The sequence below is a fragment of the Synchiropus splendidus genome, chromosome 11 (assembly GCF_027744825.2).
Source record: "Synchiropus splendidus isolate RoL2022-P1 chromosome 11, RoL_Sspl_1.0, whole genome shotgun sequence".
Classification (NCBI taxonomy): domain Eukaryota; kingdom Metazoa; phylum Chordata; class Actinopteri; order Syngnathiformes; family Callionymidae; genus Synchiropus; species Synchiropus splendidus.
The window spans coordinates 12,488,213-12,604,894 of NC_071344.1; the positions used below are offsets into that span (position 1 = coordinate 12,488,213).

Consider the following 116,682-nt stretch of genomic DNA (forward strand, 5'->3'; position numbering starts at 1 on the left):
CTCCTCATGGACAAGTGACCCTGTGTGGATCAGGCTAAAATGAAGACGGAACAGGTTTCGTTCACTGACTCCACACTTCATTTCCTCACCTGACTAGTGTGTACTCTCTGTGTATTGTAGTCTGACACCTGCACTGCAAGTGGCTCAGTGGATGGGCACATTTGGACCAACCACAAATGACTTTAAGAGGAATCAGCTCTTAAACATCAGCCAGCTCCAATAGTTCACTTCAAATAGCAGCTCTTCTAGTTGCTGTTTGTCCCATTGTAAATGTAGCAGTGTCACTTGGCGGACGGTGATCTTCAGCACCACTACACCGGAGGACAAGGTGGAAAATGCCAGAGTCGAAGGATACACACGGTGGAACAGCGCAGTGAGCACTTGATTTTATTGGTCTCATGTCACAAGGCTTTATGTCTTGACATCATGAAGCCCTGTCGTCAGAAAACTGCTGTCATTTATATTCAATTCTGGATTCATTTTTTTTAATGGTCCCCAGGTTCTGCTTCATTGAGGGAACTTTCCTCTAACAGTTGCAGGCGACAGCCAGGACGGTGGAAGGTTCGTCTTCACTGTGAACATGTAAGAGAAGTGACTGGCCATTGTCTTTTCTGCGTCAAAACAAGGTCGATTTCAATGGCCTCAAATCCCAGGTTGATCAGGATGTGTCCAAGAAGGAGGAGGCCCCTGGGGCGTATCAAGGACTCACAAGGATGGTTATGTCTTACAGCTATTCCTCCAGAAGAGCTTCTTTCTGGCCCAATGAAGAATGCCACACATGTATGCCACACAACCCTCTTATATTCTGACATTCACGTCAGAATATAAGGTCGGGCTGTTCTGGTTTGGCTTCTTCTGGACCAAGGATGGTAAAACCCAGAGTATCGTAAGTCTAAGGAGATTTCCCAGAAAGAGAGTCCTCGTGTCTGGGGTGTGTTTAGAGAGAATTCGTCCCGATAATCGGCTCTGATTCGTTCAGGCCTGACAATTGTATATGTGTTAAAACCTGTTCTATATTTCCGCCTAAAAGTCTGTATGTGCGTTGTGAGAGCCGATCGTTCCCGAACCAGAGACTCGGAGTGCAGCCAATAAAGATGAGAAGATTTGTTGAAATGATGACAATAAAAACCCTAGGTTTTTTTATCATTAGAAGTAATTCTCGCGCTAATCTGCGGCGCATTATATTTTCGTGAGGAGCTAACGTGATCCTGTGGTGGGCACTCGGGAGGTGTGGCCTCTCACCCAGAGGTATGATGGGTAGGGTCCTGACCGAGGGTATATATAGAGGCTGTGCGGGGAAACGTGTTTGAGTGTTGTGGCCCGAGAGACAATAAAAAACATCACGTTCTCAACCAGCGACTCCGGACCGTTTTGTCCTGCCACATTGGTGACCCCGTTTTTGAACATGCTCGAGGTGGACGAGGACTATGTTCCCTCATCTTCAGCCGAGGGACGTGTTTCCCCCTCGGCTTCAGCGCTCCAGTTCCCGCAGCCGACCAGCTTGGAGGGATCGGTTAAACTCCCGGAGTTTTGGCAGAGCGATCCGGCTCCGTGGTTTCAGCATGTCGAGGCGCTTTTCCACCTGCGTGGAGTTGTGGCAGACGAGTCACGGTACTTTTTGGTCGTTGCGGCTCTGGACCGGCAGTCCACACGCCGCGTCATGCAACTGCTGCGAGCCCCACCACGACACGGCAAGTACGTCGCGCTGAAGCAGCTTCTCCTTCGGCGCTATAGTTTGTCTGCCGCGGAGAGAGCGGATAAACTCTTGTCGCTACCGGGCTTGGGCGACGGTTCCGCGGTGGACCTTATGGACGAGATGCTGTCGCTACTCGGGTCGGAGGACGGCGGTTTCCTTTTCCCTCACCTCTTCCTGCGCCAGCTCCCGCTGACGGTGCGCTCCACTCTGGCGAACTCACCGAGCCTGGACGCCGGCGACTTCCGCGGTTTGGCTGAAGAGGCGGATCGAATCCTGATGACTTCCAGACGAGCGACCGTACAGAGTGTGACAGCGGATCCCCAGCAGATCACGGCGCAAGAGGCGGAGATGACGATGGCGGTCGGTGTCGCTCCTCGGCGAAGGCGCGATGAGCTCTGTTTCTTTCATCGTCGGTTTGGCGTCAAGGCTCGCCGCTGCATCCCTCCTTGCTCGTTCAAGGCTCCGGGAAACGACAGAGCCAGCGCTCAGTAGCAGCTGTGGGCGCTGGCGAGCATGAGGAGCTGCTGTTCGTGAAGGACTCGCTCTCGGGAAGAAGATTCCTGGTGGACTCGGGTTCGCAGAAAAGTCTCTTACCTCCGGCTGACGCGGACTTGTCGGCGCGAGGGCGCGGGCCGTCCTTGAGTGCGGCAAACGGATCCTCCATTGAGACTTTTGGAACTAGGTCGGTGACAGTTAATTTCAATGGACACAGTTTTGTTTTCAATTTTGTGATCGCATCCATCGCGGTTCCCATCATCGGCGCGGACTTTCTTTGTGCCAATAGTTTGTTGGTGGACGTGGCTAACCGTCGTTTGATTGACGCGGTGACTTTTGCCTCATTTCCGTGTCAGGCTGGAGGACCCGGCTCGTTGACGCATGCCAGCTGTGTTGCAACGGGAGACGGCTATCAGAAGTTGTTGACCGATTTTCCATCTCTTACAACGCCTGCTTTTTCGTCCTCTGTTGCCAAACATGGGGTGGAGCACTTCATTCCCACGGTGGGGCCTCCGGTTTTCGCGCGCGCTCGGCGTCTAGACACGGCTAAGTTAGCCATAGCCAAGGAGGAGTTCGCTACGATGGAACGCTTGGGTATAGTGCGGCGCTCGAACAGTCCCTGGGCCTCACCCTTACACATGGTGCCGAAAGCAGACGGCTCTTGGAGACCGTGTGGAGACTTCCGTCGGTTAAATAATGTGACTGCGCATGACCGTTATCCCATCCCACACATCCAAGATTTCTCGGTGCGTTTAGCGGGCATGAAGGTGTTCTCAAAAATAGATCTGGTGCGGGGTTATCATCAGGTTCCTGTACGTACAGAGGACGTCCCTAAAACCGCAGTCATAACGCCATTTGGGTTGTTCGAGTTCCTGCGCATGCCTTTTGGCCTAAAGGGGGCAGCACAAACTTTTCAGCGGTTGATGGACTCTGTGTTGCGCGACCTGGAATTTGTGTTTGTGTACTTGGACGACATTTTGGTGGCCAGTCCTTCAGTTGAGGAGCACCAGCTACACCTTAGGCAGGTTTTCCAGCGTCTCCATGATCACGGTCTGATCGTGAACACAGCCAAGTGCCAGTTTGGCCTCCCAGGTATTGACTTCTTAGGCCATCGCATTTCGTCGCAGGGTGCTGTGCCTTTACCGGCTAAAGTGCAAGCCGTGTCAGCTTTCCCTAGGCCGGTCTCTGTCAAGTCCCTACAGGAGTTTTTGGGCATGGTTAATTTTTATAACCGTTTCCTGCCCCGCGCAGCTCACCTTATGCAGCCGTTGTATGAGGCTTTGAGGCTGAAAAAGGCCAACGATCAGGTCGAATGGACCTCCGAGAGGCAGCAGGCTTTCGACGGCGCGAAAGCTGCTCTGGCTAACGCAACACTTTTGGCTCATCCTGCGTCACAGGTACCCATTGCTCTCACAACTGATGCTTCCGACATTGCTGTGGGCGCTGTGGTAGAACAGCGCGTGGCTGGTGTGTGGCAGCCACTGGCATTTTTCAGTCGCAGGTTACGGGACAATGAGCGGAAATACAGTACGTTTGACAGAGAGCTTTTAGCACTTTACCTGGCTACGCGTCATTTCCGTTTCCTGCTGGAGGGCCGTGAGTTCACCGCATATGTGGACCACAAGCCGCTGACTTTCGCCATGGGCAAGGTGACAGAGCCTTGGTCTGCTCGTCAACAGCGCCACCTGGCTGCTGTTTCCGAGTTTACCACCGATATACAGCACGTCGCCGGTAAAGCAAATCCAGTTGCGGATTGCCTGTCTCGGGTGTTGGTGTGCCCTGTGTATCTTGGGGTCGACTTTTTTAAGATGGCTGCTGACCAGACTGGGGACCCAGATGTTCTCTGTCTCAAGTCAAGCGGTTCTGGTCTCAAGCTGGAGGAGGCAGTGGTGCAGGAGGGCAGTCCAGCTCTTCTGTGCGACGTCTCCACGGGTCGCCCCAGGCCGGTGGTGCCAATAGGTTGGCGACGTCGTGTGTTTGAGTTGGTGCATTCTCTCTCTCACCCGGGAGTCCGGGCATCAGTTAAGCTGGTGGGGCAGAAATTTGTGTGGCCTGGTTTACGGAAGGACGTGAAAAGTTGGGCAGCCGCGTGTGTAGCTTGTCAACGGGCAAAAGTACAGCAGCACACAAAGGCCCCTCTGGAGCCGTTTGAGATTCCAACCAAGCGGTTTGATCACGTCCACGTAGACTTGGTGGGGCCACTACCACCTTCTCAAGGTTTCACCCATTTGCTCACAGTGGTGGATCGCACCACTCGGTGGCCGGAGGCTGTTCCTCTTTCATCTACTTCTACTGCAGAGGTGGCGCGTGCGTTCCTTTTCGCTTGGGTCGCACGTTTTGGGACTCCGTCTGACATCACTTCAGACAGAGGTTCCCAGTTTATTTCCGAGCTCTGGTCAGGACTAGCGAAGTCCCTGGGGACGCAACTCCATCGCACAACTGCCTATCACCCGCAATCGAACGGCATGTGTGAGCGTTTTCACCGGTCTCTGAAGGCCTCGTTGCGTGCTGCTCTCTGTGACGCAAACTGGGTTGATCGTTTGCCGTGGGTGATGCTGGGGTTGCGTTCGGCTCCTAAGGAGGATCTAGATGCCTCTCCGGCGGAGTTGGTGTTCGGTCAACCACTTCGTCTGCCAGGGGAGTTTTTGCCTGAGGGGCCGGCAGGGTTTCGTTGTCCCATGCTAACTGAGTCTTTTGTAGCCCCCGTGCCGGTGCACCATTGTTTTCCGCAGTCGTTCGTGCCGACAAAGCTGGCGACGGCTCGTTTTGTTTTCGTCCGTCATGATGCTCACAGGTCTCCACTTAAACCCCTGTATGATGGCCCTTTTCGGGTACTAGAGAGGGGTGACAAATGTTTTGTGCTTGATATGGGAGGCCGTCGTGAGCATATATCACTGGACAGACTCAAGCCTGCTCATTTTGTGACAGGGGAAGATGTGGTGCCAGGCCAGGTTCCGCGTCGTGGGCGTCCCCCGGCTGAGACCTCAAGGACAACAGTTTCTGGTGCAGAGCCGGCAGCCGAAGACGTTTCTCCAACAGTTGCGCTCCAGGAGAAACGGAGTATTTTCGGCAGATTGTTAAAACCCAACAGTCGTTATGCCGACTTCAAGTAAAAGTTCAAGTTTTTGGTTTGCTGTTTGTACTGGTTAAAAAAAAAAAAAAACTGTTTAAGGCCCTGAGGCCCTTGTGTTTCCCTCTGGGTGTTCGGGGGGGAGCTGTGTGGTGGGCACTCGGGAGGTGTGGCCTCTCACCCAGAGGTATGATGGGTAGGGTCCTGACCGAGGGTATATATAGAGGCTGTGCGGGGAAACGTGTTTGAGTGTTGTGGCCCGAGAGACAATAAAAAACATCACGTTCTCAACCAGCGACTCCGGACCGTTTTGTCCTGCCACAATCCTCCTATTTAGTTATGAGGTTTCTTTCAGGATTCAGCAAAAAAAAAAACCCAAAAAAATTTAAAACCATCATCACCAGATGCACTTCCATGTTGCGAGTTGTGTTTGATATTTGTTGTCAAACCAGCTCATTTTATCTCGCGAGTTTTCTGACGTGATTCCCAATCATTGGTGAGTCTTACGTCATGATCAGATTACGTCATGGCAGATAAAGGTTTTGAAAATCTTCACATGTGTGGCCCGTCAGATGAGCCAGTTGATTTTTGTTTTTCAGTACCCACCATGTTTCCCAGGCCACTGAGCAGCAGCACAGGGTCGCAGACGCTCTGTTTCTGGACAGGTTGAACTTTGCTCACTCATCCACAGCGTAGGATTACGAGGATTAAAGCTCAGAGGAAACTTTTCAAGTGAATTCTGCCAAAACTCTGGCTTTGGTGCTGCAGCTTCCATGTGAACGTGCCACTTTGTCATGTACAACAAGAATAGCAGACACTTTCGCGCTTTAAATTCATGACTGTGTTTCTCAAGATGCCTGCTACTGTGCGCACAAAATGTCGACCATGCGCTGCTGATGATGCAAGGAAATTAATTTCATCCATATAATTCAGGAGTGGAAACTCCAATCTACATGAAAAGCGATTTGTCAAGTCGAAATGAAACGGAAGCGACAGCTGAGACAGGCCTGATATTGAACAAAGGACCCGTGGACGTCGCATCAGAATGCAAGGAGGAAAATGTTTGTGCGTGTTGGAGTCTCCTTAGCGGCCGCCAGTGATGCTCAGCAGGTAGACAGCAGAGGGAGCAGAGCAAAGAGTCCAAACAATTTCCATATGTTTAGGAAAATCCAACTTCCATGCTTGATATAAATAGATATGAGGTGCTCTTTCTTAACAAGGCCTTAGAACTCTGAATACATGAATGCAGATTTCAAAAGATGAGAATGGAGGCGTGCATTTATCCTGCTTAACAATGTGACAAGTGGGTGGAGAGGAGCGACACACCACATTCATCCACATCGTTGGGCGCCCACACCGCAGCCTCCTTCCCTGCATCATCCGTAACAATGAGCTTACACACATGTAGCACCCATGACTGCGAGTTCTATCACAATTCGAGGGATTCAGACCGACTCTTCTGGGCTAAAAAGGTGGATAGTTTCAGCATTGCCTGTCTTTGATTTAATCCAGAGGGAAGTCATTAAGAAGTTAGAAAAGATTGATGGCCACCGCGACTCAGACACACTTTTAATAGCTTACGCCATTGACTTCAGCATAAAATGAGTGGATATAAATTTCTCTCAGTTACTGGGGTGAGTCAAACCAAGCTTGAGGCAAAACATATAGGTGAGTCTAAATTCTTAGATCAGCCATTCAGGCTACGCCCCCATCTGGGTTCAACATCTGGGTCATGACAATGGTTAGAGTTAGTGATGACGAGGTGAAGTATCATGAAACAGTCGTGCAGGGTTGATGAAACAGTGTCATAATTTTCAGAGGCCACTAGATGGCGCTCTTGGTTTACAAATGATGTGAGGTTTCATCGAATTAGCTGTTTAAGTCCAAACATTTTACAGCTGAGAGCGCCATCTGGTGACCTCTAAAAATCAGGACACTGTTTCATGAAGCCTCATAGACCCATTACTAGTTATATCCGAACACAAGGTTGCCCACATACAGGCATAATCTCTGCTGATATGACCACTTTCTTTTCTCCGGTTAACATACCAGATTTCGAATCGACATCATGATGAGTATGACTTGCAAAACGCCTTCGTGATTGGTCACTTAGACGTAGTGAAGGGTAGATGAGGTTTCATGAAACAGTGTCCTGATTTTCAGAGGCCACAAGATGGCACTGTCTGCTGAAAAATGTTCTAAATTCAATGAAAGCTCACATCATTTCTAAACCAAGAGCTCCATCTTGTGGCCTCTGAACATTATGACACTGTTTCATGATACCTCATCCACCCATCAGTAGTTAGATGCAACAGACGTTGTTGTGCCATGAACACAAGCTGGACCTGGACCCATCTCTAAATGTCCACAGCTTGCTGTCCAGGGTGTCCCCCACCTCAAACCCAGGTTATGTTGGACTGGCTCCAAACCCTGAGACTTCATGAGGGGAATGACTTTTCAGTCTGTTTGATTGGCAGTGATACATTTGAAAACACAAACAAACACCACCTACCTCTTCCTCTGTGTCCGGCGAGACCGGACCAGTAATTGCAGCATCCACCCACCAGCAGTCTGGCTCTCTCAAGGTTGCTGCGTGAAAGAGGCCGTGTTTTATTTCCACTGCTCCTCATCTGCACACTTTCAGCCACGCACTTGACACTGTAGGAGGTCACTTGAAGAGCGTCTGGAGGCCGAACGGGGCACAAAAATCCAGCGATGGACAAAACAGAAGCATAGGATATTAGCTCAATGGTGGAAGAAGACCTGAGCCTAAATTGATGTTTCACGTCTGTTCATAGACACAACGAAAATGCTGGTGTGCTTCCCACACATCTGCAGATATTTGCAGTTTTCACCGGCAACACACTGAGCTGTCAAAATGAGCCTCCCTGCATGGTGAGCTAATGCTATTTGTCACAGGACTCAGCAACGAACGACTGATAGACTATTTAGATGTAACTTTGCTGGAATTACACTCAGCGTTTCTGCCTGTGGAGACGTGACATCTGTCTTGGACCGACTGGAATGAATCCAGAAATGTGTCATGAGATGTAAAGCAGGGACTCCAGCTGCTCGGAAGTCACTTCTGCCAACACAGAGGATGGAAACGGCGATCCACACACCTGCCTGTCAGTAGCTTCAACACAATACAAAGCCAGGATTTTTTTAAACCTAATAAATATGGGTCAGCAGAAGGCAAAAAAAAAAAATCAATATAATTTATTTCACCTCTGCCACCAGAACTGATCCAGATTAAAGTTCAACCTGGTCAATATTCTGAGCGATTCATGTCACACTCCGAGGTCACGTACTCTAGCTACGAGCTGCTGCTATTTTGGTGACTTCACAGGGACTCACTTGGATGAGTGGGATTCAAAAAATTGCCTCAACGTCTGTTGAGTTTGAAGCATCCTCTACGTTTTTGGTGCTGGTGCTTGAGTCAGAAATAAAGCGGCATCCATCGCAAACATTACTGTTGTTACTGGGTCGGATCATCACTGAAAAAAATAGAACCCGAAACTTTAGCGGTCCATCAGAGGTGTTGTCGTGATCGGAGGACCTCGCCGTGGAACAAAAGGTTGCCGGTTCACATCCTGTTTTTAAATGTAATTCATTTTACCGTGAGCCAGTTCGAAATATCAAACCACATAAACAAGGCCATTTTGTGTTTTTTAACAGCGATTCACAATGTCGATCGCTCAAACTGAGTTTTCGTGTCTGATGTGTGGCATGAGGATGGGAGGAACCATGGCTCGGGCTTTGCTGTCAGGAAAAGATTCTCACCCAAACTCAAACATATGCCCTGTCAGATCAAGAAATACATTTGGGCAGAACTGATGAGGCAGTGACTTTTTTGCTGAAGAATATAAGAATGAAGAAAAGAATAACTAAACAGGGGGCACTTTTCTCTTGCAGGGAAAAAGGGCTGCTGCTCAGGGGGGACGTTCAGTGACGCTTGTGTCAAGGCTGCAGAGGATTTCACACCACACCATGTGACTTGCTCAAAAACTAGTTGGAGCTCCGACTTAGCATGTATATATATATATATATATATATATATATATATATATATATATATATATATATATATATATATATATATATATATGCCCATATTACTAAAATGACAAAAAGTAAAGCAAACTGAAATCCAAAACATCAAGCCTGGATGTGTCTTGAAGCTTCATCTTGCTGACAGTTCAATCCGCAACAAGAACTAGGAAACGCCTCGATCAGTCTCCCATGAATTTAGGTTGCTATCAGAGTCAGGAGAAATTGGTGACTCACCGTGAAGAGCACAGATCTGGGTCAGTTTATTGAGCGTCATTGAGTGAGTTTTGACCCTAGAGGACGGCTCCATCCGGAGGAAACCGCCGTCAAGGATTTTGCTTTCGCTTATTTGGAGTCATAGAAGTCTCCATTTATGTTGAGATTTGTGACTCAGTCTATGATATTCTGATCTGGGTCAGATAAATGAGCAAGACCGCAGTCACGTATTTTCAACAACCGACGACTCATGACGCGGAGAAGATGCCTCGGAGTATGTTTCGTACCCGAGTGAACTCAGTGACCCTGGTGGCCTTTCAATATTACCAACAAAATGAACTGGGCCGTCCCTCTCGACTGACCCCTGCTGACCTCAGTGGGAGGTCAACATCTCTGTTATTGTCAGAGCAATAAAACCTCACAGCAACATCACCGGTAATAAAAGATTCCTGAGGTTTCAGGGGAACTAACTGCAACTCAGTAAATCCTTTCACTGCGATTGATCAATTAAAACCAGCGCCATCTGTCAGAACCGCGGGAACAATTACATCTATTTGTTTGATAATGCTCGGAGGGCGACATAGTTGATGTTCCAGAACTAATTGTTGTTTCCTGGTGCTGCAGGTGGGTTGTGGTCCCAGACGCCGACAGCCGGCGGAGCCACGCTCTCCGCGCGCTGATTCCGACGCCTTTCAATTACGCTTTGGCGGCTCTGCTGCTCTACAGAGATCAGGCGGTGCATTTTCATATCCCCAGACAAAACATTTCCCCCAGAACCTGCAGGAGTGGAGAGCTGAAGGCAGCAGGATGTGAGCGCAACAGAGGAGATGGTATTAAGATATTCCCTTTGAGATTTGTTTCCTTTGGCCGTAGGATTAGACCAACTATGCCGACGGTGGGCTGTTATTTTATCATGGAGTCAGCTCCCCTTAATGACAACGCCATTCTGAGGGAATTTGCATGGCAGGACCTTTGTATTCATGAGGACAGAGTTCGTGGAACTCTGAGTAAAACATTGAAATAACCTGGTTAAGGGCATCTGCACCAGCAGTGAGGTAATATGAGGCTTCACGTCATCCTTCTGCTGTTCCCATCAGGGGCTGCCACAGCAAGTCAGAGTCCTCCACTTCACCTGTCTTCATCATCGTCCCTGAGCCTCACTGGTTGCCGGTGTCTCCATCTTCACCACATCTCTCCTCTCCATGTGTCCATCTCACCTCATCTAATTTCCTGTCCCTACATATACAGTCCTCATTTCTCTTCCAGCTCCAAGGCCAACCTCTTCATCACTGACTTCCCTTACACTCTTAAGCCCACCACTCTCCGCTTGTCCCTTCCTGCCCGCACTCTCTTCCTCGCTTCCCTCTGCCACACTGGCTTCTCCCTCACCTAACCAATGGTTATCACCACCATATGTAGCCATTGCTTTTACTGACTCAAAAAGAGCACATTTTGGCATATACAATCTTGAAGAGTCCTTGGAGAGTGTGAGAAAGAGGTGAAGAAGTTGGTGCAGGCAGGATGGAATCATTGGAGAAAAGTGTCAGGTGTGATGTGTGACAAAAGGGTGTCTGCAAGGATGGAAGGGAAAGTGTCCAAAAGGGTGGTGAGGCCAGCAATGTTGTATGGTTTGGAAACAGTGGCACTGAGGAAAAGACAGGAGGCAGAGCTGGAGGTAGCAGAGATGAAGATGCTGAGCTTCTCTCTGGGAGTGAGCAGGATGGATAGGATCGGGAAGCAGTAGATCAGAGGGACAGCACATGTGCTCAGGTGTTTAGGAGACAAAGTCAGAGAGGCTAGATGGAGATGGTTTGGACATGTACAGAGGAGAGAGAGCCAGTACATTGGTAGGAAGATGTTGAGGTTTGAACTGCCAGGCAGAAGGTGGAGAGGAAGGCCAAAGAGGAGATTGATGGAGGTGGTGAAGGAGGACGTGAGGTTTGTAGGTTTGAGAGAAGAGGAAGCAGAGAACAGGGTGAGATGGAGGAGGATGATCCGCTGTGGCCACCCCTGAGGGGAGAAGCCTAAAGAGAGAGAAGACAATCTTGAACTTCAACTTCAACATGTCACAGCTCCACATCGGAAAATTAGTTAGGGGGAGGGCAGAGTTACGTCTCAGTGGTTGCAACCCCTCCTCACTCCCTTGGCTTCAGATATTGACGTTGGAAAAGTGGATTTGTGCATCCTATACTGACGCAGAAGGCAGCCTTCAGCGTTGCATGTTGATGCATTAGCTTTTCAACTGAAGCACGTGTTCTGCCTTCCGCGGCATATCCTGGCACCGCTGGCAGCGCGGCATGTAAAAGAAGGATGGAGGTTGGGGTTAGGTGAGCCATTAGATGGCGTTCCTTTCATTCTTCACATGATGACATGTCAATTGTTGTTTAAAACCCCTACAACTGACGTCCATGTCAGTGACTGTGTCCATGTCACGAAAAGCAATTGAGTCAACAGAGACTCAGATAGATGTACGGGATTCAGGAGTCACATTTGTTGACATTTCAACTGGCACCCAGGCAAAGCGATTTGCTGAATTTAATAAAACTCAATCTATTTTGACTGTGTCGGTTGTGTAAAAGCAACATTTGACAAGTGGCCACTGTATCATGGGGTCTGTGAGCAGGACGCTGAGTTTCTCCGCCACATTAATTCATACGTGTTCCTTCTGGCGGCCGTCACAGTCGTTTAGGGCAGATTTATCCACGTCCATCTCCGGGGCAGCAGTGTGACATTTCCATTTGTCACAAGACAGCAAATCACAGCGCCATGGCGAGGGCAGTGACGTTTCCATTCCCAGCGACAGGGGCAGCGCTAAGTGAGACACGGTGACAGCGTAATGCTCGCTCCACGTGGTGTGTCGCATGGTTCTGTGGCACTCACTCAGAGGGTGTGAAAGGGCAGTTTTGGGTTGGCTCATGGATCGATAGATGGCGGGCTCTTGGACAGGAAGCTGTCACAAGTCTCCTGAACCACTGCCTGCAGATGTCTGGTCACTGCAGGTCAGCCATGGGATTTTTAGGCTCTTAACAAGGATATAATAGTCAAATGGAAAACTCTGCGTGTTGGTTCAGGAGAGTTTGAGGCTGTCGGTCGGTTGGAACATAATTGTAAACTGCCAGTGCGAGGATTAGTTTCTGTGATAACTTGTCTCTTGTTCTCTAATGACGTGCAAATGGCTCTGTACACACCGGGCCCACAGCAGTTGATAGCTCACTGTATGGACTCCAGACGGCCCATTTGGTTGGTTTTGAAAATAGATGCCAGCTGAACGTCAGCCAAGAGTCAGGCTTCATACAGTTCACTTCAGTTGCGAGGCAAACACACGTCAGTATTTTTGCTTTGAAAATGCTGTGACGAAAGGTTCTTTCATCCAAAAGGCACGGCCTGCAGATGAGTAGAAAATAGATCGGGATAAAGGAGCTTGCAACTTTCATGGGCTTGGAACCAAAAGTGAAGTAAATATTGCCTGAAACATAGTTATTATGGCAGCAGCTGGACCGCTTCTATCCAGTCCAGACTCTATCCACCAGTGATGGGTCCATGAGGTTTCATGACACAGTTTTGATGGAAATTCAGATTACATTACATTACATTAGAGGGGGAATTCAGCATGTCACAGCAGCAACAGTCAATGACAACAGAGACAGAAAGAAGCCCAGCACATTAAAGATACACAACAAACATTGGACGTGCACAAAGCGTCAGCATCCATAAAAAACACTTTGAAGTCACAAGCTATCAAGCAACACAAGACAATAAATAAATACCTATAATAATATATAAACAAATATCATGACCAAAATAAATAAATATTCTTTTTTTTTCATCGACTTTTCACAGAATTGTCTCGCTAGTATATGTGAAATTAAACAGCAAGTTTGTCACTATATGGCAGGATTCTCTGACCCATTATTTTGTTGAATATTACGTGCACATTTAAAGCTTTAAACATTTCAAGCTGTTCAGCCTCCTGATTTGCTGAACTCAGCATCCTGCCTAGTTCAGTTTACACATGTGACACAACACTGGAGTCTTGCTCTACAGTGTTGCGTTTCTCCGTGTGAGTGAGACCAGGAGGCCCCTGTTTTCGAGGCGTGATTCTGAATTCTAAACTCCACTGATAATCAAGGGATCATTGGAGTCATAATTTTTAAGGCACATTTTACGCCTTTTTAACTGCACTACGAATATTTTAATAACCCATTTCCTTTTCCCTCCACCAATAAACCATTATTTCAAACTGTGAAATGAAATGATTAGAGCATATTATTCTGCTTTCACATCATCCTTAATGGTTTTTTCATGTTTTTGTTTTCTTAATAAACATTTGAAACCAGACGGTTTTCTCACTTATTTTCTCAGTAAACAATTTGAGAGCATTTCTCTCAATCTGAAAAGATTGTAATTGAGTCGTTTCATTGCTCGTGGATGGGGGAGAGTGAATGTGAGAGGAAGGAGCAGCGATCGCTCACAGTGGCGGGTATAGCTGAAAATAGACTACTACGGTTATTCAGTTCCTTGCGAACGGCTTTGTGGTAAATCCTGTGACATATCCTGTCAGGGGTAGCATCGGTGCACACCAGCAATTCAATAAGTGCAAAACACATGCTGCCCTCAGCACAACATTAGCCTCAGAGCCTGCAAAACAAATTTAAAAAAAAAAGAAAACAAAATGAAATGACTCAGAGAGCACACAGGAAAATCGCTGACTGGGAATGCAGCGATGAAACTGGCGACCACCAGAGCACTGATATGTCATGTTCCCGAGTCGCCCAGCAATCCTAAACCGCTGTGGGATGAAGATCACATCATGTCGTGACCCTCACAACCTTGCTGGATTCAGATGATAACGTGCAGCACGGCAGTTCCTCTCTGGTACCATTGTCAACATGAAGTTGACATTATTTTCAAAACAAATCAACGGCGATGATCACATGACCTCCTTGCTAGAGCTTACAATGTACTGCTCTCTGTTTTTTCAGAGCATTTTGGCAGTCCATCTACATTCCTACCTTCACCTGTCATCGTGAGCTTCACATCTTAACTGAAAGACTGCAGATATAAGCTCCCAACATTTTGAGCGACAAGCTCAACCAAGGAGGCGGAGTTTTGAGCCTGTCCAGGGGGGCAGGCCCAGGCTGCTGCCCCCACGACCTGACCTTGACTGCAATAAAGCAAATGAATGGATTAGCTGGGATCAACTCTGCGTCTTGATGTCCTCCAACATTGCCGAGCATGAAAGACGACCTAACAGTTTTTTTTTTTCCGAACAAAAGGTTATGGAGTGTTGAAACGAAGTCAGGTGGTTAAACCCTCCTGACATCTTCTGAAGTGGCTGAGTGAAGAGTAAACATCAGCTCAAAGCTCATGCTGACTCACTGCCAGCACAGCACCGTTATTATTCACTGGCTGCCATGTAAATCAAACGATTAGACTCTGGCCTCCAGGTGCTCAGCAAACACCTTCATCACTCACATTGACTGTCATCAACTTCGTGTTCGCCGCGCGCGGACCTGCCCCATTACCATTAAAGACGCCGAAGATCTATTCCCGCCGACAGCCACGGGAGCACAGACCAAGGAGAAGATGAGAAGTTTACAACCTCAGTGAGCGTAGGAGATGCAGACCATCCAGAGGAGCGAGACTTAACAGAATTACTCAGCACAGTGGACGCAGCCCAGACTCTCATAAGCCGTTATTAGGCACTTTATCCTCTTCGGTGTGTGCGAGAGCTCCGACCGCTCTGAGGTCAGATGCAGTAATTAGTTTGCAAGTGCAGCTAATGGACATTAATCACTCACCACCGCCGCTTAAACGTTGTTCGTTCTCCACTGTTAATGGAGAGGCCACATCACCATCGTCATGTATTCGTGTCCAGTTAACAAAACTGCACCAGATATTCTGAAGCGTATCGATCCTGCAGCAAGGTAATTCAGCGGAGGGAGCATTGTGGAGGGAAGGCACGGGCTGCTGCGGCAAGACAAACGGCACGACGGTGGCATCAGTGTGCTAGCTACAGCATGAAGGACCAAACACACATGTTGAAGTCATTTAAAGGGAAGTGCGTTGAGTTTACAGCAACTGGACTTGGCTTGCTCTGAGAGCTTCAACAGTGACTCATGAGCTAGTGAAGGTGGTGTCATCCGGTAACCTAAAGCCAGTGGAGGTTCAGGTTCAATCCTTTCCATCTGAGCACAAACAGGCTTGGACTGTCCTCAAAAGCCTCGCCTGTGAGCCCTTTCAATCCGGCACCAATCTCAATTCCCAAACACAATTTTGAACCGGATGCCGTGTTCTGAGGGGAAAAGATCTGGTTCAGACCCTGGAAAGCTGGGACCACTAAAAGTCATGCTTGATTGTTAGATGAAAACAAGTAGTCCCGGGAAAGAAACAAGCGTTTTCAGAATAGCAACTTGTTATTTTGCCATGAGATCGTTGGTTCAGTGGAAAGCCCTGAAATTCATGGAATCCTGAGCGGCACAGATTCCTGAAACAGATCCATGTTGGTATGAAAGGACTCAGTGAGAGGTATTTGGAGGCACTGAAAGACAGTCTCCAACATGCCAACACACGTACCAGAGGAGGTGTTTTAAGAAGGTGCCCACACCACCTCATCTGGAGCGGAGGCGCAGCGGCTCTGCTCTGAGTCCATCCCATCCTGGCCTCTTATGTACGCCATTTCCTTCTGTCAATCATAACCCAAGTTTGTTATTGAGCAGTAGAGTCTTGCCTTTAGGCTCAGCTCTTTCCAACTGACCACGTGATGGGACGCTGCACCGACGTAGACTCACCTTCCAGAAACCTTTTTGCACGACTGGCATACTTGCCTACAACACCTCACAGTGGCGAGCGGGTTTGAACATCCCAATGGCCCTTGGAACAATGTTGTCAGGGGCGTTAAGGGTCCTGTTAGGAGTCTCCTACTGGTTAGGGACCTGAAAAAAAAGACCACAGTCAAAAGTGAATGACAACAACAAAGTCCAGAACCAACATGGCGACTGTGGAGTCAGTGTTGATCATGTAGCTCTTGCACAGAAGAGGAAACGGAGGCAGCGTTGTAGCAGGCGGTGGTCGGTGAGGCCGGTAAATATATGGCCACTGGAGGATGGAGAGTTTCCACCATTGTTATGTCTTCTTCCCGTCTCCAGAGAGCTACGTATCAGGGAGTAACAGCAACACTGCACCCCATGGTTTCCACTGGTACTGCTGTGTTTGGTCCGTATTTGTCAGCTTTGTGGCAAAATGCAGAATATAAGGTTTTCTGAACCTCCTTGTCCAGCATCAATCCCGCTCTCTCAGCACTAGAACCTTGTGCTGAACTGTACTGGCTCTTGTAGACATGACTCATGAGGACCAGGTGAGCTACCAGTTCTGTAGTGTCCAGGGGTCCACGACTTCAGTCTCCTGTCTTCATATGGTGATGGGGCATGCGAGTCTCTATCATTCGCTCTAAGACCTCACTGACGCAGCCTAAGGGAAAATAGCAGCCTAGGTGGAGAAGGTTCATTAATTCAGCCGTTGAAAGGCGAGGGGCAGGTTGTTTGTCAGTCACAGGGTTGAATGGAGACATTATCATGGTTGTTTAGCATGAGATCTGCTTGTTGAGTAAATGGGCTCCTGCTGAAACAGTGTTGGGAAGCACAGATACTCAGCTTTACTTTGGATTTAAGCCTTTGAAATGGCAGCTATTTGGATTTCCTCTTGTCATTACAATGCAGTTGCTCAAAGGAGCCTCCCCTTTTGGACAAAGTTCCTTTCTGGATGTGAACGGGCCAGAAAATGTAATTACTCGACTTCGTTTTCCAGGCTTGTGTTTCTGTGCGATAGTGTTGCTGCATCAAAGGCAGCCAAAGAAAACAATCATGTTTTGGCTGTTGCTCAGGGGAGCAGCCCTAAAGTTTCAGCCATCCCCGCTGTCTGTGTGGCGATAATGTCAGAGGAGCAACGCAATAACGCTGGATGAACGTGAGCCACAGATGAAGGAGAAGAATGTGCTTCCCAGGCAAGAGAAGGTGGAGGAAGAAAGGTAGTTTTGATGATGATAAAAGGGAGATGAAGAAAGTGGGCACTGGGGAGTCGACGTTCAGAAGTCAGGGCTGTCGTGTTTAAGAGGGCAGATGAGGGGGAGCTAGGGTCAAGTATAGATTGATGTTGAGGTGGAAGGATAAAGATAAGTGGACATGCATGAGGTGCATGGACTTCAGGGGTGGAGGGCAGTGGAGGGGGGGGTATGCAGCACAAATGATTGGGTGAGTGGGAGAGGAAGGAGGGGGCTTTGTGCAGGGACTCTGGTGGGAAATGAATGAAACAGCTCAGAGAGACGAAGGGAGCTACACAAACAGCCGGCAGACGGTGGTCCAACATCGGGGGGGACGCTGTTCACTGCTGGATGGAGTAAACACAACAAAAAGCAGGAGGGGAAGAGGATCAGTGCGGCAAGCAGGAGGAAAAAGGTGAGTGCTCAGCAAAACTATTGCGTCTTGGAGGTCTGAAGAGGGAGTAAGTGTGTTCCAGAAGGAATCTGAAGCGGGAGCAGATGCTCTTGAAGGACAACATGACGCTTCATCTGTCATCTGTGGGCTGCACCATTAGTGGGCATGTTTAACGGCAGCACAAACACAATGCATATTAATGTCACTGCATTGTTGTTCCGCGAGTCGTTGACTTCCAAAGAGAGGCAGGCGTGAGGGCGACTTGAGGGCACTTAAAAATATATCTGCAAGGCTGAGGTGGAAAACACCGGGGACGGGAGCATGTGGTGGGATTTGTGAATAAACCATGAGATGGAAGGCGCATCAATCAGCAGCTGGCAGATTTGACAGCGCAGGACAGAGAAATTTAATATTCAAGCCACGACCGTGTCTTTATCTCCCCCCGCGTTCTTCATTACCGCCTGCATATGCGGGAGTGCGTGGGTGAAAGCAAGACCCCGCTAATGAGATATTCATGGGACGGAAGGATCAATACAAGTTTTACAAGTATGGCCGCGGCGAGAGCGCGCTATCGCGCCAAGCTGCCGCGCCGTGCATTTCCCCTGAGGTTTGCAATCCATTACCCACCGCCACAGTGTTGCACACCTGCATACGGCCCTGAGAGCGCTGCTGCAGTGCTCCAGGTTTGGTGACAGAAACCTTTCAAGAGGCGAGTCAACCTACCTCAAACTTGACCATCTTGAAGTGGTGAGCTCAAGAGGAGCAGGTGATACAGCAAACCGTGCGAAGCCTTTGTCTCAGCGCCCACTCCCACATTTTTTATTTAAATTTTGCTTCACCCTGAGGAGAGATCTGAACCTCACTCTGGTGCACTGCACTAAAAGGGACTGAGCTTTCCTCACCCACTGTCACTTCTACAGCCTGGATCCTGGACTGATTCCAATACTAACAAGTAATCATAACAACCATGTGGGATTCAGCAATGGAAAAAAATCGCTCAGTTTAGAGACAAAAAGCAACCTTAGTTGGGGTGAAGGGAGAATAAGAATAAGACAGGATGAGTGTTGGAGCTTCGGCGGCTCGACTCATATTGCGATGGCACCTGTCATGTGATGTCAGCTTCATACTGTAGCTGACATATCATGACAGGTGAGAGTCTTTATGTTCCCTTTAATGGACTAGAGACCTGCCCAGGGCTCCAGGACCAGGCAGCAGGGACAGGCTCTACCTGTCCCTCTAAAGGGAATGAGTGAATTAGATAGGTTAATATTGGGGTACACGATGGATACTGTGGATACTAGACTGCAGACGGCTTCAGCTTTGAGACATGTATATTCTCAGTAGCTGCTGTCCTGGGGCAAGGCTAGTCCTGTGGTGGCTGAGTTCAACTAATGCAAATCTTACAGAAACAGAGTCAAAGAAGTGTCTGGAATACGCGTCATTTTCCAAGCAAAAACATTCTTTTCCTTAAATTACCAAAACACTTTCTATTCCAATAAAGGTTTCTCTTGCTAGTGCTTGTGTTTTACTATCCTTGTACAAGGAGTCTTTGTTTTAGACCACAGTCCAACTTTTGACACTGAATCAAGGATACAGCGCGGTTAATTCATAACCTTTGGTCTTCAGTTACCATGGGAACATCAGCATTTCTGTGTGGCGTTCCACAAGGTTCTATTTTAGGTCTCATGCCACTTCTTGAACAAATCATCCAGTGCCATAGTCATAGCTTTCATTTGACCTTAAGAACAGCCGGTCAGACGAAGATGGGCCTTGTGTGGGTCCTCACCAGCAACTGAGTCTTCTTTTTCAGGGCACCTCGACTTTGGCATTGCCTGCTTGACAAGAGCAAAACCTCAGCTTGAACATCCCCTTTTCAAAGCTAATTTTTTACAGACTAGCTTATGAAGTGGTCTTGCCCACTGACGTGCTGTACTTCATGTATCTTCCCATGGATTCCTACTTGTGTGTTTCATTGCGGTGTGTTTTGATCTCTCGACTACAAGACGCTCCGGCTGAATGCGGCTCGTCGGGTAATAGAATTGCCTTGTCAACTGCCCTGAACAAAGCTGCTGTTCCGCCATGTTGGTCCAGCTTCTGAGCTTGTCCCTGACCTTTACACTGTGGTGAGCAATCTCTTGTCCTGTTTCAGCATGCTGCCTTAAACATGCGTATTGATTTCAGTATTGAGCCCCAATCGCGGCTTCCAGATTGAAGTGTATTGTTCCTTCCAGTTGCTGCACATTCCCAAACCATCCGTGGGGAGATTGGAACGACTCGCAGCTTCAGCCCACGATCCAGAAGCTGATGAAGGGATACAACAGATATCTCAGACCCAATTTTAATGGTAGGAAATCCTGGAGATAGTTTCCTCATCTCCAGTTTGATCACTGACAGTTTCTCCTTCCAGAGGGTCCAGTGGAAATTGGAATGAGTCTTGATATAGCAAGTATTGATGCCATCTCTGAGATCAATATGGTAGGACATGCTTCACGCTGGTAGGGTCCAACTTTGAGGCAGCGATCTACACAGTTCACTCTGCTCTGCAGGATTACACTGCCACTATCTTCCTACGTCAGCGGTGGAGGGACTCCAGACTGGTTTTTCCAGGGAACGAGAGTGTCAGCGTGGATGGACGCCTGGTGTCGCTGCTGTGGATTCCTGACACCTTCATTCCCGACTCTAAACGTTCCTTTCTGCACGACGTCACAGTGGAAAACCGGCTGATCCGCATCTTCAGCAATGGAACGGTTCTCTACGCTCTACGGTGACCGATTCTAATCCCATTTTTAAAAAGGCGCTTCTGTTCGGGAGCTCTATGGGAGGGGCTTGGGTTTGGTGACCTCGGCAACTTATCGGCAGGTTAGATCAGATGTCCTTTATTTGTCCTGCAGTGGGGAAATTCAACGTGTCACAGCAGCAACAGTCAGTGACAACAAAGACGCCCAAGACATTAAAGATACACAACAAACTTCAGAGGCATTCACAAAGCAGATGATGGATCAGTTGGTTGGCTCAGGGACATGAGTGAGGATCTCTAAGTCTGAGCCCATGGTTGAAGATTTCCTGTGGAGATTGAGTTTGTGAGGAACATCTTCACCTCAGACATAAAGATGTTCAGGCCACTCAGGCCAAGCGTTTCTCTAAAAGCTAGGGGGAGGGGCTTTTCGTGCAGCTTTGAGCACAGCAAACTCAGGTAGCTCAGGCATCAGTGAGGTGCTTTGGACGCGGAGGAAGGATTGTGTGTCCTGGGTGTCGCTCAAAAGCATCAGCATCAGACACTTCCCTCTGATGAAGCCTAGAAGTGCCTCGGGTTACGTCCCAACAGAACAATGTATCATCATTAGTCACCTCACTGTGGGGAATCTTGAGGGACCTTTATGTATTTATTGGCCTGAAAACTAACGCTTTGCATCCGCGAGTCCCCACAAGACTTCTCTCTCTGTCACAGCACAACAACTTGATCTGGAAACTTACTCCACAGGGGATAAAAGCAGTTTGGAGAAAGTCATCAGGTCCAGGTTGATCTTATTTTTACGGCGGCAGTGATTCACTTGGACTGTCTTCTGCAGGCGAGGGCTCTGGGTCGTACATTATTTGCAAATTCGAGGCAGCAAATCTCAAGCTTTGGGTCTTTTCAGACCCAAAGCTTGAGCTTGAAGACATATAGCGCATCGTAGAGTGGAGCCAAAGACTCCAGAGAGCGACCAAGCTGGGTCTGCCTTCAACCGTACACGGCTAACCTCACGCACCTGATGACTTCAGGGGCAGGCCAGGATTTCATTTGTGCCACAGAAGCAATCTCAGCCTGTGTTTCCTCCTGCTGCTTGGTGTGGTCTCAGCAGGAGATGTCAGATCCGGATCCAACTTGTTCACTCATTCCCTTCCTCTGATTAATCCCACCTCAGCATCACGGCCACCATCGCCTGCAACATGGACCTGACCAAGTACCCGATGGACCGGCAGGTGTGCACGCTGCAGCTGGAGAGCTGTGAGTACCTCTCCGCCCACCCTCCCCCACACACCCATCAATCATTCCAGAGCGTAGAGAGGGAGAAATCATTTTCATCATCATCATTTCCATCTCCATCGGGGGAGTAAGTATCAGCTCCAGTTAGTTTGACACATGAGGGTCGGAGCGGAGCTCATTCCCTGTGTGTGTCAGGGGGCTACAATCTGCAGGACGTGGTGTTTTACTGGACCAGAGGAAATGACTCTGTGAGAGGACTGGACACGCTGCGTCTGGCTCAGTACAGCGTGGAGAGCTACTACACCTCAGTGACCCAGGCCGTGTATGAGACCGGTAGGACAGCACCTTCAGGAGGCGCTGGCGAGCCTCTGTGTTGACACTGTGTGTGTGTGTGTGTGTGTGTGACCTCACAGGACGATATCCCAAGCTGGTGCTGCACTTCGCTCTGCGGAGGAACGTGCTCTTCTTCATTTTGGAGACATATGTTCCCTCCATTCTGCTGGTGGTTCTCTCATGGGTGTCCTTCTGGATCAGCCAGTCCTCTGTACCCGCCCGGACTTGCATCGGTGTGTAACCGACCACTCGCGCTGCTCAGACACTTCCAACTGTAGCCGTCTCAAAAGTCACATGACTCCACACACACTATGAAAAGAGTCTGTGTCAGCAAGAGACAAACAAATTTCCTTCAGTTTCACTGCTAAATTCTGTGTCATTTGTCAGACATTTCGTTCAAATACATTGAAAGTTTACACGTGAGTGATGGAGTTAGTTGTGTTTTTTTGTGGTTCTTTGTTACAATTCATGCAAGTTAACTCGATAGCTTTGAATTTAAGCGCAATATTGATGATTCATTTGGATTGTGAGGGTAGAAATTTGCATTAAAGATGGATACTATTTTGGTTTGTTGGTGCTTTAACTTTGTTTGTAGAAAGTTAATATTCCTTCAGCAAACATGAGTCCAGTTTAGAGGCAGTTTTGTTCTGCTATGTCACAGAAGATGGCAGTTTTAGGCCACTCAGGTCTCAGGTATTGGCATTTTAGCCATTCACACGCAGAATGACGTATTTTTCATGCACAAAAACATCGTCCACCGAGTGACGCTGCAGTGGGACAGACAGTAAGCCGTGGCTAAGAGAACGATAGGAGCTGGCTCAAGTTAGAGTGCTGGTTTCGTGCTGTAAAAGTTGCGTGTCGTTGGTCAAAACATGCGTCGACGCTGAGCAAAAGGAGATGGAGGGGTGACTGACAAACCCAATGGGGTTGCACGTGAAGAAGCTGGTATGAAAAGATGACAGTATTATGTGTGGCATAAAACATATTTGCTGTTTATTTTAGCACAAGCAGCTCAATAGTCCTCAGCGCGTTACGACCATGGTGGCCTGACGTGGACATAAAGCAGGTCTTGCAGAGGGCATCATGAGCTTTAATAACCAGTTTGAGAAAGAACAAATATTTATAGAGGTGCTTTGATATCCAGCGCCTTCAAACGAGTAATTTGACTTTATGTCAAGATGTTTCAGCGTCACTATGCTTATGTGAAAATTAACATTCTTTATTTTCAATATATTATACAAAGTTATTCACTTAGTTATATTCATATTTATATCCTATACTTCTATTGTTTTCAGGGAGTCTCAGTCAACCAGTTTTAAGGACTATTTTGTGTGCTTTAAACCTACTCTTTTGGCTTTTGGTTATCAATGAAGGTGCTAGCAGGTTTTGGGAAAACAAAATGTTGGTGTAGTATTTCAGTTTTATTGTTGGAAAAATGTGTAGCAAATAGTTTTCCATCTTTTGTTATGGAAGTTCCAGCTTTTGTTCTCGACCATTGTTCTTTTGTTTTCAGTAAACACGTGCTAAAAGTGGCATATTGTACAGTTCTACAGTATAAAACATGCTCCACTACTTGCAATAGAGGCCACTTCTGTTTGTCTGGACCCATTATGACCAACCTATGAGGAACATCTGGCGGTGTCACATGTGGTTCCCTCAGTCTGTCGTCTCCGAGGACCAACTTGAAAAATGATGACTCGGACGTCCCTCTGTGAGAAAGAAACCATGTTGCGTAGGAAACTGGCTGAGTCTCATTTGACTGGGAGCTTTTCTCACACGCAACGGCCACAATAGTTTCAGGCCTTTGACTTTCCTGGTCGTCTGTGATCCAGCTGGAGTTGCAAGTCAATTGAAATGCAGGATTCTGATTGGTGACTCTGTTGAACAGGAGTGACCACGGTCCTGACAATGACCACCCTGATGATGGGCGCCCGCACCTCCCTGCCCAACGCCAACTGCTTCATCAAGGCCATCGACGTCTACCTTGGCATCTGCTTCACCTTCATATTTGGCGCCTTGCTGGAGTACGCCTGCGCACACTTCTACACCATGCAGCACCAAACCCTGGACCAGTTACAGCAGGTCAGTTTGGAGCTCTGATCCCCGTCTGTCCATCCAACTATGACTCTAATGCTTGGCCGTAAACTCACCTGTGATAGTCCCAGTCCGATGTGTTGCCATGGAAATAACCCAGGTCATGTCAGGGGTGACTGGTGAGGCGTTTTATGATCTGCATTATTGTTGCTCAGATATTAAGTCGAGGTTGACACTGAGACGATGAAGCGTTTTCATTTTTCATTTTCATTTTTCATGAGTCACTGTTCCTCAAGAAGGTCGCCGGATCATTACAAGGCCAAACTATTCAGGACGTTAAAAGCTTCTGCAGTTGGTAGAAGAAAATAAAGGGATACGCTTCTGAGGAATGAACAAAGGCATTGACACTTTGGAATCAAAGATGAAATAGAAATGTAGGCTCATCTCAAACGAAAACTAAGTGACGAGTTGACGAACGTTTGCTGACTCGGATTAAAAAGGACGTGTTGTTTCATCAATAGGGTTGTAATATAGTGCCATCTAGTGGGCTCTGAAAATGCTTCGTCGTCACAAACTTGGATCGTTTAATTGTTAGCCATCATTGAGACCAAGGGCGGGCACTTCCATTCATTATTATATAATAATGACACCAATGCAAGGGGTCATCAGGCCAAAACAGTTAAGAAAGTGGATATAAATTTGGTAGTTCACTATTATAAAATAGGAAATGTATTGACAGCATGGCATTATGTCATTAAAATCTGTTGTTTGATAATACTACATTTTTATAGACTTTTTTATTGTATATAAATGGTAAATATAGATAAGAAATGCTGAATATAATGGAAATTATATGCATAACTTTCTATTTAGAATTTGCTTATGAGGGCCACGTAAACACAGGCACGGGGGCCTCAGGTGGCCCACCACTGACTAAGATGGTTGAACCCACTTCCTGGTTCAGATGTTTCAGTATTGAACCATGAGGTCACCGTCACACCGGTGATGTGTCCACAGGAGCTACTGAGAGACTTCAAGGAATCCAACGGAAATGGCTCCATCCCGGTGGTCACCTCCACCCAACCCAAGAAGCCCGTGGAGATCGGCGCCAGCGAGCAGGAGCCTGCTGAAGAGCCCAAACCCAGCGAGCCCGCCAACCCCCCCGCCCCCGTGGAGAACACGCCGGTCCAGAGCTTCAGCCTGGCCTCGGTGAAGAGAGCGTCACGCCACGTGGCCAAGGTCTTCACCGTGGAGAACCCGCACAACATCGACCGCCACGCTCGCACCGTCTTCCCCACCACCTTCTTCTTCGTCAACATCCTCTACTGGCTTTATTACCTCTGTCTCTAAACGCGTCTCCAGTGACCGCCAACAGCCTTCGGGCCTTTTGTTTACAGGTGAATCTCCAACATCCGTGGAAGAGCTTTGAACAACCAGATGCCTGAACTGTCTCCAACTCAACTGTGCTGCCTTGATAAATGTACAAGCTTATGTTGAAGACGTCTTACTTTCTATCAGATCATATGACATTGAAATAAAACTGTGATTTGGAATGTACACCTGAAGTGGCTCCTTGCACCCGAGGGAACCGGTCAGATCAGGGTTATTGACATCAAAGCCCAGAAAGAGCACAGTTCCACCTCTTAAAGACCTCACTTGTTATTGACATTGAACTCCTTTGGAAAGCACACTTCAAAACAAAACAAACAAGGTTGAATTGAGACTTTTTATTGCGTCAAATATTGAACACCTTATAAAAGATTCCTGCTTACACATGTTAGAGACTCATAAAGTGCAAAAGGTCACCACGCCTGTCTGAAATCTAAAATGCTGGAACTTGAACTGACTTGTGAGTTTGTGCTCTGCAGAAAGTTGGGCTCCAAAACTGAATGCAGTGATCAGGTTGGTCAAACGATTAAAAACAATAGTAGTCACTTCTGTATGTACAAATGACAAAACATGACCCTAAAGTCTCGACTTACCTCCACCAATCTCTCATGACCCCCGGCCCTCTTCTGCCGTCATTAAATGAGACCATACAGAAGCTGTACCTCCACCTAGTGGTTGAATCTTATCATCACACTAAGAAATGCGTTCAAGCTGTGAAGCGTTTGACAGTTGATGGACCACTGCTCTCCACTTGGTGGCACTTTTATCCGCCATAAAGTCTTATTTCCTTGATGCCTCTCTTAGCTTCCTTTCTTCGACTCCCATTCCTGTACAAACAAAAACACTCAAAGTCACCTGACTGGACTTACTGGGATCAGAAAATCAGTCCGATTTGTTGCGTTCAATTCAGACACACGTGAGTCCAAAATGTACTTAGTTTCGTTTAGAACTTTTTTATTTATATATTTTCAGTGAAATAAATAATAATAATATGGCTGATCCACACAAAAGCTGAAGTACCTTGGCTTTCTGCATGACCGTGCCTGAAGACGAGGCGTACACAGAAGGAGGTCTCTTTTGCATCTCATACGCACAGTTCACCGGCAGAGACTCGCTGTAGATGTTCTGGGTCTTCTTCCTCGAACCCTGCAAAGCAGCAGCGTGGAGTGAAGGTCTGCAGACCAAAATCTCTGGTTTAAACTTCACATACCTTCACTGGGGCCACCTTCTCCACCGGGGCACCCAGAGCTCCACCTGCCAAGCTTTTCTTGAGGTTCTCTTTGACATGAGTCAGTCTCAGCTCCAGGTCCACCCTCTCTGCCTCCTTGGCCCGACAAGCCTCTTCCAGCTGGGACACTCTCTGGTTCAGAACCAGCTTTCTGGGCTCTGGATTTTACAAAGACGATGAACATCAAGAGTAAGTATGTCGCATGTATTAAGTGATCTCACTCAAGCGGAGTCACCATGGAACATGAAGTTGATAAACCATATTGACAATAAACATAATAATTAACAGCGTTTTATTCAAAGTGTGCAGTTCAAAGAAAGTCAACTGAACTGAGCTGAATTAGTTTTTAACTTGCCTCAGTGTTAGAACTCATTCCAACAGTAACTAAGATTCAGCTAGTTTTGAAGACAGGAAAACATACAGGAAAAGAACTTGCTTGTGTGGAGCACATATTTGCGGAACAGATTGACAAGACAACATTCATGGATGATGAGCTCAGCCTAGTTTCAGGCGACACCTAGCGGTGTGTTTTCAGATTATAATATCAAAACGATCAGCTCAGCGGAACTTCAAAGAAATGGAAAACAATATGATTTCAAAATGTATGTGGAATAATCAATATATCAGTGAAAGGTGGGGATGACATTCCAGTCTTGACTGAATTTCATGCTTCAAGTTAAAGGTTTCAGAGTCGTGAGAAAATGTCAGTCATGACGTGAGCAGCAGTGTTTTCTTACCCGAAGCGCTTTTTAACTCCTCCTTCAGCTCCTTCTTTTCCTGTCGTAGAGTCAGCAGCGCGTTACGAATCCCATCCCGCTCTCCTTCCATCTCCTCTTGCTCCTTCAGGTATCGCTTGGCATCCTCCTCCGCCCGTGTTTTCCCATACTTCCCATACTGGTTGGCATCTGTGAGGAGGGCGGCGGACACGAGAGGTCAAAGGTCAAACGACGACAGGGTCATGGGAAGAAAAGGGGACACCTTGGTCCCACAAAGCTCCAGTGCAGTAAATTAACATTCAGCGGGAGGAAGGACCGAGTGAAACCGACATGAGATCTCGCACCAGCAGAGGGAGGAGGGCAGGAGCCGGGAGAGCGCATCTAATGGGAGTGTCCAATAAAGCTCAGGTTACTGGGAGCCTCACGCTCTGATGTGACAGGCGGAGGAGAAACGGCGAGCAGCGCTGACATCAATACAGCTAGGTCTGAAATGGGTCACATGACTGTGTGCAGACGTACTAGAGCCCGTCCTCTTGAGCGAGACCAGCGGTTTAGTCTTGTCGGAGTCGCTGCTAGAGAAGCTGGAGCGGCGCCGCCCTTGACTGCCAGACTTCTGCAAGGAGAGAGAAACATCTGAGCAATGAAGGTGTCGGAGCGGACGCTTGATGGATGAGCGCCAGAGGGTCTGCGGCTGCAGGAGGTGAGAGCAGAGGAGTGTCGGGTTAGGAAAGGCAGCGCAACCTTTTGACCTCCTGTCGAACACTTAGCTGCTCCCCCGCCACACACCCACTCTCCTTCAGCCTTGGAGGACTGGCCAAGTCGCAGACACATGAGTGAGTGACCAGGGCCAGCCAGACGATCAGCTCATCCACGAACACTTTTGAATCACATTTGAAGAAGCCTTGTCCAGGTGGATAGTGTGAAGCGCACCTGCGTGTCCTCCATCGGAACCTCGTCATATGTCCTGAAGTCAGCGATGACCCCGCCGGAGGATGTAGCCCATCTGAAGATCAGAGAGGAGTCAGAAGTCAAGTCTGCACGCGTTGGAAACATCCTGCGCTCTGACCGAGTCATGACCCCTCCACCTCCCCACCCCCCTGTTTCACTCACAGGAAGGAATGTCGCGCCGCGTCGCGGATATTGGCAATTGTGTCCACGTCAACGTAGTCGTAATGGAGAGACTCGGGTCCGGTCGCAGAGCCGGCCTCGGCCAGGAGGACCCCAAGCCATTTCCCGAGATCATCAGAGCTGGACGCCTAAAATAGCAAAGGAAACACAGCAACAGAGTTGGGAAACTGTGAATCTAACTAGGCAGCTTTCAAGACTGAACACCTAAACATTCTGTTCTATATATATATATATATATATATATATATATATATATGTATAGTCTTATTTAAAGCCAGCTGATAAAGTTTATGTACTATAGGACTAAACATGTACTTTTAGCTTGTTATTTTCTTTATTTTAAGAGTGTATTTGATAAGTTGATAAAGACGAATGACAGAGTTCGTTCACGTTACCTCCAGAGCAGCCACTGTACAGCTGGACTGCAGAATCCGGAAGGCAAAGGGATGTTTGGGTCCGAGCCCGGGGATCACCTCGCAGCCGTGCAGGGGCAGCGGGGTCAGGGAGCTCCGCGGGTCTCCTCTGTCATGGTAGAAGTGCAGGACGCCTCTGCACACGCAACACCAGTGCTCCTGCCACACCTGGTTCACCAGGACCGACAGGTAGCCTGCACGAGGACCGCCGTCAGACTTCACTGTCATTTACATGCAGCAGAAGAAAGTTGGGGACCTTGACGGGGGTCAGCGCAGGTTGTCCGGGACTCCCCTGGACGAGGGGGCTTCTTCTTAGAAAAGCTGATGATGCGAGTGATCTTCCGCCCAGCTGCGAAAGCCCCACGTTTCACCTTCCCTGTGACACAAATGAGAGTTAGATGTCATCTGACACCACCTCACAAAAGTCGGGGAGGCAGAAGGTGGGAATATTCCAGGACGATCACTGAACAGAAAGTTTGCATGATCTTCAAATGGATGGAAGTTGACAGGTTGCGAGGAGCCGTCTGTTCTATTGAGCTGTGTAGACAGCAATGGTGCTGACTGATGCACTTCAGAGCGATGGTTCAACGCCGTCACCGACACGGAGCTAGCGCCATTAACATGCCTGGTATTTGTATTGGTATTTGGCAGGTTTTGGGATTAAACTCAACAAGTTTCTGAATAAATGGTGCTTTCTTCGTATTACCAGAACGATAGATGTGTTGTATCTGAAGTAATAGTAACTTAGCAACATGGAGGTGACTGAGGCATACACCAAGCTACTCTCATGCTTCCATTGATACGTTTCACAGTAGCAGGCTTTAAAAATGTAACAGTTTTAATGTAACTGTTTGCAGGGATCCAGATAAGTGGATGAGTCAGAGGCAGGTTTGCCATCAGTATGACCTTAAGGATGCAGTACTGAGAACCTCCAAACTTGAGACGGTAATGAGAATAATGCAGTGTATTTTATGTCTATCACGCCATCGAGCTCACCGTTTTCCCTGCACGTCGTCTCCGCCGTCGATACGCCGACGCCGTCTGAGTCAGATGCGTTTCTCTCGGCAGACAGTCTCTGAGGAAGAAAACAACATGCTTTCCACTGATTTAAATTCTTCCCAGGAACCTTGACGCCGTTGAGGATGAAAACAGTACAGTAGATCTGAGACCCTCCGGGCGACAACAATTGATCAGACAAGTCTCAGGGATGTTTCGGCAGAGTACTATGATATATAATTATCACAGTCACGGTAATGACTCGGGCTCCTCCCTTTACTACCTCTCTCCCCGCCCCCCTAAAATAAATACTGTCAGGATTCAAACATTTCAGAGAGCAGCACTTTCCACCGCAGACCTTGCTGCTGCTATTTCATCTGAAAATCTAAGACAATACTTCATGTGAATGTTAAGCCGGAAAGGTGCTCACTGTTGTGATAAAGTAGACGCCATCTTGAACAACAGGACGCACATGTCGGAGGATGAAAGAAGAATGTCCTGCTCCGTTGACATGTCTGTTATTTACTAATAAACAACGATGAAAGAAACCCTGTCATTTTCAGTCCCTCCTTTCTTCCTGTGCTTTCGTGTTTATGATCAGTATCTGCACTGCGCTTCACGTTCCTCCCCTTTCATCGCTGGTAATTACCCCACATTTCCACGTCGCCCTCCGCAGAAACACAGGTTGCGGTGCGGGACAGCCCAACATTAGTTCAGGGTCGTGACTAGTGACAACACGATTGATGCCTGCGCCGACTTTTCCTCACCTCAACTCCCAACATGAATGATGTGTCGGGAGGAAGAAGAGCCGGCCTCTGCACTTACCTTATCCAGCTCTGTTTTCCTTGGCACGACGGGCGACGAAGGCTCCTCTGGCGCAGTGCACTGACCTTTCACCTCTCTGATGACCTGCAGGGACACGACACCGTCTCCATGACACACACGGTCACTGTCAGCTTGACGTCACTACGCACCCTCAGCCATCTGTAGGCCTGCTCTTTGCTCTGAACAGCCAGGACCAGGACATCTCCATTTGCTAAGGTGAAGCGAAGCTCGTGGTGCTTCCTCTTGCTGTCTTTGGGAGCGTAGACCACAGTGCACTGGGGCAGCAGCAGGTCCACGTAGGGGCACGTGTCCTTGGAGCTCTTGTAGCACTGCAGAAAGAGGCCAGTTGTCTGTCGTCCTCTCACTCTGAAACCTGTTGCCTCTCACCTGCAGCCGGTTCTCCCGGATGACAGTGAGCTGCTTGGCCCACTGGCCGAAACGCTTCTTGCGCAGCAGGAAAGCACAGATACGACAGTCCCTGACCGGAGGCATGGAGCTTTCATCTGACGGCCACTGATGTGTGAGGCGAGCGGCGGCGCTTCGCTCCTCCTCGTCCTCTTCGTACGACTCGTAGGAGCTGCTCAGGGCGTCAGAATCGTTGTCTAGAAAAGCAAAACAGGCCACTCATGTTAGGACATAGTCAGGAAGAAGCTTGTGAAGGTGGATCTGAATTTGAATAGGCTGAACTTTAATCACTCACATGAGTTTTTGCGGCGGGAATTGACGCAGTTGGCTGGATAGTTGGTTTCTGCTTCCTCGTATCCATCCTCGATTGAATTTGGAGGACTGGACCGGACTGAGGGATGACAAGAGCCATGCTTAATAATTCACACCTGCACTGGATTTACATCTCATGTGTCGTTCTTTCATCTCGTTTTTGCTTTAAACTAGGGAGGTAAACTTCTTTTGTCATGAAGAGATAGACTTTTTTGATAAATTTTGTTTATTTTTGGTTTTTAAAAATACTATACAAAAACAAAATTGTAGACAGTTTAAACATAATTTTCAAAGTCAACAAATAACAGAACAAAATAATACAAACAAACCATCACATCATTGTAGTAATATTCGTGGTGTAGCCATGAGCACACAGGAGAGTGAATGGGAGTCTGCAGATGTTTTCCCACCTGGAAGCCTGGTTTATAGGATTAAAAACTAAACAGCTAAGTGGAAGAAGAAAACAACCGACCTCTGGTAATGATGTATTCAGGTAACTTGCCGGGACTGAGAGGCACCGCCTCCTCGTAGTAGTCCTCAGGTGGAGGCGTGGTGGGCAGAGGAGGCGGTGAGTCCGGTGCGTGAGGAGCTGGTGAGGCTTCACCCTTCTGCAGAGGGGATCACTTAAAAATCTCAACCATGGATAATGGAAAAAGGTAGAGTTGACCAATGAGTGGACACCTGCGCTTCGTGCAGGACTCTTGCCTCTTTGGCAGCCTCTTTCTTGGAGTTCAAGTCTTGCTGCATGTCTTCAGTCACGTCCTTTAAGTCTCCGATCTCACAATCTGTGCGACAAGAAGCCAACATGAACTCACTCTGTGGAAAAGTAAACATCAAATAAACTCACCGAATGTCTCGAAGAGGGACTCCACAAAGCTGGTTCCATTTCTGTACACGGAGGAGTTCATGTAGATGTAGTCTGTTCTGGAGACTGAAGAAGAAAGAAATGAGGTCGGAAATGAGTGGAATGTTTGGAGACGTCTGCCAAGACTGACCTGAGGGCTCAATCTGCTGCAGCAGATTCCACACGGAGGTCTTCTTCTCCTGCGTGGAGGAGCTCAGGTTCTCCTGGTCCAGCATCTTCAGCAGGACTCCCAGCTCACTCACCAGCACCTCCATGGCTGCTCAGGGGGCAAAGGTCAGACGTAAGGGGCTATGTGTATTAGCAGAGCGGTCAAAGGTCAGACAGGAGTCTCAACGAAGCCCAGGCGCATGAGTGCTGTTTTGGAGTCCTGTTCCGGTGTGTGCAGCACGCTGGGTTCCACTTACAAAAGGATCATAGCATCTTAACTGACCCTCAAAAACCTCAGGAAAACTATGGTGCCTACTAAACGATTTAAGAACAACTGGAAATTCCTGTTTAGAATGAGATATTTCCTGTTTACAAAATCTAAAAACTTCTGAGACAAAATAAATAAACATATATAAATGTATGTTTCACGTTCATTAGCAAAACACATAATATTTACTATACAATATTTATCATTTAAGTGATGGATTTCCATAAATTTTAAATGTACATTTCGGAGCAATCATTCTTGCGCTTGTAACCACTTGGTTGTACAACAAAACAATACTAAACACACGTAACAGAAAACAAATGACAGAAAGTATGTGTCAATAGGTGACGTTCCTCTTGTGATGGAAGATCTGGTTTATGTTCTTTAAAAAAGCAGATTCCCAGTTGAGAAAGTGATTTAATGTATATTTGAAGAACTCCAAAACAATTCAACCCACACTTTGACACAATTTATAGTCATCAACTAACCTCAGTTTTTCAACTGTGGGAGGAAAGCAGAGTGCCTGGAGGGAAAAGTGCTCACATGACTCTGAGCGATGTGAACCTGATGCTTCACTCTGTGTGTAACAGACGTGTGTTTAAAGCCTCATTTATCTTGCTCTACTCCCAACAGCGACTCCCTTTGTGGCCTTCTCACTCAGCGTAATCCTCCGACCTGATCAGCATCTGAGTCATCGCTGCTGACTCGGGCTTTCCCACACAGTCCAGCCGTCTCAGAGCTGCTGGGCCGTGCACCGTGCTGGGTGAGGCATGGGACCGGTCGCTGAGCAAGAAAAACCTGAGTCTTTGTCTGACCAGCCGACAGATGAAGGTGAATTAACTTCAGGCTTCAGAGGAAACGGCCGCGTGACTGAGAGGTTCACGAGCTCAAGTGACTTGTAAGACCTGAAGACGATCCGAGTCCCACTCCTTCAAGGCTGACATACTTTCTTTAGGTGGGTCCAGCAACAACAGCATCCGCCAAGGTCAGCAGAGCTGTGCGTTTCACCACTTTGTCTTCTCTACTCGTGCTGTTTCCTTCCATTGTAGTGAATACATGAGAGACTCCTGCACTCACAGACCACAGCCGTGATCAGATCCACTCAGGGGGAACGAGGAAAAGGAGGAGGCTTTTTGGCTGGCGGTTCTCCGGACGCCTCCTGGCTGCCAGAGGTTACAGCTGTTCAGCTTTTGGCTCGGGAGCGTTCCTGGGTTTCCCCTTCACTTGTGAAGCAGGGGGGGAGTTGAAATCCACACCCGTCGCTCGCTCTTTCTAGGAGCGGGCTCCAGAGCTGACGCAACACTGGTCAAACTCTTCTGCAGTCCCACTTGGACGGAGAAAAGCCGATTATCCAATATTACGTGTTATTTCCACTCGCGCCAGAGAGTGAGCAGAGCGGAAGGACTGCGTAGCGCTTGGCACATGAGGAGCGGGAGCCCACCCTTCCATCCCCGGGTCTGGTTCCTGCTGCTCAAGACCTGCTCGCACTTGTTGTATTGGACGCCACTGAAGGCAGAAGAGGCAGGGAAATCTGGCTGCTTTTTTGCCTCCACAGAGTGAATTCCTCAGCTGCTTGATCAAGAAACTCGAGAGTTCATCTTCCTCTGATGCACAGAGACCGGGGCAGACTGAACGTTGGAGCTGCTCTGTATGGCGGACGTTCACCATAGTTTAACAACGGCCCGCAGATAAAAAGCCCATAATGCACTGCAACAGTAAAGGGAGAGGCAAAAACCTTTGGCAACATTTAAAAATGGGGAACACATAACAATTACCTGTTACTAACTGTTAATACTGGTGATGTTGGGAGTGAGCGTTTCAGAGCAGAACATAGTCTGAACAGGGCGAAACTGGTATTTTGTGAGGATTAAGTAGTTTATTTGTGGAAATATATGTTCACTAAACTGTAACCCAACTTTTATCTGAGCTAGTTATTTGTTGCACATACTAGCTCCTAAATAGAACAAAAACTAAACATATGAAAAGCTTGGATTGCGGATGATGCCTTCAATGGCTCATTACTACTGCAGCAGCATATTATGACCAGTTTTTGGCAGCAAATATTTCAGTTCACTTCAAAGTTCACACTACTCATGTGTTCTTCCAGCAACATGGTGGACCCTGATGTGTCAAAGCAACCAATGACCCCGACCACTGCGGCCCTGGGACCCTACACAAGCTGTCTGAGGAACAGCAGTTTAACACAATATCTGTGGTGTTTTCCCTCGAAATGTGGATGATGGTGTGGTTCAACTGAACAAGAGCGTACACCTCCACAGCCTAGTAATCCCCACACACTGAGTCAACAAGAGGGGCGCAGGCCGCGACTGCGCTGGCAGGAATGTGTGAAGGCATTAGAAGCTCTGGGGCCAGTCAAACATTTACCTCTTCACACGGGTGCGACTGTCGCTGCAGAGCAGCGGACACATTCCTCACTGTGTTCACAGCGCAGAGCGGGCACCGTGTGAGCGTCGGTTCCTCTGCGAGGCTTTTAAAATGTGCGAGTGATTCCTGCATGCTGATGGAGCACCTGTGCTGACACGTCCAACAGCTCAGATATGAAGAGGAATAATCTCACCTCGCGTCGATCCACCGTCCTGTTTTCAGTTCAGATTTTTAACTGAACATTTCTGAACACACCGTGACCAGCATGAACTGAACAAGTATCACTGGATTTACAGCTACAGACACCAAACAAATACATGGCCTCACATGTGACCGTCTTGTTTCTGCTTTAAGATGGTTGAGTTTGAAAGTAAAGAGGCAGTGATTGGGTCAACCACACCACCGAGGTCGCACCAAACATCTTCCCAGCTAAACAGCAATTTTCCCGAGAAAGTCCAAACAATTCCCTCTCTGCCTGAAGAAAACAACCCCATGGAGCCTTACCCTGGACCGTGGTCGTTGAGAGCCCCACCATCATGAACCGCAGCAGATATTCCTCCCTGCTCTTTGTAGTGGAAGCCAGCGATAGCCTTCCTGCTGCTGAGTTCACACACACCTACCTCTCCCTCCCTCTCCTCCCCCTGATCTCTTATCTCCCTCCTCTGTTCTTTCAGGGGGCCGGGAGATGGCGGCGCTCCGTGTGTTTGTGTCCCCCTGCGCTGTAATCCTGGGGATCGTATAGCACCTGCGAGAGGCTTCTTCTGTAAACACAGGCGTCCTCCAAAAGCGCCTTCTTTATTGTTCCACATTCCTCCTCCAGAGCGCTTTATTAATTTTTAACTAGCACCTGAGAAGTTCCGTGGTAGAGCCATTAAAATCGTTGGACCTGGTGGGTCACATCCCATGTTTTCCCGCCTAACTGAAGACGAGCCGTGGAGCCAGATTCAGTTGTTTACGATAAAACCCAGATTCCGATGTACATTTCCAAAGATTCGCAGATGTTTAACAGGTGCTTCCCTTCTCTGTTTTGCCTCGGTAAAATGTTTATAGCACGTCATGTTTTTTCATCATATGATGACAAAGCTAGGGCTGTAGCTACAAACCCATCTCACGATACGTATCGCGATATTCAGCCATCCTACACTAGGATTTAAAGAGACACTGAGGAAACCGGAGTGAACAAGTCGTGCCGTTACTTCTCCACTCCCTGAACCAACGATAAAAATGGCAAGACAAATCTACACATCTGCACTACGGTGCTGTTGTGAGTGTCTTCACTTACGTACTTTCAGAACTAGCAGTACATCTTCTGTTACATCTATTAAACTAACCACTGACCACATTGGAGACTGGAACAGTAGCAAGGCTGGTGGTCGTAATGTTTAAGGCCAAATAATCCGGCATTTAAGCAGTTTATCTTGTCATTACTTATTTTTAAAAGTGAGTCATGTATCCCTCCTAATTCCACCACTTCATCTCTCCATTGACTTGTGGGTATTTTAAAAGGCCCCGGTGTTTAAGAGGCTGCAGCTGAATGAAAACACTCATTACCTGTCGAGGATTACAGGTCGTCTACTGGACCCTAATGGACTTTAGAGAGGCTTTAACGGATTAGTGCAAGTCAAACTGGCCCGGACACGCATGTGTGATGAGGACGCTAACTGGGAAATAATGATTGCTACGACAATAATAAGATGGTCAGAGGGGAAAATGTCCCCCAAAAAAAGAAAAGCTACGTACACTGATGCCATTTGATGCCCAAGTTGAAGCAGCCTGAGGGAAGGTAAAGGAAGATCCTACACATAGATACACGGTACAGTTATCGGCAGCTAGTGCTCCAGTAATACAAGCCAGTTTCATGACTTGTGCGACCCACTCATGTTTCCTCTGAAGAACACAACTTTGTTTTGACTTTAAAGCATTGATCCTCCATCTGACCCACAACTTACTCACCTCTACATATACATATATGTAGAGGTGGATACATATATCCACCTCTACATATATTGGAAACCGGAGGCCTCAGACCGAAATTTCGTAGCCATAATGTAGTGATATGTTTTTGTGCAATGACAATAAAGAAAGTCTAAGTCTAAGTCTAAGTTTGTTTTGCAGGTAAGTAATGCAACACACCACAGGTAAAAGTGATCTCGCGCTCGCTGTTGGTGAAACTCCCATCACATTTTATCGTCTCAGGAGCGAGTGAAGTGGATCGAGAGGGCAAGTCGAGACTTTTGCTAAGTTACACGTGGATCACTTGTGGCCCGGAGGCGGGCTCTTTGGCACCGACACGACGTGACATGCCCTCAATCGCACAAACCCTGCAGCTATACAAGTCGAACACACAACCTTTAACGCAACAATGACTCACCGGCAGACAGGAGACTATCTTTCAGCGAAGGGCAGGATCTTGTGTCTCTCACTTGGTGAGTGAGTTACAGTGAGTTAAATCAAAAATCAAATCAAAAGCTCATCCACGTCACAGTCAGTAGCCCTTGGACGGAGAGCTAGTGAAAATGGCGTCATGTTCTGAATCTCAGTGGTTCAAAAGGCTAGTTTGCACATCAGCAGGATGAAGAGAAGCTTTTGGGGAATAATATCAAAATTTGCTGATTCGGATGTCTTTGAGGACACGCGACTTTGTAATCGCGGATGCCAAGTAGTCGCGAGACTTGCATTTGATTCGTTGGCGCGGCATGGAAGAGCACTCTGTTTTGGGGGGTCTGACCCTCAAACTGAAGGCAATAGAGTTTCAGGTGGATCACATTTCTAAATGTCCCGCGCGGGGCGACGTCCATAGGGCTGGAGCTTTCGGCGGGCGCCGACCACTGCGCCATATACAGTCACCGAATCCAAAACTGAATGAGAAGTCTTTGCTTCATCCTTCACGCACACTGAAGACAGGCCACCCAGACTACTCCTCACCAGTATTTGTACACTGATGTTTCACTACTGTCGATCTCCCTCACACTAGTTACTTCCCTTAAATGTGTTGAAACTGCTGTGACTGTGAGCTCTTGCTAGCTACATGAATGGAATTTCCCATTGTAGTTATAATGGGAAATTGTAATTATATAGTTATAATTACAGTTACACTCAGAGTTCATATTAAAAGTGTATTTACTCGCAGATAAAAAAAAGACTTGTGAGAGGAGATGGTCAACACAGCTTGAAGCTGGACAGAAGGTGAGCAGTTGAAGAAATGAGAAATGTGCTCTCGCTCCCGTTTAAGAAATACCTCATGTTCCATGAGTCAGCACTTTCTGAGGCTATCAACCTCTTAAGAGGATTAAGATAATGACCGAAATAAGTTGGGAAAAGCACATCCACTCGAGTCAATTAAACACCAAAGGAAGGAGAGTTTCATGAATTTATGATGTTGAAATGAGACAAATGCATTCCAAACATTTCCGACCCAAAACGCCGACACGCCCTGGAAAAGCACTCCGCACCGTGACCAAACATGACCTCTGACCTGTGGAGCAAAGCTGTGAATTCACGACGGCGTGTTCTACGTCGCAGGGATGAGCCCACATCCTTCCACCTCAACCACAGGAGCAAACATCTCCTTATCCAGCGGAATGGACCTCAGCATGCAGGGGATTCTTGGAAGTCTCCCTGACTCTATTGTCTTTGGACTCATGGACATGAAAGAGGGGCGCAGGTCCGAGGTCTGTGACTCACTGCAGACTCAGTGTGGGAGCGCTCGGTCTTCACAGCCAGAGACACGCTGCAGGTTTGACCACAGCACATTGTTTTAGTGAAGCACAGTATTATCTGCAGCAGAGGTTTCCAGCGCTTCAGCCGAACCCTTATCTGCAAGCAGTGAGTCACATCCAACACAGCACCACCTCACTTGGCCATCACACCTGGGATGAACAATAGAGCTGAATCACATCAAGGGCAGATTCACAGCTGATTATACTTCCGACAAGCTCTCATTTCCGCCTCCTCACCGGTGAGTTGATGCCAACAGAGGTGAGCTAAGACACCACCAGATGTGCAGTAAAAAAAAAAAGTCATGGCTGCCAACAGTGTCTCTCTTGGCCAGCTCCTGCCCCATCGCCATGAAATCCACTCCCCCTCAACACTCCAGATTCCAGGCATTTCCCAAGAGTGACGGTCCTCTTAAGGGAAAAAAACATGCCCAGACTTTCATACCAACAGAGCACAGTCAGGATACAGAGACAGTTCTGCTCCGCTGACAAGATTCACATCAGCACATCCCGAAACCAAGCCTGACATCAGTGTGGCAGATTTCAAGCAGAAAAAAAGAAAACATGACATGGATTTTTTTTCTAATATTGTGAACCATATGATCACAGGTCAGCTCAGAGTACTAAAAATATACATATATTTTCACTAAAAACACGTTTCACAGCTGAAAGTAGAAGTAGAAACAAACCTTGTTGCTAACCGAATCTATTAAATAAGATCCTTTATATTTTATTTCTAATTTAATTTATTTATTTTTCAAGTGAGTTTTTTCTTCATAAAACAGAATCATTTGAGCCGTGCCTTGAAGGCATTTTACTCCAGTATCTAATTTCAGTTCTGAGGAAATGTTTTTGGTCGAAACGTATGATCAGAAATACTAAGATGCTATTAGGGGTGCACCATTTTTTCTTTCGACGATATCGATTTTTTTAAGGTCCCAACAGGCCGATCACACACAAAAGTCACTCTTTCTTTTTTAAATTTGACGGATATATTACACGAACATACGATACAAAAGCCGAAGTGTTTAATATGAAACTGATCATTTATTTCCTTTTCAGTGGACAGCTCAAACATCACTCATCACTAGTTAAATAAGAGAACAACAGGTTTGCAGCAACAAGCAGATTTTGTGAAGAAATGCCTGTTTAGTTGTGTCACTTTTAGATCGTGAAGTAAAACAATTTAGAGCAATAACATCACGTATCATCATATATGATGATAAATTGAATAAAAAAAAAGAAAAAATAACAAGAATTAAGAAAAAAATTCGTATATTTGTCATGTGATCAGCCGATCATGATGACACCATAAAAGCCCACGTCGGCACCGATAAAGCGGCCGATCGATCGGTGCAGCCCTAGTTAGAATATAGACATGAAGAGTGGCGTCATCCTATTTTGATCCACCTACTGCGATGCTGAACACAAACCCGTGCTAAATCCAACCCAACCTCAAACATAAAATTCTCGTTTACGTGGCCAGTTTTGGAAATTTCAATTAATGTTCTTTTTTTTTTTTTTTTTTTTAGTTTTACTTCTCTCTGTGATGCAATCTGACACATCCATCCGCACCTCTCCCTGTCTGTAGTCACATGACAGTCCAATGAAGAGTGGAGAGAGAGCAAGCAGGGCATCCCTGCGTCTGCTGGCAGGAAGTCCTGTCAAGAGCTGGGAACTCTGAGCGGACCTGACCCAGCAGCTGGCGCACTTCCGAGCCAAACTGTAAGGGTTGGACTGGTAACCCCGGACCAAACAGACAGCAATTGACCCGGATCCACTCCAAGATTAGAGCAACAACAAAACACATTTCATCCGAGACACAGTGAAGAGGTTCCCGTTTCACATGGAAATTCAAACATGGGTGGGGCTCCTCGTGTCTGTCAGTGGGGTCAAAAACATAAAGCACCTGAGTGAACATTTGGAGGTCAGAACGTTGCTGATAAGCAAACCAGTCCAGAGGAAACACGGTGAACCGCGGCGTAGTCGCTGGGCAGAGCAGTGCCATGAGGATGCTCTGTGAAGAGAGACCAGCTTCCTCTGCTGCTGATGACGTCACTATCACTGCGGCCTTCTGTTTCCTCTTCCTGTCCGCCCCCTCACCTTCACTCTACTGTCTCTGGTGACCCCCGTTCAGAGGGCTCCGCCCGACATCAGCCAGGATTCAGCCATTCACCACACAATGAGGTGGTTCTTCAGAGTCAGATCTGACCTGCAGATGAATTATTCAGAGAAGATGTTTGGGACAAGGGGGGGCGGAGTCCAGCCCGGGATCTGGATGTGACCCTGTGACTGGATTTATCTGGCACTCGGGAGCTAGATGTACTACTTTATCACTTATTTTTTTCATTTTTTTCGTTTATATATATATATATATATATATATATATATACGAAGGCCAACACAGCCCTTGAGTCAGGGAGCAGCAGGTGACAGAAGCATGTGGGAAGCATTATTGTGATGAGGCAGAGGGAGAGGGAGAGAACATCTTCTTCCTCCCTGCTGTTAGTTGGTCGTCATAAACCACAGCCGGAGCTCAGGCTACTCTACACCACACAGCCAGAGTGGTCACAGACAGAGTTGGTCAAGCTCTCGGCTTCTGCTGCAGCCACACCATGGCACTGGAGCAGGTTCTCTGGGATCTTCCACTAGGTCCAGAGCAGAACAGTAACCTCAGCTGACAGTTACTGAACTCTTCCCAAAGATATTTGAAGGACCTGAGATGTTTCTACAGCATCACATCTGCCAACATGTGGAGCACTGACATCTTGGTCATCAGGCAAAGGTCACAGAGGTGAGGGGTCTGTGTCGGCCTCCTCTCGCTCTGTAATTCCTCATGTCTGATATTATTCAGGGCAAAGGCGGCGCTGGCTGCCGTACAAAGGCCCCACAGTGGTACCGCTGTTTTCCAGCGCCAGATTGTGCCCAGAGTCTTATGAGGTCACCACATTGCTATGCCATCTCACAGAGCGTCTTCTCACATGGAGGAAGAGTCGGATCCATCTGAGGAAGCTCTGTATGACTGATGCTGCGCAGACAAGGGGATCACACACTGGCCACCACACGGACACACACAAGACAGAGAGAAGAACTGCTTTGTCTCCTTTCTTTAAACACAAAATGGGATGTGTTCCCCACGACTGAGACACATGTTTGAAGAAGGATTAAGAAAGTAAATCCAACTTGACACTGTTCAGCACCATCACCATGACGATCAGACTCCAAAGATGTAAACACACGTAGACTGAGGATAAACCATCATAAATCCATCCGCCTAGCGCCATATTAATCACCGTCTGCTGCTGATGCTGGAGTGAAGGGATCACAGAGAACAGGAGACGCAAGCTGGCGCAAGAGGCTTCCAGCCCGGAACCAATGGCAGGCGAAGACGGGGTTTCTACCAGGAACTTTGTGAAACAAAAAAAGATGGAACGCAGCCAGTTAAGAAGCAACAATGAAGCAGATGGGAAAGTTTTGACATTTGCTGAAGTGGTGACAATAAAAACGCCAGTTCTAAATCATGAGAAGTGAATCTCTCTCCAAGCAGCAGCAATGTCCAGACCGAACTTGAGTTTCTGTCAGGATTGTTCCGTGAAAAACATGCAGAAAACCCTCATGTTCATGTCCACCTCTGTGATGCGTTGATGCTTTTATCCGTGTGTTGTCATGATGCCACTTGGCTTTAATGCGTTTTATCATGTGAGAGCTCATCTTTAAAGACAGAAGATTTCTCTTCTGGTTTCAGCCATGGCGCTGCACCAGGCTTACTCACATGAAGCGGAAATCCTGAACACATTTAAAGTTTTTTTTAGTTTTCTCTCTGCGAGTCACATGAACAAAGAAAGATCAGCTGAAGTCACATGTCACCCTCTATATTCCCCTTCATGCTGTCATGTTATCCAGGCCTTGTCGCCATGGGAACACCAGCAGAAGTATTCCCGACATGAGTTCCCAGCATGCACCTCAGCCACATGAATCTCAGGGATCTCTTCATCTGGCTGATGTTGAAGAGGGGAATTCCGCTCCTCCTGAGGCCTGGCTGCGTTGCCCGCCCTGATTCAGAGATACGTGTGTGTGACAGCAACGGGAACACTGCTCCAGCGGATGAAAACATACGTGATCTCTCCATAGACGCTGTTATTAGAATCACCAGAGGATCACAGAAGCAACAGACAGAGGCAAAAGAAAAGCCTGCGGCTTCATGAGTTTGATCAGCTTCAGTGCTCACGCACGGATGAGGGCTGTTACAATAGCTAGTTTTTATTTAGTTTGGAACTTTTGTCTTCTAAATTCAGTTAGTTTTAAAGAGGGTCGGCTAGTTTAAATGAGTTGCAGTTTTTTTTTAATGCTTTGTTTCAGTTCAGTTTTCATTAGTTAGTTAGTTATTTTTTTTATATTTTTATTAATTTATTTTTATTTGTTTCCTTCAATGTGGGTTGTTGGAACATGACTGAAGATTGAAATAGGCCTCAAGAATAGTCAGTAATAAAAACTATAAAAAAACAAAAAAAGCATCAAATCTGGAAAGAAAGAGCCAACAGTCATCAGGTGCCAACCTGCCGACAGCTGTGGTAAACCAAGCACCAGCCACCAACTACAGATTGCAAATACTCTGAAAATTCTTCTTTAGGAAGTAAATAAAGACAATTTCACTAGAATTTCAAGTTCATTTTGATCTGTTCTGGAAACAGACAAGGCAGTTTCAGTCACTTTCATCTTTATTTTTCTTTCATTTAACATTGGAACACAATTCCAGTTTTCGTTGTTTCCTCAGCTTTTGTTCGTGACCATGACCTTGGTTCACAGTCAGACACGACGCTGAGGTCAACGGTCGTCGCGCTGCTGACGACAGAGCGCTGCACGATGACATGCGTCCGTCTGCCCTGCTGACCCGCGCCACGCACGCTGGAGCTGAATGACACACTCAGGTTCCTTCTTCTCAGTGGGAGGTGAACAGAGTTTTGTTGTCTTCACGCGGACAAGGTCATGTCACCGCAGCAGCGGCCACTTCTGACAAACGACAATCCCAAGATTTCCACAGAGCTCCGGCGGGAACGCCGCTCCCCAACACACCCGACTGATGCTTTCCAGACTGCGACCACAAACGCCTCCTTTATTATCCCGCTGGCAGCCTGAGAGCATCAGGCCTGGAACCTGCCTGACAGCAAACTCACAACTGTATCAGGGGTTCACCAGGTGGCCAACCAAGGAGAAGCCAGGACATGTGACTCATGGCTAACAAAGACAGTGCAAGGGGGAGGGTGGGGAAGGCGCACCCCAGGGGGCGCTACCAGTCAATGTGAGTTTCGCCTGTGGTGTTTACACAAACATAAAAAGTCAGTCCAGTAAATTCCTGGGCGACTGAGTGTGTGACTGTTGAGTGAGAGGACAGTGACAGACGAGGATTTTCTGTTAACACTTCCTGTTGACACAGCACCGTGAGGAAGACAGGAGCGTCAGGTGAGAACAGGTACATCAGCAGAGGAAGTTCCCCAAGACATGGACCAGACTCTGACCACCATCACCTTCAGGTCAGGTCCAATAAACGTCAATACTGGGGGCACAGTGACCCAGAAAGATGTATCACCCGGAACATCTCATCAGGTGGATGTTCCGGAGACAGTCTGAAGTCTGAGTCACCTCAAACGTCTTTTCTTGACTCAGACAAACATGGGCTACTCTGAGCCTCACACTATCTCCAGCAGGCAAGTCACCAGGATAAGAAAACTGACTCCAACAGATCTGACGTATACAGCGCCTGAAGACGACTGAAGTACCTTCAGGGCCATAAACCATCCGGAAGTCCTTCACAAATGAAGAACCATGCACATAAGCAGGTCGATGCTCTCCTCACTGAAGCGGTGATCTGGACAGGAAACATCACCAGTCACCACTGATAGCTCCAACAGCTCAAGAGGGACCTTCAAAAATGAAGCTGGAATAAACGGAAATCCTGCTGTTGTCAGTCCAATTTCCTCCACATTCGCTCCGTGCACTGGAAAAGTCGAGTATCGTTGGCCTTTTAATCGCTCTCAAGTGTTCACCTGCCAGGAACAAGCTTCCCAGACCCTGCTCCCCTTCAGGAAAACACACGCAACACAGAGGAAAGGCGTTTTGGATTTGCCGCTCATCCTATGCAAACACGCCCCGACACTGCAGGACCGGTGTCCCATATCAAACTGTGACCATCACTACCACCTGATCCCCAAATATCCCGACTCCACAGCCAGATACCTGACTTCACTTGGATTCACTTTCAAGGTAAACAGCCATCAGAGGGTTTTGCGGCTGTGTAAGCAAAGACTTTGTATTTACAGTCCAGGGTCTCCTAAGATCTCTGACCCTTAAAAAAATATCAGCACTTTTTGTTCTTATCTTTTCAGCATGATGGCTAGTTGACCTGAGTAAGCTCATTTGACAAGCGTTTGATGCTCTGTTTCAGATAGTAAAGGGATCAACCTTGATTCCATGTATTTATTAAAAAGGGGTTTAAAAAAATTCTGTCTTAATCAGGTATAAAGTTGATGCTATAATCTTAAATGCAATTGAGCTGATATTCAAGTACAAGCGAATACATGAGGCATGATATTTTCTCAAACACATTTTACAGTTGTTTTCCTTCAACAAGGAATCTGTTCTCAGGCAGATTCTGCACAAATGAGATGAAAGTGCCTGAGTTCAGATGACCTGCTGACCCTTCCTGCGCCGCGCATGTCCGCTCGCGCAGCACACACAACAGCGCTCGTCCTTATCTCCTCCTGATGCTGCAGAATCACTCACATTCGCCGCCGCCGCCGCTGTCCATCCTGCAGCCGCTGCTCTCCTCCACAACACGGGCAGCAGTTCGCGAGTCAGTCCATCAGTGAGTGAAGTGTGGGACTTCAAACTTGTGCTGCTGCGTTTCTGACGGCAGGAAGTCAGCGGCAGCAGCTTCTCCGCCGGGTCCTAGAGAGAGCGGCTCACGACCGACATCCAAATATTGTTTTTTTTATTCCCTAAATTATAATTAAATAGAACAATTGTTCGAAATGCATTTCGGATCGTCTGACAGCTTACACCTTTGAAAAAAGAAAGAAATAAAAAAAAGTCAGTTTGGTTAAAGATTAAAACTCCAAATAATTTAAAAATAAAGATACATTTTAAAATGTAACTAAGTAACTTCCTTGAAACGCTGCGTCACAGGATGACAATGTATTTATTTTTGTTTAAAGTAAAAAGTACGAGGCAAAAGGCTGTGTATTTAAAGGTTTATTTGGTGAGCGAAATTAAATCCACTCTCAAGCCTGTGTTCACAATCAAAACTGCAAGCTGTTTCTTCTTCCACACATCCGAATGGTTTCATGTCCTTCAGCTGGTGCTTTGGTTTTCAGGTTCACTCCAGTCCACCACCAGGTTCGTTTGGGATCACAGTTATTCCAGGGAGTCAGCAAACGCAGGAGCGATGAGGCGTAAACAAAGCAAACTCTTCATTCACACTGATAAAGTGACAGGAACAAACCACTGCAATTACATTCTACAGGTTGCTGGTGCTTCACACTCAGATCTAAGAGCATCGCGAGTAAGGCAGAGCCTAAAGTCTCCAGGCCGATCCGGTCACACGCCGGTATTGCTTCAACTCACTGCAGGTCACGCCGGTGCCACCGGGATTCGCTTGGACTCTGGAGGAGGTCTGGAACAGGTTTTCAGCCATGGCAGTGAGACTGAGACGAAGCAGCATCTCGGTCTGCTCCGGAGTCTTGGCAGAGGTCGACGGTGCTAAAAGAGTCGGGCCTGCTTCTTCAGCTCGTTCCTCTTCCACAGCGCCAGGCGGTCGAACTCCTCGAGGGTCATCCCGAACACCTGGACAAACTCTTCCGGAGACAGGTGGCGCTGTCACCAGCAGAAGAGGGATTGTTATTCAAGCAGCATCTTCTGACTGGAAAGACCTGCGACCCTCACCTCGAGCCGCGCTCTCTCCACGTCTTTGGGAAGTCTGTTGCGCCCCCTTGTTGTGACTATCAGCGCATCATATGGGTACGTCTGAAAGAAAACGTCAAATAAATCGACTAAAAAGCCGAGATACATGATGAAATTATGTTGTTCAAAGAGACTGCTGGATTATGTAACCCTCGTGTCTATTAGAAAACGTTGTGAAAAGTCTTCATGTATGAAGACAGAGCACATTTATTGTTTCACTTATTCAGTTTTATTCCAAAATAACTATGTAATGTATACTATGTATACATTGAAATACATAGAACACAGTTTAAGGGGGGACTACAAAAATAAATAACTGGAATCTGAAATATGTCATATTATCTGTATATGTATATACATATTTATAAATTAATAACCAAGGGTATAAGTAAATATGTTAAAAGGTATTGAAGAAAAAAAGTTTATTTGTGTCGCTTTTTTAAACCTGCAATACGGATTTATGCAAAAAGAAAATAAAAGAAATCTTGTGCTTGCGAAATTTGATACTTGCAAGGAAAGTGAAAGAGCAATAAAGAAACATTAATCTGTCTTTTTTTTAAACTGTATTGAGACAAATTATTTTGCTTCATGGAATAAAAAGGGCGTAAAAGCTTACCTTGTATTCAGCTGTAATTTAGAAATAAAACAGAACTAGAGTCAATTCATGCGCAACAGATGTGGATTTTGTTGATAGGTAATGCGTTGTAAATTCACCTCTGCTGCCCCAGTTGACCTCACTGCTGGTGTCATACTGGTACTGGTAGCAGTCCGCACTTTGAGGCTTCGGGAGAAAAAAGAAAAATAAGCTTGACGTCACTGAGTGACGTAACGCGCAGTGGAGTAAAGTCCTCACCCTCTGGATGCCATTACGTCCGTATCCCGGTAAAGACGACGATTTACAGGCAAAATCTGTGATAAAGACAGAGCTGTTAGAACAACTGCAAGTACAGCACAGTGAGGACCATCTGTTGATGCGAAATTTGATACGATTTACGGTGGTTTTCATGTGTAATACATAGTTTTGACCAGTAGATGGAGGTAGCCAACCTCCTATAGTTACCAATGAGTTCCAAACCATTCTTCAGGAAACTAGAAACTTGCACATTTCAAGTATGAGATGACTCACCGCTCTCCGTGTTGAACAGCGATCGAGCGGCTGCAGGAGGAAACAAGTTAAAATTAATTTCAGTTTTCATTCTCCTGTTTCACATTTACAAGTCCTTAAGACCCGCAACACAGTTCAGGGGATGTGGGAAGAAACCTGAGTGCCCCAACAGAGGATCCAGGAAGAGATCAGGAAGAGTGAAAGCAGGAGCCTCTGCGAGTGAAACGTGTTCAACAGAGTCCCAAACAGTTGTCTGCGCTGCCCTCGCTCCGAGGGCTTTTATGAGAGATCTTACAGCTCATGAATAAAGCAGGATGTGGGACACCAGCTGTGAGCACGGAGAGGCAGACGCTGACTGAAGGATGGAGGGAAGCACGCGGAGATGAGGGGAATAAAGAGCATTCAGGGTGAGGGGGAACCAAATGAATAAGAGGAGACCAGATGATGGCATTTAAATGTCAGAGGCTAAAACAACCGCCTGACTAATTACACACAGTAAAAATGTCAAGTTTGGTCAGATGCTTGTGTCTCGTAAACACTCACATCCAACACTATAAAAAGACAGCAATGACAGTTTCACAGAGGTTTTCCAGTCCCAGGAGAGCGGAAGTGATACAGCACACGAGGAGCGTCGTGTTTGTGCATCAACCCAGCTTTAACATGAATCGTCAAGGTGAACCTCACCCGCTGTCTCCCTCGCTCTTTTTCTATCTGGCCTCACTGATGATGGTGCAACCTTGAAGGTCAAGTCAAGGACAAACTATTCTTGGTCACACCCGTAGTCTTCATTCACCTTGACTCTTTAAACACAGACAGTAAACCAAGCGTGGCCTGCAGCAGCCGTGACCCTCCCTGACATGCATAAAATAATGGGACCACACGGAAAAGACCGCCGTCAAGGAAGGTTCTGGTGATAAACAAAGGCGCGGTGCGGCTCCTTACATCCGTTGATGGTGTTGTTGTAGGCCGTGGTGCCGTAGCCCGTTGTGTTCAGAGTCTCTTTGCTCCCACAACGAGAGTTCCTCGCGCTGCCCCAGGGGTCGTTGTCATAGGAACCAGATCTGGCTTTCATCTCCTCCTTCAGGATCATCCTCCCGATGCCACTCCCAACCTACAGGAGACACAACTCTACATGAAGGGGGCGGAGGTGCTGATGGTGTGGGGGTGGGGGGAGTCGGAGGGTAACCAAGCTCTTACTCTTTGAAGACCGTGACTCCAAGTCTCTTCATCTCCTCCAGTCGAGAAGCGCCTCCTCGGCAGTCGATAGGCTGAGTGGGGAAATTCCCACCAGAGAGCACAGAGAGAGACTTCAACTTTCATTCCACAAACATGACAGCGGAGCCACGACAGCTGAGCTGCACTAAACTTCCTTCACTAGGGGAGAAAGTTTCAACACTAGAAAAACAATGAATCTCTTCCTCTGGAGATTATTTGTTTGGATTTCTGACATCAGTTATGGGCAAACTTGAGATGGCTCCGCCAATATGTATTTTTTTCCCTACATATTTTAAAGGCGATGATTTGTTATATGAACCGATATGTGAAATATTGACCTCATCTTTTCTGGTACCTTTATTTATTAAGGACTGTTTTAAACCTTTTAGACTAACTTTTCCATACTTTTTAATCCATTACATTCTTATACATTCATGCATTCATTATCTTATGCCTCATATACATAGAATGTGGCAAGTAATAATGGCAAAATTAAAGGTCAATTGTTTGGAATTAATAGTTCCTAAACATTTTTATTGTCTTTGGTTTAAACATTAATGGCTCCCAAGAATAATGGCTCTAAAAAATAATAATCTAATACGGATAATAATACATACATGCATTCAGGAGTTGTTTCAATAAAAATTTTAGTTTAAAAAAATTGAAGTAAGCTGAGTCTGAGTGTAATGAGTCCTCCTCACCTCTGGGGGAGCTGTTGTACGAGTAGTAGTCAGCCTCAGATTGGGCATATGGCTCTGGAGAGTAAGTGGAGAGTCTGGACGACCGGATGATGTCTTCACTCGTCCGGCTTTTCGTGGCTGCAACCAGATGATCTGTGAAGATACAGCTTTATAAATAGAGAGAAAAGAAACACTGAAGGCCACAGATCACTCATATTGGCTCCACAGAAGACATTGAAATCAAATAAACTCCTGAAGACCTGAAAGGAAAACAGTGTCACATTCCCTCCTGCAAGCAGAGAATCCGTCTCTGCACCAGTGGGAAGCAAAATCCATTGACTTCAAACCTGTTTATTAGATTAACAAGGCAATTCGGTAAAGTCCGGTGGAAGCAGAGCAACCAGGACCAACATGAATCCGCTTCATCACCAGAGAAGTTCGGCCTCTTCTCCTGTCGGCAGCGATCGATGTTGGAGGCGAGCACAAAGCAGTGCTCAGTTACAGCCCGTTTCATAAACGCAGTGAGGAGATATTGATGCCTCTCCAGACTGGAGCACAATGAGGTCGACGTGCGGCGTGATGTCACACTGATCACTCTCCACTCTGTTAACCATCAGCCATGCTGGCCCCGGCTACGGCCCACTGAATTCCTCTGCTGGGCGGACATGACAGTTGTGGTCACCGATGGGAAGCACAGACTGAGATCAGGAGCACAACACACACAGCACTTAAGTAGTGACTCATGCGATCATGGGTTTTCAATGTATTTTGGGTCGCATCACTTCCTGGCAATAACCCTTTCCAATAACAAACTATCCCGGTCAGAATCTTGAAGTAGCAGCAATGGCTTCTAGTGAGCTTCAGAATGGATTTTAAGAACCTCCTGTTAGTTTTCTAAATCTCTTAATGCTCTTAGTCCCAACTTGCTTTCGCCATATATCAGCTCTCTTCCGCCCAGCGTCCTGTGGAGGGCGGGATGAGCATGCTGCCGGTGTACGGCCATTGCGTTTTTGTTGCCAGACACGGGAGCTGTCGTGGAGACCAATGAGTCAAACATTGACTGGGTTGACCAATCGAGGTAAAGGTTGACAAATCGACGTACGGTTATCATGAAGTTAAGCCTGGAAAACCACCTGAGCCACTCTCCCTCCACAGCATTGACTCATGCATGAGGATCTCAGGAGGACTCAAGATATGAGACACTTTCCGAGTCGTGCTGTTCAGATTCTGATTCACTTCATTTCAAGCTACTAGATTTAGACAGTTGCGCACCAGAGCGTCCTCTAGAGGACAAGGTTTGCACCGCCATATCAAATCCTGAAGAAGGATGGGGCGCAGGTATGGAGTGGAACGAAACTGCGGGGCTCCAATCCCCTTCAGAAGTGGGGCGGAGCTAGAAGAGTTGTTCTAGTTGACCAATGAGAATCGCAGAATAGAAAGATAGAAAGCCAGTTCAATTGTCTGGCTCTCCGACGGTAAGTAAGACGTTTTTAGCCACCATATTTGTTATGTTGTTGGAGCAGGACTGACGATGCTTCATGAAACAGCGTCCTCATCTGCAGAGCTAACTGTAAGTCAGGGGAGCTCTTGGATCAATAATGGAAATGGTTGCTCCAATCCAAGGACTTTAAAGCAGAGAGTGCCATCTAGCGGACCAAGTGGTTGCTTCGATACATCCTCAGCAGAGAGGCAAAGACTGACATGCACACAGATGTGACAGGATGAACAACAAGAGGAGGGAGGTACTTACAGCGGCGATGTCGCCAGGATAAGTGGAGCAGGAAGTGAAGGGAAGTGAATAAAAGGGATTGGATGCATTAAAAGGAGGTGAAAAGAAAAAGGGATACGTTATTGAGAGACGTGACGGATTTTTGCGATGCTAAATAATCACAGCGAGTGGCATGGGAGACTTTGAAAGCAAAGCGAGTACATAACCAGCCGACACGACTTGTCACTTGTGGTGTCTTCAGATGGTCAATCGTGTTTGACGCTGAGTCGAGAGGACGGAATAATCAATGACTGTTAGGAAGGTTTGAGCAACAGAAAGATCAATACGCCTGAATGTGTCTCTTCTCCAGACGGACAGGTTTAGAGACAGCTATTCAGAGCGACCACGAAGGAACGCACCATTTTCAAGGGAAGGATCTTGGCCAGTGATGTACTGCTCTGGGAGGGAGGGACACAAGTCATTGGATAAACACACACCTTAACAATGCAGCATGCAGGTCAGGAGCAGGAGGGGATTGAACCACAGCCTCAAAAGCAGCTAACGCTAACAGGTTGAGTTGCTGCATCTTATTTAGTTATAAACCTGGTTACATACACTTGGTCTATAAATAAACTCCGCAGCAAGTCCTTTTTAAAAATGAATGTGAGAATGAGCTTCTCTCTGCTTTGTTCCCAGTGTTCTGGTGTCATTTAGCGAGTCCTCCGAGTCCCATGTACTCAACACTTGTCACGCCTGAAAAGCCATTCTTTCATTCATGGCTTATTCCAGCCTTATTTGCAGACAGGAGCCCATCATGCACGCACAGGCGAGCGAGCCAGAGTGGCATCCGCAGTGCCTCTGAGGTTCAAGTTCTATTTCCATTCTGCATTTCCTCGCACACTACCAGTCTGTTCCTGTTAGTGATGCCTTCAATTAAAGCAGTAACTCGAACATCGATACACATCAATAAGGTCGGCGAACCCCCCCACCCCGCTTATGAATCGCTCCATAGATCAGCCACATCTATATGGAGGAGTCGACACAGCTACACTGACGGCAGGACAGGCAGGCTAAGGCGGCGCTAGCTGCACTGTACCCGTTCTCTGATAGATGGGTGGCTTCCTGTAGATGTTGGGGTCCCCTGTTGCTGAGGAGAGAGAGAGGAAATGCACAGTTGAAATGGAAGAACGCTGTCACGATGACAGGACCTGAACACAACGACTCCTGAAATGCGGTGTACCACAGGGGTCAGTCATAGGCCTAACACTGTTATCACTGTACAGAAAAATAAACATAGAAAGAAAAATTACAACACTTTGCACACCTAAAAAGGCATCCTGCCTTACCACATTAGAATGAAAAAATATTCTGTAAGTCATCAGCTTGCAGATGCGAGTGTAAATCCTTCATTTAAGAAGGGAGCGCAACAATAACAAGCTCCACAACTGAAACATTTGGCATGAAAATGAAGACAAACAAAGTCAGAAAGTGTAAAGTGAAAACAGAGAACAACGGGGGTCAATCTAAGGTCCATTTTGGTTTAGATTTTACTAAAAAATATCAGTTTTAAAAGACTATTTGAAGTAAGTAAGAAGTAAGTTGGAATCAGTACAATGTGTTCCTCTATTGACACTTAATTTATTTTCAAATCACCTTGTAATGAGTTCATATCTGTCAAGTAGCATAGCATACTGACACACACAAAGCAATGTTATTCTGTTTCATGGTTATTATACTACAAGAATGAAAAGCAAAGATGATTAAAATCATTTCTAAAAGGCAGTGAAACATATGTATTCTCCCAAGTTATGGTGTACACAACCATTATACAACCTTCCCTTTGCTCCTCATTACTCTAGTGCAGAGATGTAGAATAAACAACTGTTTGCACTCAGCCAGGTCTTTCATTAAAAGAATCAGGTCAGCCCCCTGTTCTACCCTGAAAAATCCCCAGTTATTCTTAATAACTATATTTATATTCTTATAAATATATTTGCTCAAAATTCCCCCGCACTGGTTCGGAAACATACATGGTGGAGGACAGACAAGGACGATGAAGGGTGCGATGAGGAGGTGAGGCGTCCTACCTGGCACATGAAAATGTTTAGGGGGCTGGTTAGTGGTGGGTGTGCTTGAGCGCCCCTCTTGGCCGTAATAAGGTGAACTCCTGCCGCTCTCAGAGCCTGCGGTCAGCCCCGGCCAGTCACAGCAAAGGAAACATGAGTCTCAACCATGCAGATGAACGCATTCACAGAGCTGTCCACTTTCCCACTTGTGCCGAGACAAAAAGAGAGTTTAATCGAGTCGGAGCACACGTGGAAAAGTTCATGAAAGGGCAGGAAGCATTCATGTGGGGGATACAGTGCGGGACTTGAAACCTAAAATCTAGAATGAATCAGTTTTGCTACTATTCTTGCCTCTGTGGGGACTTAGACACACAGAAGAAGGGCCACTCACCGGCGTAGCCAAAGTGCTGCGGGGAGCGAGGTATGATGGGCGACATGCCTTGGCGGCTATACGTGGGCGAGTCGATGTAACCCGGACTGGAGCAGCGGCGCTGCCTCATGTCCAGGCTGTCGTAGTCCTGAGGAAACCAGGCAGAAGTGAAATAGTTGCGTGATGGGATGAGAACCTGCTGGAATCTTTACCTGAGAATATGGAGAGAGGGTTCCGAGTGACTGGAGGAGGAAGGAGGAAACAGAAGCTGTAAAAGTGTCTCTCAAACATTAGGATACGTGTCAGTGAGACAGCGGTAATGGACCAGTGCAGCAGTTGTACCTCCCCATAGCTGTAAGAGTCTAGATTGTCATCGGGGGTGTATCTGTAGTAGGGCAGGTATGAGGAAGTTATGAGGTCCGGCTGCTGGACCTCGTAAATGGCCTTGATCTTTGGCAGAGCTGCCAGGTCCTTATAATCTAGGAACTCATTCTCCACTCTGGCCTGAGGAGAGGACACACACACACATCCACCAAACACAGAGACGACACTTGATGAGCCACGACACGGGTTGGATCAAGCAGGCAGCGATGAGGTGCAGCAAGCAGCCAGAAGTGCGGCTCTACTCTGTGGGCTTGGACCCTGAACATGCAAAGGTGTGTGGGCTCGCAGGAGCGCGAGACGGAAGACGAAAGAGAAGTGTGCTTACTCTGCACTTCCACCTCATCCATCACCTGAACAGAAAGGTCATTGATCGTGTGATGAGAGCAGAGCGAGGCGGAGCACGGCGAAGTGGCTCCTGCTTACATGCAGACAAACCCCTGACTGCCAAACAGCATCCCTGAAAACTAGTCCATTTTGTGAAAATATTGAGCAAATACTTGCTGATTCAAAAAAATATTCAGGACTGTTTTAAGAGTTCAGTGGACGCAGTGCATTCTGGGATTTGTGGTATGGGTGTGGGTGTTTAACCAGCCAAATAATACCAGGCATCGTCTTGTTTCTTCAGCCGTTTCAATGCAGATCATGAAATTATTGCAAAATCGTCTGAGAGTTGTGACCGAATTCACATGCTTCCAGTGATGAAAACAGAGGTGAGGACCACACAGCAGGCCAAGGGAGTGAGCAGACCCTTCAGTACGGTGCTTAGTTCCAGTCGTGCTCGCTTTATTTTTCTGGCAGAGGAGCAGAAAGTGACTAGAGACAGAAAATCCTTACACAAATGACGCGACTTGGGGAGCCGATGGAAGAACCTGGTGGCGAGATGGAGGCCTCTGACAGTCGTCTGTGCTGTGATGGAGTGTTCAGAACAGGATGAATAAGGAGCAACGTTAGATCAGCCGTGAGGATGTTTGACACTTGAAGTGAACCTCACCCTGAGTCTCCTCTCGGCTCTCGCCGCCTGTTTACACAGAGGGTGCCACACCTCGCAGCCTGAGAGGGCACAAGCCAGCACGTCACACTGCTGTTTACCTGAGTGGGTGTGAATTTCAGCAGTGCAGTTTCACCTGTCAAGTACATTTCCTCTCCCTCTTTGAACATCAAGTTACAGCGGGCACAGCGGGCGCAGGTTGGATGGTAGTGCTTCCCTCCAGCCTGGCAATGAGAGAAGAGGAGCGATGTCAAGTCTTGGGATCCAATCCAAAATATAAAAGTGAAAAGGAATGGTTTATTCAGAGGCTAAACCAAAAACCAACCAAAACAGCAAAATGTACTGTATGTTCCCACTTGGCTGTAGTTTCTTAAAATGATTGCATCCAATGTGTTATTATTGGAATGTGTTTTTATCTACAATGAAGAATAACGCATTGGTACATTTTCTTTTTCATTATATATTTTGTTAAATATACAACTTTTCTTTTTACCAATGTGGTAGACAAGGTGTAGGCAGATACTTCCACTAAGTTTTTGTATATAATGGAAATAAATAAATACATAAATAGAATTAAAATATATATTTTAGAAGACATATGCATAAAATAAATCTTGAATAATTATTTGTGAAATAAGCTCTATAAAGGTAAAAAAAAGGAACAGAGATAATTTAGTCTTTTTGTGACTGAAATGTTCTCATGAAATGAATATGAGCGGCAATAAATACTAAAAAATAATACGAAACATATTTAAAAAAATATTTGAGAATTATTAAAACAAATTTCAAAAGTGAATTTATGACTCAAAACTAAACAAAAAACAAGAAGTGCAGTTAAGAATAAGGCGAGTCAGGGACCGTCATAAATGCCTGCAGTCTCTGGTTCCAGTCAGACTTAGATCAGGACCCGCAGCTTCAGAGAGTCAATGGACTTATTTTTCCATGTGTATCCCATTTAGACATCCTATGATACCACATGATACTCAACACTGTTCCTTTCACTGCCATAATTAGAGCCCAAATCCCTGTAGGTTCATCACATGCTGCAGTGTCAGAGTTCCTGTAGCGAGGAAGAAGCCCAAGGACACGGGAGGGCGATACATGTCCTTGGCTCCCAGGGGAACACAATCCTTGAACACACCAGTGCACAGGTGAGCAGGAACATGTGATGTGATGCTGCGGTTCACAGTCCTGATGTTGTCTCTCAGCAGAGCTGGAGGCCGGGGCGTGTCCTGACCCATCACCTCGGCCTCCCTGACATGGCGTTACAAGATTTTCTATGAATAGATCAGCCTGTGTCGAGGAGACGTGAGGCGAACCATGCCATGTCGGGCGGGATGTAGAACACTGCTATCAGTGATAACGTAAGGATGAGCATGACTGTTATCGTCTCCAGGGTGGGGGTCACATGGTTGGGACTTATTCGTAGAAAAAGTGTGATTAGGACGAGATTCCCCAGGGAGAGAAACTGGCCTGGAGTTGGACTGGACTGTTCATGCGCCTGTAAAAGGTCGTTCAAAACAAAACATGGTTATGTCGATGTAGAGGCGCCATTGCATTTAACAAACTATCACGCAACCATATGGGAGCAGGGACTTCGGGTGATCGGATCACAGTGAGACGAGAGCCGCCATGCTATCAGAAAAATTATTTCTTTTTAAGATGTAATGTCATGTGATCAAACGTATTAAAACAAGGTGGAAACATCCAAACAAACGGACCATGGAGGTGGACAGGAACGCAGCGGTTTTCGGCGTCTTGTTCGCAGAAAAATCATCATGACTGGGTTTCAAAAAATCATGGCGGAAACCCAGCATCTGTAGCATGAAAGGCTGAATAACAAATGAGAGTCCAGATTTTCCAGTGACATACATGGAGACACGGGAACTGTGATCATTTTTTGCTCTTAAATAACTTCCACTGCAGACAAAAGGCTCCCATTCTGCAGCTCCGATTCCACATTTGACTAAAGTTCCAGCAGATTGACCAACTAGGGCCATGGCAGGAAGCTGTTTTGTCCCAAGCAACCAACGACTCAGGTGGGAGTAGTAAAGTAGTAAAAGGTACCTTGACAGTAGCCCAAATATTGATCACGTACTACATTCATACCGCACCCCTGGTGGGTAGAGAGGTGATGCCAAGACCCTGCAGATACCCCAAGGTACCGTTCAAACGTCTTCAATTATAAATCTCATCCTAAAGTCAACAGGAAATGTGTCGCTACTCAGGTGAAGTCGACGGCAGACAATCATCGTCAGACAAGCCAACTTAATATTTGACACCCGGCAGCTGATAAGCTGCGAGTCTCAGCTGCTGCCTGCTGCATCCTAAACAAGCCGATCATTATGATATCAAAACATGACAGGGGAGCTGAATGAAAGCCTCATGCACATGAATGTTTCCGGTGTGAGCCAGAGTGAGACTCAAAGATAAAGGCTGACAGGTTCCCGCGTCTATAAATAACCCCGAGAGTCTGACAGTCAGGAACAAAGCACTTTACACTCGTCGTCCTGATGCGCGAAAGGGCACAAGGACAGACCCGAGCAAAAGTGTGTTCACACCTGTTTGTTTGTGTTCCACCTCAGATTTCTATCCAAATATGTCATTAGTGAGGGATTATTGTGGCTCTTATGGCACCTTGTCAAAAACATCACATCATCTACAAAATAAACTTGTGATTCTACGAGGAGTCGTGGTATTTCTTCTCCCCAAATGAGTCCAATTATTAACAGATGTTTTCAGTCCACTGTTTAGACACTTAACATATCACCCATCTAGTGGGTCGAGCACCATGTGATCACCCCATTCTCTGGCCATTCAGTTCATGATTCTGGTCACCCCTGGTTTCCACCGAAGGAGTGAATAGCGCCAAGATGTTGCTAGGCACTGGCACTTCTTCAGGTCACACAAGTATTGCAACATAACATGATAATAACTAAGCCCAGCCGCAAAACACTTTATGTATATTCCGCGCCGCGCTATGGGCCATCAATTGAAGCAGGTCTGCCGAGACGTGGCGGCGCTAATGCGTTCCGTGGAAACCAGGGTTAAAGGTTAAATGATCAGTGCCATCTAAGAGGCACAGTGGACACCTACTGGCCCATATGGATGGGTGATATAAAGAATGGACAACAATGGGTGACTATTAAAAACGCCTTTTAAACTGTCGCGCAGGTGTTGTCGAGCGTGGAACAAGCGCAGTAAAGCACTCTACATTACAGACCAGAGGGCCAGTCTGGGTGGGATTTGAACCTGTCATATCCCACAGTTGATTTTTAAACGTTGCTGTTGCGATCCCTGGTAAATGTGAGCTATTCTCAGAGCTTTTCTGGGGGATTGCGAATGAAGAAATCCGCCAGCCAACAGCGCAGCTGGGTTTGTTTTGGAGCAGAGTAGCATTTCAGTCCACTATCATCCTTCAATCTTAAGCCTCCGACTCCCTAAACACATCAGGCTTAAAGAGCTGAGAACAAAATGCAGCCGCTCAGTTCTGATAAAGCTGATTCCCTTCTAGTCCGCTGGCAACTTCAAATGTTTCGCTGACAGATGTGTGGACAAAACTGTGTTGTCCTGAGACGCATCCCCAAGCTCACCTCCAGAACTCGTCCGCTAATGTATCTGCTGCACGTCTCACATTTCACTCCATACTGGGCGTGGTAATCTGCCTCACAGTAGGGCACTCCATCCCTGCAACACAGAGGAAGTCAGCGCCGGATCGAAAGTGCCGAATGAAAGCGGACACCAGAACAGGCATTTCTCTGTGATGATTACTGTCATTTGTGCATGGTATTTGAGGAAGAGTCTTCCAGTTACACAGTGGGGTTCGTCACTTACTTGCTGATGTACTCGCCAGTCAGCACCATGTTGCATGTCTGACATCGGAAGCAGTGGACGTGCCACTGCTTCTCCAGCGCCAGCAGTGACTGGCCTTGCTTGATTTCGGCTCCACATCCTGCACAATCTGGACAGAAACACGGCACAAAGTGAGCTGGACGGAAACGAAACGTCCTCATTTCTGAAACAACCTTCCAGGCTGAATGTTGTGGAATCAGACTGAGGGCACTTCCTCCTGAGTCTGGTTCTGCTAAGGCTTCTGCTTTGAGGATCGGTCTGCTAGCTCCCAGAAGGTTACCTTGACATGCTCTATAAACGACTCTTTCCTCAGTGCTCACTGAATCATTGACTGGGCTAATGTTGCTGCGTAACTTCCTCCCTCAACGATACACACTGTTAAGCATGATTGAAAGCAGACAGGAAATGACTCCCATAAAGAGCCATCTCTTAATCATTCTTAATCACAATCACTGTGATTCTGAAACATTTTCAGGGCATTATTGACCATCTCTAGTGGAAGAAGAGAAAAATACCAAACAGCGCAAAGAGTGATTAATGGATGCCTAGGCTTTGAACGATGAACAAAATGTCAGCGTTCCATTTGTTTCCATTTGACTCTTCTTAACCTTTTCTACCGTGGTGTGGGAGTACCCCCACACCACCCTCCACCCCCTCCACACACACACACACCTTCCCCCTCCAAGAGAGAAGCACAGCCTGTCTCTAAAAATGTATTTGACTATTGAGCGTGTTGGCTGTGGGCGATAAATCTTATCTGTCTCTCCGGGCAATTGTGCTGAGTCTTTTGGGTCTCCAGTGTGAAGAATTGACTGCGTCAGGATGACAAGAAGTGTTTCTGAGGGAGGAACCTTGAAGGTTTTCACTCGTCATTCAGAGTTCCCAAATATATATAGTGCCAGTGTCAGCTGTGTGAGTGAGTTTTATCATTTAAATGGTAAACTATCCCACCTACATGGGTCTGTATGCAGGTCAGTCATTACTTAAATGGCTGAGTCAATTTATCAATTAATATTAAATAATGTATAAAAACTCTTAATATTTTTTCTTTCATAATTTATTTTCGCCACATTTCTTGTTCCGTGTACTCTGCAGCAAAACTTTGCCTTCTTTTGACTTAATATATTAATATAAAAGTATATGTAGTATAGATTTTACATTTTTAAAATAGCAGTATATATATATATATATATATATATATATATATATATATATATATATATATATATATATATATATATATATATATATATATATAATGATTAAAAAATGAAGAACTACATTGAAAGACAAATATAGCTCATTTTTGTTACATCAAATTTAGATCAAGTTGAGTTTAGTTAAATTATGACCTAAATTTGATGTAACAAAAATGATTCATTGATTCAATAGAATTTTGTCATAAATGTATGATGAGGAATTAAGCTACAATAAATGTGTAATTGATGTATAAATCTCCCAAAAACTGATGAAATGTCAAAATGAGAGTAACTACTGATTCATGATTCAGACGTTGTCCCAAATCTAGATAATATGCGATGAAATCATTAAACAAACGTGATGTCAAACTTGAAAGTTGTCAGGCACCTTCATGAGTTTCATGTTACTTCCCTTGACTGAACAGGACCTTTGGAGCCTATGTCCTCATTCAGTTTTAAACTTTAATAACTTGACTTGTGTCCGATAAAATGCTTTAAAACGGTGATATTTGAGCTCCATCAGATAGGTTATGGACGTTCTAAACACGAGCACTACCTTTGGTCAGAGTGACGCAGGTGTGTCAGGGGAACCATTTGAATTGTGCCAGTCAGAATCAAGTCATCTCTGCCGCTCAGCCATCTGTGATAGCGGCATGGGATGCGCACAGTCGCCTGCTGTCTATGAACCACATTGAAAAAAGATTCACAGCAGCTCAGTGGCTACTTTAATGCTCAGCAGCAGCCTATAGCCCAGATCATCCCGCACACAAAAGCATCGAACGTTATAAACCATGGTGAATATAAGACTCCTCGTGTTCGCACCAATAATGGAGCAGTTTTTGTTCCCCCCAGCTGGCGAATCACAATGACAGGTGGGAATCATGTGCTTGACAGTCACTTGATTATCTTAATGAGCTAATGCGGTCGTATCGTGTTAAACAGAAGCGACAAACCGATGCAGACGCCGGACTTACGGCTGGGCCCGTGGATCTTGATGGGCTCGCTTGGCTTGACAAGGGTGTGAGAGCACTGCTGACACACGCAGTCCTTCCCACTGAACGTCACTCTGTCTCCGATGGGGAAGGGTTTACTGCCAGGGAAAGAGTAAATAACAGCTGTAAATAACGTGAGATGAGAACACCGATGTGATAAACAAACGTGTTTGGTTTGCTCAAGCACCGGCGACACAACTGCAACTTTCTGGACCAAGCTGTGAAGTTCTAGCGATCAGACAAGCTCCATTTTTTTTCCCATAATCGGCAGTTTGCTGCAGCCGTCTGGCAGGAGCCGTGGAGCCGTCAATCTCTCCTGACAGTGTGTGAGCGTCTTGCTGACGGACACACCTTGCGCTGACATCACTCAGCAGAGTTTAATGACCTGCCTCCCACACAAGTGCACACCCTGGCAATGTTTTAATCAGATGAATCTGAGTGCCATCCTTTCATCCGATGAATCGGTTTGCAAGTGTGAGGTTTATTTATCGATCCTGATTTGAAAATAGCGCAGAATTGTATTTTTACAGCCATAATTGTATTGAATTGCAATTCAACTATAAGAATCCTAACCTTGAATCTTTTTTTTTGTGGTCTGGAAAATTTGAAATGAAATGACATCAACATTGATGTAATGTGATGATCACTCAAATTCTGGAAGGTAAGATGGAACTTTCTCACTTTTGACACTGAAATTGCAGCCTTGAGTATTGGCCGATACCGATATCGATCCAGTACGATGCAAGCATGAATCATACATTCTTTTATTATTATGTCGTAGTGTGGAATGCTAGAAAAGGCTTGATCAAGCAATGTTACCAAAACAGAGAACAATAGTCAGCAGCAGGCATGAGAAAGCTGCATTTTAACCTTCAACGTAATATCTACTTTATTCCACAATTGAATGAAACAAATAAGACAATTATTTGTCTGAAAAATAAAAACTCCTTAAAAACATTTTCCTGACATGCAGCTTCTTTTTGACTTCTAGTCGCAGCATCACGGTCGAAAATCCTGTGATGCTGCTTCAAATGCGCAATGACTTTGGTCATACTAAACATTCCTGGTTCTGTGCCACCACAGGAAACCCGTGCATGACAAGTGTTGCACTCAGCTGCAACGTCTTTGTCCAAGTTGTATGGTAAAATACTGGCACACGTGATCACGTCGCAGACTCTGCTGGGTGTATAGTGCCATAGAAAACCTTGGTATTGTACTCGTGTTACATATTTTTAACTGTTGCGGCAGCCAAAGAATAACAACCAACATTTACTCTAGGCCCATTTCAAATGATACCAGAGGTGGCACATGGGCCTCAAGTTTGAAAAACATGACTGAGCACACAAGGGAAAAGTCTGTTTCCAGCTTAAAGAACGTAGTTACCCAGTAGGAAGCTGAAACACATTAAGAAAGGGATTGATAGGGTGTTGAACGTTGCCAGAGACCCCACTGCTTTGTTATTTAAGGGTCTGAAACATGACGTTGCCAAAGGCTACAGAGAGGAAAACTGCCTCACAGTGAGAACTTATTACAGTGACCAGCATCTAAACTGCAGTTTTTCCACATTGTCTGTCTCGACTGAAACAGTGGTGGCCCTTCCCTCTACACCCTGCTCGCGTCCTCTTTGCCCTGCCTGCACTTGAATAATCCAAGTTAATGCACACAAGCAGAAGAAAAACATCACGTTGGCCATATCATGATAAGCTGTTTTCTGTTGGCACCCGGTTAAGCAGCAGATTGATTTCTGTGTGACTGAGGAGGATGTGAGACGACTGCTGAGCTAAAAGGCTTAGAAAAGGCTGTTTAAAAGAAACAGACAGCACTAATCCTTTTACTCCCCCGCTGAGGCCTGGAGCCCAGCCAGGGAGCGCGGAGAGTCTGGCCGCTTCATAAAAACGGACCACTCAATTAAAACACCGGGTCCAGTTCATCACAACTGGAGGATTTCATTTGAGACAAAGAGGAGTTTTACACAATCGGACTGTGGTGCTTCACTGCTTTCGCTGACCAAGGCGCCGTACATGGCTTGACCCGGGTCAAAATCGGATGGCTTCAAGGTCACAGCAGCTTCTTTAGTTTTCAATCATTTTAATGGTTGATATTTGCTGCCAGGTGTGACGTCTCCCATACGTGGGTGTCATATGGTTTCCTCCCACAGTCCAACAACATCTAGGGCTTGATTGATGATGTCGGTCCATACTTCTAATGTGTTGGGTCACAAACCTTAGTCAAATAACCAGGAATAAACAATTATGGATTCATTAAACCAGGATCAAATAAACCTGGATCAAAAGTCATTCCACTAAAAAATGTAATTCATCTAAAAGAGCAATGTTGTTTTAAATATCTCACATATGTTAGAAACAAATAAACAAGAAGCAAGGTTAAGTAAACCAAACACGGCCTCATAGCCAATGCTAGAGTTGACCTTGTCTCTCATGACACCGTCTCCTCCGCCACTCTCAGCATTTTATAAGTTCACCGATTACATATTTAATGAACTCTTTTTCAACCAGCCACAGAAGTAAAACTATTTTTAGCTTTGATCTTTATCTTTTTTTGGGGGGAAATATCATCAAGGAAAAAGTGAAGCGACGGAAGCAAAGATGACTAATGTGAAGAGGGAGGCCAGACGATGATGAAGGAGGAAGAGGACGGCGGCGAGAGGGAGGGGTGATGGGAAGTGTGGAAGGGACACGTCGAAGGGGAGGATAATGTGGAAGAGGAGATGAGTTGTGAGCAACGTGACAGACGGCAGACGGTGGAGGGAAGACAAGATTCCCCTTCTGCCTTTTCACTGTCGCTTCCAGTTCACTTGCGAACAGAACCCACTCAAACTGCTGACTTTCTTGCTCGTTGTAAACCGACAAAAGATGCAGAGCAAAAACATTTAAAACAAATGGTACGGACAGACGTGTCCAGGGTTGCATCCAACCGAATCAGCAAATCCACGCCACACTCCCTTCACAGACCTGCTGCTCTCTGATTTGCAGCACCAACAGTCAGCTGAATTGGACCATAAATTCTCCGCCAATGCTGCAGTACTTTATGAAATTAAATGTGGCCCGGACGCTGGCGCTGATTTGAATCAGCTAATTTAGAAGATGAGTTCAAGTTGACGCGCCTTGGTGCACAGGAGCTACTGGGGAAACAAACATTCGCCATCGCCAGGGAAGGATGGCTGCTTTCTGAACGCAGACAAAGTTATGTGAGGAATGGAATGAAACTGGGATTGTAAAAACGCACCTATGACGCATTTGGACATTTTTAGAATGATGCAAACCCCTCAGAAATATGTTCCTAGCTTGTTCCTCCGTTTATTATGTGTATCATGCAAGGGCCAACGAAGGGCAGATGAGACTAAAACTTCAGAGAATTGAAGAAATGGTCTGAAAGCAAAGGGCTTCTAAATGAAAAGGCTCCACTGATGTAAAGAAAGCTATTATATGTAAAAAGAAACACGTCACAAGGCACCCCACTGCACTCACGCGCTCAACCAACTCCTTTAAAACCTCCTCACTTCTGGCTCCCAAAAGACGCACCCAGAGGAGCATGAATAGTTAACATGCATATCACAAGAACACGAACAAGTGATGTAGCCAGCGGCAACACTTGAGGCAGCACGGTCTGGTCATGAGGCAGGTAGCAGCTATTCGTGGCACAGAGAGAAAAGAAACAATGGATCATCTGTTTTTCTCAAAATAAACCCACAACTGTGGAATCACGACTGTATTGATGCCGCAGTCCCACAGCCATGACTCTGGTTCCAATGTCTTTCCTTCACTATTCACCCTCTTATTTTGGTGTGGAGAACGCAGCAGTCTAAGTTGGGATCTCTGAACTTCCACCCTCGCTTGACAGCTTCAACGGCTTAGGTGTCCCTGAATGATCCCTGCACCGAAATAAGTCTCCCACCTCGCCTTGTCAGCCGGATATGCCTGGAAAACCTCTCAAGGTGACACTAGGAAAATAACCTGTGGCTTTTTTTGTGACGCAAAGAAGCTGCGGCCACTTTCCTTATCTCCGGGAGAGAAGCCAGTGATGTAGCCCAGTGACAGAGCTGCTGCTTCCACTCTTGTAGTAAGCCACGTCAAAATGGAATTCATCCCCAACCCAAGCTTGATGCCGAGTCGAGGGCGCGACCAGCAGACAACAAGGACAGCTCAGGTAAACTTGGTAATGGTGGCTAGTTGCACTTCGTTTGAGTCTCCTCTAGCACTCTGTTTAAAAAAGATGGGTGGATCATTGTAGACGAGTCATTTGTAAGTAGCCAACGAGTCACGCCTGATCTAAACTAATCCAGTTAGAGCTGAAGCGCACAGCATAATGAGGTAATCAGGACTTTCCCTTCGGGGTGAATTTAGGACAGGCAACCTCATGAGGGTGACATTTTGGTTAAGGTTGTGCAACACCAACATCTTTTTCAGAGACTGAAGACCACATTATAGCTTCACTTCTGTCCACCCACTGGGCAAGCTTGACCTGTCATTTTGACATGTTCCACAAGGTACTCAGAGAGCACAGGTCTCCGCCAGGCAGCATTGATTCATTTATTTATAATCCATATGCTGAGATGGCTTGAATAGCTTTACTAACAATTGTCAAGTTGAAGTGAGCTCAGTGGGCCAGAAGGTGGCGCTAGTAATCCAAACTCCTCAATCCGGATCGGATAATAGCCTGTTATCAACACTCTGTAAAAATTTCACTGAATTCTGTTGCAAACTTTCACAGATATTTCGCTAACAAAGAGGTTAGAGCTGGTTATTGATTGTCATCATCAATGGCCTGAATTTTAACTAACTGTCTCAATACCAATTTCATTTGCATATGGAAGAGATTCTCCAAAATTCAGGCCAGAAATGCCACTAAAGAATGAACTTCTGTATCCAGAGGCATTAAAGATTACGTGCGCTTTATGGAACAAAAAGGTTTTTCCCAATTTATTTTGTTTAACTTAACATCTGAAGCTAATTTTGATATAAAGCTTAGCAACAATGACTGATAGGCTGCTTTTGATGGTTGCTGAGCCAAGTCTCAACTCAGGATGCTTATAATGCTGAGCGTTGCAGTGAAAGAACGAGCGACATAAGGATGGAACAATGGGGGATCGCACATTTGGAGGATGAACATCCGTAATTTCTATACTATGGGGTGCACCAGAACCAGAATATAGGCCGCACCCACTTAATTTAAGAAGAATAACATTAAACAGTTTTTTAATGTTAATAAAACGCCTGTGATTTCATTGGTCTTTTGTGCCATTTTTTTTTTTTGCTGTGACCATCAGCGTAACTTCTGCGGTCCGATCCACTGGCAGAGACATGAGCTGCTCAGCGAGCTTGCTGTTGTGTGCTTATTTTGTGAAGCAATTTATGTTGTGTTTAATGACTGTAAAACAACTTTGTGAGCCATCTGAAATTTCAGTTTTCAAACATAAAAAACCTGGCATTGACAAATGCTTACCATTCGTGTGTCTGCAGTTGGGTGTGGGCATGAAATTAAAAGCATTAAATGAGATTCGCTGAACCCTGAGCCCACTAGCTTGGTGCATGAGTCCATAGCAGAGAATCGACTCTGAGTCATCGTTTATAAACATTTTCTGTGTCCAGAAATACTGCTGTCTTGTGACTGATCACTTGACCACTTCCCTTCAGTATAAAAACAAAGCATTCCTTGAATGACTCAAATGAATTTGGAGAATGGTAGCAGGGCTAATTCAAAGAACACAAGGCAGAAACTCAAGCCAAGGCACTTGCTTCAAGGCTGTGTACCAAACCAGCTTGGGCAATGTCAACTAACACATTTAAAACCTGCAAAAACAAAGGTAACCGTCACTTGAAGCTTGACCTTCAAACCAACATCAACGTATATCACCATACAGTTCATTCAAAGATGGCAATTGCAAGTTATTGTAAGAGGATTTGTACCTGCAAACACTGCAGACAAAGCACTTGGGGTGGTACGTTCGTCCAAGAGCCGAGACCACTTCGCCGGTGATGAAGCTGTCGCAGCGGTCACAGCGCGTGCCATACAAACGCTGGTAGTCCGCCGTGCAGATATATTCCCCCTTCTTCTGGAAGAAGCCTGATCTCGCCAGATCGCAGTTACAGACTGAAAAGAAAGGACAATGAAGGAGAAATCAATAAAGCACCAGGAACAAGAGGTTCCTTCCAACTGTGAAGAAAGAAATACACTTCAGTCACTAGACGCGATGTGCGTTTCCTGCCAGGCCGATATGAACCATAACCAAAGTTCTGGTATTGGTTTTTAATTAAAAATAATGCAAATAAGGTTGTTCATGGAGGGAAGGAGTCCTCCTAACCCATCTGGGTCCTGCTTTTGTTCACCGCGTCGACAAGCCTCACAGATGGCTGCTCGGGAAGTTACTCTGCTCCAGACAGTGGTGAGCCAATTTGCTCTGATGGCAAAATAATGACATAATCACTGGAAAAGCCATTCTCAGCAAAACAATGTGCAAAAGGAAACCAAACAACAGACCTCAATTTCTCAGCATCGACGGCAAGGCACCTACCAGCGGCGGCACTAATGAAATCAGGTGTGTGCTCGCCGCGAGTGCGTGGAAATTGCGCTGCCTCAGCAGAGCCCGTGTGCCACAGCTATTGCTATGAAGTGAAGTAAATTCCAGAGGCCGTAGCCTTAGAGCTGAACTGCATTTGCACGGATCATTGACCAAGGTGGTCGCTGGTCTGTAGTTTTTAGCTCCTTGGCGAGGGGAGTGTACCAGTACTCTCCAGAAGGGTAGTCTACGAGTACTTCAGTATGTTTTGCTTGTACATGGGTGACGGTCACAAGCTTCACTGCATTACAAACACACATTTTACAAAATTGTCATTCATTCATTGACATTCATAAACTGCCTGCTGCTGTAAAGTGTTTCGGTTTCATGGCATCGGTGGCCATTCTATGAGTACGAGTATATGAGTCTGATATCGGACCGATACCTGCTACTGGCATTGGCACATACATAAAAATTTTGATTTTCTTCAAGTCAAGCAGTATAACATTAAAAATGCAACAAAACATTAACAAAAATGACCACATTTTAGAGAGGAATATTGATATTTAACATTGTCACAAAAAATGTGTTGATTTAGAACACAATTTTGATCAGAACAACATTCATTGTTTTGGCCCGTGAGCCTCGGGTTTGACACCTCCTCCTCAGCATGTCTGTACTGCATAAATCCTCCATCTGTGCCAAATATCTTGGAGATAAGACACAGCCGTACCGTAACCCTCCCACTGACTCAACATCCCAGCCGTGAGACACATTTACTGTCCTCGGAAGCGGACACTATAGACTTTGACAGCTCAGACACAATTCTTTCCTAAAACCAATCCGACTGTGGTCGACTCCACATAAAAAGACCACATTTCCCTGAAACTGAATATCAGAGGCAAACCACCGAATAAGATGGCAGTATGAAATAATGGAAAGAGCATTTAGGCAACTCCAATGACGGTGTGGTTATCTGATAAAACGCAGCTGTGCATTAGGAGGCTGCTTGACTAAACGAATAAGGCTCGCAGTGAAATAAAGAAAGTGTTATTTGCCTGCGGTGGATGCAGCACAAGATTGTTGACAGCATGAAGGGTATAAATAGATTCAGTGGACAGAGAAGGCTGGACTTGGTGTGGACTCTCGACAGCCACCAGTCATCTCTTTACAGTAGATGCACACGTGTGCACCAGCCCTTCTAAGGGGCTCACTTAATCTCAAGCTGTTTATGAGAGCAGCGTATTGACTTAATGGTGTAATAAAAGATCAATGGGCCCTCACTTAAAAACAAAACAATCTTGGCTCCCACAGGAGGAAGGAGACACATAAATCTATTCCTGATGGGAACACACAGAGCAGAGGCTCTGGATGAAATGTGACAGTGCGCTGAGCTATGATGATGGATCTTATCATTAAGACAGGTCTCTGGCGTGGAGGCAGAGTGGCTTCAGAGAGGGGGAATGTGGGGCGCATGAATTAACTTCAACATTTCAATTGGTTCGTAAAAGTGTGTGTGTTTGATGTGTGTGCGCAGACCACATTTCCAGAGAAATCGTCCCGCAGAATTTCAAACCTTCTATTCCCAGAAACCAAATCACATGCCACTTGATACCATCATGGAAAAAAATCGGGGGCGGGGGGAGGATAGCTCACAGCAATGATTTGACTCTACAGTAGTTAGTTATCTTATATAATTAAAAAGCAGTTCAATAAAAGTCAAACCAGATTTCGAATCTGCTCCATTATCTTTGTGTACTTTATTAGCATAAGAAGTGGGGGACCGAATCACAGCTGGCCAGCTGCATCTGCCCGCTCAGGATTGGAGGCCCCGGCTCGTGGGTTCACCTGCCTCGGCTTATCACAATCTTTCCCTCCGACAACATGATTGGCTCGGGCATTTCAGAGGACGGCCCACAACCTCAGTTGCCATAGCAGACGTAAACCTTCTGCAGCTACCCTGGAGACAGCCTAAATCAGCCTGGTGTGGTGGCGCTGGCGCCACTTTTGGCAGTTCGGTTCAATGTAAAAAAAATAATAATAATAAAATAGTGGAAGGTGAGCCCCGAATGAAAATGACTTTATTTTCTAAGGTTGGTTCTCGACAACGTCTACTTCAGTGCTTGCGTTCAAAAAGCTTGAGAGTTTGATCAACCATTGTCCTTGTTTTGGGAAGTGCATTCCGACACCACAAACCAAGTTTGATCAATTCACAGTTCGGATAACACAAAATCACAGATTTAAAGCCAAGAATTTAGATTCAAGGAATTTGGTATTCTTCTGCAGTTTTCCTCTTAGGCAGAAAAGGTGTGACCTGCTAGAGTTGTCCTGCCAGCTGACAAAAAAGAGAGATGTGCTCTAACATCAGTGAGGGTACAAACACAACAAGTTAGAGATCAGACCACCCATCAAAACAGTAAGAGACTGAACTCCAAGCTCACAAAATACTTTCATTTTCAGAGGCTTTCTGCATGGCTGGCCCCTTTATGAATTTGTCACAGGTTATCCGATCAGTAGTTCCCTGTGAAGACCACGACTTCGGGACAGGATTGTCCACGTCAAGTGTCCTAGAGGGGATTACCTGAAGTGCCTATTGAGGCACAATGGGCCCACTCATGCACACTTGAACCAAACACTACCTTAGCCAACTCTTAAAGGAATCATGAAGCGAGATTATCCTCTCCCAGCACTCTCCCAGTCGTAATGCAGCTCCTCACAGGAACATTTGAGGCTCATCGGGAATTCATCAGCTATAGGTATCATTACATCAGCCTACCATTGGCTTCACCCTACAGCGTTAGCTCATCCCTGATGCTCTGATTTCCTCCCAATGGATGGGGAGTTTGGTGTTGTTTTTGTCAATACTGTCAGTATTCACGGGTGAGGGTTAAGGACAACTATTAAGGGCGACTCCGCCTTATCTATCCACACTCACATCTCTGTTTCCACCTTCTTAAGCCAACATGACTGTGCCAGCATCTTGATGCGTGTTTAGACAAAGCACGTGGATTCAGAAGCATGTATAGCTCCTATATTTGATATTCAGCCCGGACACCTCGATATCAATACAGTACTGTATGGGTTTAGTGAAAAACATTCTGATACTGGCTTTACTTGTCAATCGACGGTAAGCTGGAAATTATGTTGGTTTTAACGGTAGCATGAAGGGCAAAACTGACATTTGCCATTGCCGTAACTTTACAAGAGGACAAGCAGGGAACTTGAGCCTGTTTATTTATTGATATCCACATCGTGACTGTTCATATCGCAGTAGAGAAACCGTAACACTATATAGTGAATATTAATATCTTGAACGTTCATAACTCTAAATCAATATCATATCGGTATATCTTTCAGTCCTTACGCCAAGCAAAAGCATCATGGGTAAATCACTATTGACCTCGCTTCAAAGAGAAAAACAGTTAAGAGGTTTCTTACAGCGTCGTGTCAGTAACCATCAAAGACGACCCTATGTTCTGTGAACAGAGGACCAAGACAGTCGGAGGGAAGAAGAGCTGTAGAAAACAGCAGCTTGGCTTTGATCAAATGTGGAAAATGTGCCATATCTGGTTGGAAATAACGTCTTGTGAGTCTGGAGACTGGCTGGCATCACTGTAACCATAGCATGATTTAAGCTATTGCACTAGACTTTGTTGTTTATCTACCGATTTATTTCCTCCAAAAAAACACGTTCCCCTTAGCATTACTGCATGTTTTGTAAATGAACTTTCTCACATGAGCCAGTCGTGTAAAACACAGTTGTGGCAACACTGCCCTCTACCCTGGGAAAAATCCTGGCACAATTGCCAGTCTATATACTGACCCCTGAACTGAACTGTCTAAAGCCATCAAGAAAAGTTTCTCCATCGTCTGAAGGCAGCTGATCTTGAACCTTTCAGTCCAAACCATTTCAAATCCAACCACATGTGGCAGCTGCCAGCACAGTGGGTGGAGTCGGGTCGAACCTCTGATCCCGCAGAGACATGGCTGAGCTCGGCTAAAAGAAGAAAGCTTTGGTTACAGCCACATAAACCACCACATGGTATTGCACCCATGAAAGCAGCAACCCAATCCACCAGCATTTAAAACACATGGATTTGTTCCGTATGTGTTTCTGTCCGCACTGCTCAGGGATCGTGGCAGAGAGAAAAGTTATCTGAGAGAGACGATAAGTCCAGTGATTAGCGGTGGACACGTAGGCCGGCGTCTGCAGCCGTGGTCATTAGAGCCACGCTGATTAGACACCCACGGGGGGTCTGCGCGATTGGGTCGTTATCTCAAGCCAACAGACCCAATTAAAATTCCAATCTTGAAGTCGAGTCGAGCTGAAACTGAAGTAGTTCCTGACCCCATCCACGTACCTTATTAGGACTACATTAAGCCGAAACATCCAAAACATAGCTTGACTTCATTGTTAATGAACCAGAGCGTTTGATTGTGAGACCAATAGAGCTCATTTGAATCTGCACTGTAGCGCTCTTCACTCAAGGGCGGGTCCAAATACACATGTTTTGCTACATTTATTGACTGTCAAGTGACAAGTTGCAGCAGCTTGCTACTTGGTTATTCCCCACCTCGGCCTCCACACAAGAGATTTGACTTCCTCTGGCTTCCTCTTTGGATGTTCAGACCCTCTGGAAGGAAACACTTTGAAGTGTAAAAAGTGTTTTCTTAAGTCGTGCCAACTGGCACAGACTTAGCTGCAGAGACACGAAAAGTAGATTGCAGATCCACAGACACCTGCCCACTAAAGACAATGGTCTCATTCAGTGGCAACACTATTATTTTCAAGCATCAGGATGAACTGCCTGAAGAGTTGGACTTGTTCGGCAAGAAAACAGTGAGGAAAGAACTCATCATTGCACTTGTTAACAACATATTTGTCTGATTAATTCAGGAATAAGCTTGAAGAAAATTGGGTACTTGCTTTATGACGTGATATAATTTTGTTTTTCGGACATTTGCTCTGGTGGTGGTGGTGGAATAGCAGTTGGTTCTGCGATCTCATAGCAAGAGGGTTCAAATCCAGCTACAGTGTTGACGCCTATCTCTCTGGAGTTTGTTTGTTTTTCACGTCTTTTTCCTCCTTGCACCCTGGTTTCTTCGCACTGACTAAAAACATACTGTAAATTCCAGACAATAGAGTGCACCAGCATATTAGCCACACACACTAAATTTAAGAAGGAAAATAAATGTCCGTCCATAAGCCGCAGCAGTCTATAAACCATGGGTGCAGTGGTGCTGTCTGCGCCATAAAAAGGTCATAATATTGTCAGAAAAATATCCAAACTCTTATGTAATCGATGACGAATGATGAAAGTTAGCAAGCGTCACTCCAGCAGTCATGAAGTAGGATGGAGAAGTTTGAGTGGGAAAGGTATGGGATGTACAGTGCTGAGGAAGGCAGAAGCAGAGAGAAATAGTGTGTGAATGACAGGGTTCCCCAGCACTACGCCGTGGTGGATGATGGAGACAGATGGCTGCCCTGTGGAGTCGCTTCATACCAGCACTCTGCTTAGGCCGTCGGCTTTTAACCCTCTGAGACGTCATGACAGACTCAGCTGGGTGGAAAACAAGTGAGGGTGAAGGCTCAGAGAAGAAGCCTCGTGCTGTTGTAGCAGCATTCGAATTCAGGTTCAACTGTCCAACCTAAAAATGGAGTTCCTAATTCGCTAATTCTATGGAATTCACTGGGCTTAAATCACTTAACTCTACCCAGCCACAAACACACGTTAAGACTATTGACGGAGCGTTGTTTTGAAGCTCCCTCTGGACCCTGAGGCTTTTCCGAGTCAAGCAGCGCAATAATCCCTGTCATCTATCCAGATCCTGGAGAGTCGTCGCAGAGGAACGCTCCTGTCTGCCATGCTCTCTTCCCTCTCAGCCGAATCTCTCCCTAGCAACCAGGCAATGGCGTGGTGATTGGAGCAGCGTAGCAGCCGTTGCTATAGTTACAGGAAGCTCCCATTCCCAGTAACCCCCCACTTTTTTTCTGTGTATTTTGCCTCTTGTTTTTCCTTTGAACCTCTTTCTTGTTGCCTTAGCTGTTGCCCCTTCCCTCCTTTAATTTCCCCCCTCCTCTTTATATTAACAGCAATGTTGAGGGATGGAAGGTAATGGTGTCCGTAGGGAGGCTGGAGGCTCTGAACCACGTCAGCCAGAAAGAGACAAAGATGCATTTATCAAGCCCTTGTGAGGATTCAATCCCTAAATGAAGCATTAGCAGAGCAGAGAAGCGTCATGCAATGCACAGCGCACGCTCGCCTGTTGGTTTAATTTCGCTCACACGGCTGATTTGGAAGCGAGACTTGAAGCATCTGCAGCAGGTTAACTGTGGTCAACTGTGGCCGACAGACACGCGCGCACGAGACACGGACGATCACAGTAAACGACATTGACTCCAATGAAACTACAAAAATGTTGCCTCAAATGGGAAAATAATGATGGACGCTTGTGTTTTGTCAGCAAGAGAGAAAATGTTTGTGGTCCACTCTTTTGGGTGCAGTCAGCCCTTTTCTGTCAAGACTAAACTTTTCACATTGAAAATGAATGCGTTCATCCACAAACTACAGCGAATGAAGGCAGTTTTTCTTTTTTTTTTTTAATACTTCAGCATGTTTTTGCGTTGCTTAAATAATTCATTACATTTCCAAGGGTTCACTAAACATACTCAATAGACTCAGTTGAAATAAAAAAAAAGAAGTTCGGCTCTGTGGGTGGAGCTGCGGACAAGTGAGCGAAAACAGAGCATTTGAGCACTTTAAGGCCAATAACACGCCTGTGATTTCATTGGTTTGATGTGACTAGCTCAATATTTTAGCAGCATGAAGCTCTTCAGCCTGTAAACATCCGTATATTAGCCGTGTTGTTGTATAAGCCGCAGGGTTCAGACCGAGAGAGAAAAGTAGCAGCTTATAGTCTGGAAATTACGGGACGATTGACAACAATACAAACAGACATGTCGGCGTGTTTGTCAACCCATATACGTCATATTCAGTCAAGTCGGCCAATCGTATGTTGCGTATTTGTCGCGTTCTACTGCACTGCTTCTGCTAGCTGTTTCCTTCTTACTCCAATGCAGCTCCTTCATCAATCTCTCGCTTAGATAGCGACACAGCTAACCACTGTCACCAGAACACCTGCACTGCTCCTCATCATATTCTTGTTATCCATGTGCTCCTGTGTTTTATCTCTGCCTGTCCGCTCATTATATGGTGAGTTTATAATTCTGCTCATCCATTTTTCCCAGCTTCTACAAGCATCTCACATTTAACCTGGTTTTCCAGCGCCTTTTGTTCTGAGTTATGATTCTTGTATTTTCATTTCTCTGCTTTTCGTTTCTTGAGCCGCCCATGCCTCTCCTCTTTTTGCATTTCTATTTTTGGACTGCTTCTTCATCACACATTTGTTTTGTTTGCACACTGTTTTGAGTTTTCTGTAGATTATTTACCGATTATTGGAGGATCCTTTTATGCTAGAACTGTCTTGTTTTCACATCTGTTCCTGGTTGCAAGAGTTCTTTGCATAATAAAAGCAACATTTAGAAAAAATATCATTGCGTTTTCCTTTTCAAGAGATCATTATCCATTATCAATATATCAATATATATATATATATATATATATATATATATATATATATATATATATATATATATATATATATATATATATATATATAATTATGGGGTGAAACAAAGAGACAGCCTTACTCCTAAAATGACAACTGGGTATTTTGACTATTCCGACACTCCACTCGGTCACACCACGACACTCCGCTGCAGTTTCACCTGATGTCATATATTTTGATTTCAAATTCTTGAAAAACTGCTTCATGAAAGCATTAAAGGTTTTCAGGCAAGTTTTTTTATTCTTCTTATGTTCAGTTTTTGCTCATTTCAAGGGTTCATCAAGGGTAATGAAAACCAAGCTAATGTCATCAAGATGCTTTTGATGAGTAGCAAACTTTAATCATCACATTTATATTTATGATGTGGGTGTGAAGGAGGGACTGCGGTACACGCGCAGTAGAGCTTAACTCAAAGCTCAAGGAAGTTTGGGTCTCAGGCCTGCAGAGCATCACATGACAAACACTCTGGTACTTACAACGTAGAAAATAATGTAGCAGTTCCTTTTTCACAACAAGGCTTTTCATTTTATTCAAATGTCTGCATTGGAACGTTATTAATAACAACCCAATGCTATTTATTCAGGCCTGTCAACAATAGCTGCTTTACTAGAGCGGCTCTGTTTGAAGCCGCAGCAGTCAAAAGCAAATATTGTCTTCCATTTATCACCTTTCAGTTCCAGCAAACACACAGGGAACCGTATCACAGGGTTAAAATACAAAGACAGAACAGTGAGTGAAGTTAAAAAGAACAAGCGGCACGGACACCAAACAAAAACACGGCTGGAAAACTGCTGGCTGAGCAAACGCCTGACAACAGAGCGCGGGACGTGTCGGGATGTGACGCTGAGCCGTACCGAGTCCAGCGATCTGGGATGTGTGAGGCGTCCAAAGGTGCTGGAAAGGCTTGTTATTGATGCTGTTTTGACCGGGTGAAAAAAAGGAGATAGAGGCATCTAATGATGTAATGTCGAGGTCTGAACACCATCCCCCATCTCTTTTTCTCTCCAGCACATGTGCACCCCCTTTCTCTCCTGGGCACGGATTAGCACCCCCAAGTTGGCTAATAGTGGCAGAGCTTTTGAAAACAACCACCATCTGAGTCTATGTGCCCCTCAGAGCAACCTCTGACTGTAGTCAGACATGATTTGCACGAGGACACTTGACACAATTTGTTTTTCAATAACCTCCCCTGCTGCCTTTAGACAAGAGAGAAAATAAACTGTATTCTGAGGATGGATAAGGAAACTACGGAAAATAGTTTCCTCTTTGAGGAGCATTCCTCTACTGATGAGTGAGAAACAGGGCTACGCTCTGAGTCTCAGGGAGACGCACCGGGATTTATTTCTTCATTTTCAGATTGGTGCTAAATTTACATGTTTACACCTTTCAAATGTATCAACCACGTGGATGGTTTCATACTTTTGCACCATATGAATGAAGACACTGAAATAGAGCAGCAAGATTTCGGCAAAAATTCAAATCATGTTTTGAAGATTGTAATCACAATAAATAACTGTATTTTTAATTTGTACCTGTATTTTTGATATTGCTTTAATTTACAAAGTTTGTTTTGATTGTCAAAAATGGCAAATTATTTTAAAAAATTATAATAATAATCTGGCAATTTAAGATTTAGAAAGATTAAATCGAGTAAATATGCCACATCCCCAACATTTCTAGCATGACAATTCAGTCATTCACTCGCATAAACATGGCGAATACCGTGCAGCAACACTGTTGTCTCCCAATTTGGCCACAAAAAAAGTGAGTGTTAGGTCGTGGTCTGGAGATCTGTTAACGCATATATCAGTGATGACCAGTAAAGTTTAATGTGGCAGACAAAACGCTTAAAAAGAAAACAAGTCAGAAGTGAAGTGCCTTCATTCAAATCCTTCAAGATCAACTTAGCGACGAAAATACTGCACAATACACTGTCCTCGCCAATGACAAGATAAATGTTATTCACTGTTGCTGTTTTTCCAACCACAAATGTAGCTCACGAGACACGTACGGAAGAACATCGAAACTTGCTTTGTTCTTGCATAATTTTAACTCTATTGACTTGAGTTGGTCTACTTACAATACTATGTGTTTAATTAGTGCCAATGTAGGAGTGACTGTGTAAAACCAGATGAGCAAGTAGAAGCCAATATTGAAGCACAAGTCTAAGCTCATCTCTGGCTATGACCTCTGGGTCAAAGATCCCCATTCAAAACATTATTACAAAGCGCAGTTGAATCTTCAGCCCGACACTAGTCAAGGATTGTGTGCTCCAACACTGACTCTCTTCAATGTGACAGAACACCAGGCGAAGGAGCTCCAGGCAGCACAGAAGCATGACAAATAGAATGTCTCACTTCTTTGACTCCTAATTTGCACAGGCACAGACACTCAACTGTCACGAGCTTATTTTAGGAGAGCAGATCATTTTGCTAATGTGCTTGGAATTTACCGTATTAGCGTTAAGTAGGAACAAGACTCTGAGAGGTTGTCACTCCAAAGATTTTGTAATTCTTCAGGATCTCAGCCTAGCGCAGAAGAAATACACAAAAATGTGAGTCGAGAAAATGAATGCATTTATAGACATCAAGACAAACCCAGAAGATACATTTACAGCCGATCATTCAGTCTCACAGCCACAGTAGCTCTCCAAAATATAAATAATGATCATTGAAAGGCAGCATATTTTGGCAAACACTCTCTGCATCAAAGAGCAACGCAAGGAGAGAAAATCCAATAAGAAATGTGAGCTCATCTTTAATTGATTTTAGGTTCCGTCATTGCTATCAAAGGGTGAGAGAATCAGCGCCGAGGTTCAGAGTTAAACCACTGCTCCAGCTCTGCATCACGAAAAGCCAGTTGAGGTGGAGAGTCATTGGACTTTTGGTTTGAGGTCCATGAGACCATGGGAGGAGGAGTTGGTTACTTTGGTGAGTGTAGTCTAGACCTCTTTAGACCCCACAAAACAAGTTGAGGCGAACAATAAGTACATTTTCATTTTTTATTTTCAGTCTTATACTTTTTCCCCCAAATGATTTAAATAAAGAAGGGCACAAAGGGACACGTAAACCTCCCTGTAATTGGTGTGGAAAAAGAGTCGCACCAAGAATAGCAGCAGATCCAATTCAGGTGGATCTAATTGATGAGAAAATACATTTGTCTCAGGAGGTCAGCGTCTAGGTTGCCAGGAAAAGCACGAGAGGTCAAAGGTGTGTCATTAGACTAGCAATAAAAGGAAGAGAGACTTTTCAACTTGGCACCACAATAACAAGGCAACTTAGCGGGAGTCTAAGTCTCCTGTGGGGATCCTGTGATCCTCTCCAATCCCCACCCAGGGCTAATAGTAGCACTCAGCGTGTGTACTAGAAGATGGATTAACCAGGGGATTTGCTTTCTCCAAGTGCCAGTGTTAGGAAGGTTTGTCTGTTTCAGGAAGACAAGAGTGAACTTATGTCCACGACTGACCGCCTCAAATGTCTCACAGCAACCACTGACGGAGGGTAATTATCCTGCGGTGGATTAAGAAGCGTTGCTTACCAGTGCAGGTGAAGCACTTGACGTGGAAGTGGGTCTCCTGGACTCGCACCACCTCTCCTTTGCACACTTCCCGACATCGCTGGCAGCGGATGGGACCGGAGCTCCGCGCACCTCCAGCTGAGCCTTGTTTAGAAGCTGTCGAGAGACAATAATGTTAGTTTTGCCATACATTTCCTATAATAAATCAATTTAAATTCAAACCTAAACAAAGATTATAAAAGGTAGGCGATTCCAGTTTGAGTCAACTCTTGGATTGAACCTGCATGACACCTGTATGTTCACCCTAAGCTTGTGTGAGTGAACTCTGAGTTTCCTCCCACGGTCCAAAAAGTAGGTCAATTGGTGACTCTATTTTGTCTATAAGTGAGAGCCGTTTTCCCCAAGAGGCAGGTGGTGTAAGAAAATATTGATACACTCAAATATCACAATACTTCATTGCATGACATTGTATCGATATTTTTGCAGAAATATTGCAATACTTTTATTTTGATATTGTCTTGATATTTTAAGTTGACAACAGTGATATATAATGCATAAGTTGCTGGACAACCTGCTGCATTTGTGATGTGTTTATTACTAATAACATTTTTTTCTGTCCAATTTTGTTGGTTAAGTTCATTCCTCTGATGGACTGGGAACTTTTACTAGACTGACTACATCACTTGTTTCCAAGCACATAATATTGCACTGTATTATCTGATTTCTCTCCTTAAAATGACGGCTCTTGTTAACAAACACTACAATATATTGCAGAACTAACAGTATTGCAGCGTATCGCGTCACCACTCCTGTATCAGGATGCATATCATATCGCAGGATACCTGCCAATACACAGCCCTACCAAGAAGTTGGGAGAGAGCCACCCCTACACAGGCAGCTCGGCGCCATCTATCAAGGTCTCTAGATCCTGGACCACCAGTGCGTAGGCACATTCAACAGCTGTCACTTATTCAGCGCTTCTTTCCGCAGCACTTGACAGGTCTCCGCTGAAAAAGCCATAACACCGACACAACCAGCTGTCCACTTTAAACGCTGACTCAGAAGCCAGACAGCCACTTTGTCAGCGTTGAGCTATTAACCTTAATCGACTGGATTAATCAACAGCAAACAACAACTCACCTCAACATCACAGACTCAAGGAGAATAATTGTCCACCGCAGGTTCCACAAAACACAGCGCCATCAATTCACACTCGTCCGAGTTCATTGTTTTACTTACAATGCTGGCAGCACCACCGGGACGCCTGATAAGTAACAACGCCAGTGGCCGGAATTATAATGACGCCAGCGATGGACGTCGGACATTTCTTATCGTAGCTCGCAAGAACACATTTTTCTGTCAGTCGGAAAATAAATTGACTATGTCGGACAAACCCTGATATCTAGCGGTGAATCCTGCTGAAGCTATATATAAAGGATCTGTTTTAGAATGTTCTGGTATCAAACAGTTTCCAAAAATTCAGGTTCAGGAAACTTTTGCTTTAACTTTGTGCTTGACAATGGAGAGATACATTTGTTGGATCTGGTCATCACCCCAAAACAAATCCATGATGCGCAAGTCCATCTATTGTTTTCTTTTATCCACTGTTGCCAAAAACTACCTGAAACTTCTTCAACCTCTCTGGGAATTGTTCCCAGGTCAGCCACATGGTATGATATCTCCCTTCATTCCTTTACTCCGACGGAACAGACAGCATCACTGGGGAAATGTCGCCTCTCCTGGCCTCCCAGTAGGGTAGCAATCCATCGGTGAGAGGAAGATTGTTGAACGTCTAGTAAACTGGGAACGTCTTGGCTCAGCTCTCTCACTGCTCAAGCATGGGTAAGACTTAAGACTTTTTTTTACATTTTTCATTTGCCTCCAGAAGAATCACTTTACAGATGGCTGTAGAGCATTGTTCAAAGGTGTGTCCCCTTGCTTTTCTGGAGATTCTGTTGCCTCAGCTTTAAAGAAAAATTGAAGAGTGCTACGCACGGTAATTTTACTAAGTAAACAAAGTAAAGAAAAATAATAGAATGAAGACATGAATGGGTTGAATAGTTGTTAAAGACGCCAATAAGGAAGGTCTTCCTTGTCACGGAAGCCCAGATCAATCGTGCATTCAAAAGTGGTGCACAATTGTCGGTCAAGTAAAAATAAATAAATAAATAAATAAATGAAAAAGAGTCGTCAATGCAGAAGAAGTCATTCAGAGCAAGAAGGTGTGTGACTCGACACATTTCTTGGCATGAAAAGAAGACAGTTGAGATTGAATACATTGAAACTGCATGCTCCAAGGAATGATACTGAGTCAGGCTCATAGATGGAGAAAATTTTGCCTCACTAAACGACAAGGAAAATGAAGATAAAGACTTCTAAAGAAAACAAACAGGATGGGAAACTATTTATTTATGAGACGTTGAGCTACAGGAAGAAGAGAATCCAGCTTAGCGTCGGGCTGAGAAGCTTAAGATCTAGATTACATTACCTAAAAGTGTAACTGTGTTAATGCACAGCCATCCACTCCCAAATCAGTTCTAGAACCCTCCAATGACCTCCATCCCTTTCCCATGCAGAGCTGGTGAGCCACTATTCTGGCCGCTTCTCTACAGGTGTGATGATGATGCAACAGTCGCCAAACCGGCAAGCGCCACCACAGAATGCTGCCTGGGGCAGACAGGTGATGCAAGCGGGACCAGGGTCAGCCACAGAGGCAGACAGCCTCCCCAGAGGAACCAACCACTGCTGCTATTTATGCTCATGACCTGACAGCCGCCAGCAAGAACACGCTGGGAGCTGAGTCACCAGGGAGGCTCGGAAATTGGTGCTGACAGAGGGTTAAGAGGTAAAATAACAAAGCTGTGATGCAAAACAGTGTGAGAATTTAAATGTCCATTATATTGCGGACAGTCGAGGGAAACATATGCAAGAGGAGTAGAAGACATTTCTTTGTTGCAATTACATAAACCGACTGTAAAACTGAAGCCGGTGGTCCATGGAAGGTCCGTGAGAACACAAGGGTTTCCACAATGCTTTATTGCTAACCTTGACAACAAGTGCCCACCATCTAGAATCCGTCATTGAATGGAGATGTTAGCAAGCAGTTGCTTAACAAACTCTTAAATGTATTATACAAGTTCAACGAGAACAGGAGTCAAATTTCAAATAGTTTCAAACTCAAAACATACTTTTATTCAAAAGTATTTTTATTTTTTGAGATTGAAACTATCTTCATCTGAAAGCAGTATTGAGATAGTTTTTATCACAAAACATTTGAAAGTATTGAGATAGAAACTACAGATTAAAACCCCCATGGCTGCAACATAATTGCTCAGCATTAACTGTAAATAGTAAAAACCTACCACTAACTTTCCTCACTCATGCTGAAATTTTAACTTAACTTTCAACTTAATTTGTTGCCCACATCATCTATTATTCACAGGATTTATGCAGATGCAAGCCCTGTCCTGTTTACCAACACCTAGATTGAGAGCGCTTCCCTCAAGGGCAGTATGAGGTTATGCGTTAATATAACATTGAAAATGGGGTTTTACCATACATTCTTCAGCCCTTGTCCAGGAGCTTTCCAGTTTCTTCATTTGAAAAAGTAGACAAAGCGCCTTCTGACGGACATCAACGGAGACCCATTGAGTTCAACCGCATCAAAAGATCTAAGGATTCAAGTCATCCTACCCCACCCCCACCGTCATTTTTTTTTTTCTATCATCATCATTTTACCTCGCCAGGACCTTGACAGAGAGCCATTCATCAAAGCTATGATAGTGTCCAGTTGCTATCAAAAACATTCGGCCACTGTGAGGAGAGGAAGGGGTCAACCCAGTGCTGACACACTGAATGATCACTCAATCAAACCATGAGTCAAGGTCGCAGGGACACGGAGGAACATACAAGAATACATTGTTCAGCACAAGCGGTGTGTGATGGAATATTCTCGTGGGTGTTTCCCAGATACATACATTCATGATGTTTCATTTAGATACATATCACGACAAACTACTGTACCTAAATAATGGCCTTTGTCTACAGTGATAAAAGCAATAGACATGAAGGTATTTTCATGTGATGGATCTGTTGCCTCCAACAGGTCCTTGAGCTTATTGATCGACATATTGATCAATAAATGTTTTATTACTTCCCAAGCCGCAGTGCTCAGTATACACCATAAATCTCCACCTCTCGGTGGGCGTGCATATGTAAAGTGTTCAACTGTAAATCAAACTTTAGGCAAGCAAGTGCTCCGTGAGTCACAGCACTTGCGAGTCACAGTTATAGAGGTGTGGAAAAATTGGTATAAGACTCTACATTGTGGTACTTCGAACTTGACAATAATAATAACTGATATTTTAGCCGAAGTGGAAGTAAAAAAACAAACTCTTCACTACGGTAGACGGCGCCGAAGAACAACTCCTCTGAATGCCATTGAATGGCAGCCATTTGGAGGTATTTCAGCTAGTTATAGGACAAATAATAATTGCAACAATAGTTTAATATCAATGTTGTTTAGGTGACTAACTTGATGCACTTGATTTTCAAGTTACACGTAATGAAGTAACACTGCATTTGACATTCAGTATTTGAAAAATAAAATGTTGTTTACAATCAAATAGTTGTGACTTAATCTTTCCTTTGATTTTTTAAATAATATTATGCAATTTTAGCTGTACAATAATGCAATATATCGCAACATATGCTACAGCATGATATTATCACATCCTCCCCGAAGAACCTTCATGCCTATTGCATCGCATCTCATACAGAGTTAATTATAAAGTATTTTTACTTATTTATCTAAAGCAACTACTAGTACTGGAGACTCTTTTGCAACACTTCGGTTGTAGACAAATGTGGATCACCTTCACCTTCACTTCACCTTCTTCTGCCGCTTATCCGGGGTCGGGTCGCGGAGGCAGCATTCGGAGCAAGGAAGCCCAAACTTCCCGGTCCGCACAAACCTCCTCCAGCTCCTCCCGGGGGATCCCGAGGCGTTCCCAGGCCAGACCGGAGACATAATCTCTCCAGCGAGTCCTCGGTCTTCCCCGGGGTCTCCTCCCGGTAGGACATGCCCGGAACACCTCCCCAGGGAGGCGTCCAGGGGGCATCCGGATCAGATGCCCGAGCCACCTCAGCTGGTTCCTCTCGATGTGGAGGAGCAGCGGCTCCACCCCGAGCTCCTCCCGGATGACCGAACCCCTCACCCTATCTCTAAGGGTGCGCCTAGCCACCCTGCGGAGGAAACTCATCTCAGCCGCTTGTATCCGCGATCTCATCCTTTCGGTCACTACCCAAAGCTCGTGACCATAGGTGAGGGTGGGAACGTAGATCGATCGGTAAATCGAGAGCTTCGTCTTGTGACTCAGCTCTCTCTTCACCACGACGGTCCGATACAGCGACCGCATCACTGCCGCCGCTGCACCAACCCGTCAATCAATCTCAAAAATGTGGATCAATGGGACAGATGTGTGCAACTCACTCATTTCTTTGAGGCCATTGCGCCACAGTCTTTGCTGATGGTGCGGGTGTACGTTCACATCTTCAGCTGTGCTGCCACATGACTAGAGCCGGACCCCTCACTGGGTAAAAACCCTGCTGTCCACCAGCCAGGCATGAAAACTGTTTCACCAGTGGACTCACTCTGTAAAACCCACTGACCACGAGTGATGGAAAGGCCAGAAGATGAAGCGAGACAGTCGGCACAGTGTGTAATTACCCCGTGTGTGTCGAGGACCTCTGGGCTATCACACCCAATGCAGCGGAAAAACATTGCACACAGCGCGGCTTAACAGGCCCATTCATGTCCAACCCTGGAGAGGGCTGCGAGCGGAGGGGAACATATGTCAGGCTGATGGAGAGGAAAGGAGACGAGAGAGGAGACATCTGCCTCCTCTGACAGTGACATCATGCGAGCACATACCACAGGTTGAGGAGAGTTTCTGAGCATTCCGACTGAGAGCGTCACGCAGCAGTGACAGCTCCCACATGCTTGCTGCTCACACGTGTCACTCCCACTTGATGTCAAAGAATTTGAGGATCAAAACAAAAGACAGCGTTCTCTTAAGGTTAAAGACTCAAGAATCACCTGCTTTTCACTCTTTCTTTTCATGCCCACCTCTATATGGAGGAGAACCACCATCTGCTGTCTGTCCTTGACACACTTATGATCTACATATGTGATGCCACAATAGAGGTTTTAGCTTATCGTCACAGGCAGGGCTGTTATCGTTGTTTTCGACTAATCTAGTCATTATTTTTTTGATGAGTCGACTAATCGCGATTACCTTTGTTTGGACCTATTTTGAATTTCTGTTTAACCCAAAGCTGCTTAAATTATCTCACTGTGATACTGTGATACAGCATATCAAGTATATTAACACAACGACACATACAGTAATCCAGGAACATGTATTAACCCTGTGAAGCATGAAGCATAAAACAGTTGACAGAGAGCTCCAGTTCTTAAAATCTGGGGTCTTTATTGGTCCTTGAGAAGAATTTAAAATCACCAATATTCATACATGTATCTCATACAAAATATCTGATCAACATCCACCTCAAAAGGTCTTATTTGATGAATAATCTAAAACAAAGTGTTCATTGCAGCTCCCTGGTTCAGTTCAGGTTATTGTTAGGAGGCCAAGAGAGACCCAGAACACTTCACTACAACTGACAACAAGTTAGCTCCGTGCTAACTGACATGCTAGCTGTTAGCTCGAGGGTGAGTGGTGTCACAGACCAAACATGGAACACTCTTTCATCATTCTACCATGGTGTCAAAGGGGTTTGCTCATCCTTGAGACATTATAAAAGATTTTCTTTCTCTTTTGGGAGGTTTCAAGCTTCTTCATTTCCCTTCATTGAAGCCACTCTCCTGGCCCTTCCCTGCTTATACCGTCATAGGGGTAGTGAGGGGCTGGAAATTGAAAAAGTACCGGAGTACTTTTCCACTATGTTCAGGGTGCTCCCCACTTCTTTGGCTACATAGGGGTACCATACACCGGGCTCTCATAAGAAAAAAAAAAATCCTCAGAAGAACCCTGATATCATACTTCTAAGATTTTCTTTTTTTTCGGCTTTATTTATTTATTATTTTCACTGGACTGTACTTTTATTCACTTACATTAAACTCTTAGACCCTTCTATTTTCAAGTGGCTGAATGATTATTTGCTTGTTGCCAGCAGCTTGACGGTTCAAGGGAAGTGAACACCTGTGGCCTCAGTTTTAGCACCGACGAATGACAGTGTCAGTGTACCAAAACGCAATGTTGAAGCTACGAAAACACTCATTTACTACGTTACTCATGCCACAAATCTGTGCAGACATTTCTACAAATTACAACCTTTGTCTTAAATATTTAAATTAATTGACATTAGCTTTGCCAGGTAGCTCAACACTTCAGTAGATGCTCCTCTCAGTTGACATCTCTTTCTACTTGAGTAATGCGCATTTAAAGTGGCAGTATTTTTACTCAAGCACAGTTTTTGGCTTCACAGCCCGCCTCCGTTCAATGGATGTCAATAAGGTGACCTACGAAGAACCTTGTCAGCGGGGATTATAAATGTCAGCATACGATCCGGAGACATAGGAATTCAATGAAAACTACAGTGTCTGCCGTGCCAACAATAGCCGACAGTAATTAAAAAACAGATTGATACCTGAGACTCCCATTTCCTGTTAAAGAAAGCATTTATTGCTCAACAAATATAAGTTTAGTTCATTCCATACTCAGTTAATTTTCTACTTGAACTGCCACTCCACTATAATGGATGAATAAAAATGACCTCCCCATGACAAGTTTGTGTTTAATCACCAAAGTTTTGCGGAAGTGGATCAGAGGATTTTTAAAAATCAACTGGTGCTGATGCACAACAGGACTATTGAGCGTCCACAGGGCCTGCAGGGAAAACCCTGATTCAGCTGACAGAGGATCAGGGGCAGAGTCGGCTGACACTGGGTCAGCTTAGCATCATGTCCCCCCTCAGGACGGCGAGGTTGAGGCGAGCCTTACGGTTCGAGCCTCACGAAGGGGGCACTACATGGAAGGTGCAAGTCTGAAAAGTCAAGCATGAGAATTCACCTGGAACTCAGGATCACCCTTCCGAGTTCTGACAATGAACGGCTGAATGAACGGGCGCAGGAGCAGGTGTTGAACTGCCGGTGACAGCTGCTTTTGGAGCAAGAATCCCATAAAACCTGGTGAACTCCGGACAAATGCCACACTGACCCCGAGATATACTTAACTCCTCAAAGAGCTCACGCTGCACTTTCCCATCAAACACACACACACACACAATGGAAAGTGACACCTTATTCTGAAGCTCATTACGTATTTATGATTATTGTTCTCGCATGTATTGTCAAGATTGCACTTACCATTTGAACTCATGGTGGCTTGATGTCGCAAACAAATATTCGGCTACATTGAAGAACGCGCCTTTCACGAAGGCAAAAGCAAGTTGAAATAACTGGCGATTAAAAGAAGGAATCCAGCGGTGCTTTCCAGTGAATCCAGGTGTCTTTGCACGAGCGGATGTGGCAGATGTTTTCAATAAAAACACGGCAGAAATAAACGTGTAAAAAGCTCCGGTGAGGGCTCGGCGCTGGTTTGTCCGGGGAGAAGAGGCGACAGTTCGGACACAAAGCCGCTCAGACAGTGTTCAGATCCAACATCCTCGCTGAGCTGCTGTCAGAGCGCGCGCCGCGCACGAGCGCCGCTGCGCGAGCGCACTTCCGCGTTGTCGTTTCAAAATAAAACCAATCTCGAAACAAAAAGAAATCATCCAATCGCGAGACTTGTGAATATCATTTGAATATATCAGATTAATTTATGAACATTTAATATTTTTGATTATGACACGTTCTTTTGTTTCACAATATCTATTGCATTGTAACTTTAGTTGTCACTTTTGGGGTGTGATTCGTCCCTCCCCCCTCCCTCTCCGTCTCACCTCCGAGTGATGCTCGCAAGTTAATTAAGGCCCCATTCATTAAACTATAAAACAGTAGAAAGGCGCGCGATCAAATTTCATTTTATTATGAAATTGCAATCGATCGATTCCGTGATTACCCGATCAGTGAGCTTGACAGGTGTGCTTTCATCTTTGGCGGTGGAGTGACGTCACTCTGCTAATGGAAAGCACGCCTGCTCCGCGTCTGAGGAATGTGTAAGTTCGACTCATATTTGACACACTGGCCTGTAAACACGTGAATAGATCCATGTTACGTGGTGCCATTCTGAATCTCTAGTTGCTCAATTAGGTCTATTTATAGCGGTGAACTGCCTCATAGCTAAAACTGCTCTGACAGCGCCCTCTTCTGGAATAACCTGCAAAGTAAACAGTGTAATTGAATTTATATCTGATACACCTGGTTGAAAGCAAACCAACTAAGGTGATTTTAAGCCTTTAGAGACATTAACAGTGCAGTTAGTAATGTTTGACTTGTTTGGCGGGATTGTTGAAGGCAGGTCGCCATCTGCTGGTCGTTAGCCTGAACTGCACACTCTGGACATTCAACAAAGACCTTTCTTTAGATTAAATAATGGCAACCCACTGTGATTCAAAGCTAAACTCAATCGAGATCTAAATAATCCCAAAATAAAATAAGTAAAATCTCATGCTAATGGTTTTGCGAGTCATGTCGGTGACAGTCCAAAATCTCAACCCCCATGTTCAACCACTTTACAGCAAAGGACTATGCTGTCTCTTAGTGACACAACTAAGACGAACGATTTCACTGGGACAACAAAGTCGATCACAGTCACTTTCGATGAGCCACCCGCTCCCCTCCCCCCTCCTTCTCTTGACATCATGGAGCAGGACGCGCTCACTCAGTTCAGGAAGCTGAACCTCCGGGAGGCTGCGGCTCCGGACAGAGTTTCCCCTGGCGTCCAGGAGCATTGTGCTACAGAGCTGGCTCCAGTGTTCATGGACATCTTCAATGCTTCCTTGGTGTCCTGTCATGTTCCTGCCTGCTTTAAGTCCTCCACTATCATTCCTGTTCCCAAGAAGGCCAGGATCACAGGACAGAATGATTACAGACCGGTGGCACTGACGTCTGTGGTCAAGAAGTCCTTTGAGCGCCAGGTTCTCTCTCACCTGAAATCTAGGGTCTCTAGATAGGGTCTCTAGATTTCAGGTGAGAGAGAACCAATCTAGACAGTCGGACCCTCAACATCGGGTCTCCTCAGGGTTGTGTTCTCTCTCCATGGCTCCTCTCGCTGTACACTAACTGCTGCACCTCCAGTCACCAGTCCATGAAGCTGATCAAGTTTGCGGATGACACCACCATCATCGGGCTCATCTCAGATGGAGATGAGTCGTCTTACAGGAGGGAGGTGGAGCGGCTGGTGTCCTGGTGCAGCCACAACAACCTGGAGCTCAATGCCCAGAAGACAGTGGAGATGATCGTGGACTTCAGGAGAGTCACAGTTTCTCCATTCCCTCTCATGTTGGCTGGTTTACCCATTCATATTGTAGACTCCTTCTGCTTCCTGGGAACCACCATCACTGAGGACCTCAAATGGGAGCCAACCATCAGGTCCCTCATTAGGAAGGCCCAGCAGGGAATGTTCTTCTTGAGGCAGCTACAAAAACTACGACTGCCGACGAAGTTGCTGGTGGAGTTCTACACCACCATCATTCTGTCCATCCTCACCTCCTCTATCACCGTCTGGTACAACAGCACCACCTCCAGGGACAAGAGCAGACTGCAGCGCATTGTACGTTCTGCTGAGAAGGTGATCGGTAGCAGACTGCTACCTCTTCAGGACCCAGAGACATGCAGGTCGGATCAGAGCCAACCCTTCTCATCCTGGTCATTCCTCTTCCCTCTGGCAGGAGGCTACGGTCGATCCAGACCAGAACCTCCCATCACAGGAACGGCTTCTTCCCCTCTGCCATCAGACTGTTGAATTCGTGAACAGCCTTTGTTTATTTTATTTTATTTTATTTTATTTTATTCCAAAACACTTTCCTAGTTGATGGATTCCCCACTGACCATGGCAATAAATTTGATTCTGATTCTGATTCTGATCTCGAGGAAGCTCTGAAGGAAACTGGACAATTGCGGGATGTGAGAGGCGTCTCTCCACTTCGACTGCCCCGACTGGTTTAACTCCTTCACAGTCATTCAGAAAACATGTTAAATGCCTCATAAGAGATGGATTTTAATCACGCATGTCCTCTGATTCACTCTTTAGAATCAAGATTTTATCATTTGGAGACTCTTAAGCGAAACTCCAATGACGTTGTTGAGTGTGATGTGAATAGTTAATTGTTGACTGAGCAGGACCATCTTTACGAGTGTTTAAGTCACTGATCTATAGTGAGTGTGGAGCGTCCTCTTATGAGGGTTCTGCTCAGGGCTTTTGTCACCAAACTGATGGGGCAGAAAAACAGGAAGCTGATCTTCCTGTGCAGTCAAGGCAGCAGGGCACGAGTCACAAGGTCAACGCCACACTTGCGTTTTTTTAATTAGCAGTGTTGCCAAACATCTCTGACGTGCTCCTTTGTGGATGAAAGGGTTTCAGGTGTGTTGTCGGTGTTGAAGAGAAAGCTAGCTTGTTAGCAACATTTCCATTCCATTCATTTTACACAGGGGAGAAAGGGAAGAGCGTATTTTATTGCTGTAAGACAATGGAGATAACAAATAATGTGACAAAAAGAAATATACATGACTGAATGAACATTCATTTCAATCTGCTCTTATACAATTACATTTGCATGGCTTGCACTTCTTTACATTACATGCTTCGATATACACTGTATATACATATAATGATAATGGGATATCACGTCAATAATAAAGTGCAATTATCCTAAAATATTTTTAATTTGACATTGAGTCATTCGGCAAAATGCGTCATAATAATACCAGAAATAAATAAGAATTCTAAATATATATGATTTTTCTTTTTTGTTTGTTTTTCTTTCACAAGTAATGCTTTTTGTCCCTCAAAATAAATTCCTCCCTTGTAAGCAGGAAACACCAGTCACCTGGATGTCACTCCAGTTCTATGAGTACAGGCAGAGTCCTTCTGTTCCCAAGATTTATTTACCACTTAAAATATCTTTAATTCTTTACCATTCATATTAAGAATCTTTTAATACAATGAAATAATATATAATTAAATAATAATATTTTAAGCATACAATTTCATGGTGTAACTATACTAAGTCATGCACTTTGAGTTTCCTTTTTCCTTCTGTCATATTGTCTTTTGGTTTGACAGTCCCAAACCTTAGTCACAGGAAAGAAAGAAAGTTTTTTTTTTTTTTTTCACAAGTTGTACATTTCCTAGACAAGGACTAAGATCGAAAATCAAACTTTTAAAAAATATTTTCAAAACACCTATTCAGGGCAATGTCACTTTCAGGATCGTGTTTTGGCTTTTATGTTGTAGCACAGATAGATTTATAGGTTACCATATGGTGGTAACATGACTTGACACACCATAATAAAAATGTTGTTCTTTCTAAAGTACTGGAGAACAAAATTCTGTCACTCTCTGAGCTTTCATGACATTCCCAGGTCTTAACTCTCTGAGTTGACTTTAAAAAAAGTTAATAAAAAATAAATGTAGAATATTGATATATAGTGAATATTTTTTGTGATGAGGTAGCTGCCTAGCTAAGTAATACCACATTTATTTAGTCTCTTCGAGGGTCAGCAGAATCCAGGAGTCATGCTCTTTAATTAGGTCCAAACACAAGAACTGAATTTGTGTTTCAGTGCATCAGCCCATTGTCCGTTCTGATGATCCACATAGTGTTGCTAATGGAGGCTGCTGTGCCTTGTGTTTATCAATCACACCCATCCATGTGTTCACTATCAACAGCACCGATCAGCAGTGTGCTACATTCCTCACTCGTGTTCAAAATCCCTGCCCTTTGTCAGAGCACAAAGCCCAGGACAGGTCGCATGTTCTTCAGCCCACTTCTGCAGCGGAGCCTTTTCATAAAATCATTTTCTGAGTTACTTATTTAACTGAGAGAGGGGTGAAAACAACCGCAAAAAAAAAAACAAGGCCTGCGGGAAAGATAATTAGGTCCATGACCCAGAAAGAGACTCATAAAGTGGTAATCAAAAGTAGAAAGTGCGTCACAAGTCGTGTTTCTTTGGAAGGAATGTGGTCAGGTGATATCACAGGTGTGGACCTCACCATAATACAAACTATGTCATGGGTGCGACGGAGTGAACTGGAAGGACTGGTGTCCCAGAATGAGGAAATCCATTGCACCAAAAGATACTGTCTGTCAAAAAAGTAAGGTCAGTCCAACAGGCTCACGTGCTTCCATCTGACGTGGTGAGGAAGTTTGGGGTTCAGACAGACAGAGAGAGAGAGAATGTACTGTGCACAGAACTTATGGGAGGAGTTTCAGAAAGCCTTCCTCAGCCAGTGGCACGCTGCCTGTGTGAGCTTCTGTTATGCTCGTAGGGATCCAGACACTGACCGTAGAATCAATCTGCCTGTTGCAGTGCCTTCTCCTGTGAGTTTGGACGGACAGACGAGAATGACAGCCGCTCTGGCAGCTGTCATGAGACGCGCCTTCCCAGCTCTGACCAGCACAGACAGATGTGCACACACAGGTAGACACAACTACACACATGAGGACTGAAGTCAGAAGACAGAGTTGGCACCAACAGAGAGGTAAGAGTTGTTTTCCTGCTCTGCTTTCTCAACTTCTGCTTTGCTGATCTGCAAGTTTTGAACGGCCTTCACTTTGACCAGCTTGATTCAGCGACACACTTGACTGCTCATGGATAACATGTACTCCTTCACACTCCAAACTGGTTCTTATCTATGTTACAGAGCAGCACATTAAGATAAGATTGTTGTTTCAAAATGAAGTGGAACAGATGCAGCGGTGCCACCGCGTGGGAATCTCCCCGCAGGGAGCTCTGTCTGCTCCCCACACGCAGGCATTTGAGTTAGCCGACGGGTGTGAGTCTAAAGATAGAGACGTCTCCCCTGTCTCACGTTACTCCGCTAACTTTTAAAGAGCGTAATCCAAAATTGACATCCTCCGATTGTACTTGGACTCAAACCAGCCTGCTGACGTCCAACGCAGCCAGACGCGGCACATGGTTCCTATTAGGTCTGAGCGTTATTGTCACGGACCATCAAGTGTCACAGTTGTTTTGCTGCGGGTTCAGACAGTGTGGAGGCACTTTCAGAGTGAGCTCTTTTTTTTGGGGGAGATCAGAGAGCAAGCAGATTTACTGTATAATTGATATCTCATGCTCTCACTTGTGGGTGTGTGTGACAGAGACACAGCAAAGCAGTGAACTGAAAACTCCCAACTCTTAAAAAAAGACTGAAAAAAGTGGCACAGTGAAAAATATAGTGACATCTGCTGGTGTGGTGGCACATTGCTGTTAACTAATTGGCCATAAAAATGCTAATATCTCATCTGAGCAGATTGAATTTTGTTTAAGGTTGAGCAAAAGTCATCTCCAGGTCTTGACAAATTTCTTTCATCATTGTGAAGGCAGGGCATTTTTACCTGGGCTGCAAGGTTCAGGACTCTTTAAACCATTGTGCCAACACTCCAGGGGCCCATCCCTGCCACGCTCTGAACTCAAGAGCTCGCCAAAGACTTCATTATTCATGTTGGGCACTCATGCTAGAGACATTTCATTCTTGCGTTTTGATGTTTTAACCTGTTTTAACAAAATAAATCACCATCTTTAGAGTGGCTACCTCTCTTTATGGAGCTGCTAGCATCATGCCTACTCAAAGGATAAAACTGAGGCTACCGAAACAATCACTATCATAGTTTCAACCAGCTGTTTCGTCCAAAAGATACATTCACAGAAATCTTTGTATTATTTTCAAACTGTATGAAAACAGATATAAATAATTACAAACTTATATTCTTTTAAAACTGTGGCCATCGAATTGTAGAAATCCTTAACCAAACTAATCACTTTTAACTGGGGGCTCCAACTTTCATGTTTCAGCGAGAGTTTAGCAATAGCTCGGCTTTTATTGCGAGCAGTTGATGGCGCATTTGATCTTTGACAGTATCATCTGTGAGATTAGAGACTATAGCCACGTAAAAAGCTGTCTGAAGTCTATATACTGTGACTGTCTCACAAGACACGTACGTGGCATGCGCTCTCTCGCACACACACAGATTCACACAGACCCTCATAAACAAGATTAAAAAAAAATCATCTGGAACAAATAAAAGCCACTTTAGACAGCAGGATTGCCATTGCATGCAAATGGAAGGGCATGTCTTTGCTTTTCTCTTTTATCTGGTACATAAAGGACAAATATTGTCTAATAATAACCATGAAGTCATACGTTGTGAGTTCAGAAGACTTTTCTAAATCCTTCTAATGCACTTTGATGTGATGTTGTGACGTGTCTTGCTGCAACAGTTCAGATGGAATTGACTGAATGATTCAGAGACTGCAGGGTCTGCTCTATGGTACCAGCACTCCAGGGTCTCATGTAGTTGGATCCAACATCAGTTTTGCTGGGTTAGAGGCGGCTACTCCAAAAACAGTGACCAAGAACCACCACAGTTTTAATGTGAGCCACCCCAGTGATCCGCATCACACTGGCGTCAGGCCTGGTGACAATTTTTCTGCTTTTATTTTCTGCTGCGTGTCATTAGTCAGCCACAGTTGTGTTTTGGCTTGGGTTCCACTGGTGGTGTGACTCGACACTTGTTCTAGTAGACGTATAAGTGTGCCGTCCCTTGGAAAACACTGCTGTAGAAAGACCTCATTTTGCAAGCTTGACCTGGTTTATCAAGTCATCCCCGAGTGATGTTCATGTAATTTGCATGAGTGGTTTTCATTGTTGCCTTTGAGGAAGTTAAACAAGAACACTAAAGGAAGTTGTTACACGGGATTTATTTCATTACGACTGATAGGTCACAGTGCTTCCTTTGAGTTGTTCATGCTTTTATTCTTAACATTTGGCAAGAATTGATTTATACATAAAGGCTTGATTTTGATTGGACGTCTTTGATGTTTTCATCATCCCTGACCGCTGACCTTAAAATGAGTGGACCGACTGCATCTCCCTATTGCATCACTCAACACTCAAGGGTGCTTGACTCTTGGGTTGACTGTTTGAGAGTGGACATGTTGGATGGACGGACAAGAGGAAGTGAGAGCCAGTGAGGTCCATGGAGGTGGGCAGTGAGGACAGGAAGGTGGAGGAGGCAGACCTGCAGCGCCAACCTGCGATGGGGAATTCCATAAGAAGAAGCAGAAGAGAAGCAGTAACAGAACAGACACATTTTACGTCTGAACTTCTCCTTTTCAGTTCCGACTTGCTTGTGTGTTGAGGTTGGCTTGCTCCCGCTCCTCCCACTCCCTCACATCACTGATGTGATTAACCTTTGAAGGTCGTAGGAGGAGTCACTTGTAGCCAGTCCACTGTTTTTACGTCATCAGACCACAGATTGAACACGAAACGCTTGAGAAGATACTTAGCTTTGGGACCAGTGGGCCATCTGTGTGGCCAGTACCAGGCAGAAGAAGAAGATGAAGGCTGCCATTGAGGCTCATGCATGTGATACAGGTAGACACAAAGATACAAGACAGATTCTAGTGGAGAAGAAGTGGATGAGTTAGAACTCTCAGATGTTTTCCTGCACAGTAGTTCCAAACTTACCTTTGAAGCTGTCCCTCCAAAAACCAGCAGCTGGCCCATCAAGTTTTTTCTTTTCATCCTCTTGTGTTCATGCGCTCAGTTTAATTGATTCATGTGAAAGCACTTTGTGAATCTTTGTCATCATCCATTCCAAAACACACATAAAAGCAATCAATAATAGGCTACTGAGATCCACTACACCTTTAAGCTCTTCATCAGATATGTTATACATTTTTTATGAAGTGATTGTCTGAGGGACTATTGTGTGAGTGTGGCTGCCCACCAGCACAAATTGAGTCAGGGATGATAACAAAGGATGTTGTCATGGAAATGGAACTTTAATACACATGAGGTCGCCGCTTCTTTGTCTTCAGCCAACATGCAAAATTGACTCCAAGGTTTCTTTCATGACAAGTTTCATATCGCGTCCATCAGCAGACAAAGTTATGTACACAAGTCAATCCTCTGTCTGTGACCACCCCTGCCTCCTCTTTGACCTTGCTGCCTGTCCCTCGATGGCATTGCCTTACAGTGGATCAGCAGCACATTATCGCATCACCTCACACAAAAGAAAGCCATTGTCTTTGTCACACACATTCTGTGCATATTTTCACTGACCCGGGCACGCACACATCACACAGAGACTGTCTGGCCTAGGCCTGCCCCCTACACACACTCATCCCAGTAGCACTGAGTGCTTTGTGCATTTAAACTGGGCAGCCATGAAGGAGAGAGAGACAGTTAGAGACAGAGTGATAGATCCAGCCTGGAAGAACACATCCAGCACTCTGACCTGGACGGGAAGTGAGGTGCAGGGATAGGGAAGGAAGCTGGGCTCGTACAAAAGAAAGGAAGAGAGTGAGTTGTTGTGAGAGAGGCCTGGGGAGAGCGCTGGGATGGCATTGATCCCAGGGAGCTGCTGCCGCTTCATGGGCCGGATGGCGTCGTGTTGTTGCAGACCTCTGCTCAACTCCTCCTGCTGTGGACCCTTCATCAAAATCTGCCTCTCCTCATTCACAGGTCGGTCCAAGTGCGCCGTCTGCGCCGCCCCGTCATGAGGCTCAGATAGTCACACGCGTAGCTCTAGCAACATGGGTAACTCACTTAGTCATGAAGGTAAAAGGGGCATGACGTGTGTCTTTGTGTTCTACTAGAGATGCATGACTGTGTTGGCTCCAGCGGCCCTGGTGAAGAATGGAGTCTTGTCTGCTGCAGTATAATGTTATTTTGTACTAAGTTGTTCTCCCTTTGTCCTAATTGTGAGTGATGTTATGTCCTGACACAGCATGAAGGAGCAGTGTGTTTGATATCAGACTGTCTGGTGAAAGCAGAAATGAACCTGAAGTAGTCTTGCATTGCAACAATGGCCTATTGGCAGAAAAGACTTCCTGAAAGTGATGCCATTGTGTGTCACAAGTTCATCTAAATGAATCACCAACTTTTGTGGGTCACACAAGTACAGCTTTATAGCGAAACAGTAATATTCTGCGCTTCCAAATAATGACCAAGCAAATCCAATCAGCCATTTAGTTTAGCAATCAATTAGTCTAATATAATAATTCATGTGAGCTTCGGACTAGTGTTTTTCTAACGCTATTCCATGCCATAAAACATACTATGTAATATACATTATTGGCTTTCCGATGGTTATGCATTAGATCTAACGTGAATGAATCACCTGGCACTGTATTGTTATTTCAGGAGAGCAGTCGATCAAAGGTCTGTGATCAGATCATCTCCTTAGACGCTCTAATCTATTGTTGCTGGATGACTGAGCGTGTTAGCAACTCTCTCAGTCACAACACCTGACCTCAAGGACACAAGCCTGAACATGCGCTCATGCTCTTAAGACTAAACCAGATCCGCCCTGAGGTCTTATATATGTGCTTTGGATTGGTTCAAGTGTCTAGTCAAACTTTGACACATGAAAAACACTTTTGCACTCAGACAGGACCTACAGGTGCTAATAACGCTATGAATAAAACTTCAAACATGAGCTGGGTATTGTTGTAGATCTACATGTCTGTTTGTTGTCAGCTCCCAACCCAAACCCCTGATAACAACCCGCACTAACATGCCGTAACATTCACCGTCGACTTATCAGCGTTACTCCCTTCCTCGTGCCACCCAGCATCACCATATTCACATTTTCTGAAGCTAGTAAACCAGGTGTGTTCCTCTTCTTCTGCAGATATCTCCCCTGCTGAGCTTGACGCTCTATGGAGGGAACCCTCTTACACTTTTGGGGGAACCAATGACCACTTTTCAGCCAATGACGTCATGACCGAAGGTATGTTTCGCACTGACCGCTGTGTTGCTTTCTCCGTGGTCTTGAACTGAGGAAGTGTGTGAAGGGACATCCTCCCCAGTCCATGAAACAAACTATACGGGGGAAGCCTGCGAACGGCCTTTCAAGTCTGGTGGTCATCAATCCCACGTTCATGGGTTGTGGCCCTGTTTGTGTGCAACTCTCGTGCCGTTTGACGAATTGTGATGTGTAATTCATGGGGAGAAGAATGTGATTTATATGGATTTGAAAATGATTGAGCGCATCTCGTCCGCCACTTTCCTGGAAAATATTTGGGAGGGGCAGAAACATTGATTCACCATATTGTAGCGGAGCCATTTGTCTTTATTAGGAAAATCTATGGGAGCCAGTTTGAGTTGAAACCGTTGTTCATGATGCTGACGCATTTGCGTGCAACGGCCAAAACACTCGGCTTAAAATGTATGTTTATTAGAGAGCCCACTACTGCTCTTATTTGTTATTTACTTATTTGGTTGTTGGTCTTTCGGTCGTTTATATTGTGTTTGTGGATGTTTACGACGCTATTGAATGCACCATAGTTGTTCCGACGGTACTTGAATGTATCACTGCCGTGTGTGACATGCGGTGCTGTGAAACACTGACTGCTTCGTCTTTACTTCGTTCACCTGTAAATTGTAGGTTTATTGATGTGTGTAAGTGACAGAAGACCTCGTCAACTTATTCAATCCTACTCTGGACAGCTGCCTGCCGCGTTCTTCAACGCGAACACCAACTTCCAAACACCTTGCTCGTATCAGTTGAATTTCCTCGAGACAACCACCACAACTCTCTCCTGTTTAATCTTGATAAATAATACATTAAAATAGACTGAAAATAAAAAAAAAATCCATTGCTGTTCTTCTTGTCAGGTAAGAGCTCAGTCAATGAGTCTGAAAACATCGAGAATGAAAACATGTTGCTTTTTTGTGGTACAGTAAAGTAAAGTAAAAGTTGTTAGTGTCGAAGTGCTTCAAGTATTGACTGCTGCTATTTTGTTATGTTTCTTTTTTTTTAAATTCTTTCAGTGCATTGGTATTTTTAATGATGTAATACACACGATACGTTTTCACTATGATGAATTTTTGTTTTTACTTTTCTCGTCATGTCAATGCTTCTTTTCCTTGGTCATCCCATTATGTTTGGAAATGACCAAAGGTTCTTTCAATGATTCTTTTGAAGGTTATAGTTTATTCCTCAAAATAAAAATATCTTCTGTTATATATATATATATATATATATATATAATTTTTAAGCCACAAAATTTAGGTTTCCTTTAAGATTCTTTTTCTTCTGTCCTGACGGCCCCTAAGGAAGTTTAACTGATCTGTCAATATAAATAGTGGATCCAATGTTTTAATGTTCAAAGTCCCTGGACTTAAATTTGACAAGAACAACTGGATCAGATGACATTTTCAGCGATATCCCATCATTGTGTTTTTGTTGTTGGTCATGTGGCGCAGCCTTGATGACCATTGTGATAACAGTTTCAACTTAACACACCTTTATCTGTCACAGAGGTTTTATGAGCCAAAGGTTTGTTTTTTTTCTGTATTCACTGATGCAATAAGGGTGTCTTCACCTCTGACCATTCTGTGTTTGTGTCTCCAAACCAGTCATTATTGCGACTTAGACTGTAAACCCAATATTTTATTCACACTCCGCCAACGTGGCTTTCTTCCCCAACCGTAGCACCCTGGCTGCACTCTCTTCTTCACCTCCCTTGATCTCTGTCCATCACTCTTGACTTCACTGGAGTCTACATATCACGTATACACATCTGCTAAATGCAGTCTATTATCTAAAAAATGTCAACCCTGATGCATGGTCTCATGCCAGGTGCTGGTGAGGAGGATGGCGGCCCATTGGTGGAGTCAGGTGAGGGTGAGGTGGTGCAGGATAGCTACTGGAAGAGGAAGGAAGCGTTCTTCAGAGGAAGTACTGTGTCACTGGGCGAGAAGTTCTCCTCAGGTAAATGTCTCAAGGAAACACTCCCGGGAACAGCACATATTATTTCATACCTATCTGTACTTGCACTGCTTTATGAATTCATGCATGGTGATGAAGCGCATTGCCCTGCACTGCTCCCCCCTCACTCAGCAGTTTTAGCTGCCTTCACATTCCTTCAGGTTCTTCCTCCCAAATGGGTTTAAATGGCCGTGCTGAGAGTCCAGTAAGAGGCCTAATAGCTTTGTTATTCCTCAGGAGACTGACTTTGTGCTCACATAGCATCTCTCTGAAATATGAGCCTTCATGGCAAATCTTTAATGAACGCTGGAAAGTTTAGTCTGAGCTGCATGTAAGCAATAAACCGCTTCACACTTCCAACAATTAAAGCATTTTCCCCCTCTATCCTTGTGTCTCAGAGATCGTGCTGTTGTTCACTGGGAAGCGGCGCTGCGGCGTGGGTCATGACGTGGCCCTGCAGGAGGCTCTGCGCACCCGACTCAGGGTGGTGGAGAGCAACAGCCAGGATGTCATCCAGCTCTTTAAAGTGAGGAGCTGTGGAAGTACACCATGTCAATGATGTCCAACTGTAGCGCCACTTGTGTCTCCACAGGACCTATCTGCACGTCTGGTGTCGGTCCACGCAGAGAAGGACAGCTTTGTGCTCACTTTCAAGACCGTCGAGGAAATCTGTCGGTTCTCAACCTACCTGGCTCTCGGTGGGTCTGGAGTTGACCGTCAGACTGGCTTCCTGTAAACGTCATTCATCAACTTTCGCTGTGTCCCTCAGGTTTCGTGGCTCGTTGTTTGGAGAATTTCCTGTGTGATCCGTCCATCTGGCTGGACCCTGAACTGCTCCGGGACCTGCAGATCAGTGTGACGGTGGATGAGGAGCACCTGGCCACCATGTACCTTGGACTGTTACTGCAGGAAGGTCAGAACTCTAGGAGTTGATGGAGTGATTTTAGACCCCGATATTCATCAGAATGATTACTCTCTCTATAGAGTCTTAGCTCATAGCGAACACATTGATTTATGTCCACCCAAACATCCCAATTTTCTCCAGAACATTTTCCTCAGGCAGGACTGCAGCGCTGGCAAATACTACATTAAGTTAATAGAGGCAGAGGTATAATAATCCATCACCAACAGTGGCTGGATCAGGCCGCACTAGGCGCAGCACTTTTGATGATCTTCATGCGAATGAAAACATGTTTGCTTGGCAACTAAATCAACCTCTTCACAGGATCCTTTTTTGCCAAGTCTTTAATGAGGAGAGATCGGGATGAGGACGACGAAGACCAGCTCCCGTTTAAAAAGAACGACCTGCTGACAGTGAGGGACACAGGGCAGGACGACACGTGGGAGGGGACGTTGCTGTCCACTGGGCAGCAAGGCCGCGTGCCTGTCAACGCCATGCAGCCGCTGCCGTACCCTTTTTACCAGTGAGTTCATTCCTGAGCAGGAAGAATTGGCTTCATATGATGTGTTGCTTGACTGAGGTGTGTGTTTGTCAGGTGGTTCTTGAGGAAGTACCCGGGCCACGCAGGGTGCTCAGACACCGAGAAGGTGGAAGCGTTTGAACATCATATTGGTAAGCGGTGAAGTTTAATACAATGCTACTTCCTTTTGATAAGTTATCTTCCTCTTTCTTTTGTTCCCGTGGTGCCATGACCTTAATATAAAAGTGAGATTATCATGCAATACTTGCGCTGTGTGGACCTTGTTGTAAAGGTTGCTCCTTCTTCCCCCAGGTAAATTGACTTTCCATTGTTAGTTATCTCCACGTAAAAGCTTATGTTTTCAACGGCCTTGGTTTTAACACTTTTTTATTTTTAACACGTTTTTGTTTTAAATTCCAAAAACATGGTTAGTTGATGACCCAATATCAACTGTCAAATTCAAGGCCTAGGGACTTTATTTTATGTGGCCGGCATGGACTTTACAAGTAATAAAATTCCACACAGATAACGTTGATAGTGTGACCTGTTTGTCTTTCACCGTGAGTGAATGATAAACATCAGCGAGACGTGACACAAAAACAATGGACTCACCTTTCCTTCACAGGCAGAGCCAGACCAAAGCAATCGAAAACAGCGCGTTTTAACTGGATAACAAAACAGACAGGAAGCAACAAATGATTGAAGTAATTACAGTTATTAGAGTTATTTTGTTGTTATTTTGTTTCTTTATTCTGTTTGCCCTTTTTTAAATGAACACCCAAATAATCAATACCAGATCAATGGGTTTCTTTCCTTCAGTCTCTTCATTTAATCCTTTAGTGACCATCAGACATAAACTCCAATCAATTTTGTCCTAATGACAACTCTTCTAATGTCTTTTAACTTTTCTTTTTGAATATTTATAAGTACTTGTCATACACATTGCATCTGGTATTATGAAGTGGGTCATTGCCGAGCCACAGATACTTTATGCCAAAATTAGAATCTGAATCCAAATCAACTTTATTGCTATGGTCAGTGGGATCCCACCAACTAGAAATGTGCTTCAGAATAAAGTGCTGTCAACAAAATAAAATAAAATAAATAAATAACCCACAAACAACAAAGGCTGATCACAGCTTCATCGATCTAACGGCCGAGGGGAAGAAGCTGTTCTTGTGACGGGAGGTTCTGGTCTGGATCGACCGTAGCCTCCTGCCTGAGGGAAGCCTCCATTAACAGACCCTGACATCACATTCCTATTTAATAAGCACGCATTTTGTTTTGCCCACAATCCAGACTCTGTTTAAAATTTAGTTTGACCTTTGGTGACCTCTCCAAGGTCAATGTGTTCAGAAGTCAAGGAACAAATGATGAACTCAGGCTTAATGTCAGTCACAGGCTCGTGTATGTCGTTGGTGGACTACAGCCCACTGGGGCAAGACGAGCTCCAGCTGAGTCAGGGTGACGTGGTGGAGATCCAGGGTCTGCTGGTGCGAGGTCTGGCGGTGTTCATCGGGAAACACACCTCCACAGGACACGCAGGGTTTGTGCACAAGAAGCATGTCAAGCCACTGGACACTTCAATGCTGTGAGTTTTCCTAACCTCATTTACCCTCGATGTCGTGTGTTGTGTTTCGCTTTATGAGTGGACGGTGGACAACGCAGTCTTTGTGCTCCTCTCGCAGAGACAGGCAGTTGGTCTTTGTCACTGAGGAGGAGAAGGCGTCCGTGGCTCGCATGAACCCCTGCAGCTCTGAGCCGAGTGACAGCAGTCTGCTGGAGCGACTCTTTGCCTCAGACATCAGCTCTGTCTACAGAATAGGTAAAGGTCAAGTCAGGAACAGCGGTGTTTTTGTGGAGAGGCGCACACAGTTTAAACCACACTCCCCCATCTTTGACCTTGTTGTTCACAGATAGACTGGATGAGTCGGACTTCATGTACATCAGGAATCGGCCCAAACACGGTAAGAAAGAAATGACTCCAGTTCATGTCTCACTTGTCATGTGAGAGTCAAATAAGTCTTAATTCTAAAATGAATGTTTCAAAGCATGAATTTGATAAAAGCTGTTATTAAAATTGTCCAATTTATAGATCACAAGGTCCTGGCAAGTGCTCGCCAAAGCCTGATATCCGAGAGGAGTGGAGGAACGCCGCCTCTTCAGTCCTCTCCTCGCCACTCGCTCTCACAGTCCTCCCCGCGACTCTCCATCTACCATTCCCAGAATCCTTTGCCACAAGACGGTCAACGTTTGTCTTTCACTGTGGACGACACTTTCAGAGAACTGGACGAGTTCCAGGAAGACCCGCCTCTCTTTTTGGAGGACAACAGCTGGGAGGGAGACGAGTCGGAGCTCAGTGACCCCACGCTGAGTTTTCTGAACCATGACCACTTCCAGGTCAGAAACCAGCATATAAACATCTAAAATATAGTTCTCAATATGGTATAGCATATCATCATTATTTTTTTTAAATGGAGCCTAAATAAGAGAGATGCAGGATAAAAAGTTAATTATTAAGAGGAACTATTTCAACTGGACATATAAGTCAGGTTAATAACTATAAAGAAGAATGGAAAAATGTTTGCAGCATGCTATAGTACATTATTGGAGATGAGTATGGAATTTATAATGATAATAGTATTAGTGGAATACAAAGTAAGATATGATTCTGATACACATGTCAATGCATTTGTAATATATAGCATTATTTTTCTGTACACCTGATCGTATAAAGAGAAAATGGTAATTCAACAAAGCCAAACAATGTCAAATATCCAAAATAAAGGTTGCTAAAAAATGGAGTTACCTGGAAAAATGATTCTCTAACTTATTTTTTTAAATGTTCAGTCAGTTAAAAATATATTAGAATGAATTATTATTATTATTATAACAAGTCATCTTCAGAGGAGTAAGAACTAAATCTTAAGTTGATACACACTGACTGTGATTTTGATTTATTCCGTTGACGTACGTGACGTAGACGGAAGGGGGAGGTCCATGAATGCGGAGAAACTCTGTAGACCACAGTTTTCTCATATCAAAACATGTGTTGTATTAATTTGATATAATTTCATTAGCATATGGTCATATTTTATTCGCCCCAAACTCAATAAAATCCAGTAAAACACACTACACAAGCCTGCGCTGCAGGGAGCATACAGGAAATGGTAAAAAGCTGGTCGAGTCAAAGTCAAATGTTCTCCTATTGAAACAGCGTCAATAGGTATTTGTTTTAGTTTGGTTGATTAAAAGGTTCCACAGGAACATTTCCATCAGCTTTATTTGTACTTCACCCAGGAGGACTTCCTGCCCCTCTATGACCTCCAGTGCTCCTTCCTGTGGGCGACCTTCAGCGGGCAGAGTGAGACTGAGCTGTCGGGTCACCTGGAAAGTGTCAGGGAGTGTGCCAAGCGTCTGGGCATGAAGTGGGCTCATCGACGGGCCTGCTTCCTCCTGGGACGCCTCTGTGCCAGGAAGCTCAAACTCTCCCAGGTCTGTTCTTCGTCTGACACCTTTTACTGTGTTTTATTCCTCCCTGAAGAGACGACGCTTGTGAGGACCAGATAAAACACCGCTGACAAAATAATGTATCGATCAAGGATGTCGTAAACCTGATTTGTGTTATTTTTATTGGCACGGTTTATTGAAAGAACAATAAAGAAACACTGACGTCCATTCATTGATATCGCATAAAAGACTCCAACAATGCCATTAAAAATTATTATTCTGTCATCTTAAGTGGTTGCTATAAATATTTGAGGCGCGAAAATTAAGGAATACAATTATCCACTTTTAGTGACGTAAAGTTGTTCAACATCCCTCGTAAAATGATGATAGTATTTTGATGTTTTAATGCTCAGTTTGAGCTACAATTTTTATTCGTCTTGTTAATCATAGCAATTCATTTTGAAAAAAAAATATTGGAATAGAAAATGTATTTTTTTTGTTTATATATTTTGAAACATGGTGTATTTTATTGCTGTTATGCAAATGACACCACAGAAATAAGCATTACAGGCTCACACTTACAGCTATAGTTTTTAAAAATGTGCTTATTTTGCTTGTTTTTAGGATTTGAAATCTTATTGTCAGTACATTTTTGCATCTTTGAAGCTTTACGTTTCAGTAGCAAAGCCTTTTTATTATTTGAAGTAGATCTTATAGCTGAGAAACCTTGGTAAAGTCAGAATAATACTTATTTTTTGCAACCAAAATTTGGACATATGAATAAATATAATTCACAAAATGAGTCACTGAATTTCTTCGTTTTTTTCTTTTCCTTTGTTTCATTCAGGCCCGGGTTTACTACGAGGAGGCTCTGAGTGTGCGGGTGGACGGTTTCTCAGACACGCCGCTCCTCACCGCACTGCTCACCAACCTCACCTCCGTGTACCTGAAGCAGCGGATGAGCGAGAAGCTTCCTCAGACGGTGGAGAAGGCCTCTGCTCTGCTCCTCTGCCTCCCGTCTCACAGCTTCACTTCCTCAGACGAGGGGGAGCTCCTCAAGCTTCTCCTGAGACGATCCGTGGTCCTAGGGGATAAACACCTGGAGGCTCGTGTCTGCTTCCTCCTCTCCAGCCTCTATCTGCTCCTCAAGAAAACAGACGATGCTCTCCCTTTCGTTGAGCGGCTCCAGTTCCTGTCGGTGTCCTTTTCTGCCACTGAGGGCCTTCCAATAGCTCCGGTGGACCTCAACTGGCTCTTGACTTTGCTCTATCATCGGAAGTACATGCCTTACTTGGCTTTGGCCTCCCTGAGTCTGGACTCCAGGCGAGATCACTCCATCCAAGACGCCTTCCTGAAGATTGAGTTGTTCCTCAGGAACTCTGTCCGTCTGAACCCGCGGTGGAAAGAAGGAACCTCGCTGCTGCCGGCCCAGATTGTGGTTTACCTTCAGCAGGCGTTGGCCATCGCTGAACAGGGTCAGGACCTGAAGACCCAGCGGGACTTGTGTCTGGGTCTTGCGTCAGTCTACCAGCAATATGATGCACTGGACAAGGCGGTGCGCTGCGCTCAACAGGCAGTGGAGACTGGAGGACACATCAATGAGGAGGAGGCCTTCGAGGCTGCGGTTCTGCTGGGATGGCTGCTAGTTCTGTCGGACCAGGCGGAGAAAGCTCAAAACATTCTGGAGCCTCTGCTTATCTCACTGCAGGTAAATCAATGTATCGATTCCTTAGCCTGCACTTTTTTCCTTAATGGCATCGCAGGGGACTGAAGTCCATCCCAGCTACCCAGGGCAACAGACAGAGACAGACAATATAAACAGGAAATCAACCACTCATTGTTTGATTCACTATTAATTATTAAACACGAAATGGACGAAATAACTATGTAACAGCTCAGGCTAGTTGAGATGTGACTCAAATAAGCTGATATTAAAGTTTACATTAATTATGGTCATAAGTGTAGATTATAAAAAGTGGAAAGATTTTGTGCAGCTCAAGATTGACTTTTCATATTCATACATGATGAAGAGACATTAACAAGAGATTATTGTGAGGAACTTTCATAAGCACTCCTGTGTTTATTTATACACCATGAATGATTAAGTGTAAAATGAAAAACATCATCAGGGGAGCAAATATTAATGGATTACTTGCTTATTTACTGTTAAGAATAAGCAGTTTTGGTGCTGTTAAGAAAGAACTTTTGTTTCATCATTGTAGCGTGAAATATAGTCACACTTGACAAGATGCTAGTCCATGGTTAACAGCCGGATAAAATGCTGCCACTTATGATTGAGTAGTTTATTTATGGTAATGTATTCCCCAATATAAAGTGTGATCAAATATAGAAATGACCACGAGCTATGGATGAACTTTATGAAAGCCATCTCCAGCTCTCTCAGAATGTGTTCTGTGGATTCATGAACGCTGTTGTTGCTGGATCTGTGCTCACAGAGTGTGAATGTGTTTCCAGGCCACAGACAGCTCCACTCAGCGCGGCGTCATCCACAACCTGCTAGCTCTGTGTCTGAGGCGACAAGGTGCAATCCCGCAGGCCGGCAGTCACCTGCACTCTGCACTGGTCATATCCCGGGAGAGCGGGAACCAGAGGAACCAGGCGCTCGCTCTGGCCAACCTGGGCTGCCTGGCGCTGGATGTGGGGGCGCCTCTGCTGGCCGAGCATTTCTTAGTCAGGTGGGAAACACACTGCAGAGTCACCTTGGCTCCTGCTGGACAATAAAAACTCAATTGTTTCCTCAGGTCGTTGTGCCTTTTTGTTGGGCTCCTGGAGAGCCCCACCGACGAGGAGCACGTCCAGACGTACCTCTGGCTCGGCCGCTGCTACAAGAACAGCAGGAGGAGTCAGAGTGTCCGAGAGTGTTACGAGATGGGGCTGCTCATCGCACTGCACGCCAGAAACCTGCACAGTGGGTCTTTCAAAACACGTCCAGCCACATTCAATTCTTGCGTCCTCAAATATTTTGACTTCTATAACAAAAAATGGTTGAAAAATTATTAATTACTTAATGAACCAACCTTTAATATACACTCAGCAGTCAGTCCTGAAGACAAAGTTTGATGTGAAAACCTGAAAAGTTTAGTTACATTTTGGTGTTGGCTTCATAGACAAGAATACATTTACTTTTTTAGGGTTGTGTTGTTCATTGATTCCTGCTGCTCAGCTGCTTCTTCACCTCTCTTGTGCGAGCCTTTTGAAGGCACTCTGTAGCGCTACTGCCATCTACTGTCCACTGAACGCATTACACTTCGAACCATAAATTTGAAATATATTTCTAAAGTAATTCGCTTTGTGGACATGAGTGCTGATGGACAATATATAAAGTAATGGGATTAAATCAAATGTTAGCTTTATAAATATGTTACACATTTAATTTATTATGTTGAGGATTACATTTTTAAATCAAAGTATGGTTAAATTACAACAGTGTATTAGGGCCACATGAAGAAGGAAAAAAAAAAAAACTAAATGAATATGAGTTTAATCTCGGAATGAACTCGAGATGGTAGTACGATTAAGATGGTCTACCGCGGTGGTCAGCCTCCGATGTTTGTCACAGTGTTTTTTAAAGTAGCTTGCGATTACATGAGTGTCGCAGTTGGTGTGATGTGCTTTCATCCAAACTACAAGATTAAATTCAAACCGCAAGATAAAGCTTGCAGTAAATTCGTTTATTATGTGATTAATCTTGTAAAAAAAAAGCAATTTATTGCAGGTTTAATCTCTTGTACGTAAGTGTCATCTAAAAAAAAAGATTCTAAAATGTTCTTACTGCACTCTAGTGGCCACTTCTTGCTATTGCTCTAATCTACTCATTATTCCTGCACTCTGTTCCCTGTTGTGCTGGTCGTTTCTCCAGGTCAGATGTTGGTGGCGAAGGTCCTGAGTCGCCTCTACAGCGACATGCTGCTCTACGGCCAGAGCATCGTCTACTACGAACACTGTGTGTCGGTGTCCCGGGAGCTGAAGGACAAGAGGCTGGAGGGCGAGTATTTGGAGATCCTCAGCAGCCTCTACCTCTCGCTCAACACTGAGCGGTGCGTTCATTTCTCTCTGCTTTCCTTGGCCTTCCTCGTGAAATGTGATTTCACCAATCTGTGGTGCAGATCTTCTCGGAAATCTCTGGACTACACCAAGCAAAGTCTGCGGATCTCCATCGACCTGGGGAAGAGGGAGGAGGAGTCAGAGACTTGGCTGCAGGTGGGGCGGATTTATTACCTCATACACGAAGACGAGCTTGCCGACATGTACCTGCAGGTGAGTCAGGCGGTCCTCGGAGAGACAGTCTGTGAGAAGTCACAACTTTTCAACCTCCGCCAGGCGGCAGTGAAGACGGCCTTGAGGATGAACGACTCGCACTTTGCCATGAGAATCTATGAAGAAGCTGGAGATGTTTATTTTAAAGGCCAGAGGATCCGGATGTCCTCGCTGCCTTTCTTTCGGGTACGTGTGTGTGTGTGTGTGTGTGTGTGTGTGCGCGTGTGTGTGCGTGTGTGCGTGCGTGCGTGCGTGCGTGCGTGTGTGTGTGAGGGAGCGTGACCTGTTGAAGTGACGGTCGTCTCCTCAGGATGGCAGCCTCCCATTCGCCCGCAGCATCAGGGACATCCACTCGGAGTTCCGCCTGCTGAGCAAGATCTCCGAGCTGCTGATGAACCACACGGAGCTGGAGGAGGCACTGCAGTATGCCTCTCTGGCTGTAGAGGTCGCCAGTCAGACAGGTAAAGCTCTGGTGCTCTCCTGTGCGAACGGTTCCACTCACGTGTGTGGTCGGTCTCAGGCGTGCAGATCAACGAGAGGACGGCGTATCACCGCCTGGCTACCATCTACCACGGCCTGCAGCGCTACGAGCTGGCGGAGAACTACTACCTCAAGTCTCTGTCTCTGTGCCCGGCGCTGATGCAGAGCCCCAAGGAGGCGCGCTACTACACCCGGCTCTACTCCCGGCTCGGCAGCATCACGCTGCACAAGCTCAAGGTACCACCTTTCCTCCACCTTCTTCTCCACCTCGGTTCAGCTCTAGTCTCTCCTCTACACTTGTCCAAACCTTGTGAACTCCGTCTTTTTATTCCAAGATATTTTTGGCCGTTTGAAACCCAATAGAGCTCCCGACTGTCAGTGTTTTACAGCATCCATGTTGCCACTTGCCGACTTCGCCTCTAGGGGCCTGTCCCAGTTCCCACCCTGACACTGGGTTGTAGTAGTAGGTCCCAACACTCCTGAGGCTGAGGGCACCTGCCGTTCATCACCTGAAATGATCCCTTCAAACCACAGTTCCGGAGCTGACTTGAACTCAAGTGGGACGTGTGGACAGAGTCCCAGGACACCGACGTGTGAAGTGAATAACACCACTTAAAAACAACGGGGAGGTTCGAGACGAGTCGTTTCTCCTAGTCTCACACGCCAGTGACCTGAAGGGTCGAGCGTGTCCCACAGCATTGACAACAGAGCATTAATGAGTGCGTTGTTGTTTTTTCCGAACAGTCGGCTGGCATCCAGGCTAACGTTAGCGTCGACACACGTCTGACAGATGTATCACCGAAACTTAGCAGCAAAGCTTCGGCAGAATGCACCTGAGGCCTTGTCAGCAGTCCACTCTCAAATGAAAAGAAAGTTAGCTGAGTGAGAGATCCAGGGTGGAGTTCAGTGTGTGAAACCCAGCGACCTGAGTGTTGTTGGGAGCCATGACTCTGCCTCTGATTTTATATCCTTACTCTGCATAAGGAATTGAAATTGTCTTTCATTGGTGTCACTTTTCTTTCATTGTAGAGATGAGTTTTTATCTGTTCCAGACTCTTGCACTTCATATAAAGAGCTGCCAGTCAGAAAGATTTTTATTTTTATTTTTGGACTCCCTTTCCAACCGTCTCTTCCACAAGAGTCAAGCAGAGGCCGAGGATGATGGGAATCGTGAAATAAATAATAAACTGCTAAAAAGAAAGGAGGAGAGAAGAGCAGCAAGTGTTTCACATGCGTCCAGCGTGAAGCTGTTGGTGTGTGAGCTGGTTGCTGTCGAATGATAAGCTGTGGTGAGAACGTCATTCCTCTCCCTCCGTCCCTAGGATGCAGTGGATGCACTGGGCTACTTCCACTTGGCTCTGGCGGCGGCGGTGCAGGACGGCTCTGAACCGGAGGCCCTGTACGTGATCTACATGAAGCTGGTGGAGATCCACAGCAACCACATCCCTGATGCGGAGCTGTGCCAGCTCTACAGGGACCGAGCCCAGGGTCTGATGAGAGTCCTGGGGGGAGCGGGACACCCTGCTGCTCTGGACCAGGCCGAGGGTAACGGTCATGAAGCGGAGGGCGACAGCAGGAGTGGCCGGAACCTCGATGGCGCCGTGGACGGAGGCAGTGGTCAGAGCAGAAGAGCCGAGCCCTTCCTGGACGCTAGCGGGTCGGAGCCGCCCCTTGACAGCCAGGAGCAGATCTCCGAGTCCAGCACGGACGCATTACACACCGGCCCCCAGGGGGAGCCAAGCGGCAGCAGCTCTGTCAAGGATCCAGTGCTCAAGCGAACACTACTGTAGCACAACACACACGTGATGTTTACATGTCTTTGCACAACACTCGCTCATTATTCTACATTCCAGCCAAAGGTCTGAGTGAAACGAGAGATGATGTCAATAGTGTACATTTATACAGATTTGTTTTGTACAGTAACGTGCAGAGAATCAACCTGTAATTTATTCTGTTTTTAACATATAACGTATGGGTTCCAACGAAAATATTCTATTCAAATGTTTATTAAAAGGTAATTTAACAGTTGCTCCTTGAGGCTGCGATGTCTCCAAACCACCGCAAGAGGGCGCCACTGTGTTGAAAACGAGACGTTGGCCTTGGTTTAAATGATGTGTTGTACGGGTCAATACGTTTGAAGTTGTCAAACTGGGGTTGATCCAGTTGTGTCCCTGACTCAACTCCATGCTCGTGAAGCATGAAAAGATCGCGTCGACGGACGTCATCATCATCATCATCATCAGTGCTTTAACAAATGCAAAAAGAAGTGTTGTTTTTTTTCTTTTCATGAGACAAACATGACTCATCCAAACAGGCTTTCATCAACACAAAGTCCTCGGTGGATTCTGTGGCGAACCAAGGCTGAATAACCGTCCGGTTTTTGATGATAAAACAGCCAGTCAGGCCTCAGCAAGGCCGGTAAGGGTTTATTAATATTCCGCCTTCTGGCTCATAACTGTGCTGGAGAATGAGTCCAATATTATAACTCAATTTAAGCCTGAAAAATGACAGTGTTTACAATTGACACAAAGACGTATAGATCCGCATAAGATTCTGATGGTGGAAGTCTTGTGTTAAAAAAACATCTTAACATTAAAATGAAGTAAAAATCAGCATCTATTGCATGAAAGTTAGAAAAATAGCAATATAATAATCTCAATTTTATAAAGCATGTGATGCAATGTTCTCTATCTATAGTGACCATGTTTTACATTGAAATTGAACTTGCATTTTGTTGATTAACTATTATAAAAAGGAAGAGAAAGCAGTCCGGGGAAATGTTGTGACATTAAAGTGTCTTTTGCTTCTGTTGACCAGTCAGCGCAAAACCTCCACCATTCAGCTTCAGCCCACCAACACAATCCTCCAATTATCCTTCCAAAAAAAAAAAAAAAAAAAAAAAAAAAAAAATCCAGATATGTCAAACCTGTTGGAAACTTTTTTTTTTTTTAATCAGAACTTTGGCTGAGCTGGGTCACACCCAAAATGGAATTATTTGCTCCCATTTCATGCATTTCCTGAACATTTTATCATGCCATGCAAATGTGTCTTATTTAGACTGAGGCGTTTTTCTCATATTATTTTATTTTGGGTGAATTTTATTAATATAACAACAACAACACACTACAGAGATGAAAGAAGACTTTCAGCTGTGAGCAAATGAGAAACCTCCGTTTCCAGAATCTCTCCAACTGGCAGCTGTGTACTTTGCCCTGTTCTCAGTTTCTGTGATGCGGTAATGCTGGTTCTGATTTATCGCTCACCATCATGGCGTCAGTGACGGCAGGAGATCAGCGCACACTCTAGTGGCTTCGACTGGAAATAGCTGTTGACTTCAAACGTTATTTTCTTTATCTCAAATATTTTTGTCGGTTCGACTCCATGCTGTTGTTGATTCAGATTGTGAGATCAGTTTGACTTCCGACTGCTAATGAGGAGAGTGAATAACCGGCGACACTCAAAAGCGAAGCTAAGCTGCTAGCATTGCTCAACAGTCCAAAAAACCTTCATCCTCGTCTGTCATCACTCCGTCGTGCGTGAGGCAGCGGGGTGGCTGCAGGAAACGGGGCGCGAACAATCGCTTATCAGTAAAAACACAACACCCACGCGCCTGTTCGCAGCCGGGTGGCCAAACTCATCGCCCGGTCCTGAAGCAGGCCTCTGAGAGCGGAGCCGTCCCTCAGATGTCGGCCAGCAGCAGGGCAGAGGAATACTACGCAGCGACGCAGCGTTTCCTTTGATCTGGGTTCCCATTTCTGGGTGTTCAGTCGAGATCTTGATGACACGTGGCTGTGAAATAAAAGCAAGGGCCTCATTTGTTCAATTGGGTCACATCACTGAGAGGCTCTTTCTCCCATCACAGGAAGCTAAGACGTCCACTGCTGACCTTGACTTAGCATTTCTTTATCTAAGCAGTTAAAGGGGCTTTTCAGAGATCAAGGAAACGCGGCTCCGTTCAGGCTTCCTTTGAACTGGGATGGCGATGACTCGTCTTCACACTGAAGGCTCATTTATGGTCCCTCTACGAATGAAATCGTACCTGTCTGTATCAAACCGTGTCACCGTCACAGATCACATGCTACCATGCGTTGGTGTTGCTGTTCACCACAGTATCCAGCAGGGGGAGCAACCCAGAGTCAAAACTCCAGAACCAACGTGGCGACTGTGGAGTCAGTGTTGATCATGTAGCTCTTGCACAGAAGAGGAAACGGAGGAAGCGTTGTAGCAGGCGGTGGTCGGTGAGGCCGGTAAATATATGGCCACTGGAGGACGGAGAGTTTCCACCAGTGTTATGTCTTCCTCCTGTCTCCTGAGAGCTATGTATCGGGGGGGTAACAGCAACACTGCCCCCCATGGTTTCCACTGGTACTGCTCCGTTAGGTATGTATCTGTCAGCTTAGTGGAAACATGCAGAAATAAGGAGGAAATGAAGGCAGAGCACGGACAGAAGGATCCGTCTGGATCTGAATCCGTACATGACATTGAGCATTACATTACACTGACAGGCCAAAAAAAGTCACCGCTAAAAAAAAGGGTCTTACGCGCTAATATTTCACTGGACTGCCTTTAGCTTTGCTTACAGCATTGTTTCGATAAGCTTCTGCAATGTCACGAGATTTATTTCCATCCAGTGTTGCATTCATTTTTCATTTTCTTGAATGGTTATGGGAAAATTGTTGAGTCTTGACCGTGGGAATGCAAAGGTACACTGACACCACACCTGATTTGGTGTCTTCAGTCATAGTCAAAAATGGCGTCCATCCATCCCTGAGAGCTGCCAGCAGCTCGGTGAGTAGGCGGATGCTGGGAACGTTAGAGTCTCTGCGTACATCACAGTTAAATAGTACTTCATCGAATGTGAAGGAGCTTTGACTCGATCATCTGCCGAACTTTGAAGAAAAACCAAGAAACCACGGAGGCAACAATTAGCATGGTTTAAAGAGAACAACCAGTTCGTAGCTACACGTAGCTACACATCTTCAGCAATGAGAAACCAAAACGCTGACATTTTTAGCAACAGGTGAAAGTAGCTGATCAGAAGTAGCTGAACCACTAGCTTTTTGTCCAATGCCGAAAGAAAGACAGCCATGTGCTATAAGAGTGATAGCATCGCTACAGCAGAAGTGAACATGAAATTAAAGTGATGCTATCCATGTATTCGGGATGAGGAAATCCAAAATGGCTTCCGTGAATGTAAACAGGAAGTAGAAGTTTTGAATCAACGAAATACTGTCTTGCTCTCAATCCTACTTTGGCGTGGCGATCCTGGACACGAGGCGTTAAAACCTGTGCTAACTGACTGATGCAAACCTTCATGAGCGTCTATGTACTGTACTACAGAAACTGTACGTTTTTTTCTTCTTTTTATAGTTCATGGAATCTTCATCCGTGGTCAGAGGTGACCGGTCCATGCCACAAACACCTGATAAGTGATGAAGAGAACTGAAGTGGTTCATCCCCCATTTCCAGTCCAGGCGTGCGCCGCTGGTTAACATGGCTGACATGTTACATGAACATGGCTTATGATTTGCTCAATTGTGATCCATCTTCCTGCCATTATTTTGCGCAGGTGCTGCGGGAAAAGAGCTGACACGGCAGAGTCCAGAGTCCTGGAGCTGGGAGTGCTTCAGACAGGAAGACAGATCAGCTGTCACAGCCAATGTTGTCGCGCACCTCCTGATGCGCCTTTGCTCCCCTCCATGTGAATTTCAATGAGTTTGGCGCAGCCACGAGCGCGACGGTGTCGCGGGGCGCTGGCTTGTTGGCTGAACTCCAGAGGTCAAATGTTCTGTCGCGACCTCGGGTCAGTGATTTTTGGTTCCAGGACATTCAGCACAAACAAACACGGAGCCCCTGGGAGCGAGGGCCGCCGCGGCGGTGCCTCCGACTGTAGCCACAAGAATATCAAGATACTCACCGACCGGAGCCAAGCACCTTCCTGCATGATTAATTCATAAAAGAAAATTAATGAACGCAAAATTAACATAAAACCTTCACAATTAGCCGAAGCACCGAATTCGGATGCAGGTGATGAATTATGCAAATGTCCAAGCTCCGGCTTTTAAGATTTCATTGAACCCTTCCCAGTAAAAGGACGGTATAGTGTTGAATTGGAAGGTTTTTATTCAAATAAATGTCCTACACTTTGAAACAAGTCAATTAAGTGTACTTGCCTTAACAATCCTCCTCGCTTTCTTGCTGTTGCACTTTGAGGGAAGCACATTTGTACAGAGTGATCCAGTCGTGGATGTGTAGACAAACTCACAAGCAATGCTAATTTGCTAAACTGCCGCTATTATTCAAACAAGTGCCTCTAAAGTGTTGCTAATGCTAATGTTGGTGAAGAGGTACAAGTTCTTTAAATGATTTGAAAAACACATTTTAATATGGCTGAAAAAACAGCGCTGAGTTAGCTGAACGCCTGGATCAAACATATATAAGTGTTTAAAGAGTAGCTATCTGACTAGCTTAGCACAAATGCTAAAACAAAGAAGGTATTGTTAAGTCAACGACATGTGTCAATGTCAATGCAGGTGCCGTAACAAATGTGTGATAATATTACCATAGAATTAGAGGAATAGTTTGAGTAAAAATACAGCAGGTTTTCAATATAATTCAATGTCATATTTAGTTGAGCTGCCAAGATGGTAAGTCTGTTAGTAAAGTTGTGAAGCTGAGGTACCATAACAGCAAAAAAATAGGGGATTTTGCGATAGAAACCATTCAATGCTTACAGAAAATGCTGGGGGAAATCACAGTAATAAATAAACAGAATGTCAGCTGCTCACTGTGTTGATTCAAGCCCAAGCTGGGATGCAACTACAGGATCGAGTGATGTGATACCCAAAAAACTAAAGAGCCAAAATGATCTTGAGCTAAAGTA

The 116,682-nt window shown here is 45.4% G+C and overlaps 5 protein-coding genes across 19 annotated transcripts; 3 read left to right on the forward strand and 2 right to left on the reverse strand.

Annotated features, from left to right (window-relative positions):
• Window positions 1-1,405: 1,405 nt before the first annotated feature.
• LOC128767052 (uncharacterized) lies at window positions 1,406-5,327 on the forward strand. The gene is made up of 2 exons (XM_053878750.1): window positions 1,406-1,943; window positions 2,090-5,327. The coding sequence occupies exons 1-2, from the start codon at window positions 1,406-1,408 to the stop codon at window positions 5,302-5,304; spliced, it is 3,753 nt and encodes a 1,250-aa protein (XP_053734725.1). The 3' UTR covers window positions 5,305-5,327.
• Window positions 5,328-17,871: 12,544 nt separating this feature from the next.
• Window positions 17,872-25,815, forward strand: gabrp (gamma-aminobutyric acid type A receptor subunit pi). Its single transcript, XM_053879144.1, has 10 exons — window positions 17,872-17,980; window positions 19,963-20,082; window positions 20,191-20,303; window positions 20,367-20,434; window positions 20,506-20,723; window positions 21,865-21,947; window positions 22,122-22,259; window positions 22,340-22,492; window positions 24,148-24,341; window positions 25,311-25,815. Exons 2-10 carry the CDS (start codon window positions 20,039-20,041, stop codon window positions 25,641-25,643), a joined length of 1,344 nt encoding a protein of 447 aa, XP_053735119.1. The 5' UTR covers window positions 17,872-17,980; window positions 19,963-20,038; the 3' UTR covers window positions 25,644-25,815.
• Window positions 25,816-26,022: 207 nt separating this feature from the next.
• Window positions 26,023-46,000, reverse strand: afap1l1a (actin filament associated protein 1-like 1a). 4 transcript variants are annotated; one of them, XM_053879741.1, is made up of 19 exons: window positions 45,867-46,000; window positions 32,701-32,826; window positions 32,553-32,636; window positions 32,387-32,490; window positions 32,178-32,313; window positions 31,689-31,784; window positions 31,376-31,590; window positions 31,138-31,317; window positions 30,989-31,072; window positions 30,164-30,242; window positions 29,424-29,543; window positions 29,150-29,361; window positions 28,737-28,882; window positions 28,557-28,629; window positions 28,146-28,239; window positions 27,648-27,815; window positions 26,893-27,068; window positions 26,703-26,828; window positions 26,023-26,509 (listed from the first exon to the last, which is right to left on the reverse strand). In XM_053879741.1, exons 1-19 carry the CDS (start codon window positions 45,889-45,891, stop codon window positions 26,483-26,485), a joined length of 2,271 nt encoding a protein of 756 aa, XP_053735716.1. In that variant the 5' UTR covers window positions 45,892-46,000; the 3' UTR covers window positions 26,023-26,482. The 4 variants fall into 4 exon arrangements, with proteins under 4 accessions (XP_053735716.1, XP_053735718.1, XP_053735717.1 ...); XM_053879743.1 differs by lacking the exon at window positions 45,867-46,000 and adding an exon at window positions 35,875-37,263 and having other exon boundaries at window positions 32,208-32,313; XM_053879742.1 differs by lacking the exon at window positions 45,867-46,000 and adding an exon at window positions 35,875-37,261 and having other exon boundaries at window positions 32,411-32,490.
• Window positions 46,001-46,326: 326 nt separating this feature from the next.
• Window positions 46,327-87,941, reverse strand: ablim3 (actin binding LIM protein family, member 3). 7 transcript variants are annotated; one of them, XM_053879286.1, is made up of 23 exons: window positions 87,653-87,941; window positions 79,285-79,419; window positions 67,529-67,712; window positions 61,584-61,699; window positions 59,393-59,519; window positions 59,152-59,245; window positions 55,695-55,782; window positions 55,562-55,620; window positions 55,405-55,476; window positions 54,529-54,690; window positions 54,399-54,428; window positions 54,208-54,334; window positions 53,838-53,933; window positions 52,847-52,897; window positions 50,064-50,180; window positions 49,345-49,415; window positions 49,090-49,258; window positions 48,169-48,198; window positions 47,896-47,951; window positions 47,757-47,823; window positions 47,659-47,669; window positions 47,025-47,105; window positions 46,327-46,955 (listed from the first exon to the last, which is right to left on the reverse strand). In XM_053879286.1, the coding sequence occupies exons 1-23, from the start codon at window positions 87,663-87,665 to the stop codon at window positions 46,842-46,844; spliced, it is 2,070 nt and encodes a 689-aa protein (XP_053735261.1). In that variant the 5' UTR covers window positions 87,666-87,941; the 3' UTR covers window positions 46,327-46,841. The 7 variants fall into 7 exon arrangements, with proteins under 7 accessions (XP_053735261.1, XP_053735260.1, XP_053735266.1 ...); XM_053879285.1 differs by having other exon boundaries at window positions 61,563-61,699; XM_053879291.1 differs by lacking the exon at window positions 54,529-54,690.
• A 443-nt stretch (window positions 87,942-88,384) lies between these two features.
• On the forward strand, window positions 88,385-112,583 carry sh3tc2 (SH3 domain and tetratricopeptide repeats 2). Of its 6 annotated transcripts, none has more exons than XM_053879524.1 (23): window positions 88,385-88,443; window positions 92,759-92,930; window positions 98,089-98,187; window positions 100,042-100,173; window positions 100,569-100,696; window positions 100,763-100,868; window positions 100,940-101,083; window positions 101,396-101,594; window positions 101,667-101,743; window positions 102,987-103,182; window positions 103,280-103,416; window positions 103,508-103,558; window positions 103,687-103,991; window positions 104,892-105,086; window positions 105,889-106,749; window positions 107,517-107,737; window positions 107,804-107,970; window positions 108,922-109,099; window positions 109,169-109,319; window positions 109,383-109,505; window positions 109,630-109,780; window positions 109,840-110,036; window positions 111,122-112,582. In XM_053879524.1, exons 2-23 carry the CDS (start codon window positions 92,888-92,890, stop codon window positions 111,587-111,589), a joined length of 4,329 nt encoding a protein of 1,442 aa, XP_053735499.1. In that variant the 5' UTR covers window positions 88,385-88,443; window positions 92,759-92,887; the 3' UTR covers window positions 111,590-112,582. The 6 variants fall into 6 exon arrangements, with proteins under 6 accessions (XP_053735499.1, XP_053735501.1, XP_053735498.1 ...); XM_053879526.1 differs by lacking the exon at window positions 88,385-88,443 and adding an exon at window positions 89,134-89,999; XM_053879523.1 differs by lacking the exon at window positions 88,385-88,443 and having other exon boundaries at window positions 92,587-92,930.
• Window positions 112,584-116,682: the final 4,099 nt, after the last annotated feature.

Excerpts from the sequence above, each read along its gene's own strand:
- LOC128767052 (XM_053878750.1), top strand. The coding sequence starts at position 1,406 with ATGCTCGAGGTGGACGAGGACTATGTTCCCTCATCTTCAGCCGAGGGA. Across the intron at positions 1,944-2,089 it reads GGACGCCGGCGACTTCCGCG|CTCTGTTTCTTTCATCGTCG; the intron begins GTTTGGCTGAAG and ends AGGCGCGATGAG.
- gabrp (XM_053879144.1), top strand. The coding sequence starts at position 20,039 with ATGTTGGTCCAGCTTCTGAGCTTGTCCCTGACCTTTACACTGTG. Across the intron at positions 20,083-20,190 it reads TCCCTGACCTTTACACTGTG|TTGCTGCACATTCCCAAACC; the intron begins GTGAGCAATCTC and ends TGTTCCTTCCAG. Across the intron at positions 20,435-20,505 it reads CCATCTCTGAGATCAATATG|GATTACACTGCCACTATCTT; the intron begins GTAGGACATGCT and ends TCTGCTCTGCAG.
- afap1l1a (XM_053879740.1), bottom strand. The coding sequence starts at position 35,908 with ATGATGGTGGGGCTCTCAACGACCACGGTCCAGG. Across the intron at positions 28,883-29,149 it reads GTACAGTGGCTGCTCTGGAG|GCGTCCAGCTCTGATGATCT; the intron begins GTAACGTGAACG and ends TTGCTATTTTAG. Across the intron at positions 26,829-26,892 it reads AGAAGGTGGCCCCAGTGAAG|GGTTCGAGGAAGAAGACCCA; the intron begins GTATGTGAAGTT and ends GCTGCTTTGCAG.
- ablim3 (XM_053879285.1), bottom strand. Across the intron at positions 55,783-59,151 it reads TTAGCGGACGAGTTCTGGAG|GCTGGAGGGAAGCACTACCA; the intron begins GTGAGCTTGGGG and ends TCTCATTGCCAG. Across the intron at positions 52,898-53,837 it reads TAAACATTTTCATGTGCCAG|CAACAGGGGACCCCAACATC; the intron begins GTAGGACGCCTC and ends CTCTCTCCTCAG.
- sh3tc2 (XM_053879521.1), top strand. The coding sequence starts at position 96,794 with ATGGCATTGATCCCAGGGAGCTGCTGCCGCTTCATGGGCCGGATGGCG. Across the intron at positions 100,174-100,568 it reads GGGCGAGAAGTTCTCCTCAG|AGATCGTGCTGTTGTTCACT; the intron begins GTAAATGTCTCA and ends CTTGTGTCTCAG. Across the intron at positions 103,559-103,686 it reads CAGGAATCGGCCCAAACACG|ATCACAAGGTCCTGGCAAGT; the intron begins GTAAGAAAGAAA and ends TCCAATTTATAG.